The sequence below is a fragment of the Pinus tabuliformis genome, chromosome Q (genome assembly GCF_031772625.1).
Source record: "Pinus tabuliformis cultivar Carrire ecotype Pingquan chromosome Q, CPIR1, whole genome shotgun sequence".
Taxonomy (NCBI): Eukaryota; Viridiplantae; Streptophyta; class Pinopsida; order Pinales; family Pinaceae; genus Pinus; species Pinus tabuliformis.
Window position 1 is genome coordinate 1,247,644,709 of NC_142296.1, and position 144,179 is coordinate 1,247,788,887.

A 144,179-nucleotide genomic window follows, 5' to 3' on the forward strand; every position below is an offset into this window, starting at 1 on the left:
ATACTCAAGGGAGCACAACAACAATGCTATATAAGCAAAAATGATGAGCACTGGAAATGGCACAGAAGATTGGGGAATCTAAGCTTCCCTAAGATAAGTAAAGCATGCAAATTCCAGGTTGTTCATGATCTTCTTGACATCATAATTCTAGAAAATACAATATGCAAATCATGTCAATTTGGTAAGCAAACCAGAACAGATTTCCCTGATAAGGAAGGATCAGCTAGTAAGCCACTTGAACTTGTCCATACTGATTTATGTGGTCCATCAAGGATAAAGTCACCTCGTGGAGAAGAATACTTTATATTGTTCATTGACGACTTTTCTAGAATGCGTTGGATAGGACTTCTAAAGCACAAAGACGAAGCATTCGAAAAGTTCAAAGCATTCAAGGCTTTGGCTGAAAGCGAATTGGATCGCAAAATCAAATGCCTCAAGTCTGATCGAGGAGGGGAATTTACCTCGGATGAATTCTTCGACTTCTGTGAAGAACATGGAATAAGAAGGGAATTCTCTACCGCAAGGACTCCTCAGCAAAATGGAGTGGTAGAAAGAATGAATAGAACTGTTCAACAAATGGTTTGTGCTATGCTAGATGAGTCTGGAACTCCTGCAACCTTCTGGGGTGAAGCTGCATTTGCCACTGTTACTATTCTCAACAAAACAAATGTTTGGGTAAACAACACTCAAACTCCTCATGAACTTCAGTATGGTAAGACTCCTACTGTAAAATACTTTCAAAGTCTTTGGAAGTAAATGTTACATCAAAAGGACTGATGAAAAACTTGGCAAGTTTGGACCAAGAGAAGATGAAGGCATTCTCCTTGGTTACTCTTCCCAAAGTAAAGGATACAAGTGTTATAATAAAAGACTAGGGAAAATTGTTGATAGTATTAATGTTGTGGTTGATGAAGCAGGCGGAAATTCAAAGCAGGTAAAAACTGAAGAGTGGGAAGACGATGAGGATTATCCTTCCACATCAAATCAAACTAATGCTAAAGAAGAAGAAACCAATGAAGCACCAGAAGAGCAGATAACGGTAGAAGAGAAGACTCCATCCAGATATGTTTAGAAAAATCATCCAAAGACTCAAATTTTGGGATAGAAAGAAGCAGGTGTATAGACAAGACGAACTATTACAGAAGCTTCAAGCTATCTAGCATTGCTTTCCTCCATCGAACCGCAAAATGTACATGAAGCATGCAAAGATGAATACTAGGTCAAGGCCATGAATGAAGAGTTTGAGCAAATTGAAAAGAATAGTACTTGGGAATTAGTTCCTAGACCTCATGATAAGAATATCATTGGAACCAAATGGATATTGAAAAAAAAGTTTAATGAAAATGGGGAAGTTGTTAGAAACAAGGCTAGACTTGTTTGTAAAGGATATGATCAACAAGAAGGTATAGACTTTGAAGAAACTTTTGCACCTGTTGCTAGACTTCAAGCCATAAGAATGTTCCTTGCTCTTTTTAGCTTTCAGAAGTTCAAAGTATATCAAATGGATGTGAAATCTACCTTTCTTAATGGGGATCTAGAAGAGGAGGTATATATTGAGCAACCAGACGGATTCATCCTTGGAAATGATCCAAAACTTGTATGCAAACTCAGAAAGGCGCTCTATGGTCTAAAAAAAGCTCCAAGGGCCTGGTGTTATCGTCTTGACAAATACCTTCATCAACAAGGTTTTTCAAAAGGATCAGCTGATAGCAATCTATATATAAAAATTGACAATGATAAATTTCTAATACTTGTTGTGTATGTTGATGATATCATTTTTGGGAGTAATGAAGAAGCCATGAGTCAAAACTTTGCTTTGAGAATTCAAAAAGAATTTGAAATGTCCCATTCTAGGTGAGCACACATATTTTCTTCATTTACAAGTTCAACAAAATAAAGATGGTATTTTTCTATCACAAACCAAGTACCTCAAGCAGATCTTGAAGAAATATGGAATGGAAGATTCTAAACTAGTATGTACTCCTATGGTAACAGGATGCAACCTCAACGCAAATGATGAATAAGCAACAGTAAATCAACCAACCTGCAGATCCATGATTGGTAGTCTTCTCTATCTAATAGGTACCTGACCAGACATCATGCATGTAGTGCGAATAGTTGGAATATTCAAAGCAAATCCAAAGGAAGCACACCTTCAAGCAGTCAAAAGGATTTTTAAATATCTTCAAGGGACACAAAACTTTGGTTTATGGTATCCCAGAGATACAAATCTTACACTTCATGCATATACAGATGTAGATTGGGCAGGAAGCATGGATGATAGAAAAAGCACTAGTGGTGGTGTATTCTTCATGGGTTCCAGATTAGTGTCTTGGTTTAGCAAGAAACAAAGTTCAATTGCATTATCTACAGCTGAAGCAGAATATGTGGCTGCTACTTCTTGTTGCACACAACTTCTTTGGATGATGTAAATATTGTAAGACATTCAAATCACATGTACTCCACCCATCTCCATTTTATGTGATAATACAAGTGCAATTAGTATTTCAAAGAATCTTATCATGCACTCCAAGACGAAGCACATACCTATCAAATATCATTTTCTCCAGAACAAGTGCTTGAACAAAAGGTCAAATTGGAGTATGTTCCCTCCAAAGAATAGGTTGCTGATATATTCACCAAACCACTACCTAGAGAGACATTTGAATACCTCAGACAGAAGCTGGGAGTAGTTGATGCATCTTCTTGCAATTGATTCTTATCTGTTTCAGAGAAATGTGGGTGTACGTGGGTTTCATGAAGTGTATATGCGTACATACACTTGTTTCAATGGATAAAGTCGCGTATATCTTGATTTGAAGAATAGTAGTAGGACAGACACGGGATAAAAAGAGTCTGATATGGGTTTGACAGTGATCACCTGGCACAGGTTCAGGGGGAGCATATACTTCTAAGAATACATTGTTGGCATTATCTTAGAAGATGTTGGTACAATTTCACAACTGTTTTTTGGTTCAGGTGGAACAAGTGCAGAGGGAGATCATGGTTGCTAATGGTGATTGACAGATGCTGCTGATGATAATTGTTGATAACTATCTCATTTTAGATATTTTGTCTCTATGTCATGTATATCTTTTATTATCAAGGTCATGTAACGACCTATTTTGTTTCCCCACTATGCCTGGGATGGATGATGCAATGTTCTTATCTTGTATAACCTTTCGATGTATCCTCACTTAGTTGGGTGGATGAATCAATCTTGGTATGTCCCCACTTGGTTGGGAGATGGATGTATGTTGGTGGTAGGAAAGGTCATTTATGATGTATAGAGTCTTGTTCTTTTTGTAGAACATCTTGTTGCAAACCTTGCTTACAATAAGGGGGAGCATGAACATTGCACTTCAGCATATCAGAGATTTCAGCATGTACTAAAGGGGAGCATAACCCTTGGCCCTTAATGACAAAGGGGGAGAGTGACTTGGGGTTGCCTTCCAGTAAAAAGGGGGAGATTGTTGGCATTATGACATAGGTTTGGCACTATGACACAGGTGTTTTCCATGATGGAAACTCACTCAGATGAAAGATCACAGTTCAAGCTCTTAGAATGAAGGAAAAAGAGATATACGCAGGTTCCCCTTGATCAATCCGCGTATACACGTGGGTTTGCATACCAGAAGGCGCATATGCGTATACACGCACTTTCACGTAAGGAAAAGCGCATACATGTTGGAAAACTTGGTTTTGATCTGTGGTATTTGGTCCCTGGTATTTTAACCCATGGTATTGATCCAATGTATCTTGACCGAAGTATATACCCCAGCTATTTGGTCCAAGGTTTTGCTTCTAAGTGGTTTTGGACCATGGTATTGAGTAAGGCCTAAGACTATAAAAGGAGGAGGATATCATTAGGCAAATGCACTCAAGCATTGAATATCTAATGAAGAGTAAAATCTAGAATACTGGTGACTAGGTTATGGTGCATAGCTAGATCTAAAATAAGGAGGAACCTGAGTGCTAGAAGCTGGATAAGTTCTATTGATGGGTCAAGATCTTAAGGCTTGAAGAGAAATATCTTTATGTGATTTTGATCTTTTATATTTGGTGCATGTTTTGATCTGTAAATATGATGATCTGGGTATACCTAATGTCTGAATAGTTGAAAAGGGTAAATCATCTTTTACAGATCTGTACGCAGGTTCAGTATAGAAAAGGTGCATATACACGCTGGTTCGGCAATTCAAAACATCCTATATGCAGGTTTGCCTTCATATAACAGCGTATGCATGTAGGTTCTTCATATTAAAGTAGTGTACGTCTCATAAAATATGTTTTAGCTACTTCTGTTTACTGTTGCAGTATTCTGGGTTCTGGTACTATTACTATATTCTGGTTATAGCATTCAGAGAAGAGATTGTTTGATTCGGTTTTGATTAGTGCAAGGGAGATTGATTGATGCAGATATATTTTGATGTTTGATTGATGCTATAGATGGATCCAGTTTTAAAATTTATGAAACATGGTCCTTGGAAGAAAAGAGAAGGTTTTATCCTTCTGTAGGTCAGCACCTACGTACTAGTACATCAGCTAATACAAGAGATAAGGGGGTTGTAGCTCCCTTCTAGGAGAAGTTGGAGAATGAGAGAAGGTTGTAGCCTTCTGTAGGTAAAATCCTGTGTACTGGTATAAGACTGCACCAATATAGAAATATTGTAAAAAGAAGATTCTTATTAAAAGAAGATAGAGACAAATTGCAGCAGCTGGTTTTCACCCACATTGGGTTTCCACCTTATATCTTGTGTTCTTGTGTGTGATTGTCTACTCTATTTTTACTATACCTATTACTGCTTATATGGTTCTGATACACAGATTAAAGATCAACTGACTAAATAATAAGTTTACAAGGTGTACGCTGGTTGCTCTAATCACAGTTGCGTACATACACAAGTTGCATTAACTGAAGTAGCGTATATAAATCTATTTATGAAAATGAAATATTGTTAAGTTGCTAATACTGATTCACCCCCCCATCTCAATATTATTTCCGACATTAATTTTATGAGAAATTTTAACATAAATAAGAGACTGAACAACAACATATAAATGTACAAAACATCACCAAAAAAACATCACAATAGGAACATGATGAAGGAGTTCACCCCTCTTGGACTATGTCTCCATGGTCCAGCTTCCAATGGGTTAGGCCTCTCTACTATGCTCAAATGTATAAAAAGACGTGTTTACAATGCTCAAATTCTTCTGAAACCTACTCCAATGAGTCTATAATGTCCAAAAATGGCTACCTAGCCTCTTTTTGCACCCAATTAGGTCAAAAATTGGATAAGTTATGACGTCTCCTTGTTTCTCCGATATTCACTCTACAATTTTCCCAAAATTTGTCACCGAACCCCCATTTTTGCCCCATTTTCTACTAATGAGCCATCAAATCTACCAGAACCTATGCAGATTTGTCAGATAGTTAATTTGGCTGCCAGGCCTAAAAATCGAAAAGTAGGGTCATATGGGGGCCAGGCGCCCAGGGGCTAGCCCCCGACGCTGGCCCCTTTTCCTCTGGTGGTCGTATAAAATGCTAGTTGCTTAGAGTGATGTTCACATGGGATACCCTGGTGGTTTTCCCTGACGGTCAAGCTCTGACAATGACATAACTGCTAGTTGCTTGCACATAAGGTGTCGCATGGGGCGGTTAAGTCTGCCCAACCCCCAAAACTATGTGGCATTAATATTTAAATGTTCAATGCGAATTATATGGTTAAGACCCACATGTATAGTGCCATGGTGAATAGTTGCGTTATGTGTTGGGAGGTCGTGGGTTCGACCCTAGCTGCCTCCGCTAGGACTATAGAAACATTTTGGTGGCCTCCCAGGCTGCCAAATGGCAGCCTCCAGCTGGGCCACGTGTCAGCCGGTGGTTGGCCATCATTCAAACGAATGAAAACTAATTCACCAAAAAATTCTTTGACGAAGTCAATGTCCACCTCACATTCCTAGTCAGTGCCACGTTAGTAGTACGGATTGTTGACTAGGTACTCCTTTTTTTTGTTCGAAAATTTGTTTGTTTGAGAAAGTGGACATAACTCGTTTCTGGAGTCATACAGAGTTTGTTTCATGTGGAAAGAGTTGCACCAGATTGAGGAATATAAGCACTACGCGGTCATCTAGGTTGCACACCAATCCAACAACTTTGAAATTAGAGCTATTTTTTTAGAACCTGATCACTTCTATCTAATGCTCTTTTCCTGGATTATTCATATACCTACTTGCAAATCCCACTGCATGTGCAATATCAGGCATTGTGCACACGATTTCATACCTTAATCTTCCAACTACTAATGAATTTGGAACTTTAAACATATAATGCATATCTTCCTAGGTCTTGGGACAAGCCTCCTTACTTACTTTGAAATGGCTAGCCAAAGGTGTATTAATACGTTTTGCATTTTTCATAGTAAATCTTTCCTCAATATTTTCTATGTACTCACTCTAAGACAATGCTAATTTGTGATTTTTCCTATATCTAGTGATTCTCATACCAAGGATTTGATTTGTAGCAACCAAATCCTTCATTGAAAACAAGTTAGACAATTATCCCTTGAGCACATTTATTTCCTACATGTTAGATCCCACAACAAGCATGCCATCTACATAAAAAAGAAATATAATATGGCTACAATAATTATGTTTCTTAAGATAAAAATAATGGTCAAAGTGACATCTAGTATAACCTTATTCAGATATAAACCTATCAAATTTTAGATACCACTCTCTTGGAGCCCATTTTAAGGCATACAAGCTCTTCTTCAACGTGCACACTAATTTCTCCTTCCCTTTGACCTCATACTATTGTGGCTACTACAAATAGATCTCTTCCTCCAAATCCCCATGGAGAAATGTTGTCATTACATCTAAGTATTCAAGATGCAGATCTTCTGTTGCCACTAGACTTAAAATAGATTTGATTGAATTCACTTTAACAACGAGAGAAAATAATTCATCTAAGTCTATATCTTTCTTTTTTGAAAACCCCTTCACCTCAAGTATATTCTTATACCTCTATTTTCTTCCATCTTCTTCCTTTAGGTTGTAAACCCATTTATTCTGCAATGTCGTTTTACCTGTAGGCAATCTAAATATGTCCAAATTCTATTTATGTACCAAGGAGCCCATGCCTTATTTCATGGCTTGCTCCCACTTCTTCCTAGTTTCTACTTGCATTACTTCTTCATATCCTTCTAGTTCACTAGAATCAGTCAAAAATACAAAATATAATGGAGAATATCATTTACGAGGTCTACTTAACCTGGTAGATATTCTAATAGCACCAATAATAGTTTGAGGTCCTTGCTTATGTTGTTAATCATTATGATTTACTAGCACCTTTGGATTTACACTTTCTATGATCTCATCAAGCACTATGTATTTTTTGTTTTTTTTTTCATGTTTCTTTCCCTACAACTGGTCTTTGTACAATACCCTTTCATTGAATACCACATATACACTCCTGATGATTTTATGGTTTTCATAATCATATAACTGATAACCAAAATCATTAACATTACATCTAATGAAGGTACACTTCTTTGATTTCCCCTCAAGTTGTGTTCTATTTTATTTAGTAATGTAGACAAATGCTTCACAACAGAAAGTCCTTAGAAATGAGTAGTTTAATTTTTAACCTATCTAAGCCTCATCTGGAATACAACCATCCAAGGAACTTATAGTCCCTCTATTTATTAGATAAATAGTAGTGTTGTAGTGGCTGCAACACCCTCCAAAATTTTGCCTTGCATCCAAATTTTAGAGCCTTCCTTGTTTTTTCCTTTGGTGGTTGCAAACACTCAAGCTCACCCCATGAGCTATTGTGAAGTTTTTTTCACCTTTTTCTTGTTTGACCAACGGTCATCTTTCGGCATGTTGATTTCTTTGTCATGCTTGTGATATTATTCTAGTGAGTTTGAGGTCTGTATTTGTCTGTTTGGGTTGTTTTCGCTATCTAAACATCTGTCACTCTGACGCAGGAGCATGGAACTTGGAGGGAAAAAATCTTCAAACTTATTCCAAAAATAAAAAAAAAAATCTACAGGCAAAGTAGTGGGGTCCTTTAGCCATCAATTTCCATGCTTTGCTAGTTTAGGATAAGGATAGAATTTAAGAATAAGATCATGTTGTAATAATCACTTTATGGATAAGTTGTAATAAGCTTATGGATAATTCCTTTAATCGCTTTATGTAATTGGCATGATTTTGTAAAGCGATAAGGATCGAGTGGGTTTTGTCTATGATTTTGAAAAGGAAATAATGGGACTTTTCTGAGTTAGTCGATCCCAGAGACATTGTCATCTTCAAAACTCTCTTTGTGCATCTGAATTTATGGTTCTCTATCAACTGAAATTTGGATATATATTTGGTTGTAGTTCTCTGCTTCTGAACCTTGTTAATGGTGATTTTGCTCAGTTCTTCCTATTAATATTTTCTTTAATCTTGTTAACGTGTTTTTCCCTTATATTGGCACGACTTGTTTCCATTATAAGCATTGTTGAGGTTCCAAGCGGAAAATCTATTTGACACAGGAAAAATGTGAAATTACTTAGCTGAACGAAGTTCTGGACCTGGTATTTTATTAAATCTGGCTAATACCCGTATCGGTCCGAACCATTATCGTATTGCAGAACCACAGTAGTGTGGGAAGGGCCTTTGGAACCACTGAAGTCCGAAACTTCGACGACTCGAACCAGAATACTATAGAGAAGGGTGGAAAGGTTGTTGGTTCCGTGAGGCTTATTACATCGCAAGCCCAGAGCGGGAGGTACCTAGCATTGGTGTATTGAAATCGCCGATAGCGAAACACGAGAGCTCACATGTTATTGCATTGGGGGAAAGGCTATCAGAAGGCCAATACTTAAAGCATCAATAGTGTTAATGCGTATAGTGCATTTCTTTGAAAGTTAGGCTGATAGTGTATGTGTGGGTGTTAATATTTCCCTTTGTAAATCCGTCGATAGTGTAATTCTTGGGAATTAGCACTACGACCATTTATAACTGCTGATTGTGTATTTTGTAATTCCTAAGGGATTACGGTTCCGATAGTGGAAAAGAAGATTTGTTGTGAAATTTGTTCCTGCTAACAAGGGTCGGGGTGATTTGGAAGGAAAACGTGATGATTTTTAGAAAATGGGGAAACTTATGAAGGAGTTAGTCTATCAATAGATGAATGGTACACCAATTGAAGAAGAAGGAGAAATTCAATCAGTGTTAGAAGAAATTATATCAGGTTTCGGCCGTTTGTCCATATTGCCTGCACCTAGGCCACCATTAGTGGTATCAGAGGAACCTGTTGACACTGAATTGAATCTTAGAAGCAGGAGAAGGAAAGTTAATATGGATTTCAGAGTTGGAAGAGGATGAGGAAGTGTTGGAAGAGGATGGCCTATTGCAAATTCTGAAGTGATGGAAGGTGTGCAACAGATGCAAGCTAGATTGGATGCATTAACAACAGGAAGAAATATAGATGAGGGAGATGTTAGTGAGCCTCAGGTTGAAGCTGTAGAGGAGGAAGCTGTAGCAGTTACTCCTGAGATGAGATTCTTCTAGTCAGTGTTGAGATCCATAGCTAGGCCAAAGACCGAGGTTTCAATATATGAAGGAAGACTAAATACATAAGAATTGATAGACTAGATTAATGGCATGGGGAAATTCTTCGACTATGAACAAACAAAAGATGAGAAGAAAGTAAATTTTGTTGTCACCAAGCTAAAAGGCCATGCAACACTTTGGTAGGATGGAGTGCAGGTAGAAAGAAAGAGACTTGGCAAGCAACCTATCAAGAATTGGAGCAGGATGATAGAAAAGCTAAGGGGAAAGTTTCTACCAAGTAATTATCAACAAACCTTGTTCATACAGATGCAAAATCTTAGACAGAGATCTATGACAATGAAAGAATACATAGAGGAATTCTATAAGGTAAGCATAAGAGCTGTAGAAACTCAAGATACAGATGAGAAGGTGGATAGATATGTGAATGGTCTTAGTATGGACATTCAAGATGAGATAAGTATATTATCTCCTAAAACAGTAGAAGAAACTTATCAGATGGCACTGAGAGCTGAATAAAAACTCATGAGGAAGCAGTCTACAAGAGGGAGAGGTACTTTCCGAGGAAAGGGAAGTCAAGGTGGTAGAGGAAGATCTACAACACCTAAATATGGAGCTAGTAGCAGCTCAACCTAGCATGCACCCATAGTAGGTGATGCAAGAGGCAGAGGGAGTTTTTCTAGAGGAAGAGGAGGAAAAAGAAGAGGAAGAGAAATAAGATGTTACATATGTAACAAACCGGGAGAAAGAGCTTTTGAGTGCCTAGAGAAAGCAGAAAAAAATAGAGGAATGCCATTCTTGCTCAACCTGAGGGAGAAGCAACAACAAAAATAGTGGCAGAAGAAGAAAATATACCAGAGAGAGGAGAATTTTTGGTAGTTAATAAAGTTTTGCTCAAGCTAGCAAATGAGATAGCTGAACCATCACAAAGAAAAACTTTATTCAGAACAGTGTGTAAGGTTCAAGGGAAATGCTGTCAGATGATCATTGATAGTGGCAACACTGATAATTTTGTCTCTACAGAAGTGGTGGAGAAATTGAAGCTGAAGACAATGAAACATCCAACACCTTACAAGGTGTCATGGTTACAAACGGGACATCAACTGTGAGTGAAAGAATAGTGTGAAGTGGAGTTTCAATTGGGTAAGTATAAAGATAAAATTGTATATGATGTGATGCCAATGGATGTGTGTCACATATTGCTTGGAAGACCTTGGAAATATGATAAAGGATCTATGCATGGTGGGAAACTAAACACCTACAAGTTTAGAAAGGATTGTCTCAATCATACGTTGCTACCTCTGTAAGAAGAAGAAGCATCAGGAAAGAAGACTGATCCAAAAACTCTCTTACTAGGAGGAGAGGAATACTTGAAACAGATTGAAGAGAATGAGGTAAATTTTGCTATAATTTGTAAGCCCTCCGTTAATAATGACTTCTACTAAAATTTCTGATTTACCCATTGAAATTCAAGAAATGTTGGAGAACTATTGTGATATTATTATTGATGACTTGCCCAATGAGTTACCACCCATTAGAAGAATTATCCATCATATAGATTTGATTCCTGGAGCAAGTCTACTTAATAAAGTAGCTTACAGAATGACTCCTACAGAAAATGGAGAGGTTAGGAAGTAGGTGCAAAAATTTATTGACAAAGGGTTGATCAAAGAAAGCTTGAGTCCTTGTCCAGTACCAACAGTATTGAGTCCAAAGAAAGATGGAGGCTGGAGAATATGTACAAATTCAAGAGCCATCAATAAAATCACAATGAGGTACAGATTTCCTTTACCTAGAATTGAAGATTTAATGGATTTCTTGAGTGGAGCAAAGTATTTTTCAAAACTAGACCTTAAAAGTGGATATCATCAGATAAGGATAAGAGAAGGGGATGAGTGGAAAACTGCCTTTAAGACAAATGAGGGATTGTATGAATGGGGAGTAATGCCTTTTGCATTGTCAAATGCACCAAGTACGATTATGAGACTCATGAATGAAGTTTTTAAAGATTTTATTAGTAAATTTGTAATAGTATATCTGGACGATATATTATTTTATGGCATGTCTAAGGAGGAGCACATAAGACATCTGAATTATATCTTACAAAGGCTACAACAGGAAAAATTATTGCTGAATTTGAAGAAGTGTTCATTCATGAAGAAGAGCTAGTGTACATAGGTTTTGTTATTTCTGCTGAAGGGCTGAAGATGGATCCAGAGAAGATCAAGGCAATGATGGAGTGGCCTTCACCTAAAAGTGTCTTTGAGGTAAGAAGCTTTCATGGTCTTTCTAGTTTTTATAGAAAATTCATCAAGAATTTTAGTAAGATTAATGCTCCTATTGTTGACACCATAAAGAAAAATAAACAACCATTTAGATGGACTGCTGAAGCAGAAATGAATTTCCAACTATTAAAGAAAAAGATCACTGAAAAGCCTATTTTAGTTCTACCTGATTTTAGTAAACCTTTCCAAGTGAAGTGTGATGCTAGCGGAGAAGCTATTATAGGTGTATTAAGTCAGGAAGACAGACTTATAGCTTATTTTAGTGAAAAGTTGAATGATTCAAAGAATAAGTATTCTTCTTATGATAAGGAGTTCTATGCAGTTGTACAATCATTGAAGAAATGGAGGCATTATCTAATGTCAAAGGAGTTCATACTTTATTCAGATAACCATGCACTACAGTATATTATGTAGTAGCCAAAGCTTAGCCAAAAACATGCTAAATGGGTAGAATATCTTCAGGGTTTCCATTTTTTCTTGAAGCATATAAATGGCCAATCAAATAATGTTGAAAATGCCTTAACTAGGAGAAGTGTATTATTTCAAGAGAGCCAAATCCAAGTGTTGGGTTTTGATTTTTTTAAAGAATTGTATGAAACAGATCTAGATTTTAAAGAGGCATTTGAAGCTTGTAAAAATCTTGTTTTGGTGGATAGGAGTAAATGGTTGCATTACTTCTTAAAAGATGGACTGTTATTTAAGAAAAATCAGTTGTGCATACCAAACTATTCTATGAGGGAGAACTTAATCAAGGAGAAACATAGTGGAGGAATTGTAAGACATTTTGGTGTAGAGAAGATTTATGAGCAGTTAAACAGATTTTATTTCTGGCCGAAAATGAATTCTGAAGTGGAGAAGTATGTGAAAACTTGCAAATTCAGTCAATATGCAAAGGGAAGGAGCGAAAACATAGGTTTGTATGTTCCATTACCAATTACAAATAGGCCTTGGGATATGGTAAGTATGGATTTTGTTTTGGGCTTACTAAAGACTCAAAGAGGTAATGATTCAATTTTTGTTGTAGTGGACAGATTTTCAAAAATGACACACTTTATTCCATGTTATAAAACTAGTGATGCTTCTGACATTGCTAATTTTTTTTTTAATGAGGTTATAAGATTTCATGGATTGCCTAAGAGTATTGTCTCAGATAGGGATTCCAAAGTTGTTGGACATTTTGGAGGAAATTATGGAAGAAGTTGGGAACTAAACTAAGTTTTAGCTCTGCCTATCATCCACAAACTGATGGACAGACTAAAGTTGGGAACAATAGTTTGGGCAATCTTCTAAGGAGTCTTACTGTAGAACATCCAAAGCAATGGGATCAAGTGTTGGCACAAGCTGAATATGCATATAATGACTCACGTAACAGGGGTATAGGGCAAAGTCCATTCCATATTTTTTATGGAATGCATCCAAGAGGAGTAACTGAGTTAAGAAACTTGGCAAAAGAAGAGATGAGAAGTACAGAGGGAGAAGATTTTGCTTCAGAAATGCAAGCAATACATGAACAAGTGAAACAACAATTATAGGATAGCAAGATTAAGTACAAAACCAGAGCAGACATGAGAAGAAGAGAGGTGAACTTTGATGTTGGAGATCTGGTTTTAGTACACCTTAGAAAGGAAAGGTTTCCAAAGAGGGATTATAACAAATTGAAGTCCAAGAAAATTGTAGAGTATTGAGGAAATTTTCTACAAATGCCTATGAGATTGAATTACCCCCTGATGTTGGAATATCACCAATTTTCAATGTTTCTAACCTATACAAGTATGAAGGTGAAGTTGAAAATCATACATAAAAGGATCAAGAGACCCAAGAGATTGATTGGGTAAAACAATTACTCGCAGCAAAGAAATTGCAGCCAGAAAGAATTCTGGACATGAAGGTGTTTAAGAAAACAAGGGGATGGGAGTACTTCCAGTATTTAGTAAAATGGAAGGATCAGCCAATCGCTGAAGCTACTTGGGTTACAGAAAAAATACTACAGAAACTGGAAATTTCTATAAATGAGCTCACGGACAGGAGCCCATGAAGAATTTTGTCCTCAGGAGTCTGATGCAGGAGCATGCGACTTAGAGGGAAAAAATCTTCAAAATTATTTCAAAAAAAAAAAATTCTACAGGCAAATGAGTGGGGTCCTTTAGCCATCAATTTCCATGCTTTTCTAGTTTAGGATAAGGATAGAATTTAAGAATAAGATCATGTTGTAATAATGGCTTTATGGATAAACTGTAATAAACTTATGGATAATTGCTTTAATCACTTTATGTAATTGGCATGCTTTTGTAAAGGGATAAGGATTGAGTGGGCTTTATCTATGATTTTAAAAAGGAAATAATGGGACTTCTCTGAGTTAGCTGATCCCGGAGACATTGTCATCTTCAAAACTCTCTATGTATCTAAATTTATGGTTCTCTGTCAACTGGAATTTGTATATATATTTGGTTGTGGTTCTTTACTTCTGAACCTTGTTAATGGTGATTCAGCTTAGTTCTTCCTATTAATATTTTCTTTAAGCTTGCTGGCGTGTTTTTCCCTTATATTGGCATGCCTTGTTTCCATTATAAGCATTGTTGAGCTTCCAAGAAGAACTCTGTTTTACACAAGAAAACCATGAAATTACTTAGCTGAACGAAGTTCTAGACCTGGTATTTTAATAAATCTGGGTCATACCTATATCAGTCCGAACCATTATCACATCACAGAACCACAGTAGATTGGGAAGGACCTTTGGAACCACCAAAGTCTGAAACTCCAACAGCTCGATTCCGAAATACTATAGAGAAGGGTGGAAAGGTTGTTGGGGCCATGAGGCTTATCGCATCGCAAGCCCAGAGTGGGAGGTACCTAGAATTCGTGTATCGAAATCACTGATAGCGAAACACGAGAGCTCACATGTTATTGCATCGGGGGAAAGGATATCAGAAGGCCGATAGTTAAAGCACCGATAGTGTTAATGCATATAGTGCATTTCTTTGAAAGTCAGGCCGATAGTGTATGTTTGGGTGTTAATATTTCGCTTTGTAAATCTGCCTATAACGCAATTCTTGAAAATTAGCACTACGACCATTTATAACTGCAGATTGTGTATTTTTTAATTCCTAAGGGATTATGCTTTCGATAGTGGAAAAGAAGATTTCTTGTGAAATTTGTTCGCGCTAACAAGGGTCGGGGTGATTTGGAAGGAAAACGTGATGATTTTAGGAAAAAGGGGAAACTTATGAAGCAATAAGTCTATCAATAGACGAATGATACACCAATTGAAGAAGAAGGAGATATTCAGTCAATGTTAGAAGAAATTATATCAGGTTTCAGCCATTTATCCATATTGCATGCACCTAGGCTACCACATACTCACACATTAAGTTGTAAGCATTGTCATGCAAGTGTAGTCACAGTCATCCAAAGGTATATCAGAAGTGTCACGCTTGTTTCTCTCAACTCCAAGACAGTCTCATTGAGGGCATGCTTTGTATTATTGTCATGGTGGTCTATATTGTCTCATTGTCGAGTATGTTAATTGTGTGTTCACAATGTCAGTATACACAATTTTTCTTGCTTTTGACACATAGCCATTTTCCTGAAAATCTACACGACTGTGCAACCCTCTTCCACCAGACCCCGACTGGGCTGCACTGCTTAGTCTCAACCCTCAGTGACCGTACTATGTTTCCCAGAATTGTGCAGTGCTTGAGGATGTCTTTAGGTCAGATGCACTGCATAATCTTGGAGGTGAGTAGCCTGTTTGACTTCCATAATTATGCAGAATCTGCCTCCGTGTCCAACTAAATTATGAATTTCTCAAGCACAGTCATCAACTCTCCTCCTTGCCTACTGGAAACCTACACTTCTCTGAAACCTAGGTCTGCGCTGTTCTCCAAATTTGTGCATACATGCCCAGCTGGTCACCTACTTCCTTGCTCTGCACTGATCCCAAATATTGTGCATTGCTTCCCAGATGACCCTTGCTACCTTAATTTGCCTTGCCACCAAAAATTACTGAGACATGTCTGACAGTTCCCCTGCTGGCTATCCTGCACTTTCCCAAAAAATGCGCAGTCATGTTAAAAAGGTCCCTATGTAGCCTTGCTTTGTCTTCCCTTTGAAAATTGCATAGTCATGACTAGTAGTCCTACTGCAGCCCTACTCTGTCCTCCCTCTGGAAACTGTGCAGAACTATCTTGCAGTCCCTCTACAACCCGCTCTAACTTCCCTATGAAAACTGCACATAAGCGGTCTCCCTCAGGGTCCCACCTTACAACTAACACTGGGGACTCTCACTCCGCAATCCTGCCTCCCAGTGATCATTGTGTAGTTTTTACCCGACAGTGTATGTTTTCCTCCTGGAATTCCTCATTCTATCTTGAGTTGTGCTCTGCACTATATCAATGAGTTGTCCTCCCTCCCTATCACTCAGAACATGAGAACAATGCATCATGCTAGACTAGGAGGTTTTGGATTTGATGTCATCTTCTCATGAGTGAATTTCCAGAACAAGTACGCTGGTAGACCATGGCGAGACGACAAACAGGATGAAGAAGGAGCATACATGCTAGAAGACTTTCTTACAACTAGACAAACGTACGAAGCATATCAAGCAAAAATCAGGAGGAACACATGCATTGAACCATCAAGAAAGATGAAGACCATTGAAGACCCCACAATAATATGCCATGTAGGGGAGAAGACAAAGCACACCAAGAGTATATCCATCACTTAGCAACACAACAACTTGAAATGGACACCACAGTCAGCTAGTACAAGTCAGCAGTGTCATGAGGTGTCTTGGCCACATCACCATTATGGGCCATATCCATTGTAACTTAATGTAATGTAAATTGAATTCCAATGGACATACACAAAAGTTGAAGAGTCATGTTAGTTGAAAAGCCATGGGAAGTTGAACAGTCATGAGGGCAGTCCAAGAGTCATAGGGTCAAGCATCACCCTTGGATATATATACGCCTCCCATTGTATGAACAAGGACTTTTTAGCTTGGCTCCTCCCACATAGCCTTGAGAGTCTGTAGTTTATTCTTTGAGGAGTGAGGAGTGGATCCAATGTCCCACTATTGGGATTAGTGATGTATGGTGTACAAACATGTCTTGGGACTTTTTCTTAATTCAGAAGCCTATTTCAGGTCATCACGTTTTCACGCATCTTTTGTGGATGATCGTAAGACTACTCTTTAAACATTTTTAATGCATGTTTTATTAACCTATACTGATATAGTTGAACTACTTTGGTTATTTTAGTACTTACATTGTTGAAGATGTGTTGTATTTTTTATCGTTGTTGTCTCGTCCATGTGGACTACTCCGTAGGACATTAGACAAACCATTCTTGTTTTCTTGGCTATAACGATCGTCACCTCACGTGTGGACTACTCTGCTGGATGTTGTATGTGTTTTCCCTTGCACTTTGGTTTTAATGACTATTGCATCCATTGTGGACTACTCAGCTGGATATTACACAAACCCTTGTTTTTTTCGCGTGTGTCTCTCCCTGGGTGGAGAGGCTTACTTTTACCCTCCCCCTTACAGCAAGAGAACCTGGACACAAAGTTATATTACACACTCATGAGGCATACTTACCTCACTTTTGAAGATACAATCATAACACTCTCATGTGTTGAACAACAAAAGCTAAGGAAATTCTCTAAGATAATGGAAATTGGGCCATCATAGTAGATGGGACACCTACACCAAATGGTTTGAGATCTATTTGGGGCTTTAGTGGAGCAAAGTATTTTTCAAAACTAGATCTTAAAAGTGGATATCATCAGATAAGGATAAGAGAAGGGGATGAGTGGAAAACTGCCTTTAAGGCAAATGAGGGATTGTATGAGTGGAGAGTAATGCCTTTTGGGTTGTCAAATGCACCAAGTACGATTATGAGACTCATGGATGAAGTTTTTAAATATTTTATTAGTAAATTTGTAATAATATATCTAGACGATATATTAGTTTAGAGCAGTGGGTCCAACATCGTCAACAAGTAGTATCTACAGCATTTGTGCAAAATTGTGAGGGTAATCCTGCATCAAATATCATACACCTTGCACACTCCATGATTGTCATGTTCATCCTTTTTGATGCACCATTTTCTTGTGGTGTTCATGGAACAATATTCTCTTGCAAAATTCCATGATCTAAACAGTAATTATAAAACTCATTGTTTCATTCTTCACCTTCATTATCTGATCTGAAACACTTTAACTTCTTTCCCATCTCATTCTCAACCAAATCTTCCCATTTCTTAAGAGTATCAAATACATTATATTTATTTTGAATACAATAAACCGAAGTTTCCCTAGTTGTATCATCAATAAAAATAACATAATAGTGATAGCCATTGAGAGATGATATCTGAGAAGGTCCCCATACATTTGTATGCACAAGATCTAGTTTTTCACTCTTCTTTTCTTTCCCAACTTTGAGAAATATGAATCTCTTATGTTTTTCATAAACACAATTCTCACTGAGATATGAATCAACATGCTTCAAATCTGACAACAAATCTATTGAGTGAAGAATTTGCATCCCCTTCTCATTCATGTTTCCAAGCCTATGATGCCAAAATGTTATATCTTCTTCTACAGAAGTTAAAGAATTAACAAAATTAGGAATACCATTGCATAAATATAATGTACCAACCTTTTCTCCTTTTTCTATTACTAGGGCTCCTTTAGTGACCTTCCGGGTTTTTTCTGTAAATGTAGTTACATAAACTTCACTTCCAAACTGGGTTGTTGAAATCATTTTTTTCTTTAGATATGGAAAATTTCTTACCTCCTCTAATAGCCATTGGTTTCCATTATGTTCCTTTATAAAAAAACTTAACTATTCCCATTATTCTACTGGGTTTATCATCACCCAGATGAGCCTGTCCAAAATATCCTTAAACATACTCATGAAAATGTTTCTTATCATGCATGTCATGGAATGAACCCCCTAAATACACCACCCAGTAATCAATAATATTTTCTAATGAAATAATCAAAGCATCTTGAAACACATTACCTATTACATTTGCTTCTTTATTTTTCTCTTGTTGTCCATATCCTTCTTTTCCCATCTATGATTTACATTATTTCTTTAGGTGTCCTTTATTCCTACATTTTCGACACATTATCCCCACTTTATATTTGGATATGCCATTCATTGACTTACTATGATGTCGAGGGCTCCTCCCTCTCTCTACTTTTCTTCCCCCAGCCTTTGCAATCAAAGCATTACTTGACGTCGAGGGAAAATTTTAACAATGGAAATTTATCTTAAATATTAGAAACTTTGGCGAGTATTACTAATGCATAATATGAAAATTATAAAATGCATGGTGATATTTTAGTGAAAATATTCAAACTTCTAATGATTTTATACAGTCTCTATAAAATTTTGGCAATATTTAACGTGATTTTTTTTTCTTTTAAAATTTGGGCGAATCATTTTTAGGAAAAAATGGGAATTGGCCAATCTATTTTTTGGGAAAGTATGGAAAATTATCCCATATGAGAATATTAGCCCCTAAAACTTTCCCTGTTGACGTCTCACTTGCACTTTTCCATCACATTTCCTCACTAAGGATAGCACCAACAACATCAATAAACCTTAAAGTACTAGATCAAGAGACAAAATTACTGATAGTTATGACTAAGCCATTCCAAATTTCTAGAAATGAACATAGAAACAATAGAGCCCTAATATCATCATCAAAAATTACCCTTACAGAACTTAACTAACTAGTAACGATGTTAAATTCATTTAAATCATCATCAACATATCCAACATCTGACAGTTTCATATCAAACAAGTCGTTCATAATAAATACCTTGTTTCAGGCTGAGGGTTTGTCATATAGGTTGATAAATGCCTTCATCATATCTCTAGTTGTCATTTCCTTTGAAATGTTGAAGGCCATTGACATAATGAGGCACAACCACATTGTTCCCAGTGCTTTTCTATTGAGAATCTCCCATTCTTCATTCGTCATACTTGTCGAATTCTTTGTTTCTTTTCTCAATGGTAGGTAAATATTTTTCTCATACAAATAATTCTCCATTTTCATTTTCTATAGTTAGTAGTTTTGACAATTGAATTTCCCAACCCTAAACATACCATATTTTTTGATTCCTCCCACTAGAACTAGGAACCCTTTTTTCCTACGCGTTTGTGAGCCAAATAGAACTTCAACTCTGATACTAGTTGTTAGAAATTAAATAATAGAGCAATGGAACACATAAAATATTGTGGAAACACAAATACAAAAACATAGAATAAGAGAGATGTAGATATATGTGGTTCATCCAATTTAGGCTACTTCCACAGAGAAACAACCAATCCTTCCTTTATATTATCCAAAAAATTAAATGGATACAACCCACAACAAACTTGTTGTAACATCCTCTTCACTCACACACAATCTCCTCTCTTCTTCTCACTTATAATGATCCACAATCATAATACATTTCTTTTATATAAACTGAGGGTTTCCTTCTAGGGAAAAAAATCCATAAATTAACATAACTTCTATCGTCATATCTTCCTCCTAATGAATGACTGAAATTGGCTACGAAATTACAATATTTTTCAAGACAATTTTTCTCTATTTTTTCACCTTTTCGGGGGGGTAGGCTTCCCCACACTCGTGCCCACACCTCGCCATCAAGGACTAGGATCCAACCATGATTAAAATAAAAACCTCTAAACAATTGGGAAGATAATTAGGTTCCACCCTCAACAAAATTAACCTTCCAATTTAATCTCATTTCCCTTTGCTTAAACTTTTGTAATAAAACATTTGACTTTTTTGTGAAGAAATTTGAAAATTCTGTGATTTTGAGTTGTACATAACTTGTGATTTTTTTCCTACTTTTTATTGGGAAGTATACTTTTATATGTGGTATTTTTGGGACATTCTTGATTTGATGCTTAGATTTAACCTATTTCTATCATATAGGTGGATACAGACTCCCAAATGTATCAAAAAATAAAAATAGAAGCTATGATTCGAGAAATGTATCGTTGGACAAAAATAGAAACTTTCAAGTCTGAAAATGATCTAAAAATAGGCGTAGAAACCAAAATACTCATTTGGAAGAACAAAAACTAAAATACTCATTTGGAAGAACAATTGCATGAAAATGTTTGAAGTTTTTCTCATGATTATCTAGATGAAGAAAAAATTTAAGTTGAAAAATAAGCTAACAATAAAAAAGATAACTTGAAGTGAAAAAAAAAGAATTTGTATGGAATGGTTAGATAAGTTTGATTGGTTGAACCATGAGATGCATGATGATACAACAACTATGAAATGTAGCTATTCTGAAAATTATAAGATAAATGGACCATGAAAAGTATAGATTAATGCTCTTGTTACTCATGAAAAATAATTTGTACATAAATATGCTAAGGGAAGATGGATTAATGCATTAGATAGAAAAATGCAACCAATTCCAAATCATATTAGGCAGATGGAAGATGAAAATAAGGAAAGAGTTGTCACTACAATGAAAATATCATATTTTATTTTCAAGAATATTATCTTTATCAATGTATACAAATCTTTGAAAATTCCTTATGGAAGCAAAAACACCATAAATTCTAAAGCCTCAAGACTACTCTCCATACACAAACTATAAGTATGCGAATAATCTTATATATTGTATATCAAGATCTACTGAGAAAATTCGGATAAAAAATATATTAGGAAGTCCTTTTTTTTATTAATGGTTGATGAAAGCATTGATCAAAGCTTTGAACAACACCATGTTTTGTACACGACCTATTTAGACTCAAAGAGCGTTGGGCCACATATCTCACAATTTATGAAGCTTTAAGAATCTTATGGATGGAAAAGAAAAAATAATATATGATTGTGTTATGGAATTAATAAATGTTAGAGGCTTTTATGACAAAAAATTGAAGTTGTTTCCACAAATGTAGCTTCAACAATAAGTGGACATGATAATGACTATACCATTTTGAAAAAATATATTCCAAACATTATAATAGTGCATTGTGTTTCTCATCATGATTCTTTAGCAGCAATAGACGCTTCTACGAAAATACCTAAGTTGTTATATGCTCAAAAATTTGTAAACAAAGTGTATTCATGGGTTCAAAACTCACCAAAGTGAATAATAAACATAATAATCTACTTAAAATTATGAAAAATGATGTTCTTGATGTTTTACATACATACTCAATGAGATGGTTATCTAGGGAGAAGTTATTATCAGGTTTGCCAATCTTATGCCAACAATTTTAACTATGTGGAAAAATGAAAAGAAAAATTCATGGTAGGATAAGACACATATTTTCTCCATTCGGTTTTATTATCATATGTTGGTTAATGTGTTTGGTGGATTGAAAAATATGAAAAAAACTTTTCAAAAATAAAATGCATACATTACAACTATTGGGTGGGATCTTGAAGTAATTATAAGTACATTGTGTAGATGGTTTCCAATAAAATAAACATTTGCAGAAGGTACAACTTATATTTCAAATATTCTAGGTGATTCTCGATATGGTTATATTAAATTAAAGATGAAGAGATAGTTATAGATAGACATGAATGAAAATACATATCTACCCCAACCGTGGAGACTGAATATAAGGATACAAACTATGAAACATTGAATTGAAGGAACAAAAGAGAGTTGCCAACAACTGACATAAAGTTATATGAAGTCTCTCACAAACACTTTGAATGAAATATTCCCATATCTTCATCTTTTTAAGGGAACAATTTTTTTCAATCCTTGTTATTGTCCATAGGAGCGTCATAGTCATGAGGAAAATTTAAAGTGTTGTATTTTGAAGCTTTTTCAACATTTGCAACACACCATATCGGAGGATCTTGAATTTGTTCCTTTATTTGGTGCTACAACTTCTAAAATAGAGTTCCACCCTTTTGTTAATCCATTAAATTTGGCTTGTGAGGGTTTCACAATGAAAGAAGCATGGAAGTATTTTGCAAAACAAAACAATGGCACAAGACTAGGATTGGATACACTAGATGGATTAATGAGAATATCATTAAATGGGCCTGAATTATCTAATGTGGACCCGAGTGTAGTATATGGGGTATGGAGAGATACAATGTCAATAGGAGCCCTTGGGCTTTGAGGGTTAGGATGTTAGTCTTCTTTATCTTTTGCAACAATTTTTTTGTCTCACAATCTTATTTAATGTGTATGGAATCTTGTGTGTTTTGTTGAGTGGATGATTCAAGACAATAATATTTTTAGTATGTTGATTTTTTGTAGAGGTTTTTATAAATATTTAATGCACTTGAGAGGATTTGACTTCGAATGAAGTATAATTACAATATGAAATTGAATAATCTTACTTATGAAGAGAGTGAACAAAAAGAGGTAACAATGATAATTGAATCTTTTGTCATCTTTTTCAACTATGATATTTTCTATTGGAGTGTATAAATATATGTATTTACTATTGATGTCAAGTTAGATGCTAAAAATTGTAAATACTTTCCAATAACTTTTTTCTAATCTAAAATATCTTCTCTTTTTTAGTAGAATTCAATGTTATGAAAATTTTGATTTTCTCATGCAATCCTTCGTTATTGGTCATGGAAGTTGCATTAGTGGTGACCAGTTCATTGGAAAATCAATGGGTTATTTTTTTAGATTTTATTTTTATATATACATAATATGCATTTTGAATTTTTCAATATGAAAATAAAAAGAAATTTTCGCTAATGAAACTGAAAATGTTTATTTATTTTATTGTTTAAGGGTTTATGTTATAATATTTTAAAGAAATAATCTAGCCATTATTCATTATTGTTGTTACGGATTTTAATTTCACTATTTTACAGGAAGTGTTAAACACTTTTTATTGTTGTTTATTGGACGTTATAGTTATTTTTTTTGCAAAAATCAAAGTTCTAAAAATTTTGAGTTTCTTGTGCAATCCTTTGCTATGGATCATGGAAGTTACAATAGTGGTTACCAATTCCATGGAAAATTAATGGGTGAGCTTTTTATTCTTTAAATAATAAGCATTTTGATTTTTTGAATATGAAAATACAAAGAAAATTTCTCAAATAAAATTGAGTTTTTTTCTTTTATGGTTCAAGGGTTTATCTTTCAAATTTGTAAAAGAAAGAATCTAACAATTTGTTGTAACGGCTACAACCACCCTCCAAAATTTTGCCTTAGCTTCGTTTTAGAGTCTCCCTTCCAACTTTTTGTAGCACTTTGTCTTGCTTCATCAAGTTCACAAGCTTCAGTGTCTTGCTTGCACATAGGCAGCTTGTTAATCACAACTTGATGAATTCCCCTCACAGGCTGCTCACCCAGACTCGGTCAAGTTGCAGGCTAAGCAGCTTCCCCAAGAAAATTGCGCATTTTTGGAGGGAAACTAGCCTTCCCTCCATAAATTGTGCAATCATGTCTAGAAGCCTGCTGGGATCCAAGATTATGCAATCCTTCCACTCGACACTCCCAGTAGGAATTGCGCAATTTTCCCCAAAAGGGCTGCTCAACCCAGAATTTGTGCAAATCTGGGCAGCAGTCAGCTGCTCTACCCAAAAATTATGAAATCTCCTGGGTAGTCAGCCTAACTCCCAGCCAGAAAGTGCAATTCCTTCAAGCAGTTGAACACCTTTTGCATGTGTAGTTGAGTTGATCGGCTCCATCCAATGCCGAGCAAAACTGACTTGCAAGCATGGGCTGCTTCTCCCAAGGCAGCATGCAAAGGAATCCCTTGTTTCAGGGATCTATGTTTAGCAGTTGGAGGTTACATGCAAGGATCATTTCAAAAACCTCCCACCAAGTGTCACTTTCCCTAGATTTGTGGCATGCACGTCGCAATCTCGATGTTATCAAAACTCATCAACTGGATGCTGCAGAGCTCATTCGTCACACCAATCTTACAGCTCTGACATTCCACATCACATCTAGGAGAATTTGGCACATTCATCTCAGTTGCTTTGGGGTAAGCTCGTTTCCCATGCCTTATGTTGCATTACTATTGATGTTTGTGTTTTCTCTTGTATGAGTATTGTTTGCTTGATTTCTTTGAATGCTTGCTATCTTTTACATGTATACTAGTTTTTCCTATCTCTGTTTTAATTTTTTTTGATATCTCATTGCTGTCGCATGCATGAAACTGTTTTGCACGGACGTTCGCCCAATCGACAAAATGCCTCACTCACATGCATGTTGATCTATTTTCAGAAGATTTCATTCATGTTCTGCATGAACTATCAATCACTCCTATTATCATTTAGTGTCGCCATGCATTTACTGTCTTATTTGCTTTGAGTTTCCCGTCGGTGAGTCAGGCCAACCTTGGCCAAGGCTTTGCCCTCACCAAGGTTGCATTGCACAATATGGGAAAGGAAGGCTCACCTTCCTCTCTAGATTTGCGCACTCGAGCCTAACACTGGCCTCTAGGACTGTTTTGCACATTTATGGAGGATAATGGAGGCTTGGCCCATAGATTGTGCAAATTTGTCCTTGGGCCATTAGTCATTCCCAGCTGGAATTGCGCATTGCATAATCCCAGCCTCCAGCACCTAGGCTTGATTGTGCATTGCACAACTCGAGCAGCCAGTCAGCGTCATGATAGCCCAGACTATGCCTTGCGCAGTCTTGGCAGTTAGTCTCCCGACCTCCAAACCAAAATTGTGCAACCTTCATGATCAGTCACACAGGTATGTTGCAAGTCAATGCTCAAATTCATTTCAGCTTTAGACTGACAGGTTGCTCGCCATGAGTGTTGCCATGTCTTCAGGCATCACAGGTTTTCATCTACCTCTCAACAACACAGGTACAATGGTTCCACGAGAGCAGAGTCAAAGACACAATTCAAAGCACACTTGGGGAAGTAGTCGATCAAGTGTCTATGATCTTGCCCACTCATGAAATCATCAATCTATTCGTAGACAAGGGAATCAAGATATGACAATAGCAGCATCATAGTGAGCAACATCATGAACAACAGCTGAAGGCAGCATACCGGATGCAACAAATGCAAGAGTAGGGTTGTTGATAACACGAAGGTGGAACACAGTTGCAAGCTCAAGTAGATCCATTGATCATGAAAGCAGCTTTGGAGACTCATGCTATGAGGTGACGATGTGGCATGAAGATCGCATGGAGACAGAGAATGGAACAAAGAAGGAGTTGCATGTGCTGAAGCAACAACTTAAGGAAGAACATGAAGCTGCACAGACGGACGAATGAGTTGCAGTAGGAACAGGAACAATAGTGGGCGCAACATGCACTCACAGATGAAACTACACCTATACAAGTTAAAGATCCATCTCAACAGTTGGCACAGAGAAGACATGGTGATCAGTGTTGTTGATCGCATGCAAGGAATTCAACATCATGCATTTCATTGTACGCACGTGTGCAACCCAACCAATTCAATAGACTCACCAAGGCGAAGAAAAGAAGCAAGTCCAACTGGAGTTGAACATGCACTTTGGCAAGTTGATGCACATGACCACCAGCACACACTTGAAGATCAGCACGACCACTGTGCATCAGTGTGTTTTCAGTTCAGCCGTACCCAAGAATACCATGCACATGTTATCATATCAGTTGGATGAAGGAGCCAAACCAATTCACCAGTTGCAACGGAGGCAAGAGTTCGCTTCAGCAAGATGTCACCATGAGGTGCATGCACACCATCACGAATGACCAAGCTTGGCATCAACTCACCACCTTCAACATCACAAGCATGTTAAAGAGTTGGTCTCATCACAGCATATCAAGTGTCAACAATGTCTTGCAAGGCTTGCTCAAGCCACATTGTACATGTGCATTGTAATGTTGACTCATGTCAAGTGTATGTCAAGTCTCAATAGTGGATGTAACACTCATAAAGTAGGTGAAGAGTCACGAGGGTAGTAGAATGGTCACAAAGGGGAATGTCAAGGGTCACCCCACCCTTTGATATAAATATTCCCATCATAATTCATTGCATAGGCTTTTTTTCAACCAAGCTTCTGTTAAGACAATCTTGAAGAAAGCTTGGACAGTATTGTAACACACCTTGGCTTCTCCACTGCACAGAGCTGGTACATCTCTTTGGAGGGGCAGGCGGATGTGGATGTAATGTTTCACTAATGGGGCTAGCAGGTTTACATGAATGTATTGTATGATTGGAACTTACAGTTTAACATAATAAGAGTGAGCACATTTTCATGCATATGTTGTTATTTTAGTTGGATTGCTCCAGTTGCCTTAACGATATATGTTGTTTAACTTACGTATTTGTGTATGAACGGATTCACATGCAATTATATGAATCTTGCCGCAAATGCGTTGCATATGCTATTAATGTTGTCACCATTCGTGTCGACTACTCTTCCAGACACCAATCAAACCTTTTCACATGAACCTTGTTATAACAACCATTGCACTCATTCAGACTGATCGTGAGTGCTGTACGTGTTATCTTACCTTGTATATTGTGACTACCGTATCTGAGTGGACTGCTCCACCGAAAGATGTGTACATCCTTTGGTGTTGTGTGTTCCTAGCCGAGTTGGGACTAATCCCTTTCAACCTGGAACTCACTTTCACCATTATCTCTCCTCTTATGTGTTAGAACCTCTCATACATCTTCCTTGACTCACTGCAATAGTCACACCCTTGCTACTGATAGAGTTATCTTACTTGCCTCTGTGCAACATCGCAGTCAAGGCATTACCTTACGACCCACCGCTGGGACTCCTACACCAAATGGTCTAAGGTCTAATTTGGACTTCTTACTGAAGAGATCCCCTTGACATGTTGGCAGGTCCAACACTATCAACACAATTCTTCATTATTGTTGTTACATTTTTTCATTTCCCTCCTCTACAAGAAGGGTTGTTGGCTATTTCATGTTGTTCATTGGATGTTATAGTAACGAGCAATGTTTTCAATTTTGAATTCACCCTAGGTATGAAATGGTTTCATTTAATATGTTTCTCCAATTGTAAAATCTTGGTGGAGTGATAACATTTTAAAATCAGATTTTGGAAAATGTTCAATTCAACATGTAGTATGTAATATTCAATGATGCATTATTTTGATACTAAAAATTATAAGGGATGTTGGTAAATTATTAATTTTTATCTTGAATATATTTTGGATTCTCTTTATGTTATAAAAAATGTATATTGAAAATATCATGAAAATGAAATTTATAACAGTAAAATTTGTATATGATGCAGGAGAATTGAGACCACCAAGCTCCATTTCCTATTGTTTATATTTTTTCTATTTCTTTTTATAAATTTGTAGAGGAATTTATGTTGTTAAGGTTGTTATGTTGAGATGTACTCATGGGATTTATGCACATATTTCTATTTTATGAGGTGGAATGTAGTCTTCTAGAATAGGGACGCAAGTTCGAATCTATAAGAGCTTTTTGGTTACAACTCCATTTTGTACTTGGATATATTTCATAAGGACGAGTCCTATATATATAATAGAGCCCGAGATTAAAAAATATCTTTCTCAGGCCACAAATAGTGCTCAATGCATGCAATCATTGGCAATATGAACTTCAATGATGATATATGTTAATTACATTCTCAATTACTTGTGTTCCTTTTTTTCATGCCTAAAATAGAATGAATGGTTGAATTCCGTGTTTCATACTCAGTGTATTATCATCCTATTTGCATGCCTATGTGCTACAATACCACATATGAATTTGACTACTCTAGGCTCCAATAACCAATGTTTAATGTCATTTACATTTTCGAAGGTAGGTGTTTGCTTAAACCTCTAGTATTTCACAAATAGAAATCAAATCCCCTCATAATTCAAAACTACGTCGAAATTTCAATAGGGGCGAGGACTATGAGGGATTGTGAGAGTGGAGGGACAGAAATTATTTGGGAGGAGATTCGTAAATCCCTAAGCTAGAAACTTGAGGGAGGAATCATTAGTGTGGACCTCCCCCCCATTTCCAACTCATGTCAGTGGTACCCCTTCGCACTTGACAATAGTTTTAGATATTGACAATAAAATATGTGCCATAAAAATTTTTGAGTGGACCCTCATGAGGGAACAACCAGTGCCCCTGAAATTCCTTGTGATACGACCTAGATTTTGATTTCAACATAGAATATTGGTTGTCATAATTAGCTTGCAAAATAATAGGCCTTTTCGCCAAGTTGAAATAGAAGTTTACTTGGTCCAGAAACATAGTGTCTTTTGGCACAACATAGGACGATTTGCGAATTTGATAATATTGTGAACCTAAGCCTGGATCATGTCGGAAAATATTTAAGGTTGAGAGTTCTCCTATAGGAATCAAGCTCCATCAAAATAGTCACGATAAGAAAAACCCACAAATCTTAACGTTCCATCAGTATATAAGGACATAAAATAATTTGGCAGACATAAATATGTATAAAATTTGAAATAATAGGAATGAAAAACATATAATGTCATCAATCTTTTGCTTGGTAACCAAAATAAATTTGAAATTCAAAGTCTGGTCATAAATGCCTCTCACTTCACTTTTAGCAAGGGACATGATTTTTTCGAACTATTTTGAAAAGATTTCAGTTTTAAACTTGAAAATGCTCAAATAAGAGTTCAACAAAACATATTTGATATGCAATGGGTTACGATCAGAAACAAATTGCACATATCCTCACAACTACAGGTATAAAAATTCCACATTAACACCTAAAATCATTTTTGTAGCACGTCTTTGATACACAATTTTTTCTTTTCTTTTCTTTTTGTTACTATAAATACCCATTAACATTTCCCATTCAATTATTGTACAAATTAGTTTCCATTCTCTAGTGAATTGTAAATGTAGTCTTTACCACTTTTTCTTTATGCAATATTTTGCCTTAGAATTCCCTATACATCACTTTCATATCTTCTTTCTAGAATAGCATTTGTTTGTCTTTCAAACTCACAACCATATACTATCATAATTATTTCGTTCAAAGCATTTTAAACTTTATCCATATACTATCATAATTATTTCGTTCAAAGCATTTTAAACTTTATCCATTTAGTAACATATTATTCTATCTATCCAAGAGTGACATACATACACTCCATATGTATTGATCTATACCCAACTAATAGGATCAGGCGTATGTAGGAAATCATAGGGCTTCATTTATGTATGTACTAGTTTACATATACAAATAATGACTATATTCATGAGTCAAGATTTATGGTCTAAGATATCAATTCTGTTTTGCAACCTTGATTAATATATATCATAAGTTACTCTTTATAATGCTTGGGTAGCCTGTGGTTCCTCCAACACACATGGTGTGCATAATGTCTACAAATAAACCACGTAATAATAACCGACATGCTCATCACAAGTTTCTAGTTTTGTTTAATAGCTGTATCTCTAGATCAACGATGATGTTTTTATCCTATAGAACCAACGATAAGGATCAAAAGGGATTAATAAATCGTGATAAGAAACCCTAACTGTTGTTCATTTGGTCATTTCATTGTATTCTGTACAGCCAAGTGTTGCTTTGACTTACTACTTTTATAGAATCTTTCATTGCCACTTAATCCTATTTTCTCCCTCCATAATTGTCAATACTTTCTAGATGCTGATATACTTATTCAGAAAATGCGTATTGATTCGTGGACTCATGAACCCAAAAGGTAATTATTTTAAACTTGCATTTTTGCTTAATGTTTTTCAAGGTAACTCATTAAGCTTTGATTTACTTCACTATTTTTTTCATAGATCTCTGATGTGCAAAGAAGATATTAGGGTTTTATTTCCTAAATGGAGTCGAGACCTACGACCAACACCATTCCTTCAGTAACCCTCATCCTGATTTTTATTTCAGTAAGTAATTCCTAGTTTAACAATTTAGCCACTTCTTAAGTTTCTTGTACGAAGATTTCAAGGATTCCCTAACCTGCGTTTCCTCTCATCCAAAGGTGTTATGGGTGCTACCATAGTCTTCATGCAACTTATCTTTGGTTACGACTTTTGTCGAACTTTAGTAAGTTTCCTCATTTTTCCTTTCTCATTAATAATTGGGGCTGTATTTTATTCCATTTCAGGGTTTATTCTGAAACACCTAAATTTTGGATATTTGGATTTTATAGTGTTTCCAGTCATGGTTGTACTATGTTTTAAGTTTGCAAACCTGTCATAACTATTTTAATTATGCCCATCTCAGCAAATGTTCGATTCAAGGTATTTTACTCTTCAAGGTATTTTATCTTCATTTTATATTTCACTATTTTCTCTAACATATATATTACCCTCATATTGATCCTCTGCTAAACTTTACAGGTAATCACAAAGAATAATATCATTTCTATAGGTATATATTGTAGTTTTCCATTTCTACTCAATAAATTCATATATTTTATTTTCTCTCGATACTCTTCTTACTCATGGTTTAATTCCAGTTTTTCCCTTGCCACAAGTACGGATTCTGATGATATGCGTTAGCATTAAAACTCTCATCCCTTGCGGTTTTCACTCGAAACCAAACATAATTTGGATTTTCCCTCTTCCGTTCAGGTTTTCCTTGTCGCTTACCCAATTTCTTTTATGTGGTATGCATTCGAAGTATTTCTCTAGGGTTTTCTTGTTGGAAAGGCATCTCGATCATGTAATTTTGGTTTATTTTGTATGAACAAAATTCAGATTATTTCCCTCAAGGGTTTTTAGAATTTAATTTCCCTGCAATGTATAATTTATGTTTAACATATATCCAACTGAGGGGCTCTTTATCATTTAAGTTTGAATTGGTCAAACCCTTAAACACCTAAAAAAAAGCTACACATTTTTCTTTTTACTTGTCAAATCTATATATAAAATCAATATGTTTGTTGGCCCAATTGAGCTATGTTAGTTTTGTTAACTCTGCGATTGGTGGATATACTTTCATCCATTAATATCCTATTTTTATGGCTCGCTTTCCATTTAATTTTGTTACTATTTATATTAATCTTTCACTATTCCTCTATTTGTATTTTTTTTAATTATATGGCTTGATAGACATAGTAATGGTGTTAACCAATCCTTGAAATCGTTAAGACTATATGTGAAAACTCCACCCAACCTGGGTCTTATGGATTTTTTTTTTATACATATATATATCGCTCATTCAAATTTATTTTTAAAAAGTATATAAATAGTCTCGTCTTCCATTTGCGTTGACGCATTCTTACATTCCAAGTAGTATTTTCCAGATCCTAAGTGAAAATTACACAATTTTACTTATGTTACTTTTAATTTGAGTAAATACATTTACCATGAGCATATCATCCACAATTTAATGTATTTTAGGAAGATTTTCCTTCTAAAATTATACTCTAATATTTAAATACTCCCTTGTACACTATTTTTAACTGTAAGATTTCAGACTTAATGAAGGTGATTTACATTCTAATTACAGGTTAGGATATTTAATCTATTATAATTATTGTGAGGATAATTATACGACTATTTTTTTGGATAAGTGTAAAGATAGTTGTTAGTAATAATTTCCAATTTGATCCCCGGATGCGGGTGGTGGGACGGAAGAGATGGGCACGCCACATGCCACGCATGGGCTGCCCCGTGTAAACAATACGGCCACCAGGGGAAGGCCGTCAACCTTAACATGAACCCCCCAGCTGCGTTAATGCAGTTAATGGCAAGGGTGGTAGGTTTATGGATCTGCAGAGAGCACTTAATGCGCGCCTGGTTCGAGGGCATAAGGCAGAGTTTATCAGGCGCGATGGAGTGCGCAAGGAATTATTGTCTGAAGAATTTTGGAAGAGGGGAAATTACAGAAAGCCGAGGCGGTGGCAGCTTCGTTCACCTCGACGCCTGGTTTCTCGTGGTCACTGTCACTGCCATTGCCACTCTGGTTGCTGGTCATGTAGACGGCGGCAATTGGCTCAATTGCAGGGTAAGAACTGGAATTGGTCCACCTTGCTACCAAGGGACGGGTCTCAGAAAGGAAATTGGGCACCAGAGAGAGATCTGGGAAACAATTGGCTCTGTCTTCGACTCCAAGCTCACCTGCAAACACACAAGAAAAGATTCAGAATCACCATGGTTAAACTCCGACAACGACAGCCATGTAGGAGAGGTCCAGCAAGAGGTTCCTCCTCGCGAGCCCCAGCAGTGGATGAGCATCACCACTGCTGCTGCTGCTATTGCCATAGGAGAGCCAGAGCTACCCCACTCCCCATCAGTCAGTTCTTGGAGGTTGGGAGCGCTAATGAAGAAAAATCCGAGCTTCCCTCCTTTGGCTCAGTGGTTTTCACATTGCAAAGTTCTGAGAGCAACCCAGGGCTCAATGCCCACATCTCAGTCATGTTCACAAAACTTCGGGAAGGAAATGGGGAGAACACCCCTCAGAACTTGCAGGAGAAGCAAGCGGAAGGCAAAGGCAAAGAAATTGACAAAGGAGAACATGAAGCAGGGAAACAGAGCTCAGCTATGGAGCCACCAGCGTCTGAGGCTGGACCGCACGATACCTCTCCTCCGGTGGGGCCAGCTCCTTCAGATATTGATGAAGAGACATGGAGAAAGATGTGGGAGGGACGACCAGAGGGGGATGGCTGGGCGTATGTTGTGGAGGACAAAAGCCTCGCTGAAGAAGCTGATGCCTATTTCGCGACCCTTCCTTCATCTTCAACTCATCACAAGGATTAACGCAGACGCAGACGCGGGTACTTCTCTCTTGCATTTTCGTTTTGCTTGCTGGCAGCTGATGCTTGCATCGTCGCCATATGTAATTAAGCCTTGTCTCTGGTCTGATCTTAATTTCAATTGGTCCACGTCGAGCGCTTCTGTCTTGCTCACTTCTATCTGGTTGTTGAGTCAGTCCCTTTTGGCAGTTAGCCCCTGCATGGGCAGTAATGTGTTGGGTCCTCTTTCTGTGGCTCCACTGGGAGTCCGTTGATTTCTAGAACTGTTTTTGCAAATTTGATCCGGTGCTGCCCCTGCGTGGGAGCTTTTAGTGTCGAGCATGGTCTGAATGGTTTTGATAAGGCTTTCCCTGCGTGGGAGCCTTCAGAATTTTGGTCAAGGTTTCCAGGGTGCTACCAGAGGCCCTGGAAAACTCGTCTTACAGTCTGTAATTCTTACTTGTACAGTTAATATATGACTTAGCTAGTTTTTACGGAGAAAAAAAAAATAATTTCCAATTTGATTATATAATTACTCTGTTTTGTGCTACATGAACTCTCAACACTATCCACGTTTATTCTATTCAAATTTCTTAAGGTTTTACTTGTTTTAGTTCAATGTAATTTGCACTACTAAAGTAAAGTAAGCATGCATTAAACTTATTAAAACAGTATCCACGTTTATTCTATTCAAATTTCTTAGGAAAAAGGTTTTACTTATTTTAGTTCAATCTAATTTGCACTACTGAAGTAAGCATGCATTAAACTTATTCCTTTTCAATATATAAATTCGGAAATCCAACTATTTAGATCCTTCCCCAATTTATATTGAGATAATCTTAATATATGACTTTTGTATGTACACATATATCGTTTGTACATTTATGGTGGTTAAATACATGGCTCACATTATATATTTAGTTTCAGACTCTGTACAATTCATATTTGTAGAATTATCCTTTATCACTTTAAGTTAAGACCCAAAATTTAACTCTTTAAATTATAACATACAATTCCAAACATAAAATTCCACACGTAAATAACCACAACACAATAATTAACCAGTTTTATTCATCTTGACTCTTCTTGTATGTCACATGCATAATTCTTATTGATAAGCACTTTAGTTTTTTTTTTCATAATAAACTTCATAAGAATTCAATAAATCAATCAAAATTACTACTAATAATTAATTAATAAATATATAGTTTAGTATGTAAATGATAAAATCATAATAATCTACTTGTAATCAACTGCTTGGGAAATACTTAGGAAATGAGTATGTTCCACCCAACCATGAACTGTCTCAAACATTTCCCCCATCTAAGACATTACCTTCCAATATTAACCCCCTTTTGATTATTAGGTGGTTTCTTTTATGCATTTCTTCCCTTTAACAACATTCTTCTTTAAGGTTTGTTAGCCTCTTGTGTAGGCTTTTTTGTTTTAGATTTTTCAAAAAAGATTCTTTTATTTTTCTTTATAGCTAGTCTTTTTCTCCCGCAATGCTTTATTCCACCCCACTTAGTATTTCTCTACAACTAAGTGATTAACATAATCTTCACTCCCATTATGCTAATTTAATTTCTTTTTATTATTTTTTCCTAGGATTATTAGGAGATCTTTAGGGAAGGTCGATCATGTGGAATTAACCACCAATAACATTTTCTAAGATATCAAGAAGTCTTCTAAATTCTAGTTCTCTTTAAATATTTCCAAACTATTTATTTATTAACTCAAATAATAATAAAATAATTACTTTATCACATAGGTCCCATCATGGCTTCCATAGCCATATAATCCATTCATAGTTCAATTTCTAAAATTAGTAAATGTTTAAAAAGAAGAGGCGTAAGGGTGCTACATCTTTCCCCCTTGAAGTAAACACCATCCTTAGTGTTTCTTTAATTCTATCTTTTCTAAAGATGAAGAGGAAATTCATACTACATTTCTCTTTCTTTCTTTCTTCCCTTTTTTTTCATACTAGTTTCCTTAACGCTAATGTGATTTCTATTGCAGAGTGTTTTGAGCAATGACTCAATTCCAGAGTAACTCTACCACTTTATTCAATTCATGCTCACTTCTTATCATCTTCCACACATGTTGAATACATGCTTTACATTTTTATTTATGCATCCCACAAAATATTTTTAACCTCAACCAACAAAATTATGTACATGCAATCAACAAGGTTAGGAACATTAGTATAGCATCACATAATACAATAGGTAATTTGGTACATTTATTCATGGCTACGCCAACAACATGGACACAGTTTAATGTGAAATTCAGAATATTGAATTTCCAGCTTCCTTTCATACCACATACATAGAGGAAATAAAAATCAAAGGACTACTTGTAACATTCACTTTATGTTGTTAGTTTGACACCATCATATCAAATATGCATTTTTCATGCATAATTAAGTGTAGGACGACCTACTATATTTTTTGCAGATATATATTTTTCTTTCTCTTTCCATTTTCATGGTTGTTATACTATCTTCTCTTCCCCCAAATGGATTTAAGCATGTCCATCTTAGTTTTGTTGTCACTCGTTTCTATTACCTTATTTGTTCTCACAAGCATCAAATGCCAACCCACAAAAATAAGAGGAACACATAAGGAACTCACATTACCAACATAGGCAGTTAAAGGGTCGCTTGACATACTCAAGTTTCATGCTCAAAACAAGAAATAATATGTAGCTTTGTAGATATGCAACATTCCCTCAAAACTTCATCCACTAGTTTTCTTTAACACACTTCTTTGAGTTTTTGTTTTGTTTATCTTGCATTGTAGGTTGTTGATGAAACTCATGTGCATCTAGCTCCCGTATATAACCCTGGAGTCTCTTTCCTTTTTATTTCTATGTGCATTGACTATCTTAACATGCATTATGCTGATATAATTGTTTTCATCAACTCATGAAATATTCACACACATTGAAATAATTATATTAAAACAACACCTCAACTCACAAAAGTTAACTTTAGAGATTTTCCCTTCATAGTTATGGGTGCACTATTCAGCCATAAAAAATTCTTTCTACTCTTTTATTCTTAATCTTTTTTTCCACTATATTAGACTACTATCATAAATTCAATCAACATTTCCAATTTATCTGGTTACATGATTCCATTTACCGTTTAATTAAATGCCATTAAACCATCCACTTTTATGGTCATTTGTGTTCCATTCAAATCTAATTACCGAAGTTTCTAATGAAACAAAAATATTGATCTCTAATCCCATACAAATATGAGACCATTTCATCCTTAATATTTATCCAAAATCAATGATTTATTTCCCCTTCTTAGGGTCTATTTCCATTTCGCTGGAGAGATTACATGTATTCATTCTTGATTTTAGCCTTAATCACTTATACTCTTATCCATTGCTAATGGTCTTTTGCATCTCTTTTTCACTATTTATGAGTACCTTCATGTGTTTCTGGTTTCTTGGGCAATTAAAATGTCATTTTTATTATTATTTTCTACTTGATAGTCTCTAATTGTTCTACATACTTTGTTATATTTCTCATTTATTTTTCCTTTATCCACCATTTACGGTTATATTCTATCCCATCTTGCATATATATCACATAATTAGCAGGTCCTTCACATATGTGACCGTCTATGTATTCCTACAATATCCTTTTGTAAACCAATTATCATAGTTACAATATTTTACCTTATATACATTTACAAGGATGCTAACAATAGTCCTTTATCAAGCACGTTTGTGTTGGAAATAATACTGAGGGGGGGGGGGGGGGGGTGAATTAGTATTATCAGATCAATAATTTTATTTCCCAACAGATTTATATACGCTACTTCAACGAAGTGAACTAGTGTGTGCATGCGACTTTGCTTAAAGAAACCATCATATATGCAGAGAACTTGTGATTTAGACAGTTTATCATATGTTGAGCTTAAACCAGTATATCTGAGATTTATTAGACAGTGAATTAAAAGCATAATAAAGCATCACACATAAGCAACACACATGAACACCAAGATTTAAAGTGGAAAGCCAATGTGGGTAAAAACAACCTGTTCTTGTCGTCTCTGTCTTCTTTTAATAATAAGAAAATATGTTTACAATCTTATACTGATGCGGACTCAAACCAGTACGCAGGCTTCTACCTCCAGAAGATTACAACCTTCTCACATTTTCTAGCTTCTACTGGAAGGGAGCTACAATCCCCTAGCTCTTATACTAGCCAATGTTTACTAGTACGTAGGTGTCAGCCTACAGAAAAAATTCACTCTTCCACCAGGGACCTCGTTTCATAAATTTTCAGACTGGATGCTCCTAGTAGACAACAATACACATGAAGGACTCGTTTCATCCAATTTTCATACTGGACCCATCAAAACTTTTAAACTTAAACTACATCAACCAATATTCAGTTAATTTGAACAATAAGATTACTGACACCAAAACATTGTGCTAAACCCAAAACCCTGCATCATCATCCAAAACCAGCTGTAACCTCAAAAATCATGCATTAGAGTGTATACACTACTTCGTTGAAAACAACCTGTGTGTATACGCTACTTTATTTAACCAAACCTGCGTATATCTCTAAAGATACTGAATCATAAATTTCTGAACCACAGATTGTACTAATTAGTGACATTCCAAAGATCTACTGTCATATTACAGAGTTCAAAATAGATAGCAACAAGGATCACCCTTCCTTCTTAATCAATCAATCAATCAATCAGACTCAATTTCCTTATACAACAGTTCTACATTCAGATCTAAGAGGGCTTCATTAACAGACAGTAATAAAAAATAGAATTTAATCAGATATATCAGTCAAATCTGAACATAAGCTTTTATTTTTGTATATGCTACTTGAAGGAGTCGAACCTGTGTGTACACGTGCTTTGGCCGAGACGAACTTGCGTATAGATCTACAAATTTTGGCTCAAAATTTTGCTACAATTTCGGACTTCAGACAAACCCAGATCATGATAGATAACAAGTAGAACTGGTGCAAAACATCAGATCTGGTCTCAACTAATATCAGATCATTCAAGAATAATTCATTTCACATCTCATGATTCCTGATCTAATGTTGAACTCAAGGTGCACAAGAAAATTTCAGATTCAGTCCCAAACAAAACCCTGCAACATAATATATACTTCAGATAGAAATATTCCTTAGAATCTCATTGCTTGCACACCATGGCCTAATGATCTTCTCCTCCTTATATACTCTTAGGCATTTCTCAATACCTTGGACCAAATTCCTCGGACTAATTATCTTGGACCAGAATACCTTGGATCAAATACCTTGGACCAAAAACTTGGTTTTCCAACATGTAAGCGTTTTTCCTCCTGTGAAAGTGCGTTTATACATTATACGTTACTTTTGTTCTGTTAATCCAAGTGTATATGCGCCTTGGACAAAGTGAACCAGCATATACCTCTCTTTCGTCATTCTTTGGAGTTTGATTTGTAATCCTTTTATGTTGACCTACTGCAGTGTGAACTTTTATCTGAGTGAGTTGCCATCAAGGACAACACATGTATCATAATGCCAACAATCTCCCCCTTTGAACTTGATGGGAACAACAACACCAAGACATAACAGCAAGATGCTCTTCCCATTTGACATCAAGGGCAAAGTGCATACCAAGATAGTATCTCCCCTATGTTGTTCATGGTCCCCCTGAGTACATGCTGACTTTTCTAATTGAGCTCCCCTTTGTGCATGCTAAGATGCACTAAAACCATCCATGATCCCCTTGAGCATAAGCAGAGTCTGCAAAAATATTCTCCAAAATAACCAACATGACTGTATAACTCAACTATGTGAGAATGACCTTCCTATCACCAATGCCTCATACATACATCCATCTCCCAACCAAGTGGGGATATACAAAATGTTTATACATGATAGAAATATAATTACATCATCCATCCCATGAAAGGTGGGGATACAAATTACATCATTTCTCGAATAGGACCCATTCAAATGCATGAGAAGACATATCACACCCTAGACTTAACAAAATGGTATAAATATCTCAAGTCATAGCTGGACTCAGTAACCATAATGCCAACAATGCTGAATGTACGTGAAGGCTAATGCTCCCCCTGAACTTGTGCTACCTATGCATTGTTAACAAGTCAATGATCAAGGCATCTTTGTCAGTCAGATAAAAATTAATGAACAAAGCATATCGATAGAAAATAATCATCAATATTTGATAGAGCATCCATATCCAAGCCTACACCATTGTTTTCCTATCTCACAAACATATACGCTCCTTGACCCTCAAAAACACACGTGTGTATGTGACTATACTTCATGAAACACACGTATAATAACCTTTCTCTGAAAAATTTGGTTTTAACAGCAGGATGATGTAGCAACTACTCCTAGCTTTTGTCTGAGACATTCAAATTTCTCTCTGGGTAGTGGTTTAGTGAATGTATCAACAACCTGTTCTTTGGAGGGAACATACTCCAATTTGACCTTTTGTTCAAGAACTTGTTCACGTAGAAAATGGTACTTGATGGGTATGTGCTTAATCTTGGAGTGTATGACTAGATTCCTTGAAATACTAATGGCACTTGTACTATCACATAGAATGGAGATAGGTAGAGTACATGTGATTTGAGTGTCTTGCAAAGTTTGCATCATCCAAAGTAGTTGCGTTCATCAATATGCATTAGCCACATATTCTGCTTCGGCTGTAGATAAAGCAATTGAACTTTGTTTCTTGTTGAACCATGACACTAACCTGGAACCCATATAGAATGCACCACCACTAGTGATTTTTCTATCATCAACACTTCTTGCCCAATCTGCATTTGTATATGCATGAAGAGTAAGATCTACTTCTCTAGGATACCATAAACCAAAGTCCTGAGTTCCTTGAAGATACTTGAAAATTCTTTTGACTTCCTGAAGGTGTGATTCCTTTGGATTTACTTGGAATCTTCCAACCATTCCCACTGCATGCATGATGTTAGGTCGGGTACCTGTTAGATAAAGCAGACTGCTAATCATGGATCTGTAGGTAGGTTGATGTACTAATGCTGATTCATCATTTGAGCTGAGACTGCATCCTGTTACCATTGGTGTACATACAGGTTTAGAATCTTCCATTCCATACCTTTTCAAGAGCTATTTGAGATATTTGGTTTGTGAGAGAGAAATACCATCTTTGTTTTGTTGAACTTGTAGACCAAGAAAATAGGTAAGTTCACCAAGCAAGGACATTTCAAATTCTTGCTGGATTACTGAAGCAAAAATTCTGACTCATGGATTATTCATTGCTACCAAAAATGATATCATCAGCATAAACAATAATAATTAGCAATTTATTAGTTTCAATCTTTGTATATAGATTTCTATCTACTGAACCTTTTGTAAAACCTTGTTGATGTAAATATTTGTCAAGGCGGTAATACCAGGCCCTTGGAGACTGTTTTAGACCATAGAGGGCCTTTCTGAGTCTGCATACAAGTTTTTCATCATTTCCAAGAATGAATCCTTTTGGTTGTTCAATATAAACTTCTTCTTCTAAATCTCCATTCAGGAAGGCTGATTTTTCTGAACATACCTAGACGAAGTCTTTTCTTCTACCATTATCTCTTCTTCTGGTGCTTCATTGGTTTCTTCTTCAATATGATTTGATTTAATGTAGGAAAATAATCCCCATCTTATTCATTGTCATAATCTTCTATTGATTTTATCTATTTTGGGATTTTGCATGCTTCATCAACTACAACATCAATGCTTTCAACAATTTTTCCAAATCTTTTATTATAAAATTAATATACTTTACTTCTGGAAGAGTAACCAAGAAGAATACCTTCATCACCTATGGGTTCAAACTTACCAAGTTTTCCATCAGTCCTTTTGATATAACATTTGCTTCCAAAAACTTTAAAGTATTTTATAGTAGGAGTCTTACCATGCCAAAGTTCATGCAGAGTTTGAGTGTTGTTTACCTGAACGTTTGCTTGGTTGAGAATAGTTATGGTAGCGAATGCAGCTTCACCCTAGAAGGTTGCAGGAGTTCCAGATTCAACTAGCATAGCTCGAGCCATTTGCTGAACTGTTTTGTTCATTCTTTCAACCACATGATTATGTTGAGGATTCCTTGCAGTGGAGAATTACCTTTTTATTCCATGTTGTTCACGAAAGTCAAAGAATTCATTCGAGGTAAATTCCCCTCCTCGATCAGATCTGAGGCATCTGATTTTTCAATTTGATTCATTTTCAACCAAAGCTTTGAAGGCTTGGAAATTTTGAAAAGCTTCATCTTTATGCTTTAGAAGACCTGTCCAACATATTCTGGAAAAATCATCAATGAACAGAATAAAGTATTCTTCTCCACGAGGTGACTTTTTCCTTGATGGTCCACATAAATCAGTATGGACAAATTCAAGAGGCTTACAAGTTGACCCTTCCTTTTCCATGAAGTAAACTCTGGTTTGCTTGCCGATTTGACATGATTTGCATATTGTATTTAATGGGATGTTGATATCTGGAAGGTCACGAATAGCCTTGAATCTGCATGCTTTTCTTATTTGAGAAAATCTTAGATGTCCCAATCTTCTATGCCACAACCAGTTTTCATCATTTTTTCTTAGATAGCACTGTTGTTGTCCTCCCTTGAGTATCTATAAGTTGTTTGGAGTTCTTGTACCTTTGATCGCAGTCTCTCCTATATTAAGCTCATGAACAACACATCTATTTGACTAAAACACCGCTTCATTTCGTTGACCACATATTTGACTAACATTCAACAGGTTATGCTTTATCTAGATACATAACATTTCTAGCTTTAACCTTTTATTTCAAGAAAATAGATCCTTTGCCTTTTATGATAGCAGGAGATTAATTTCCAAATGAGACATTCTTTTCCTTTTCTAGGGCATTATATAAGTGAAGTTTTTCTTTGTCACCTGTCATGTGTTTTGAGCATCCACTGTCAATGTACCACTGATTTTCTTGTCCTCCTACATACAAGGCTATACCACATCTTTTTGTTTGAGATTCTTTCCTTCCCCATATTTTGGGATTTAAAGGATTTTGCTCATTTTGAGATGTTTGCCGAAATTTTCTCCTGCATTCAGATTCTTCATGACTAAAGTTGTTACAGATTGAGCATTCTATTTCATTTTCAAGAAGAGAAAAGTTATTATAGGAACTTTTCTTGATCCCTGTTACATTCCTTTGATTTCGTGCTTCTCTAGTCATGACGGTTTTGTAAGAAACACATTGAGCAGCTTTGTGTCCAAAATTATGACATGAAAAACATTGTCCATTAAAGAAGTTCATGTAAGTATCGAATCTATTGACCTGGGGATTGTAGTTTCTATTGATATTCATCTTTGGAGAAAATTGAGTATGATTTACCTGAGGTTGGTTGTGGCTTCTGTTCATCCTTAGAGTAAATTGAGTTTGATTTACCTGATGGTTTGCTTTATGCCTTTGCTGACAATTGTCATACTGTTCACTGGTCTTTGCTGCATTAAGATAAATTTTGGTGGAGGCTGACAAATTCTATGATTGAGATGTTTCTTCAGTATATCCAAGACCTGTCTTTATCAGAGGAGAATGCTGAACTTTGATAATTTCATTTAAGGTTTCTGATCCTTTAGGAAATCTAAGATTGAGAGATTTCATTTTCTCAAGATCCTTTCTTAGACCCACAATTTCACATTCTAGTTTTTCATTGTGTTTTTCCTTTTCAGCAAGTTGCTACATCAAGGTATCTATAATCATACTCTTTTCTTCTAAACAAATTTTGAGTTTAGAAATTTCTTCATGAAGGTCTTCCTCTTCTAAAGCATCCCAAAAATTATCATCGTCATAAGCCATGAGAAATCTGTAATCTTGTCCAGTTTCATCTTCATCACTATTAGATAAACCATCATTATCTTCATGAGTATAGTAGCTCCTTTTATTCACAACTTGTTTTCTATTCCCTTTTGCATATTCCTTTCCTTTTTCAAATTTATCTTTATGAGGACATCTGGCAGCATAATTACCGACTTTGCCAGAAGAAAAAAATTTGAAGGGTAACTTAACTCTAAATCTACCAGAACCATGTTGAAGCTTTTTGACAATGTTTATCTTATCTTCTTCTTCTAAAATATGTCTTGATTCATTGTGTTATTCCTTCCCTTTTGCTAAAGCTTTGAATGCGGCTTCTCTCTTATCTGATGGTCCTCCTTTTCTCATCTCAAAGGTTGTTAAGGTTCTGTGAAGCTACGTCATAGTGATACTCTGCAAATCTTGCTTTTCTTCTATGGTAGACACTTTGGATTCAAATTTAGCAGACAAGGATCTCAAAACTTTCTCAACTAAGGTAACTTCCTTAATTTCTTCACCCATATTCTTCATACAATTGACAACTTCATCTATACATAGGAAGTAACTAGCTATACTTTCATCACTATGCATCTTAAGAGTTTCATACTGAATTTTGAGAGTTTGAAGCTTAGCGCGTTTTACCGGAGAGTCTCCTTCGTAGCTGAGAATGATTTTGTCCCACATTTCTTTGGCTGATTTGAGCTGCATGAATTTGACAAACTATGATTGTGACAAACTTCCCAATAAAGTATTGACAGCTTTGGCATTGGTTTCATATTGCTTTTTACCTGCCGTATCTGTAGGAATTGGTGTTGGAAATGTATATCTTCCTTCCACAATTTCCCAGACCTCTGTTCCAAGCAATTGTAGATAGGCTATGGTTCTTATTTTCGAATAAACAAAGTTTCTCCCATCAAATATTGAATGGATCCCATGCTTTCTTGGTTATTCATGATGATGGATCTCCCTTCAAGTGATCAAGCTTCTTCTGAAGGACCTGCTCTGATACCAATTGTTGGAAATAATACTGAGAGGGGGGGTCAACCAGTATTACCAGATCAATAATTTTATTTCCCAAATAGATTTATATATGCTACTTCAGTGAAGTGAACTAGTGTGTACACATGACTATGCTTAAAGAAACCAACGTATATGCAAAGAACTTGTGATTTAGATAGTTTATCATGTGTTGAGCTTAAACTAGTATATCACGGATTTATTAGACAATGCAGTAAAATAATAATAAAGCATCACACATAAGAAACACACATGAACACCAAGATTTAAGCTGGAAACCCAATGTGGGTAAAAACCACATGCTGATGTTGTCTCTGTCTTCTTTTAATAATAAGAAAATCTATTTATAATCTTGTACTGGTGCAGACTCATACTAGTATGCATCTTCTATCTGCAGAAGATTACAACCTTCCCTTTTTTTCTAGCTTCTACTAGAAGGGAGCTGCAACCCCCTAGCTCTTGTACTAGCCAATATGTTTACTAGTATGTAGGTGCCAGCCTACAGAAAAACTTCACTCTTCCACCAGGGACCACGTTTCATAAATTTTTAGACTAGATGGTCTTGGTACACAACAATACACGTGAAGACCTTGTTTCATGCAATTTTCATACTGGACCCATCAAAGCTTTTAAACTTAAACTACATCAACCAATATTCAGTTAATCTAAACAATTAGATTAGTGACACCAGAACATTGTGCTGAACCCAAAACCCTAAATAATCATCCAGAACCAGTTGTAACCTCAAAAATCATGCATTAGAGTGTACACACTAATTGGTTTAACCCAACCTGCGTGTATATGATACTTCCTTTAACCCAACCTACATATATCTCTAAAGATACTGAATCATAAACTTCTGAACCACACAGTATACCAATCAGTGACATTCTAAAGATCTACTTTCATATTACCGAGTTCAAAACGGATAGCAGCAAAGATCACGCTTCCTTCTTGATCAATCAATCAATCAGAATCAATTTCATTATAGAACAGTTCTACATTCATATCTAAGAGGACTTCATTAAGAGACATTAGTAAAACAACAAAATTTAATTAGATAAATTAGTCAGATATGAAAATAAGCTTTTCTTTTTGTATACACTACTTGAAGGAGTTGAACCTGCATGTACATGCACTTTGGCTAGGACGAACTTGCATAGAGGTATGCAATTTTTGACTCGGAACTTTGTTGCGATTTCAAACTTTAGACAAACCGAGATTATGATAGATAACAAGTAGAACTGGAACAAAAAATTAGATCTGGTCTCAACCAATATCAGATCATTCAAGAATAAGTCATTTCAAGTCTCATGATTCTTGATCCAATGTTGAACTCAAGGTGAACATGAAAATTTTAGATCCAATCCCTATCATAACCCTGCAACATAATATATACTTCAGATAGAAGCATTCCTTCGAATCTCATTGCTTGCACACCATGGCCTAATGATCTTCTCCTCCTTATATATTCTTAGGCATTTCTCAATACCTTGGACCAAAAGCACGTAGGACCAATACCTTGGGTCAATACCTTGGACCAAATGCGTCGGACTAATTACCTTGGACCAGAATAGCTTGGACCAAAAACTTGGTTTTCCAACATGTACGCACTTTTCCTCCTATGAAAGTGTGTGTATACATTATACGCTACTTTTCTTCTGTTAAACCGCGTGTATACACACCTTGGACAAAGTGAACCAGTGTATACCTCTCTTTCTTCATTCTTTCGAGTCTGATTTGTAATCCTTTACTATTGACCCACTACACTGCGAACTTTTATCTGAGTGATTTGCGATCAAGGACAACACCTGTATCATAATGCCAACAGTTTGAATCTTAGAATTCCGTTTTAGGTTTTCATGATATGATAATGAACTATTTAGTTAGGTAATGCTTTATTCTTTTACATGTAGGGATAGGATAGTCATGGTCATGATTACCTCATTTGACTATTAAAGTTTTAATCTTCTATATGATCGACCCATATCATGCTACTAGTTCTAGAGTTCCAAATCAATTTTTAACTAGTTGCATGAACTTCTAGAATGTCCAATGAATCTCTAAAATATGTGTGTGCACTCAAATTGGAGGTGATATGTACATAATGATACTTTGTCTCCTTCTTTTTCATTTTATCCCTTAATACATATGTATTTTGAGTACACTCCTAAATATATTTTTTTTGCATAGTATCTCAATTGACGTTAGCATCTTCACAACCTTTTTCTTTGAACAATATCTTGTATGGATGAAGCTACTCATACTGCTAATTTTCTCAATGATCCATCTTTGAACTGGCTTACCATGCCCATAAGACTTACCTCAACCTTTTCCTATTTTTACATTTTAGTTGTATGCTTATGGGTTCTCAACCCACGTTACTTTGTACTTATATATAATAAGAATTGGAACTGTTTTCACAATATTTTAAACTACCTATTCAAGGCAACCTTTTAGGATTACATCCCCTCATAAAGAAACGTCAATAGAATAACTCTAGTTTACCCTAATATAAGTCTCTAACAATGAATTTCAAGAGTACGATTGTTGTGACAAGGTTTTCATATCTGCCTCATTAAATAATGAAAATGACTCTCTTATGATTTTGTAGCAGTCTAATAAAATCAACTACTAAATTGACACTTCCCAGTTTTAGACTTTGTGAAATCTTTGTTTAAATATTCTTTTTAGAAGGTTGCTAAATATATCGTAGTATACTTGTTCCATCCATTGGTTCTAATAAAACAAAAAGGTGCATAACTCTTTTTTCGAAATGTGATAAAGTCAATAACATTTTTGGCATTTCCTCAAAATAAGGACTTATTCATATGTTTAATTTCCTCAACAAAAAAACCCAACAAAACCTCCCCGATTTTAAATAATACCTAACTCTCAAAACATTCTCGTTATTCCATGGAATGTCTTTCCTCGATGAATATAGTGAAGATAACTATGTGAATCCCACATGGAACCTTATCCAATCCACACTCTATCCTAGATATAGTAACGAATTTCAAAGGTGTAATATCCCTTGGCGTAAGCTACCATAAAAACTCTCATAAAATGTGAGTCTTGTTGAATAATTAAATATTATTAATTTGCAAATAAATTGTATTTTCTAAGTTGGTATATTTTATGTGTTTTAGAATTAATAAGTTATGGTTTTAGAAAAGCTATGGATAGGTGATATTTTGTCCATAAGGAAAAAGCTAGTGTACCTTAAAAAGCATGAGAGATTCTAGGGATGATTTATTGAGTGATTTTAGAATTTAGAAAAATATGATTAATGGATGATTTATTAAGTGATTTTAGAATTTAGAAAAATAAGATTTATTGATGATTTATTTAGTGATTTTAGAATTTAGAAAAATATGATTTATGGAGTGATTTATTGGTGCCTTATGGAGTGATTTTAAGATTTAGAAAATATATTGCATTTTCTTCATTCTACTTATCGTAAGCCTATGGGAAATGAGAAAAAATGGCCAAATGCTAGTAGAATCAAGCCAAGAGAGAAGAATGAGTGTTTTTGAATAATTATATATACAAAATTTGTTGAATGAAAGGGGAACTCATCATAGGACTGCTTCATTTATTACCTAGCTACTATTGCCTATAATAGTAAGGCATATTATTGATTCAACATAGAATATTGTGTTAGAAGTCTCATTGGGTTGAGAGATTCCAAGAATTAAAAGATAAATTATCTATTCATAAATTTCTTAAAAGAATCTACATATGAGTGAGATCAATATCTACTATATTAGATTTATCTTAGAAAATAAATTACATAGGCATGAGATTAATATATATTATGCTAGATTTATTTTATAAAAGAAGTAAATGTTTGCACATAGAGAAATAGCTACCATGCATAGAAGTATATGTTTGCATGCAAAAAAGAATAGATGCCACGTATTTATAAGTTTGATTTCTTGAAAATATTCCATGAATTATTGAAAAGCGAAGGTAATTTAATGAGGTTAATCTTGTAAAATATTTACATGAGTTATTAGAAAATGAAGAATGAAGATAAAATAACGAGGCAATTCTTGAGTGGATTGCATTGGTTCTTGAAATTATTTTTGTGAGTTGTCAACAAAGAAAAGTTAACTAGAGTAATTTATTGAAAATAACCCATGAATCCGTGTGACCCCATGTTGAGTAATTTATTGAAAATAACTCATGAATCCGTGTGACCCATGTTGTTGTCCTAAAAACACTGTAAGAAAATTGTATTTATGCATGGATATAACAACTATTTGGGGTAGATTTCTTGAGAAAGAAATATGTGTTCTTGCATGCATGGAAAGAAAAAATATTATGATTTCTTTTAGAAAAGAATAATTATAGAGGTGAAGAAAACAATAGCCACGATGTTAGTTCTCTTGAAAATAATAGTTATTTCTTCACATATAGATATAGCTAATGTGTTAGTGTTTTTGGAAAAGAATGTGTTTTTTTGTACTGAGTTGTTTATATTGATCTTACATGAAAAGAAGAAGTCATTATCATAGATTTCTTGGAAAGAAAGACATATATATTTGCATGCAGAGGAGAATATAATTATTCTGTTAAACTTCTTGAAAATAAATATGTAAATGCATTCAATAAATATGTTAGCTTTCCTTTGGATAAGTAAATGTATTTGCACACAAAAAATAATAATTATCCTGTTACCTTTACTTGGAATAGAGCTTGTATTTTCAGTTAGAATAGATATTATGAATAACTCTTTTTTGGAAAAGATGTTGTTGGAAAGAACATGCACTTGCATACATAGGAACATTATCCATTGCGTTATCTTCCTTTTACGTATTAGCATGCATCAAAATTAATAGTTGAGCGGGCTACTTTCTATTCATAAAGTTTATGTAATTGCATGCATAAATATCATAACTATTGAGCTAGAAAAATATATATTTGCATGCACAATAACAATATATGCGTGCAAATTTTATGTATTCACATGAAAAATGATATCTAATGTGCTAGTTTCCTTTTAAGGAATATGGATAGTTGTAGTGCTTTGGAAAATAATGTGGACTTATGGGTGAGGGGAGAAACAATTTGATGTAGGGGAATCTGAACACCTTAGTGAAAAAAAATAGAGAAAGAAGACTGAATGTATGTATAACAAGAACTTAATGATTCATTAATGAATCAAGAAAGGGAGGAGAAAACCCTGTGCGTGTGAGAGAGGGAAAAATGTAGTTGCTGGAGAATTCTTGATTAAGGCTGAGATGCCTTAAATTGTAATCTGAGTTTGTAAATAACAAAAAATGCATTTTTGTGAATTTATGTTTGTGTATCTTTTGTTTGAATTTTTTTCCAGCGTTTTGTTTTATTTTCTGGAGCCATGGGTTTGTGCCATTGCTGATGTTGAGCCTAGGAGGATGGGAGTGCGTGATAGTCGATTTGGGGTTTATGAAGGAAGGCACTTTCCAGATGAAAGACGTCAACATTTTTGAAGGTCATATGATAGGAGATCATCTGGTTCTTCTTATGTACGATGCGATTCTAGGAGGAATTATAGAGAAGATCATGCTTATTTTGATAGACGAGCTCGACCTTTAGATAGATCTGTTGGAACTGTTACTAGATGATCCTCATACCGGGATGATTATGCATATCAAGGGGTTGGATATGCTGAGAGCATTCCTCCACACAGGCCTCCATACCTTGAGGATAGCTACAGTCATCACATGAATGGAATGTCAACCTATAGTGATGGACATATTTGTGATTATGTAGGAGTATCTGGGCCTAAGCATCCATACTAAGAGGTGGATGATGATATTTTCTGGGTCTGCAGGAGCACGGCAATTGTGGCCAAGAAAGTAGCCAGCGGTTTTCTAAGAAGAAGGTAAAAGCGAAGTCAATGAACAAATGATTAAGGTGTACTAGCCCTTGGATAAATAACGGTACTCTGTGAAGGTAAGGTCATTTGATGCATAAACAAATCAGCGCCTCGTTGTCCATGATGATTGCCAACAGCAGCGGCTTGATCTTAAGGAGGAGAGGATTAAGATTCCGGATGAAGCCGACAACGTGTCTTGGGAAAGTTCAGAGGTTAGAGCTACCCTGCCTGAAAGAGATAAAAATATCGACATGAAGGAAAGAAAGAATCTGGGGAAGCAACAATAGTAAAGAACCTTGAAAAGAAAGTTCGTGTGTGGATGAAGAATGATGATAAGTTTCTGATAGGCTTCGTGGGCCCATAACCCACAGGCCTCAAGAGCAGTTTTATTGGGGAATTGGGATTTTGGTTCACCCCAAAATCTCATCCCCATCAAGTGTTATGAGAGCGAGAAAACGTTTCCTGTGGAAAGGAGTTTTTTCATGCGAAGAAACAAGAGGTACAGTTTTGCTGAAGATTTGTAAGCTTGTAGTTTTTTAATTTATTTTGTGAAGGTGAGAAGATTGCAGCAAACTTGGAGCAAGAGTGCTCAATTGGTTTGAGAGGAGAGAACCAAAGAGATGCCAAAAGACTAGTCTTAGGAGAGAAGCTTGGTAAGCTATCTGGTTGTAGGGAGGGCTTGCTATTGTAGAGGTTTGGTTGCAGCTCACAGAAGACTGTGAAGGCAGTTCCACTGAAGAAGTGAAATAGTGGGTAGAATTGCTAAGGACAAGGAAACACATATTACCAGGAGGTCATAATTTTGTACCTCAGGAGTCCAATGCAGGGGCATCCGAACACCTTAGTGAAAAAAATTAGAGAAGGAAGACACGTGGACAACCATACCAACCTTGAATAGAATTCAGTTAATGAAAAAATTTTAGTTAAAAAAATAAGTTAAAACTGAATGTATGTATAACAAGAACTTAAGGATTCATTAGTGAATGAAGAAAGGGAGGAGAAAACCCTGTGCCTGTGAGAGAGGGAAAAATGCAGTTGCTGGAGAATTATTGATTAAGGCTAAGATGCCTTAAATTGTAATCTGAGTTTGTAAGTAATGAAAAATATGTTTTTGTGAATTTATGTTTGTGTATCTTTTATTTGAATTGTTTGCTAGCATTTTGTTTTATTTTCTAGAGCCATGGGTTCGTGGCATTGCTGATGTTGAGCCTAGGAGGATGGGAGTGTGTGACATTCGATTTGGGGTTTATGAAGGAAGGAACTTTCTAGACGAAAGACGTCAACCTTTTTGAAGGTCATATGATAGGAGAGCATCTAGTTCTGCTTATGTACGAAGCGATTCTAGGAGGAATTATAAAGAAGATGATGCTTATTTTGATAGACAAGCTTGACCTTCAGGCATATCTGTTGGAACTGTTACTAGACGATCCTCATACCGGGATGATTATGCATATCAAGGAGCTGCATATGCTGAGAGCATGCCTCCACACAGGCCTCCATACCCTGAGGATAGCTACAGTCATCGCATGAATGGAATGTCAACCTATAGTGATGGACATATTCGTGATTATGCAGGAGTATCTGGGCCAAGCATCCATAGTCAGATGTGGATGATGATCTTTTCTGTGTCTCCAGGAACACAGCAATTGCAGCTAAGAAAGAAGCCGACGGTTTTCCAAGAAGAAGGTAAAGGCGAAGTCAATCAAAAGAAGATTCAGGTGTAATGGCCCCTGGATAAAGAATGGTACTCTGGGAAGGTAAGGTTGTTTTATGTGTGAACAAATCGTCACCTCGTTGTCTATGATGATTTCTAGCAACAACGTTTTGATCTTAAGGAGGAGAGAATTAAGATTCTGGAAGAATCTGGCAACGTGTCTCGGGAAAATTCAGAGGTTAGAGCTGCCATGCCTAAAAGAGATAAAGATATCGACATGAAGGAAAGCAATAATCTGGGGAAGCAATAGTAGCAAAGAACCTTGAAAATAAAGTTCATGCGTGGATGAAGAATGATGAAAAGTTTCTGATAGGATTCGTGGGCCCATAACCCACAGGCCTCAAGAGCAATTTTATTGGGGAATTTGGATTTTGGTTCACCCCAAAATCTCGTCCCCATCACAAGTAATGTGGTGTCAATAGTTATATGTTTTTTATTAGTGTGTGTGCAATGATGTTGAAGAAGGGATGACATGATATTGTTTTTATGTTTTATGTATGCACAAGAATAGATGTTGAAGTATCATTGATAAAAAAACTAAAATTATTAGCTTGATTATTAGTTTATCTAATCATGATTTCAAAGTTCGCAGACAGTAGTAGTTGCAGAAAATACTGTGACATATGTGAAATATGGATTGTACTTAACATTGTGGCAAATAATAAACTAGTGGTCTCTGTAGATTGAAGGAATGTCAACTACGGGATAATTTTCTGATGGGAAGAACCAGGTTGCAAAGTCCTGATGTTCAAGGATTTATGCGTAAATGATATCACGATGATTGTAATATTTATATCTAGTTATGTTACTTTTAAGACGATAATTATTTGTAAGATTTTATGACAATGGTTAAGGGATGGACTCCATTACAAGACATTGAGTGGCGAGTGAACACCCTCACAAACATTTAATAACAAAATTAAGCATTTGTTGGTATTCAACCTACGAGGTTTCTACAGTATATATATGTCTAATGATGTGATTTCTTGTTGTTCCATGATTATGATGTTGATTCCATGCATGATTTGATATTTATGCTATTAAGAATGTGATTAAATAGCTAAGTTAAAATAGTCACAGAATTGATGCAAGGTTACAGCAGGAAGTTTAAGGTAATATGCTACAAAGATGAAAATTAATGGTTGTGTATATCATTATTTTCTTACTAAAGATTACTCTATGTAGTGATGATGGTTTATCTAATAGTCATAAAATGAATATGGAAAGTAATTTAGAAAGTTACATATTGATAAATTCTGTAAAAAATTCCTAACTCCATGCATTTTCCCATGAGGTTACTAGGGGATGTTACAAAAATCTCCCTATGTTGACAAAATCAAGCCCAAAATATCATATGAAGTGAGTGAAATCGGAAACCCAATATAGGATTGAAATCACACATTGTATGCATGTTGTTAAATATCCACAAAAGCCCCTCATTTGTAATTATAATTAAACTTTAAGCATAATCATAGATGTACCTTGATTATTTGGATAAATTATTTTTTCTACACTAGCATTATATAGTCTCCAGTCCACCTACAAGCATAGGTTATGAATTTGCTATGATGGTTCAATAGAATAATCATGTGACCTTAGGATTTGGACTCCCTGAATTAACTTAACACTGATCTCGAGAATACATATAAAAATGAACTTGTCCATATGGATTTTTCCCTTCAACATTTGGTGATGAATCACTATGATTGCTCAAGCATCTATGTTTTAGAAATAACACTTAATAATTATTAAAACACCTCTAATTGAGAAAAAATTTCCAACACATGGAATTCATTATCCACCATATCACATTTGACCTACATGTTTGCAAGCTCTTCCTTAATTGTATCATCCTACTCTAATCCTATTATAATCGTATGAGGATGGAATTTCTTACCTCCTCTTTCTACCGAAATAACTTACACTTTCAATGCATTGGTACTGGAATACCATCATTATAACCATCGTGAGAGGATCCATTGTGAATTCAATTTTTATTTTTATTTTTCATCATAGTGGAATGATGAAGTTTTTGCTTTTTTAAGCTTCAAGTAAGTAATTGGGTGTTGGAAAGTGGTTTTGAACTACATTACCGATAAGTAACAAAAACTTGAACATTTTACACCTTAATCCAATTAAGAATAATATGTCCATTATTTCCGATATAGTAGTCCTTTATGAAATACATCAGTTTAAATACAACATAATTCAATATTTTGTTGTAGTTGTGGTGGATCCATAGGTCTCAATATTAAACCTACAACTCTAATACTACTTGTAACATTTCTTTAATACACATTTTTTTTTACCTTTTATTTCTATAACTACCCATTAACTTATTCCTTTAAACTATTAGACAAATGAGTTTCCATCCTCTAGTAAATTGTAAAGGTGTTATTTACCTCTCTTTCTTTTATGCGAGATTTTTACTTAAATTTATTTATACATCACTTTCAGATCTTCTTTCGAACATAGCATTTGTTTTTATACATCACTTTCATATCTTCTTTCGAACATAGCATTTGTTTTTCTTTTAGACTCATAACTATATATTATCGTAATTATTTCTAGTTCAAAAGCCTTTTATCCTTTATCCATTTTCTAACATCTTATTCTGTGCATTCAAGAGTGACTTACATACTCCATATGTATTGAGATATACCTAACTAATAGGATTGGGCTTATGTAGGAAATTATAGGGTTTCATTTATGTATGTATTGGTTTACATGTACAAACAAATTCATGAGTTAAGCTTCCTGGTCTAAGGTCTCAATTTTACTCTGCAACCTTGCTTAATATACATCATAATGTACTCCTTATAATGCATCGAGTTTATAGCATTTTCTGTCATGGTCGTAATTTGTTTTAAGTTTGCAAACATATCATAACTATTTTAATTATGCTCATCTCAACAAATGTTAGATTCAAGGTATTTTATCTTCATTTTATATTGGATTTCTTTCTATAATATATATATTATCCTCATATCAAACGTTTGCTTAACTTTACACGTAATCATGTTGAATGGTATCACTTATAGAGGTATATATTGGAGTTTTCCATTTCTACCAAATAAATTCATATATTTTACTTTCTCTCCATACCATTTTTAGTCATGGTTTAATTCCAATTTTTCCCATGCTACAGGTATGGATTATGATGATATGTGTTAGCATCAAACCTCTTATCCTTGGTGATTTTCACTCGCAATGAAACATAATTTGGTTTTTTCCTCTTCCGTACAGGTTCACTGTGTCATTTACACAATTTCTTCTTAGTGGTATGCCTTCAAAGTATTTCTCTAGGGTATGCATCCTTGTCATGTAATTTTGGTTTATTTTATATGAACAAAATTAAATTCGTCTATTTTACTTTCTCTCCATACCATTTTTAGTCATAATTTAATTCCAATTTTTCCCATGCTACGGGTATGGATTATGATGATATGTGTTAGCATGAAACCTCTTATCCTTGGTGATTTTCACTGGCAATCGAACATAATTTGGTTTTTTCCTCTTCCGTACAGGTTCACTGTGTCATTTACACAATTTCTTCTTAGTGGTATGCCTTCAAAGTATTTCTCTAGGGTATGCATTCTGGTCATGTAATTTTGGTTTATTTTATACGAACAAAAGTAAGATTATTTTCCTCAAGGGTCTTTAGAATTTAATTGCCTTGCAATATATAATTTAATTTTAAAGTATATCTGGGCTAGGGCTTCTTTATCATTTAATTTTGAATTGGTCAAACCCTTACACACCTAAAAACGTTACACATTTTTCTCTTTTACTTGTCGGATATATATATATATATATATATCTATATGTTTGTTGACCCAATTCAGATATGTTAATTTTGTTAACTTTGTGATTGGTGGATATACTTTCATAAATTAATATCCTATTTTTATGGATCTTTTTCCATTGAATTCTATTACTATTCATATTAATTTTCCACTATGCCTCTATTCGTAGTTTTTTTTTATTATATAGCTTGAAAGACATCGTAATGGTGTTAACCAATCCTTGAAATCATTAAGACTATATGTGGACAACCCCACCCAACATCGGTCCCCTCTCTCTTTTCTTATTCTTTTATATATATATATATCCCTCGTTCAAATTTCTTTTCAGAAAGTATAGGAATAGTCTTGTCTTCCATTTGTGTTGATGCATTCTTACTTTCCAAATAGTATTTTCGAGATCCCATACGAAAATTACACAATTTTACTTTTTGTTACTTTTCCTCTCAGTAAATACATATACCATAAACATAACATCCATAATTCAAATGTATTTTAGGAATATTTTCCCTCTAAAATTATACTTTGATATTTATATATTTGCTTGTTACATTATTTTTAACTGCAAGGTTTCAGACTTAATGAAATACTCAATGAAAGTGATTTACATTTGTACATGGACGTTATTTCGGGTGGTTGGGATGGTTCATTAATGACCTCCCTATTCCGGTTCGAATCATGATATACACTATATTGACATCTGTTGAAACAACAATGATGTAATGATATTTTTATGATGATATAATATATATTCGTTTCTTCCCAAGGGGTTGCAATTTTTTTGAAAGTTATTTACATTCACCTAATTTGTTTACACGTGACGATATTTAATCTATTATAATTATTGTGAGCATAATTAAACTTTTTTTAATGTGTAAATATAATTGCTATAACAACTTCCAATTTGAGTATGTAATTACTCTGGATATTCCCTTTTTTACTATTTCTAGCGACAGGAGCTTCATCACTATCGATATTAAACATGCATTAAACTTATTCTTTTTCATTATATATATTCAGAAATCTAACTATTCATATCCTTCCCCAATTTAAATTGAGATAATCTTAATATATGACTCTTATCTGTACACATATACCTTTTGTACATTTAACATTTAATATGGTTAAATACATGAGTCAGATTATATATTTAATTTGAAACTCTATACAATACTGATGGTTAGAATTCTCCTTTCTCTTTAAGTTAAGACCTAAAATTTAACTCTTTAAATTATAACATACAGTTTCAAACACGATATTCCACATGTAAATAAACATGGCATGATAATTAACCAATTCTATTCATCTGTAATATTATTGTATGCCGCATGCATAATTCTTACTCCTAACAACTTACTCTAGTTTTTTTATAATAAACTTTAGACTACTTCAATAAATCAGTAAAACTTTTTACTGGGAATTAATATTAATGAATATATATAGTTTAGTATGTAAATCATAACATTATAATAATCTACCCTTAATCGACAGCTTGGGAAATGCTCAGGAATTGAACATGTTTCGCCCAACTATGAAGTGTCTCTAGAAGTCCCCCCGAACTAAGGCTTTCTTTCCTTCAAGAATCAACCCTCTTTTAATTCCTATGTGATTTTTTTTTAGATTTCTTCTAAATAGATTTTAGCAGTGTGTTGCAAGGTCTGCTATCCTATCACCTAAGACTTTTTGTTTTAGATTTTTTGAAAAAAGTTTATTTTCTTTTTCTTTAAACCACTCGTTTCTCTCCACTTTATTCCACCTCTTAGTATTTATCTCTAACTAAGTGATTAACATAATATTTCTCTCCCATTATGTTAATTTAATTTCTTTTAATTATTTTCTCTTAGGGATTTTTTGGAGACTTTTGTGGAAGGTCCATCATGTGGTGTTCACCACCAACAACTATTTCTAAGCTATCCAGAAATCTTCTAAACCATAATTATCATTCATAAACTACTTCCAAACAATTTATTTATTAATTCAAGTAATAATAAACTAATTACATCATCACATAGGTTCCATCATGGCTTCCATTGCCATTAAATCCAATAATAGTTCAATGTCTAAAATAAGTAAAGGTTTCCCGGATGCGGGTGCTGACACGCTCAAGGACGGTGAGCCATATGCCACGCATGTGCCACCCCAGGTGAACAACACGGCCTCTTGAAGAAACGCCGACTTAGATATCTGGTTCAATCTTTGAGTCTGAAGCATTCAATACAGAGCGATCGGGGTAGTAGTATGCAGTTAATGCACACAGGCTACAAGGGAATTGAGTCCGTTAAGGTGCCGAGGATGCGATGCAGATACAGAGGAATGTTGGATTTAGGGAAGAGAAGGCTCAGAACGCTGCGCGGAGAGTGGAGGTCTGGCCATCCTGGAACGCGGTTGGGAGCTCTAGCTGTGGGCAATGTTGTGGAAGGGATAAGCAATTCGGAAGCAATCCAGAACAATTGGCTATACGAGCCAGCTTACTCGCAAAAGAATTCATCTCGGTGGTGGTTGCGCTCAGTAATCGAGCCCAAGGCACTTCTCAGGCATTCAAGGAAGGCTGCAAGGTATACATGGCGAAATTGCGGGAGCGACAACCCTGTAGGAGAGGGCCATTGCGTGGGTCTTCGTCCCGACAACCTGCAGCAAACGAGCATCACCATTGTTGCTGTTGCTACTGTCATCGAAGAGCTAGAGCAATTCCGCTTCCAGCTGAGCAATTCTTGGAGGTTGGCGGTGCCAGAGAGGGAGAGCCTATGCTGCCCGCGTTTGGCTCGGTCATTTTCACTTTGGGTGGCTCAGCAGATAATGCTGGGCTCAATGCCCACGTCTGAGTCCTGTTCACCAAATTACCTGAAGGAACGGAAGCTGGGAATCAGCGGGACACGTTGGAAATGCCTCAGGGAGATTTTGGAGGGGAAACTTCAGCGGCGCCACCACCAATGCCACTGGGAGGTTCTGGAGAGGTTGTTATAGCTGTGCAACCATCGATGGAAGCAAGCAGCAGGGGGAAGGAACCTATGCAGGCCCCCTCACTTACATTGGGGCCGGCACCTTCGGGCATTGACGAGGAAAAATGGAGGGCGATGTGGGAAGGCGTCGAAGAGGGACATGGATGGGCGTACATCAAGGAAGATAAAAGCCTCTGTGAAGACGCTGAGGCACATCTCGCAGCTATCCGTCCACCCTCAGCCCGATTCCAGGATTGAAGCAACAGCGGGTAATTTGGTTTTGCAATTCGGTTATGTTTATTGGCAACAGACACCTCTGTCTCTGTCTTGTTCATGTTTGTATGGTCTCTGGTCAATTCTCTACACTGTTCAGTTTATGTTGGTTCAGTTTTGGCTGTCTGATAGCCATAGCGCTCAGTCAATATCAGTAGCAAGCCCCTGCGTGGGCAGTCCTGTGTCTATTTAGTGTAAAGTTGCACCTTAGTGCATTAGTTTTCATGTCTGTTGGGCCTCTCTGGAGGAATTTTGTTAATTTTGGCAACGATTATGGGAAGTCTAGTCGGTGCTGCCCATGCGTGGGAGCTCTCTGCGCTCAAGCCAAGAAATCTAGGGTGCATTTGCTGGCCCTGGCAGGCATGTCTCACTGTTTGTAAAAGTTTTCATGTACATATAATACAATAGTTTAGATAGTCTTTTACCGAGAAAAAAAAAAAATAAGTAAAGGTTTAAAAAGAAAGTATTACAGTTTTCTACATCTTAAAAAAAGTCAATATATTTTAATTAATTTAATTATTACATCTCTAAACCCCTTTTTTGAATTTATTATTTTTTAAAATATACATTTAAAAATGATTCTTTTTGAAAATTAAATATTTTAAACTTAAAATTTAACCATACACATTTTATACTCGTATTAATGTGAATTATAAAAAAATTATAAACTAAATTAAGCATTTAATTATGTTTAATTTAAAAAATAAATATATTATTGAGATGAGAGGCGCTTTTCTAGCTAATGACGATAGCATCCACCGTTTCTGGTAGATGTCCCTAGCATCCTCTTGACAAGTAAAAAGATGTTCTGTACATATTTCAACGCACCATTTCTGGGTTTCCAGCATTTTTTTTTTCCATCCCTCGATCCCTAAGATGGTTTGGTGTCTGTTATAAACGTTCATGGACTGACAATTCTCCATCCAAAGAATAAGTGGCATGTTTTCTTGATTCTCTTCAAGCATGTCAAAGGCCTTCTTCCATTTAACCTAATTAATTGTGTAGGAGGTAAAGGATCTCAATTGAATGTCTCCCACATATGGAATTGGGTTAAATGATTGATCATTTCCCAAAAAGTAATCATGCATATAGAGTTCTCCCATCAATCATTGATCTAGAATATTGTGGCTTCTCAAGATGTGCAGAAGCTACATTGAGTCTTCTTTCTCATGGCTGAGTTCCTGGCGGATTCTTTCTAAAAAAAGAATAGATATTGTTCATGGAGGAATAGGGCATAGCTATGGGCAGGGGATCATCAAGCCATTACCTGTTGTGCCAAAGAAAACATTTCTTCCTTTTCAGCCTTCAGCAGCTGCACCTGCCCTTCCATTCCTTGATTTTCTTCTGTTGCTTCTCCTGTTTCTATTTCTCTTTCTCCAATTTCTCCATGTATTCGGGAACTAGTTCCTTAGCTTGCTCACGAACTCCCTTCACTCCTTCCCGGTGGGCTTCTAAAGGGATGGTCACCCATTGAAGGCGAGCTACTACAGCTTCTCACTTTTGAATTTTTGCAGTCATGAAAAACTCTCGGGCCTCGATCTCATGCAAAAACGGCTCAATTTGTGTAGCTACGAAGGTTGTGGGCCTATCCTTGTTATGCACTGCTACTGAGATGGTTTCAACCCTAGGTTTCGTAACATTCTTCTTATGCATCCTTAGCTTCCTTCGTAAGCGTCGTACCTGCTTCCTTAACTTGATAATTTCCTTTTTTAGCTACATGTTTTCCCTGAACTGCAACTGGTACCTCTCCTTAAGAGTAGGCCTTCTTTTCACACATTTCTCAATGAATTCTTGTTTGACAGCAACCTCCTCAACTAGTCTCACAGCTGGTGTGGGGTTTGGTGGATTGGCATTGACAAGTTCGTTAACTTGCTCTTGCTTTACCTTGACCCCATCTGTCTATTCCTCAACTCGGGGAATAGTCTCAACATCCCCCGCTTTGGGTCTTAGAATCTCCATCTCTTCCCTTGGTGGTTCTAGAGTCACTGCAAGCTCCTGCGGCGTAGTGTCTTTGACACCCTTTTCTTGCTACTGCTTCGCTTCTTGACCATTTTCTCCTTCAGGCCTTGTATCTTCCACACCTTCCTTTGGTGGCTTTGTAGCCATTGCAGTTCCTCGTGGCGTAGCATCAACAACAACATCCTCCTCTAATGGCCCTTTGGGGACAGTGTCGGCCATATTTTCTTTAGTTTTTTCTTTGATCAACAATGGTTCTTGTGTGACAGTGTCAATCACCAATCCCTCAATTTGTGTAATTTCTTCATGATTCGACACTGGTTCTTATGTGACAGTGTCAAAAATGGTGCCTTTAACCACCTTGAAAAATTTTTAAACCATGGGAGAGGCTTCTTCCTTCATGAGGTGCCTAGGGGAACGAAACTTCCTTGCCCCTCTTGGTAAGGATGCAAGAAGCATAGACTGGAATATTATTTCTTTAGTGTCCATTCTCTAAGTGCCTGATGCCTTCGGTCCTCCACCACTTTTTCTCACTGGCTGGTTTGTGCCCCTTTTTTCTTTTTCTGCCTGTGCTTCTTCTAGTTTGTCCTCCTACTTGATACTCGACACTGGTTCTTGTGGAGCAGTGTCAAATGTGGCCCCTACCTCTTTCAAGGTTTCCAAAATCACTTGAGCAGGTGATGTTGGTCCTTGTGTATCAGCACCACTTGCAGCCTCATCAAAAAGTTCCTCGATTTCTTGAATGGGTGATGTTGGTTCTTGTGTGTCAGCACCACCTGCAACTTCATCCAAGGGTGGAGATTCTCTCCTCAAAGTGGCAATCACTGCTAGTTCCTATAGAACAACATTGACTGCAATTTCTTCTATCTCCATTCCTTCTGCTCCCATTGGGCCGACACGCGACGCTGGTTCTTGTGGAGCAGTTTTAGTTGTGGTTTCTTCTGTGTCCATTGCTTCCACTCTCGTTGAGCCAATAGGTGATGCTGGTTCTTGTGGAGGAGCGTCAGCTATGGCCTCTCGTGTTTCCTTATTTCTACTCTTGTTTAGACAACCAACGATGCTATTTATTGTGGAGCAACATCGTTTGCGGCTTCTTCTTCTTCTTCCATCAATTCTTCCTCATCCTCCATTGTAGGAATCATAGCCGCAAGTTCTTCCTCTACTAGCTCAGTGAGTTGTGGCCAAGCCATAGAAATTCGGGACAGAGCATGCACCACTAATAGAATGACCAACCCATGATCTGTAAGGACCACTAATGCTTGTTGAGACCCATGAGTAGACTGCGCCATTAGCTGAAGTTTGTTCCATAGAAAATATGGCATGTCTAGAGAATGAATCTATGCATTCTAAAATTGAAGGCATGCAAGAAGCTTAAAATGATACTTAAACAAATTAGAAAATCGACCTTCTGAATTAATGTACCTCATGAAAAAATATGCAATCTCGGCCCATGGGTGCGATAAAGACTTTCGATCGTACCACCTACCCTTATGGACTGCTATTTCCCTAGCTCATAAGAACAATTCTGGGAACTCTAAAAAAGGATATTTCCTTGAAAACCATTTCTTCCCTCCTTTTGGAAATCCACTGACAGTCGAAATTACTTCCTCTGTGGCAGTAATATCCAATCCATGCACTCTGGAATGATTTCCATCCAAATTCAACGCGAGTTAGACTGTTATGGCTTCGTCAAATCCCTGCAGCCTCTCAAAATATACATGCTATCCTGCATCTAAAAAGAATTTCCATTGTAGAACACGGCCTTGATCATACTTCCTCGAAATCTGCAAGAATAATCGAATTATGAAGCCACTTAGGAAAAAATCCCCTTTTACTATGCTTCATTGGTTAATGATTCATAATGACATGACAAGAGGTATAGCTGTGAGGTTTAGAATGTAAATTGACCAATAATGGTGTTATATGGATAGAGGAAATAAGGTAAAAAGGTGGGTAAAGGCATGCAAATTCAATCACCAACATCTCCCCCCAACTAGTATTTCTAAATGTCCTCATGCAGCCCATCGCCTACGCATATTGGGGTTGGAGTTGCGATGATAAACATGAAGATGTGTGAGATCATATTTTGCATCCATTTCTGTACCTGAAGGCTTGTATCCATCTGTCTGGATGACTTCCTTCCACCAATCCTTGCCTACCTCATAGGCTGGAGTATATTGATTGGCTGGCTTCATTAATTCCCTGCAGCCTCTCAAAATACACATGCCATCCTGCATCTAAAGAGCCTGCCATTATATAACCACGGTCTTGATCATACTTCCTCCAAATCAGCAAGAATAATCAAATTAGCAAGCCACTTAGGCAATAATCCCCTATGACTATGCTTCATTTGTTAATGATTCATAATGACATGACAAGAGGTATACCTGTGCGGTTTAGAATGTAAACTAACCAACAATGGTGTAAAATGGATACATGAAACAAGTTAACAAGGTGGGTAAAAGCATGCAAATTCAGCCACCAACATCTCCCCCCAACTAGTCTTTCTACATGTCCTAATGCAGCCTACCGCTTGCACAGATCAAGGTTGGAGATCGATGATCAGCATGAAACTATGCGAGATCATATTTTGCATCTGTTTCTACCCCCGGAGGCTTGTATCCATTTCCCTGGATGACTTCCTTCCACCAATCCTCGCCTACCTCATAAGCTTGCATATACTGATCCGATGGCAGCCAGATAATGGGGGATCAAAACCTCAAACCCATCCATCATACCCCATGAAGTTGCATGCATGCAATATATTGAGGTACCATGTTTAAATCCCGACCAAAATTGGGGGCCCCAAAAGGTTCTCGTATCCTAACGGCTGATGATGATATCATCCACCATTTCTAACAAACTTCCCTGGCATCCTCTTGACAAGTAAAAATTTGTTTCATACATATTTCAATGCACCGTTTCTGGGTTTCCATCATCTCTTCTTTCCATCCCTCGATCCCTAATATGGTTTGGCGTCTGTTATAAACATTCACAAACTGACAATTCTTCACCCAAAGAACAAGTGGCATGTTTTCTTGATTCTCTTCAAGGATGTTGAAGGCCTTCTTCATTTTAACCTAATTAAGCGTGTAGGAGATAAAGGTTCTCAATTGAGTGTATCCCATGTATGGCACTAGATTAATTGATTGATCATTGCCAAAAAAGTAATCATGCATATAGAGTTCACACATCAAACGTTGATCCAGAAAATCGTGGCTTCTCAAGATGCGCAAAAACTACATTGAGTCTTCTATCTCATGGATGAGTTCCTGGAGGATACTTTCTAAACAAAATAATAGATATTGTTCACAGAGGAACAAAGCATAACTGTCGATAGGGGGTCGTCAAGCCATTACCTGTTGTTCCAAAGCAAACATTTCTTCCTTATCAACCTTTAATAGTTGCACCTGCCCTTCCAGTTCCTTGATTTTCTTTTGTTGTTTCTCTTATTTCTGTTTCTCTTTCTCCACTTGGTCCATGTAATCGGGAACTATTTTCTTGGCTTTCTCACAAACTCCCTTCACTCCTTCCCATTGGACTTCTAAATGGTCCCCCGTTGAAGGCGGGATACAATAGCTTGTCACTTCTGAATTTTTGCGGTCATGAAAAACTCTCGTGCCTTGATCACATGCAAAAATGATTCATTCTATGTAGCCGTGGATTTTGTGGGCCTATCCTTGGTATGCACTATTGCTGAGATGGTTTCAACCGTAATTTTTGCAGTTCTTCTTATGCATCCTCACTTTCCTTCGTAAGCGTCGTACCTGCTTCCTTTACTTGACAATTTCCATTATTATTTGCATATTTTTCCCTGAAATGCGACTGGTATCTCTCCTTAAGAGGAGGCCTTTTTTTTCACATTGCTCAATTAATTCTTATTTTACAACAACCTCCTCGACCAGTCTAGCAGCTGGCGTGGGTTTTGGTGGATTGGCATTGACAAATTCGTTAACCAGATCCTTCTTTACCCTGACCCCCTCTGTTTTTTTCTCAACTTAGGGAGTAGTCCCAAAATCTCCCCCTTCAGGTCTCGAGATCTCCATATCATCCCTTGGTGGTTCTAGAGTCACTGCAGGCTTCTCCAACGTAGTGTCTTTGACAGCGTTTTCTTGCGACTGCTACGCTTCCCAACCATTTTCTACCTCGGGCCTCATATCCTCCATACCTTCCTTTGGTGGCTCTGTAGCCACTACAGGTCCCTGTGGTGTAGCGTCAACAAAAACATCCTCCTCTAATGGCCCTGTGGTGATAGTGTCGGCCATAGTATCTTCAGTTTGTTCTTTGGTTAGTACTGGTTCTTGTGTGACAGTGTCGATCACCAATCCATCAATTTGTAAAATTTGTTCACCAGTCAACACTGGTTCTTCTATAACATTGTTAACAATGGTTCCTTTAACTACCCTGACAAATTTTAAGATCAGGGGAGAGGCTTATTCGTTCATGTGGTGTCTAGCGGAACGAAACTTCTTTTCCCCTCTTGGTAAGGATGCAAGAAGGGGAGAATGAAAAATTCTTTCTTTAGTGTCCATTCTCTCAATGCCTGATGCCTCTGGTCCTCCTTCCCTTATGCTCACTGGCTGGTCGATGGCCCCTTTTTCTTTTTCTAACTATGGTTCTTTTAGTTTTTCCTCTTGCTCAACATTCGACATTGGTTCTTGTCAAGCAGTGTTGATTGTGGCCCCTGCTTCTTTCAAGGGTTCCACGCTTGAGCAAGTGATGCTAGTACTTGTGTAACAGCACCACTTGTAGCCTCGTCCAAAGGTTTCTCGATTTCTTGGACATATGATGCCGGTTCTTGTGTGTGAGCACCACCTGCAATTTCATCCAAGGGTACCGATTCTCTCCTCAAAGTGGCAGTCGCCGCTGGTTCTTATAGAGAAACTTTGATTTCATTTTATTCTATCTATATTCCTTTTGCTCCTGTTTGGCTAGCATGCGATGCTAGTTCTTGTGGAGAAGCATCAGTTGTGGCTTCTTTTGTGTCCATTACTTCCACTCCCATTGAGCCAATAGGTGACGTTGGATCTTATGGAGTAGCGCCAGCTATGACCTCTCTTGTTTCCTTTGTTTCTACTCACATTGAGCCAACTGGTGATGTTTGTTCTTGTGGAGTAGCATCTTTTGCGACTTCTTCTTCTTCTTCCATCAATTCTTCCTCATCCTCCCTTGTAGGCATCATAGCCAGAAGTTCTTCCTCTACTAGCTCAGTGAATTGTGGCCAAGTCGCAGAAGTTCGGGACAAAGCATGCACCACTAAGAGTCTGAGCAATGTATGATTTGTAAGCGCCGCTAATGCTTGTTGAGACTGACTAGTAGATTGTGCCATTAGCTGAAGATTGTTCCATAGAAACTATAGCATGTTTAGAGAATGAATTTGTGCATGCCGAAACTGAAGGCATGCAAGAAGCTTAAAATGATACTTAAAAAAAGTAGCAAACCGACCTTCACAAGTAATGTACGTCATGACAAAATATGAAATCTCAGCCCATGGGTGCATCAAAGACTTGTGATCATACAACACTTCTTGAACACTTAGTCGGAATCGCGATGGAGTAACAACAACATATTACTTATATGAAATCGTGACGTAGTAACAACACTGGAGGAGTAACAGCATAGGAGAAGTAACAACACCGAAGTACTTAGATGAAATCGCCATCGCCATGGAGTAACAACGTTGGACGAGTAACAACACCAAAGGAGTAACAACACTAGTGAAGTACTTAGACAAAATTACCACGATCAGAGTAACAACACAAGAGGGGTAACAACACCAGTGAAGTACTTAGACAAAATCACCGTGATCAGAGCAACAAAACCAGAGGAGTAACATTGCAAGTGAAGTACTTAGGAAAAATCACCACGATCAGAGTAACAACATTGGATGAGTAACAACACTAGTGAGATACCTACAGGAAAAAGAATTATAGAGTAGTAACAAAATTATATATATATATATATATATATATATATATATATATATATATATATATATATATATATATATATATATATAGATATATATTATTGCTTTTTTTTATCAGAAGTGCAGAGGAAGAGTTCTCTGCACTAATAATTTCAAAAAAAGAATTATCAGAGAAATATTTGATAAAGGAGTCTATAGAAACTAGACGGTGGTATAGTCTGATGTGATTTCATTTTACAAGAAAACTAGTATGTTCCTCATCAATTGTTATAAGTCTAATAGTCTCGTTATCAAACACCCTGTCAACTTCATATGGTCCCATCCATCTGGAACAAATTTTCCCTTTAAAATATTTGAGCCGAGAGTCATAGAGAAATGCCCAATCTCCCCTTTGAAACACTTTTTTCTTGATAAATATGTCATGCCATTTAGTTCATTGCTACTAAGTTGCAACAATATTCTAAATAGCTACCAAATGAATTTCATCCAACTCATTTAATTGTTCCAGTTGGTGTTTTGGGCTTCCGAAAGATTTAAACCTACTTCAAGGGCTGACTTGAGCATGTTAAGTTCAAATTCCATGAGAAACAAAGGGGATTTCCCATAGCCAAGATCATGTGGTGAAAATCCTATCGTGTTTTTTCATGTTCTTCTATATGCCCACAGTGCCTCAGGAAGTTTTTCAACCCAATTTCGGCGATGGTTTGTAGCAGTCTTTGCAAGAATAGTTCCAATACCTTGTTTGTGCTCTCGACTTCGCCATTCACCTGAGGGTGATATGGAGACATTACCCTATGCTTGAGCCCATATTTATTCATAAGTCTTGCTGTCATATGTGATGTAAATTGCACCCCTCCATATGAAACTCTCTCTCTAGGAACTCCATACCAAGCAAACATTTCTTCAAATAAAATGTTTGAGACAACCTGTTTTGTTTCTTTCACAACAGTCTTGGCCTCTACCCACTTTGTGACATAGTCTGTGCAAACCAGAATGTGAACCTTCTGATGTCAAGGCCGCTTGAATGGCCCAACGAAATCAATAGCCCATTTTTCGAAGGGCTCAAGAACTAGTTGAGGCTGTAGCGGCATCTCATATGCCTGACTAGTCTGATCCATGTGTTGGAAACTATCGCGCCCTCGAACATATTTCCTTTCATCATCAAAAATAGAGGGCCAATAGTACCCCATTTGCAAAACCTTATGATATGTCTTCTTATCTGCAAAATGTCCCCCGCAAGGGCCATCATGAGGAACTTTCAGGGCACCATAGATGTCTTCCTCACTTATGCAGCGTCATATTTGTTGGTGGAGTCCTGTGTAAAAGAGATATCGTTCTATCCATGAATATCATGAACTATGATGGATAATCCTTCTATGCTCTCTATAAGGTAAGTGTTGAGGCACTTTTCCTGTAGCAAGATAGTTAGCAATATTTGCATACCATGGAGTGTGAGTAGAAATTACAAAAATATGTTCATATGGAAAACTATCCTCTACATGGGTACCTTCATCACTAGTATCCATTCTAGACAGTAAATTTGCAACCACATTATCCTTCCCTGTCTTGTCTATAATGGTAATATTAAATTCTTTAATTAACAACAACCATCTTGTAATACAACTAGGCGTTATTGGTTTATTCATTAGGTACCTGATAGTTGTATGATCAGTGTGCACAAAAGTAGGATCCCATGTAATATAACGTTGAAACTTATTAATAGCATAAATAACAACCAAGAACTCTTTTTCAGTTACCATATAATTCAGTTCAACGAGAGTTACGTTCTTGCTGAAATAATATATCGCATACGGTTTCCTATCCTCTTGTTTCCCCGGGACCACCCCTACTGTTGTTTGAGAAGCATTTATAGATATGTGAAATGTGATCTTCTAGTCAGGGCCTTGTAATATCGGAGCTTTAAAAACTAGTTCTCTGATTTCTTTAAAGGCTGCTTCACATTAATATGTCCACACAAACTCTGCATCTTTAGGTAAGAATTGAAAACGTGGGAATGTTGTCTTAGAAAAATTATCTATAAACTACATGTAATAGCCAACATAATCAATAAAGCTACGTACCTATGTCAGTGTCTTAGTTGTATGAAAATTAAATGTCACTTCTACCTTAGCAGGATCAAACAGGATTCATGTAGCCTAAAGCAGGTGTCCCAACACTATTCCTTCCTCCATCATCATATCACATTTTACTGTAGTAAGAGAAACATGTGACTATATACATATTTTAAGTACTTTCTCTAATGTATCTAGGCCTTCTTCAAAAGAATCCCCATATGGGGTGAAGTGATCCATGTAAATTTCAACACTATCATTGATTAGATTAGAACAAATTCCTACTATTTCCCTTTGAAAGGTAGCGGGTGCATTACAAAGACCAAATGGGAGGACTTAAGGTCCCCCAAGGACATGTGAAGGTGGTTTTATATTGATCCTTGGGAGCCATTTGTATCTGGTTGTATTTGCTAAATCCATCTAGAAAGGAGAAAAACTTCTTTCCAACTAATGTATCAAGGACCTAGTCAATAAAGGGTAGGGTAAAATGATCTTTTAAAGTTGCTTTATTTAATTATCAATAATCCACACAAATCTGCCACTTTCCATTCTTCTTAGGAACAATGATCAGTGGGGAACCCATTGAATTTTCGATATTGAATAAATGAAACCCACATCTAATAGCTTATGTAATTCATCCTTGAAAATATTTTTTAAGGGAGGGTTCATTCTTCTCTCTGGTTGTTTAACAGGTTGTCGTTCTTCTTTAATGTATATGTGATGAGTGCATAAATCAACATGGATTCCTTTCATATCTATATACTCCCAAGTAAAGGCTCCTTTATGTTCCTAAAGGACCTTCAGTAACTGTTTAGTTTTGGAGGGAGAAAGGCCAGGATTAATATTCAATGTTTTCCTTGGTTCAATTTCTACAGAAATGTTGTCATGGGATACAATTACAGGAATATTTCCAATTTTTGTTTCTAGTTCCATATTTTCCTAAACATTGCAACTCATCATAGATTCAAATATCTAGCGGATTGGGTCAGAAACGGAGTTGGGACTGCTGAGAAAGGTGTTAATGGCATCATCGTCTATTTCATCATTGAAACAAAGAGCCTTATTGATGGTAAGGATCGATCTAATTCATTCATTATCGGATCTAGGCTCTTTCATAGGTAGAGATTTTTGCATCAAGGTAAATCATGATTTATCTGACGAACTTGGTTCAACAGGGGAGTAAAGGATAATATTCTTTGTAACCTCCCCATTGGATATTACCATATTTCCAAACTGAAACCTAATGTAAGCATCTGTGGTGGCAAGCCAAGGTCTCCCTAAAATCAAAGGGTGTCCACCGACTAGGGATTGAGTATGTAAAACCAAAATATCGACAGGGTATTGCCATAGGAATACTGAAATGGCTATATCTTTCGTCTTCCCTACCAATCTTATAGTAGATCAATCTGTCAATTCTAGGATGGTGGGAGTTGGTTTAAGGTTCCGCAGACCCAAGGTAATCATAGTTTTAAAGGTTATAACATTAACTTTTCCCCCAAATCTATCAGTACATTTGGGATATAAACCCCATTAATCCGTATCGTCAGAATCTGGTTCCTTGGATCTCCGTATTTAACAGGTATAGGCTTCCCCAACATTATGTCTGATAATTTTCCCATAACATGAATAGTGAATGGATCCTTTGGTTTTCTGTCAGGTTTCTTAGAGCAATATATTTAATTGTTTGCATAAATCAATACATCCTTCATAGCTTGAAGTAATGGGTTTTTGATAAATAAATTCTGCAAGTCTGCTAAAAGGCCAAATTCAGGATGAGGACTTGGTTTGTTCAATGATAATCTCTCAAGATAAGGTGGACAAGTCTAGCATCCTCTAGTAATAATCATTTGTGAAGGGGTTTGTTGTTTCATAGGAATTTGTATTGAATCATCCACAGTTGTTCTAGTGGAATCTCTAGGTTTTGTTCTGAGACTTCATCATCAGTATGTTCAAAAACTATTGGTGAAGTCTGAGTATTCACCACTCGATCAAACCGAAGAATCAATTCATTACATTCCGTGGTTGCAATACTATATGTAGGGAGGTTGAGTGTCTCAACCTACTGATCCCCACGATTTTTTGGATTTGGATTGGATTGAACAGATAGCTGCGGATGAAGAGGAGGATTATTAGTGGACGCATTAGAAGGTAGTTGTAGCTCTTGTTCTGGCATAGTTTGGGAGAATTGTCCTGAAGGAGAAGGAGAACGTCCATGCCAATTCTGGGACCATGAAGGGTTTAGACTAGATTGAGGGTAGCATGGTTGCCAGGGCATTGGATATTGATAATATTGTGGCCATGAAGGTGAAAAAGGTATGGATTAAGGCCCAAAATTCAGATTATCAAAATACTTAGAAGGGTCTTGAGGAATACCTTAATTCATGTTATGTGGTTGTGGTTTCCATGGTTTCTTTGATCCCATAAAATGCAGTTGATCCATTTCTTCATTTGTTCCTTGAAAGATTGCCTTCAGCCTAGTAAGGGATGGACAGGTTCTAGTGAAATGACTCACTTCACATATCATACAAGTCTCGATGGAATTCAATGGGCATTCCTTCAGTGGATGCTTCTTCCTTTATTGAGGACAAAATGTGGACATAGCCTTCTCTGCTTCTATCTTCTTATCTTTTTCATGTTACACTTTGAATCATGATGATACCATGCTCAGGATATCAATTCTCAAATTATCCAGCATTTTCCTGATATTTTCTTGTGTAAATCCACCGCTGGATGCCTTGAGAGTTGGGATCCCTTTCTTATGTCTCACAGCCCCTTGTGAACACTTACTGCATAATTCGCAGATAGAATCAAATCGCTCCTCTGTTATATCGCCTTTCCCTACCGCATTCAATAGTTCCAAATATTCCTCCCTCAGTGCCCAGAGAAAGATTATTTTCAAAATATTCTTATCCATATCACGATGGCCTGATCTCTATAAACTATATTGAAAGTGTTCCACAAAGTCCTCCATGTTCTAACCCTCTTTCTACATAGTCTTAAATATTTCTTCCTTCACATCTCGAGATTGCAGTAGTCTTGATATTTCTTGAGGAAAATTGTCTTCATATCATCCCATGTAGCAATAAATTCCCCCCAAACCAATAAACCATCTCAAAGTTGTGCCCTTCAAAGTAGCGGGGAATATCTTCAATTTCTATGCATAACAAATATAATCAAACCCCCGAAAAACAAAGTCAAATTAAAAAAATGAATTTTTCCAGATCCTCAAAAGAAAGACCATGGAAATTAGGTAATGTTTTCAAAGGAATAGGCTTCATAGGAGCATCACTTGTGATATCTCCAATTGGGAATTCGATTGAAGAGGTTGAAGGAGCCATGAATATTTGCTAATACCCACATGGAATCTCAACATGTTATGGCTCTGGTTGTTCTATAATAGGTGGTTTAGATTATTTAACGTTGCTCCCTTGATCAAATGGTGCAGATAATTTTCTCAGATCTTCTTCCTCTGAACTTACAATATGTAGTTCCTCAGATCCTCTACTTGCTATTTCTTCTTCCCTGAATTGCACTTCTGTTATTGGGGGAGGTTTTGGTTGTGAAATTGATTACCCTCCAGATCTTGTATGAGATCTCACCCTAACAGTAGATCGTGATGATGCTCCTGACTCAGCTCATGAAATGATCTCTTGGATGTAGGTATTTCTTCCTAGATCTCTCCCTCTTCTTTTCGGGGGTCTTTCTCTACCCCTTTTATTTGTATCTCTGTTCATACAATTAGCAAATAAAATGGAAACATTCAAACAAATTGAAAGCTCAGGACTTGGAGCAGTGTATGAAATTTCGTCCCCAGAACAAGAGAGTGGCCGCTAAAAAGAAAGAAAAGAAAGAGAATAAATCAATCACAAAATTAAGCTTAGGACCTAAAAGAAGGTGACATAAGAACTTCCCTTCCCAGGATGAGAGAGTGGTTCCTATGAAAAAGAAAACAAGACAATCAAAATAACAAAAACGATCTAATGTTGAGGACCTGGAGGAGGGTGAAAAGTTCCCTCTTCGAGAAAAGACATCAGTCCTATGATCAATAATGGTCATAATTTCATGCCCTTAATAGACTCCCCGACAATGATGCCAAAATGTTTGTGTTCATATATGAATTATAGAATTCACCCAATTCCACATTAATTGTCAACTCAGGGCTCTACAACTATTTCAAGGCTATCATGCAAAGTATATGCAAGCCACAGTTTCCCTACCTAGTACTGAACATTAACCTATAATCTTAACAATGTGTAACAACAAGTGATAACTGTAACAACAAATAAGAGTAAAAATAGTGATGACCATAAAAGCAACAAAAGTAACAACAAATGAGACTCACAACAACACACAGATAATCATTCACAATGATAAATAAATTAATTGAAATAAACCTATGCACATAACTATCCAACAACACTTAATTAGGAGAGTGGGACCAACTCCCAGATCAAGGTTGTGGTGAGATCAAGAAGTCACGAAATGCTCAAAAGATCAAGATTTCATTAATCGAAAGGATAATGCATGTATGTTGTTACAGAATAAAATTTTAATGTAATTCCTTGCGATCTTAACTGTCGATTTTCACATCCTCGTAACTCTCCTTATACAATTTGTTAACACTAACAACTCCTAGAATTACGGTAGTTGTCTTCCTACAATTACATAGTGGTTTCTAAATCAAAACAGAATATAAAGATAACAGTACGTTGATTAAAAGATTGATCCACCATTGTAGTTAATTTCTTAAGATAGCGTTACCAGCTGGAAGGTCACGATTGTAGAACCACAGTCTTAATCATACTTCCTCAAAATATGTAAGAATAATCAAATTATCAAGCCACTTAGGCAGAAATCCCCTATGACTATGCTTCATTGATTGATGATTCATAACGGCATGACAAGAGTTATACTTGTGTGGTTTAGAATGTAAATTGACCAACAATGATGTAAATGGATACAGGAAACAAGGTAAAAAGGTGGGTAAAAACATGAAATTCAGCCACCAACGGGTAGTGTGGAAAATATTTTGAAAATTAGAACGAATGCACGTAAGAGATGGGAAATCCAGGAGAAAGTGTTTTTCATCTTCAAGCCTCTTAGTATTGCAAAGGTGACAAACTCTTGACCAACGCCCAGTTTCACTTTGAAGCTCGTGCGAATTAGTTATTATCTTAACAATATTCATTTTCTTTTTAACATTGGTCAAGACAGAAAGATAATTCTAGTTGTTGAAATTAGGATTCATCACAGCCTTATAATATCTTTGCTTCGTTTTTCCCTAAAACATAATCTCCACATAATTAAAAAAATAATAAAAATAATAAATCACTTTAATTGAATTTAATATATTATTATATTGTAATTTTATTTTTTTAATAAAATTATAAAGATAATCTTATTCAAGAAAAATCATAATATGCATATCACAATAAAATAAATTTAAATAATAAAAATTTATATTTGTACACATAATATTTCAAAACATATAATTAATAAACATATAAATAATTAATAAAGGTATAATGAAAAATAAAAATGTTTTTAAAAATACAAACATGATATATATTCACTTAATCATATAAATTACAATAATGATTGATTTTGGTAATCGCCATCTTTCATAACTTCTTATTTAAATTTAATTAATAAGCATATATAATTTGAATATTTACAACTTTATTATATATATATATATATATATATATATATATATATATATATATATATATATATATATATAGATATCACATTAAAAAGAAATTAAAAAATGCCAAAGAAAAATGCCCCACATATATAATATCCGCATAATTAGAAAACATAAAAAAAATAATAAATCACTTTAATTGAATTTAATATATTATTATATTGTAATTTTATTTTTTTAATAAAATTATAAAGATAATCTTATTCAAGAAAATCATAATATGCATGTCACAATAAAATAAATTTAAATAATAATAATCTATATTTGTACACATAATACTTCAAAACATATAATTAATAAACATATAAATAATTAATAAAGACATAATGAAAAATAAAAATGTTTTTAAATATATAAACATGATATACATTCACTTAATCATATAAATTAAAATAATGATTGATTTTGGTAATCACTATCTTTCATAACTTCTTATTTAAATTTAATTAATAAGCATATATAATTTCAATATTTACAACTTTTTACTTTTATATATATATATATATATATATATCACATTAAAAATAAAAATTAAAAACTGCCAAAGAAAAATGCCCCACATATATACATATATATATATATATTATAATAAAATATAAAATAAAAGTATTTATATATATAGATGTAAAATTTATATAAATATAAATAATATTATTAAGGATTAGCATAGATTTATTTGTAGTTATGAATTTACCGAATTTCAAAGTTTTTTAGATGCAAAGTTTTTTTCAATTTTAAAACTCAAAAAGTGATTTACATATTAAGAAATTTGATTTCTTTTAGTGCTTTGTAGATCTAACAATAAATCTATGTTAATTAGTAATAAAAAAATATATTATTTCCAAAAACATTTTTTATAATATAATACAAATGATCTGTTTCCCATAAATTAAGGGAGAATAAAGAAACATTATTAATAAAAAAAACTCAACCCTTATTAACATTAATTAAAATAATTTTATATTAACTTTTCATTTGTGCAGATAGCTCTCCCCTTTCTGACGAAAATTTGTTGATGAAGGATTTAAGTATATGAGATTCCCACTCCAACAAGATGCTTATGGTTTTTATCATTGCATCTGGCTGCATAAGAAAACCGTTGTAGGTATTTCTTTATTGTAGACCATGTGGATATTTAGAGGATGGAGAATTGTCCTTTTCAAATTTATTTTGGAACGTCTCCCTCTTTATTGAAGATCCATTGCGAAGGTGCCAAAAGGTATCTCGACAAAGAGTAGGGAAAAGTGTTTCCAATTCTTGTGGGTAATAAATAAATGGGATCCCAGTGATAAATGGTCAATGCTGAGCTCATCTAAATAGGTTGGGAGGCTATGGAATTAAAAAACTACATATTCTCAATTAAGTGCTACCAAGGAAAATCCTTTGGAGTCTTACAGATTATAAGTGTCTTTCGAGAGTGGTGAATTCTAAAAAGTTGGGCACTCGTTCCATGTAGGATCAACTTATACTCGCCAAGAAATCTTCCTAGACAACTCAATCTTATGGAAATATTTAGTGGAATATTTTCCCTTAGAAAATGGAATGTGTGGACGATCATGAATGGTAAGAAGGTAAGGATAGGAGAGGATGTATGGCCCGCATATTTTCAACTTTTTGAATATCTTGTATTATATATATATATATATATATATATATTTTCGGGTGCCATGGAATGCATATTTTCAACTTTTTGAATATTTTGTATTATATTTATTTTTTATTTTTTTTGGAGGCCATAAAAGAGGATGATGAAAGGCTTGGTAGATAAGGATTGGAATTGAGAATCAGTTGGGTGTGGATGGAGGGACCATTGAGTAGTAGCACAATTTTTTGGGTAATCGATGTTTTAACCAAAAATTAGTCGAAGAGAATGAAAATTATGTTCTTTGGTCTAATAATTCCCTAGTGAGTAATTTAATGGTGAAGCATAATATAAAGCAAATGTGGAGGATAAATTCAATAGTACTATGACACAGTGGTAGGATCATGTATCAAAGTTGCATGGTCCTTCAAAAGCATAAATTGTCATGTGGTTTGTTCTTAGAAACAAGTTGTTAACCTAGGATGATGAGATTAGTAGAGGGTGGAATTGTCCTAGTTAATGTTTGTTATGTAAAGAAGAGGTGGAATTGATATATCACGCATTCATTTCCTACTCTTTTACATCTTAGATTTGGAGCCTTATCACCAAAAAGTTTAATATGAAGGTGTTCTAAATTAAGAAGAGTTTAAAACAATGCATTAAGGACTAATTGATGGAGATGTAGTGGTTATATGTTCTTCGCTTCCATGTCATTTTGTTTGCATTATTTAGTGTCCTCATAACCTTAGTTTTTTCCAAGACAAACAAGTTCCAATGGAAGTGGTTTCTAGATTGATTGAAAAAATCTAACAGGAATATAAATGTGCCCCTCAATATAAAAAACAATCAATTCCTATAATATTATATCTAGATTTTGATATCCCATCCGCTTTTTCCTCCAAACATCCTCCCAAGAGAAAGATTAGCTTCATCCTATATGTGAATTCAAACTAGTTATTTCACATTCAACATGCTTAGGAGCCCTGCATCCATACTAAATTTAATTTTCTTACAATATATTTGTTACTCTATCTTACAAAATCTCATGGAGTGAATCATTCTCAAATGATGGGGGATTGTCGAGAAGTAATCTATTTGGTGAAAAGGAATCTAAAGTGGATATTGTTATTGTTATCCTCCAATCCTTGCCCTTCGAACATCATAGCTACCTATAAAATCTCAAATGGTGATATTTTATTCTTTTTTTTTCAATTAAATCAAATTGCTAATCAACTATATAAGGAAGCATTGGAGTGTTGTGTTGTGATGGCTCTTTTGATCAAACGGGATTCATGTAGCCTAAAGCAGGTGTCCCAACACTATTCCTTCCTCCATCATCATATCACATTTTACTGTAGTAAGAGAAACATGTGTCTATATACATATTTTAAGTACTTTCTCTAATGTATCTAGGCCTTCTTCAAAAGAACCCCCATATGGGGTGAAGTGATCCATGTAAATTTCAACACTATCATTGATTAGATTAGAACAAATTCCTACTATTTCCCTTTGAAAGGTAGTGGGTGCATTACAGAGACCAAATGGGAGGACTTAGTAGGAAAAGGTCCCCCAAGGACATGTGAAGGTGGTTTTATATTGATCCTTGGAAGCTATTTGTATCTGGTTGTATTTGCTAAATCCATCTAGAAAGGAGAAAAACATCTTTCCAACTAATGTATCAAGGACCTAGTCAATAAAGGGTACGGTAAAATGATCTTTTAAAGTTGCTTTATTTAATTATCAATAATCCACACAAATCTGCCACTTTCCATTCTTCTTAGGAACAATGATCAATGGGTAACCCATTGAATTTTCGATATTGAATAAATGAAACCCACATCTAATAGCTTCTGTAATTCATCCTTGAAAATGTTTTTTAAGGGAGGGTTCATTCTTCTCTCTGGTTGTTTAACAGGTTGACGTTCTTCTTTAATGTATATGTGATGAGTGCATAAATCAACATGGATTCCTTTCATATCTATATACTCCCAAGAAAAGGCTCCTTTATGTTCCTAAAGGACCTCCAGTAACTGTTTAGTTTTGGAGGGAGAAAGGCCAGGATTAATATTCAATGTTTTCCTTGGTTCAATTTCTACAGAAATGTTGTCATGGGATACAATTACAGGAATATTTCCAATTTTTGTTTCTAGTTCCATATTTCCCTAAACATTGCAACTCATCATAGATTCAAATATCTAGCGGATTGGGTCAGGAACGGAGTTGGGACTGCTGAGAAAGGTGTTAATGGCATCATCCTCTATTTCATCATTGAAACAAAGAGCCTTATTGATGGTAAGGATCGAACTAACTCATTCATTATCAGATCTAGGCTCGTTCATAGGTAGAGATTTTTGCATCAAGGTAAATCATGATTTATCTGACGAACTTGGCTCAATAGGGGAGTAAAGGATAATATTCTTTGTAACCTCCCCATTGGGTATTACCATATTTCCAAACTGAAACCTAATGTAAGCATCTGTGGTGGCAAGCCAAGGTCTCCCTAAAATAAAAGGGTGTCCACCGACTAGGGATTGAGTATGTAAAACCAAAATATCGACAGGGTATTGCCATAGGAATACTGAAATGGCTATATCTTTCGTCTTCCCTACCAATCTTATAGTAGATCAATCTGTCAATTCTAGGATGGTGGGAGTTGGTTTAAGGTTCCGCAGACCCAAGGTAATCATAGTTTTAAAGGTTATAACATTAACTTTTCCCCCAAATCTATCAGTACATTTGGGATATAAACCCCATTAATCCGTATCGTCAGAATCTGGTTCCTTGGATCTCCGTATTTAACAGGTACATGCTTCCCCAACATTATGTCTGATAATTTTCCCATAACATGAGTAGTGAGTGGATCCTTTGGGTTTCTGTCAGGTTTCTTAGAGCAATATTCTTAATTGTCTTGGCATAAATCAATACATCCTTCATAGCTTGAAGTAATGGGTTTTTGATAAATAAATTCTGCAAGTCCGCTAAAAGGCCAAATTTAGGATGAGGACTTGGTTTGTTCAATGATAATCTCTCAAGATAAGGTGGACAAGTCTAGCATCCTCTAGTAATAATCATTTGTGAAGGGGTTTGTTGTTTCATAGGAATTTGTATTGAATCATCCACAGTTGTTCTAGTGGAATCTCTAGGTTCTCGTTCTGAGACTTCATCATCAGTATGTTCAAAAACTATTGGTGAAGTCTGAGTATTCACCACTCGATCAAACCGAAGAATCAATTCATTACATTCCGTGGTTGCAATACTATATGTAGGGAGGTTGAGTGTCTCAACCTACTGATCCCCTCGATTTTTTGGATTTGGATTGGATTGAACAGATAGTTGCGGATGAAGAGGAGGATTATTAGTGGATGCATTAGAAGGTAGTTGTAGTTGTTGTTCTGGCATAGTTTGGGAGAATTGTCCTGAAGGAGAAGGAGAACGTCCATGCCAATTCTGGGACCATGAAGGGTTTAGACTAGATTGAGGGTAGCATGGTTTCCAGGGCATTGGATATTGATAATATTGTGGCCATGAAGGTGAAAAAGGTATGGATTAAGGCCCAAAATTCAGATTATCAAAATACTTAGAAGGGTCTTGAGGCATACCTTAATTCATGTTATGTGGTTGTGGTTTCCATGGTTTCTTTGATCCCATAAAATGCAGTTGATCCATTTCTTCATTTGTTCCTTGAAAGATTGCCTTCGGCCTAGTAAGAGATGGACAGGTTCTAGTGAAATGACTCACTTCACATATCATACAAGTCTCGATGGAATTCAATGGGCATTCCTTCAGTGGATTCTTCTTCCTTTATTGAGGACAAAAAGTGGACATAGCCTTCTCTACTTCTATCTTCTTATCTTTTTCATGTTACACTTTGAATCGTGATGATAACGTGCTCAGGATATCAATTCTCAAATTATCCAGCATTTTCCTAATATTTTCTTGTGTAAATCCACCGCTGGATTCCTTGAGAGTTGGGATCCCTTTCTTATGTCTCACAACCCCTTGTGAACACTTACTGCATAATTCGCAGATAGAATCAAATCGCTCCTCTGTTATATCGCCTTTCCCTACCGCATTCAATAGTTCCAAATATTCCTCCCTTAGTGCCCAGAGAAAGACTATTTTCAAAATATTCTTATCCATATCACGATGGCCTGATCTCTATAAACTATATTGAAAGTGTTCCACAAATTCCTCCATGTTCTAACCCTCTTTCTACACAATCTTAAATATTTCTTCCTTCACATCTCGAGATTGCAGTAGTCTTGATATTTCTTGAGGAAAATTGTCTTCATATCATCCCATGTAGCAATAAATTCCCCCCCAAACTGATAAACCATCTCAAAGTTGTGCCCTTCAAAGTAGCGGGGAATATCTTCAATTTCTATGCATAACAAATATAATCAAACCCCCAAAAAACAAAGTCAAATTAAAAAAATGAATGTTTCCGGATCCTCAAAAGAAAGACCATGGAAATTAGGTAATGTTTTCAAAGGAATAGGCTTCATAGGAGCATCACTTGTGATATCTCGAATTGGGAATTCGATTGAAGAGGTTGAAGGAGCCATGAATATTTGCTAATACCCACATGGAATCTCAACATGTTATGGCTCTGGTTGTTCTATAATAGGTGGTTTAGATTATTTAACGTTGCTCCCTTGATCAAATGGTGTAGATAATTTTCTCAGATCTTCTTCCTTTGAACTTACAATATGTAGTTCCTCAGATCCTCTACTTGCTATTTCTTCTTCCCTGAATTTCACTTCTGTTATTGGGGGAGGTTTTGGTTGTGAAATTGATTACCCTCCAGATCTTGTATGAGATCTCACCCTAACAGTAGATCGTGATGATGCTCCTGACTCAGCTCATGAAATGATCTCTTGGATGTAGGTATTTCTTCCTAGATCTCTCCCTCTTCTTTTCGGGGGTCTTTCTCTACCCCTTTTATTTGTATCTTTGTTCATACAATCAGCAAATAAAATGGAAACATTCAAACAAATCGAAAGCTCAGGACTTGGAGCAGTGTATGAAATTTCGTCCCCAGAACAAGAGAGTGGCCCCTAAAAAGAAAGAAAAGAAAGAGAATAAATCAATCACAAAATTAAGCTTAGGACCTAAAAGAAGGTGACATAAGAACTTCCCTTCCCAGGATGAGAGAGTGGTTCCTATGAAAAAGAAAACAAGACAATCAAAATAACAAAAACGATCTAATGTTGACGACCTGGAGGAGGGTGAAAAGTTCCCTCTCTGAGACAAGACATCAGTCCTATGATCAATAATGGTCATAATTTCATGCCCTTAATAGCTTCCCCGACAATGACGCCAAAATGTTGGTGTTCATATATGAATTATAGAATTCACCCAATTCCACATTAATTGTCAACTCAGGGCTCTACAACTATTTCAAGGCTATCATGCAAAGTATATGCAAGCCACATTTTCCCTACCCAGTACTGAACATTAACCTATAATCTTAACAACGTGTAACAACAAGTGATAACTGTAACAAAAAATAAGAGTAAAAATAGTGATGACCATAAAAGCAACAAAAGTAACAACAAATGAGACTCACAACAACACACAGATAATCATTCACAATGATAAATAAATTAATTGAAATAAACCTATGCACATAACTATCCAACAACACTTAATTAGGAGAGTGGGACCAACTCCCAGATCAAGGTTGTGGTGAGATCAAGAAGTCACGAAATGCTCAAAAGATCAAGATTTCATTAATCGAAAGGATAATACATGTATGTTGTTACAGAATAAAATTTTAATGTAATTCCTTGCGATCTTAACTGTCGATTTTCACATCCTCGTAACTCTCCTTATACAATTTGTTAACACTAACAACTCCTAGAATTATGGTAGTTGTCTTCCTACAATTACATAGTGGTATCTAAATCAAAACAGAATATAAAGATAACAGTGCGTTGATTAAAAGATTGATCCACCGTTGTAGTTAATGTCTTAAGATAGCGTTACCAGCTAGAAGGTCACGATTGTAGAACCACAATCGTAATCATACTTCCTCAAAATATGTAAGAATAATCAAATTATCAAGCCACTTAGGCAGCAATCCCCTATGACTATGCTTCATTGATTGATGATTCATAACGACATGACAAGAGTTATACTTGTGTGGTTTAGAATGTGAATTGACCAACAATGATGTAAATGGATATAGGAAACAAGGTAAAAAGGTGGGTAAAAACATGAAATTCAGCCACCAACGGGTAGTGTGGAAAATATTTTGAAAATTAGAATGAATGCACGTAAGAGATGGGAAATCCAGGAGAAAGTGTTTTTCATCTTCAAGCCTCTTAGTATTGCAAAGGTGACAAACTCTTGACCAATGCCCAGTTTCACTTTGAAGCTCGTGCGAATTAGTTATTATCTTGACAATATTCATTTTCTTTTTAACATTGGTCAAGACAGAAAGATAATTCTAGTTGTTGAAATTAGGATTCATCACAGCCTTATAATATCTTTGCTTCGTTTTTCCCTAAAACATAATCTCCACATAATTAAAAATAATAATAAAAATAATAAATCACTTTAATTGAGTTTAATATATTATTATATTGTAATTTTATTTTTTTAATAAAATTATAAAGATAATCTTATTCAAGAAAAATCATAATATGCATATCACAATAAAATAAATTTAAATAATAAAAATTTATATTTGTACACATAATATTTCAAAACATATAATTAATAAACATATAAATAATTAATAAAGGTATAATGAAAAATAAAAATGTTTTTAAAAATACAAACATGATATATATTCACTTAATCATATAAATTACAATAATGATTGATTTTGGTAATCACCATCTTTCATAACTTCTTATTTAAATTTAATTAATAAGCATATATAATTTGAATATTTACAACTTTATTTTATATATATATATATATATATATATATATATATATATATATATATATATATATCACATTAAAAAGAAATTAAAAAATGCCAAAGAAAAATGCCCCACATATATAATATCCACATAATTACAAAACATAAAAAAAATAATAAATCACTTTAATTGAATTTAATATATTATTATATTGTAATTTTATTTTTTTAATCAAATTATAAAGGTAATCTTATTCAAGAAAAATCATAATATGCATGTCACAATAAAATAAATTTAAATAATAATAATTTATATTTGTACACATAATACTTCAAAACATATAATTAATAAACATATAAATAATTAATAAAGACATAATGAAAAATAAAAATGTTTTTAAATATACAAACATGATATACATTCACTTAATCATATAAATTAAAATAATGATTGATTTTGGTAATCACTATCTTTCATAACTTCTTATTTAAATTTAATTAATAAGCATATATAATTTCAATATTTACAACTTTTTACTTTATATATATATATATATATATATATATATATAATAAAAATTAAAAACTGCCAAAGAAAAATGCCCCACATATATATATATATAAATATTTTAATAAAATATAAAATAAAAGTATTTATATATATAGATGTAAAATTTATATAAATATAAATAATATTATTAAGGATTAGCATAGATTTATTTGTAGTTATGAATTTACCGAATTTCAAAGTTTTTTAGATGCAAAGTTTTTTTCAATTTTAAAACTCAAAATGAGATTTGCATATTAAGAAATTTGATTTTTTTTAGTGCTTTGTAGATCTAACAATAAATCTATGTTAATTAGTAATAAAAAAATATATTATTTCCAAAAACATTTTTTATAATATAATATAAATGATCTGTTTCCCATAAATTAAGGGAGAATAAAGAAACATTATTAATAAAAAAAACTCAACCCTTATTAACATTAATTAAAATAATTTTATATTAACTTTTCATTTGTGCAGATAGCTCTCCCCTTTCCGACGAAAATTTGTTGATGAAGGATTTAAGTATATGAGATTCCCACTCCAACAAGATGCTTATGGTTTTTATCATTGCATCTGGCTGCATAAGAAAACCGTTGTATGTATTTCTTTATTGTAGACCATGTGGATATTTAGAGGATGGAGAATTGTCCTTTTCAAATTTATTTTGGAACGTCTCCCTCTTTATTGAAGATCCATTTTGAAGGTGCGAAAAGGTATCTCGACAAAGAGTAGGGAAAAGTGTTTCCAATTCTTGTGGGTAATAAATAAATGGGATCCCAGTGATAAACGGTCAATGCTGAGCTCATCTAAATAGGTTGGGAGGCTATGGAATTAAAAAACAACATATTCTAAATTAAGTGCTACCAAGGAAAATCCTTTGGAGTCTTACACACTATAAGTGTCTTTCGAGAGTGGTGAATTCTAAAAAGTTGGGCACTTGTTCTATGTAGGATCAACTTATACTCGCCAAGAAATCTTCCTAGACAACTCAATCTTATGGAAATATTTAGTGGAATATTTTCCCTTAGAAAATGGAATGTGTGGACGATCATGAATGGTAAGAAGGTAAGGATAGGAGAGGATGTATGGGCTGCATATTTTCAACTTTTTGAATATCTTGTATTATATATATATTTATTTATTTTTGGGTGCCATGGAATGCATATTTTCAACTTTTTGAATATTTTGTATTATATTTATTTTTTATTTTTTTTGGATGCCATAAAAGAGGATGATGAAAGGCTTGGTAGATAAGGATTGGAATTGAGAATCAGTTGGGTGTGGATGGAGGGACTATTGAGTAGTAGCACAATTTTTTGGGTAATCGATGTTTTAACCAAAAATTAGTCGAAGAGAATGAAAATTATGTTCTTTGGTCTAATAATTCCCTAGTGAGTAATTTAATGGTGAAGCATAATATAAAGCAAATGTGGAGGATAAATTCAATAGTACTATGACACAGTGGTAGGATCATGTATCAAAGTTGCATGGTCCTTCAAAAGCATAAATTGTCATGTGGTTTGTTCTTAGAAACAAGTTGTTAACCTAGGATGATGGGATTAGTAGAGGGTGGAATTGTCCTAGTTAATGTTTGTTATGTAAAGAAGAGGTCGAATTGATATATCACACATTCATTTCCTACTCTTTTACATCTTAGATTTGGAGCCTTATCACCAAAAAGTTTAATATTAAGGTGTTCTAAATTAAGAAGAGTTTGGAACAATGCATTAAAGACTAATTGATGGAGATGTAGTGGTTATATGTTCTTCGCTTCCATGTCATTTTGTTTGCATTATTTAGTGTCCTCATAACCTTAGTTTTTTCCAAGACAAACAAGTTCCAATGGAAGTGGTTTCTAGTTTGATTGAAAAAATCTAACAGGAATATAAATGTGCCCCTCAATATAAAAAACAATCAATTCCTATAATATTATATCTAGATTTTGATATCCCATCCGCTTTTTCCTCCAAACATCCTCCCAAGAGAAAGATTAGCTTCATCCTATATGTGAATTCAAACTAGTTATTTCACATTCAACATGCTTAGGAGCCCTGCATCCATACTAAATTTAATTTTCTTACAATATATTTGTTACTCTATCTTACAAAATCTCATGGAGTGAATCATTCTCAAATGATGGGTGATTGTCGAGAAGTAATCTATTTGGTGAAAAGGAATCTAAAGTGGATATTGTTATTGTTATCCTCCAATCCTTGCCCTTCGAACATCATAGATACGTATAAAATCTCAAATGGTGATCTTTTATTCTTTTTTTTTCTTTCAATTAAATCAAATTGCTAATCAACTATATAAGGAAGCATTGGAGTGTTGTGTTGTGATGGCTCTTTTGTTGCTTATGAATTCCTTGCGAAATAGAAAGCATGGAATTTGTTTTATCCTTTTTGTTGACATGTGGAGTTCTTAGTGATTGATTATTATCACTATCGATGATTACTTTGCTGAAAGTTAAATTAAATATGGAAATATGTTTTTGAGTGGTCCCTTGCGAGTTGTACAAAGTATTGTCTCTATAATTCATGTTATTATATTGTAAGGATATTATGATATTGTATGGATCCACGTTGGATGATTGTATCACGTGTTGGGTTTTGTCTTTTGTGCACAAGTTGTAATATAGTCCATTTTAGTGTTTACATTCTTATCATAGATTACAAAGTTTATATTCTCATCGTGGAATATAGAGATTTTTTTCCCTGGGAAAAAATACATATATTTATTAAAAGTTAAACAACATTTTTTTGGTATAAGTGTTTTCTACATTTTGATATAGGGAGATGTGTCATTATTAAAAATTTTAACATAGAATTATATACATACATATAACATATTTGAAAGTAAACAATATTTTATTTCAGCGAAGAACACTTCCCTTTACAAGAGATAATTGCTTTCTAATTTTTTTTTTTCCACTGGAAAAATCATTATATATTCATTAATAAGCAGTTTTTTACAAAATATCATCAATTGCTGTTTGCTGCATTACCACGCAGGGTATGCTATCAGTTCACTGTATTAAGCTGTTCATCCTAACAAAAACCAAAATAACAGTAAAAAATTAAAATGTTCCAGCAAGCCTACTCTTTCCTTCCCTTCTTCTTCTCCACCCGGCGCCAACCTCCTGAGTCAACTGTGGGTGTAGTTGTGGCTAGCTGGTTTTCCATGGAGATCAATTGTTGTTCTTTGTCTGATTCTGAGCCCTCTGAGCTATGGGTTCTCTTTATGCCACTTACTTCCATTTGCAGCTCATGATGTAGATCTGTAATGATCAGCCCCGTATGAGTAAAATGGTTTTTTGCTTCCTGTGTTTGTTTATGTCCCATTTGAGGTTCTGGTTCCATATGATTCTCTAGTGGGTCCTCCTTGATGTCCTCTTCTTCCAACGGCACTGTATGTTGCCAGCCTTTGGGCTTTTTTTGTTGCTTCTTGGTTTTTCTTGGATCCTTTCGAGCTGTTGGACAATCATTTTGAAGATGCCCTGTCTGCAAACAGTTCCTGCATCGGAATGCTGTGTTTTCGTAGTCGAGCTGTTGTATCCATTGGGTGTTGTTGAAGTTTAGCGTGATGTGGTCAGGTAGTCCTTGACTCAAGTCCACTTCTACGCATATTCTGGCGAAAGTAAAGATACCCCTGATTGCTCTGTCTTCATCCACTTTTAGGAATTTCCCTAGAGAATTCCCAATGGCGGTTAGCACTTTATGATGCCAGAAATGCAGTGGGAACCCATGTAGCCTCACCCATACAGGCATGGTTGAGATTGTCATTGTAGTTGCATCAAATCCGGAGAACCAGGGGGTTGTGAAGAGGCCAGCACTGCCCCAAAACCAAGGTCCTTGTTTAATAATTCTGTCTCTTTCCTGTTCTGTATCAAATTTAACAATGAAAAACCCTTTAGGGCAGAGGTAAATTTCGCAGTTTGTTGTCCATGTTGTGTAGATCCATTGATGCAGGGCATCTGATTTTGGCCAGAAGCCATTGAATCTACATATGACTGCAGTATTTGATAAATCTGTGTGTAGGTCATTTACCTCTGGTATAGCTACCTGTAGAGTAGGTGATTCTGGCTTTTGTTCGACGATGTAGGGTCCTGGAAGTTCTGTTGTTTGTGCTGCTTTGTTTCCTGTTTTTTCTTCCTTTCCTTTTACTGCATCCCGAAAAGAGCTTGTATTTTTGGAGCTGGTTCCAGAGCTTCCTCCCCGCAATCTGAGGGTTAGATTAATGGTTGAGTCATTTGCTATGTCATAATACTGCAGGGTTTTGTTGTCTTGTAGATTGAATCCACAATAGATGAGGTTTTGTATTTGTTCTGGGATTCCATGGCGGCCCTGTATTTCCTTTTTTAGTTCCTGAATGCTTGATTCCTTTCTGAATCGCATGCAGTAGTGTTTGCCTTCAAGCATTTTAATGAAGATCTGAATCTGTTCTGTGCCTGTGTGGGTTAGATCAGTGCTGTGGAGCCTTTGTTGAGCCCGATCTGTACCCATGCGCTATGGATCTCTCCTGTGGTAACCTGTCATGACAGATCCAGCATTATTGTTGTTCATGGGGGCACCCCAGTTCTGGTTTCCCTTGCTCTGTTTGGCTCTTGCACACACGGCCAACTCCAACCGTTCTGCTTTGCCCTTGCCCATGTGTTCTGGATCTGGTGATTTTCTATTTTGCTTCTGCCTGTATCTGGTCGAAACTGTTAGATCCGCTCCTGTTCTAACATGTTCGACCCCATCTGAAATGTCGTTTGCCAGATCAGGGTTTTTGTTGGGCCTGTCTCTTGTTTGCAGTTCGGATTCTACAAGCCCTTTATTAGAACAATGCTTTGCGATAGTAATAGCCCTGATCTGTGCTGGCGGATTTAGAGGAACCTCGAAATACCAAGAAACCAGGTCCATATACCCCTTCCATACCTTGTCTTCATCCCTGCTATTTGAGATCGATCCTATCGTAGCAGAACTGGGCCACGGCATACCAAGATTGGGTCTGTTAGGAGTCTTATGCTTTGGTTTTTGATAATCGTAGGCGGATCTGCCAATCTTGAAGAGATCGCTAGCAGAAGAGAGCGGATCAAGATAGATCTGCTTCTAGAGGGATGGGAAACACTCCAGGTTCTGTTTCCTGTGTTTCGGGTCATGAGAGTCCGTGCCATCGACAGATCCGGGCCTCTGCCTGCGGGAGACATCGTTAGCTTCAGCATTCGGTCTTCTGGCCGATCCACAGCATATCAATTTTTTAGGGCCTGTGGCTGCACAGAACAGACCTTCACTGTTCCCATGTACCTTGGATCATTTTCAGGGCCTGCGTCTAGTTTGGGTGCCGATGCGACTGCATAGCGTTCCCTGCGCGAAAAAACCCCAACCATCGCCATCGCAGAGCTCTCTATCAATTCCCAAGATAATGTATCTTCAACTTACCTTGCTTTCTAAATTATAGCTTGAAGGTTGTCGAAAATGAAATATTCTAAACCCTACAAAATGAGGCTGTATCAAAACTATAATGAGATATAAACGCTACAAAATGATGTTGTATCAAAACTATAATGAGATATAAATAGAATTGAAAGTATAAATTTATTATTCCATGGAAAATTACCTTTTACAACCCAATACAAGGAAGAGGTGAGTAGTTTAGTTCTTAACATTGTGTTGACAAATACATTTAAAAACAATTATTAATAGCGTAATAATTTCAGTGTCAAACATAAATAAAATATTTCTGCATCTACCATAAGTAAAATATTTTAATATCAACTTTAAAATATATAAGGAAATTGAAAGTGAAAATTCCTTATGGTTAGATCATATTAACAATGTGTTAAGGCTCAATTGATCAGTGCTAATTTGGTTAGTACTGGGGCGTTTGTTGTGTTGGATAAATTTAAGAAAAAACATTATAAATCCATTATTAATTTGATTTCCCTCTCACTGGGCTCTTCTAGAATGGAATAAGAACTAAGAAATCAGCCAAGTACTACAGCCCAAATGAATGTTGAAAGATGTGCTACAACCTTTTGGGTGAACAATCCTCCCTCAATTTCTAGAGAAATATAGCAAGATAAACAAGTAGCTCAAGTGGAAATATTATTCATGCCCAATGCCAAAGTAGAAGACTATGTGGGTAATTAGTAATTATATATTTGATATAAGGAATACCCACACTAGAAAAGATAGATATTATTAGAAAAAAAACTTTTATTTGGTGTAATGACTAGATCAACAAGAAATAGTATTGAGCATTGATGAAGTGCATCTCTAGCTAAATAAGTTGAACTCCAAATTATCTTTGATCGAAAACAAGCTTGTTGATTTGGAGTTGAACAAGTTTTAAGAGAATAAGCTAAATTTCCTTCCAGTTGAAGGTTTAGATGAAACACTATTTTTTACATTTGTTAGGGCCATCATAGGGCATCTGAAAATAGTTATAGGACTAAATTTCATAGTTCATCTTTAAACATTATCAAACTATTAATATTTTACTATTGTATTACTAAATTTGGATTGGTATTATGGACTAAAGCCACTTATTTGTGCTACTAGTCTAGTTTTCGCAATGATAGACTAGTAGGTACAGGTTGATAATAATGCATTTTTGTTTAAATGAAATATAAATCTTATATATATATATATATATATATATATATATATATATATATATATATATATATATATATATATATATATATATATATATATATATATATATATATATCAATTTATTTTTAAAATATACACACGGGTATGGAAAAAAGGAGTTTGTTTATCTATATAAGATATATAAAAATATGTTTTTATGGAAATTTAAAAATATATAAATTTTAGGTTTACATTTTTTAACACGAATTCATCTTAATCCGAGATTTATATTGAGGGATCAAATATTGGATTAATGTTAATCTTAATAGTCTTGATACCTCTTGAAGCATGATAGATTTGGACTTGAGATAAATATACACTAATTCTTTCTCTTTATTTTCTACCCACACACACCATCTTCTAACTTTGTGTTGAGAACAAAAGGAATTACACATATCCCTCATGCTCAGTAGCATGCCATTGAAATTTTTTATCCAAGGTCCATTTTAATTTCTGATGTATCATGTACCTAGAGGAATGAAATCCCTATAGATGTAAAATATTTACTCGAGGATTTTTTAGTAAAAAAACAATTTCATAGGAAGGGACTTGATCCTTCTTCGTGCATAATAGATATGAAAAACCCTGAAGAAAGGGTTTCACATCAAGAGTCTTGATTCCTCTTTGAAAAATGATAGATCACAAATTCTTATGATGGATCTAGACCGGTTATATATATATATATATATATATATATATATATATATATATATATATATAGAAACAACACACATAAATCTTTACTATAAAAGACCCTAAGTAGGGAAAAACTAGCCAAATAATATATCTATGATCTTATGTATGTATTAAAATTAGCCAACCTGATAAACACCTTGTCCTCGACCAAGAAACCTTGAGCTTTCTCAAATTTGGCACATTACAATAAACAATAACAAATATTTTTAAAGGATCTACAACATGAAATATCATAGGCCACCAATACTAGCCACTCAAAACCATCCATCTTTCACTAATTCAAGTTTACCTAATGATCCTCCCTTTAAAATTAACTAGGTAGATTCATTAGATCCAATCTAGGAAAGCTACATGCTCTCCCCCTTATCACCTTGGTCTACATCTATACTTTACTAGTAAGGGTGCACATGCCTAACTAAATCTTACAATTGTATGAATATGTTCATTGATCTCGATTGAAACAATTTTTTTTGTCGTTGTCTTGACATTTATGCTACCATTCTTCTTCTTCTTCTGTATAAAAAGTTCTCTCCTCCTCATAAATGGCTATTGTAGTTGCATCAATATTAACATCAGACATATGGATCCATTAAGAACCATCGATATTAACACCAATGTTATGTTATGTCTGGTGAGTTTAAAAGATATAAGGATGAAGACTCTATACAACATGACATTTGTAGCTCCTTCATATAAATGTTCGGTGGTTATGCAACATCACACAATATCCGCATGATTTCTGCAACAATTTCTTGAAGGCAAGCAATTCCCCGCATCATGACTTTGTTGGAATATCCTCTCATTCCACATAGAAAATTCATTATTTTGATGGAAAAACATGCTCACACATAAAAAAAAATGCTAATGTACTGTCCCCGTGTTCTTGGGCCCTTTGCTGAAGTAGTCAAGCTCAATCTAGCTTTGAAACCAAATTAAAAATTCATAAGCACACTCTTCTAGAAATAAAATATGATACATATAAATACATGAATGTTGTAATATTCCCTTTCTTGATCTGGTCAAAATGGACAGAATCTATCCATGGTATTTATCGTGGTATTTTCCCATGGTATCATCCCATGGTATTTGCCTTCAGTTTTTGAGGGAAAATAATAAAATATGATCTTTAGAGAGTCCATCAAGCCTATAAAACGGGATAGAAGCTAAGGATTTGATTCATTTGAGTTTATTTATCTTGTTGTGTTTTTTCTTGAGAAATTTGCATGGCCAGTTCTAGTTTGATCCCAGGGATGAAAACCCAGTGGGCGTTATTTTGTCTCGTGGATCCATCCAGGGTCCATGATTGTGCTTAATTGCATTTGTCTTCCCATTTTGATAAGTAGTCGTGCATGCCATTGTACGGGATTGAAATTTATTTTATGGGCATGTACCTTTCCTTTCGTTATTAATATAAATAAAGGTTGCATTTTCAAATCTTGTTGTGTTCCATATTTTGATTGCAGTTATTTTTAACTAGAACACCTAGATGTGCCAAATTGGTTGATTATTGCATTGTTCAGAATATTACAGTGGTATCAAGGTTGTGCATCCTGCCACCCTCAGGGTTATATGAAGGAAATTTCAGTGGGATTTATTATTACCCTAGCCTGCATTTCCATCTTTGGTGGTATTTAATACTATCCTAGTTGGTCTCCCATTTTCTATTTTCCGCAACCAGTTGGCGAACCATATCTATATCTGTAAAAGGTTTTTTGTTCTTTATATATATATATATATTATTGGGTTTTCCACGTCAATCACTTTCTAGATCAAGAGCAATGATTTCAAATTTATTGCAGGGACGAGTTGATTGCCTTGGTTCGTGGAGGCTATCACATCAGATTACGTTGAAGGGCCATGAGGCCATACTATTTTATGGATAAAAACAGTTCTAATGTTTCTTTTGTGATTTGATCAAGAGCTCAAGAAAGCTTTCCATCTTATGATTTTAGGTTGATTGGAAAAAAATATATCTTTTACAACATCATAAGGAGAGGTAGCGAGTTGAGAAGTTGACCAATCAATTTGACTACATCTAGTTGTTGTTGAGGCCAACAGATCAGATCTGAGCTAAGACCATAGCCCTCCATGCACCAAAGGTCCTCATATTCACACAGAGAGCCATGGGTTTTCGGGCAGAGTGGTCGAGTGGGACATTCAAGTCAACGTTGCGATTTCCATCTACTAGGTCAGGCCGCCAGGAGTCATGGATTGTGAAAAGAGTCATGGTCCTTGCAAGAACTATAGTCATGGCTTTAGGGAATCAAGGTACAACCAGGAGGAGCTTCAAGATCGTACAACATTCCGACACTGAGACATAACCAAGCCAACCCTTCCAAACACGCATTGAAACAACTACAGAGATCAAAACTGTGTGGGAACACTCTAATTATTCTTATTGCAATAGTGTGGGGATGATTCATAGTGCGTTGTTCCAAACCAAAGCCAAGGATCGTCCCAATAAATCACAACAAATGGGAAGATGTCAAATAAAGCCACTACGATTAGGAGCTTCATTCAAATTTCTTTTGGATGCAAGGGCTTGTCGAAGCTCTCAATGCACACAGTCATGGTAGATTATGTAAAGCGCAAATGTATTAAGTCTTATGAATTGGCATGGTTGGTTGTAATAATCAAATAATGTGGTTGAGCCTTTTTTCCTTTAATTATTGTATGGTGTAACATATGGGTTGCATGAAAGGAGTTTGTTTTATATGGAAAGAGTGTATTAAATGGTTCCTTTGAAATTAAGTGAATTAAGTGGAGTGCTAGTTGAAAATAAAATAAAGTGTTCAAAGATAGTGGTCATATTTTGTCTTGGGTATTTTATGGTGGTATGGAGGCTAAAAATTCATCATTTTATTAGTATAGATTGATTTCTGAGGAAGATATTATGACCCAAGTTTTCAATTGATCTGCTCCTATTATATTTGAGTGGTATCACCACATAGGTGATCTAGATCAAGGTTATTATTGCAGGAGAACACTTTATTATTATTTATACAAGGGTTTACTATCTCTGCTCAAAGGATGTAAATCATCTTTATTGAAGAAACCAAGGAGAGAGAGAAGAATAAGCATTTAAATCCATTGATGCCAAGCCATAATGTCATCACTTTGATTTTGCAAATTCCTGAAGAATCAACATAGTAGTATAGCCACCAGTCCTCTAAGTTGTAATACTTTGGTGGATAAAAAATGGAAACAATGTGTAGATTAGAAGAAAGTGCATAATAACAGGCGTTTCTCTCAAAAGGTCCATGCTATCCTTCAATAGTCAAATGCTATCCAAAAGGAATATGTTAGAAGCAAGTATCTCTTTGCACTTGGATTCGAGTTTTGGTGTATAAAGTTAGGAGATGCCCTTCTTAAATTGGAGGAATTCGGCACATGTCTATCTAAGGTGGGGCAACCAGAATGGAAGAAACTTATTTGGGCTCTCAAGCCATCCATTCTTGCATTGATACAACCCAAAATTTGGGAATATCCTTGTGAAGAGGTCAGGCTCATAGTTGCTTCTTGTCTTAGCATGATTATATCTCTAACATAACCACTACTGCCCTACAACAATGATCTCATGAGATATATATTGGGACTGATATTAGAATCCCCCCGCAGGAATTGAATACCATCATGCTTCCCACCTTTCAGAAGCGGTGAAAAATTTTAAAACTCATGGTAGAATTCAACTTTGGCACATTCATGCTGAATCTGGAATGTGATGAGTTGATATTTTAGTTGCTCCAAATCTTTTATACCAATATTACATCATCTCATTCAGACCATGTCAAAACAAGCATGCAAAGATTGTGTCTCTATTCTTAGAAGGAAATGCTGACACCTACAAGATACTAAGATCCAAATTATTGACCATTTGGAGGAAGGAACCATAGGGATCACCAGTTTCCTATGATCTAGTCAAGAATTCCATCAGGCAAAACATAAAATTTCTCAGAAGGGCATTGACTACGAAGGAGTTGAGAAGGATTGATGGAGGAAGCAAGAAAAATATCTCCAACAAGAATGAACTAAGGAGGAGAGGATTATGCTTTATTTGCAAGGGACCTTGGGCCCTTAACCATTCATGTCTAGGTGATAAGGAGGAAACAAGGTCAAATCATGGGGATTCATCCACCGTTGGGTTCATCGGTTTTCATACAAAAACCTATGACGAATCCAAGAAATCAAGTATAGATGGTGAACAACAACAACATGTTTTTCAGAGAAACTTGTAGTACAAGCCGATGTTAATCAATCAATGTGACAAAGTACGTGGATAAATGGAGGTAATTCCTCCCGGTCATGTGGTATTTGAGTCTATAGATATCTAGGAGAACATCCATAAAGAGTATGTGAAATCAGGTGCAGGTAACAATCCACCAGGGCATCCATGTGTGATAACCAGAGAGAGTGGAAAACTTATCTCCACATGTGGATAAGTCTAGGAAGAAGACATTCAAGGAGAATCAAATGAGGAGCGAGAATTAATAATTTGACAAGATGAGCATGATCGTGCGGGGAAACATGGAAAATATAGTATGTAGGATGAGCCATTTTTGGAGGGTCAGTCAAAGGTTCAAGTTGAAGCTATGGTCATGGGGCATCTGGTGCAGACAGATACCGAGACATTCAATAGGGAACTAGAATTTCCAATAGAGGACTTTCGAGAAAGGATCATGCATTTCAAGACAGAGCTTATGATGTTGAAGCAGAGAGTCTGGATAGTCCGAGACAGTGTCTTACAGAAGAATAGAAACATTGAGGAGCTCATAGGGGTATGTCCTAAATCAATGACCAAGTTGTTGAATGTTGAGGAATGACTCAAGTCCTCACAAGGCAGCAAGAGGAGTAGATTTGGGAGTTCCAGAGTAGCCCTCTACAGGAGTACATAGATGAGGCTTGCAACACTACCAACCCACCTTTATACACTCAGAAGAGTAGTGTATATTTCTCCAAATGATCATGTTGCATCACCAAATGGAGAAGCATGAGTTGAGCATCGAGAAACATCAACATAGTAAATTTGCAGGTATTCATCCTTCCCAAGGCATGGATTAGAGAGAAATTATGAGTCGGTACTCTATTGATGGGTTGATTCTTAGGAGGATACTCATAGCCAAGGGCATATTGTAACTTGAGCCCTTTGGCACGAACAACAATGGAGGGCATAGATGGTACCATAACCCATAGGTCCCAAGACTTATGTGGCACCAAGATCCAGGATAATCCATTGGGGCTAGGATTGGACAAAGGATTGTTTGGGATCTAGATGAATCTATTGATGGAAGGATTGGTCTAAGGATCATTTGGGATATAGATATCGAAGGGTCCATTCAAGATCATGTAGCATGGAGGAATGGAATAACACATCGGGTTGTATGGGATCTTGGTATCAATGCTTCTGTTTTGGATAAAATTGAATTTCTTGAGGACAAGCAATCTTTGGGCAAGAGGATTTGTAATATTCCCTTTCTTGATCTGGTCAAAATGGATAATCTATCCATGGTATTTACTGTGGTATTTTCCCATGGTATCAACCCATGGTATTTTCATTTAGCTTTCAAGGGAAAATAATAAAATATGATCTTTAGAGAGTCCATCAAACCTATAAAAGGAGATAGAATCTAAGAATTTAATTCATTCGATTTTATTTATCTTGTTGCATTTTCTTAAGAACTTCGCATGGCCATCACCAGTTTGATCCCAGGGATGAAAATCTCATGGGTGTTATTTTGTTTGGTGGATCCATCCAGGGTCCACAATTGTGCTTGATTGTGTTTGTCTTCTCATTTTGATAAGTAGTCGTGCATGCCATTGCAGGAGCTTGAAATTTATTGTATGGGCATGTACCTTTCCTTCAGTTATTAATATAAATAAAGGTTGCATTTTCATATTTCATTGTGTTCAATATTTTTATTGCAATAATTTTTAACTAGAACACCTAGATGTGCTATATTGGTTGATTATTTCATTGTTCAGGATATTACAGATGTGTCAATATAGAGGAACTACCTTGACTACATAAGTAACTAATTGAGAAAATATCTCAACCACACACCAATCTAAGAAACTAATTACCTGAAAACTAGCTCTTACACCAACTAAATGTAACCAACTCTTAAATAATAAGAACATATTCCTTAAAAAATATATCATACTTAATAAAAATATGATTTATATACTCTAACAAAAATATACCATATTCAAAATGATTCTACCCAACAAAATAAATTAATAAATTAAATTGTTCAAAGTTTTCATGAAGAAAAATCTAACATTTTAAACTCTCGTGCAAGATTTAATCATAGTATATGGTTTTATAGCTCCATGGGTAGTTAAGAAAATATGGCACTTTGATAAGTTTCTGATGCTCTTGACCCTGAGTCAAATATTATACTCAATCATACATATTATATAAGGGTACTAATTACGTGGGCATCAAATTAATTAATTATCACACATATTATATAACGGTACTAGTTATGAGAGCATCATATGAATTTATTATTATATATATATATAGTTCCATCGAGTTGCATCAATACCCAGTGCTTAATCAAAGGCAACTTTTAATGTATGAACAAAAGTAATATTAATTTAAGGATAACTTTCACTTTTGTATGGGAACTACATAAATCATATGCACTAATGGTTGATGGAAATAATACTTTGGGGGGGGGGGGGTGAATCAGTATTATCAGATCAATAATTTAATTTCCCAAATAGATTTGTATATGCTACTTTAGCTACGTGAATCAACATGTATACGCGATTGTACTTAAAGTGCAACTAGCGTATATGCAGAGAACTTTTGATTTACCGAATTATCATGCATTGAACTTTAACCAACAAATCAGAGATTTATTAGACAATGCAATAAAGGAAGAAAAAATCATCACACATGAACACCAATATACAAGGTGGAAACCCAATGTGGGTGAAAACCACCTGCTGCTGTCGTCTCTGTCTTCTTTTGATAATAAGAAAATTTGTTTACAATTTTGCACTGGTGCAGAATTATACCAGTACGCAGGCTTCTACCTACAGAAGGTTACAATCTTCTCTCTTTCTCCAGCTTCTACTGGAAGGGAGCTACAACCCCGTAACTTTTCTACTAGCCGATATGTTTACTAGTATGTAGGCTGCGACCTACAGAAGGCTACGACCTTCTTTCTTCCTCCATGGATCACATTTCATAAATTTTTAGACTAGATCCATCAACAACATTATAGTTGCAATTCAATTATCAAATACATCTACATCAACCAATAACTGAAACTGAAACATCACTTTCTGAATCACCCATAACTGAATCAGTCAATCACTTGGACAGTCAATCTGATCAATCAGAATACTATCACCAGAATACAGTCACCAGAACCCATACCAGAACCTAGAATTCTGCAACAGCAAACAAAAACAACTAAAACATACTTTATGAGGTATACACTACTTCCATTTGTCGAACCTGCGTGTATACGCACTTTTATCAAATCCAACCAATGTACGCATATGCAAATATTAATTCATAATTCTGCACCTATTCCAGGCTTAAGTTATACCTAGATCATAATATTTACAGAACAACACATGCGTCAGTATTCAGATCTAGACTATACATGATCAAACCACATAATGATAATTCATTTCAAGCCTTAAGATCTTGATCCATCATTAGATGTTATCCTTGACTAACTGGTGAGGCTCATCATTGGTTTAGATCAAGCACAATACTATAATCCAATAACCTGCATACTAGATCTCACACTTCATCAGATATTTGATACTTGCACGCCTTGGCCTATTGGTCTTCTCCTACTTATATAGTTTTAGGCCTTTCTCGATACCATGGACCAAAACCACTTAGGACCAATACCATGGATCAAAATACCACGGACCAAATACCTTGGACCGAAACCTTATTTTTACAAGATATACGTGATTTTCCCTCTGTGGAAGTGTGTGTATATGTATACGCTACTTGTGCTCAGTGAACTTGGGTGTATACGCACCTCAGTCAATGTGAACCTGCGTATACCTCTCTTTCTTCATCCTTTGTAGTCTGATATGTAATTCTTTGTTGTTAACCTGTTGTACTGTGATCTTTCATCTGAGTGAGTTGCCATCAAGTGCATCAAGGGTAAAGGGTCATGCTCCCCCTGAGTACATGTTGAATTCTATGATATGATGAAATGTACTGATTGAGCTCGCATGATTGAGTCCATGCTGCCTCTAAGCAATAACAAAGTCTGCAAGAAGATTTTCTAAAAGAATAACATGACTCTATAAATAGACTATGTGAGGAAGACCTTCCTATCACCAATGACTCCTACATCCATCTCCCAACCAAGTGGGGATATACCAAATTTGATTCATCCACCCAACCAAGTGGGGATATATACACATTGTTTATACATGACAAAAACATGAAATATTACATCATCCATCCCATGCATAGTGGGGTTACAAATTAGGTCCTTTCATGACCTTTACATTAAATGATATACATGAAATTTATAATAAGGATAACTAATCTAAACAAGACCATGATAGTCATCAACAAATATCATACACCATATATGATCTGCACCATAAGCAATATCAAGATCAACAGCCTGTATATTTCCATCATCAAAAGAGTCACCTGAATCAAAATAATTATGTGGATCTGTACCAAGATCTTCTTAGATAATGCCAACAATGCATTATTAGAAGCATATGCTCCCCCTGAACCTGTGCCATATGTTCATTATTAGATCTGATTATTGCATATATCAGTAAGAAATATCAAGGCATCATCATCAATCAGATATACATCAAGTTATCAATAACTTTATGAGCACCAACATATTTCCACATGTTATCAGCAGATTGTAACCATCATCAAATAGAGCAGATAATTGAATGAACCATATCAGACCCTTGTTCCTGAGTCCGGCCCACTGCTTTTCCTCAAACCAACATATACGCAATTGTGCCCACAGAAACCCATGTATGTATACGACTACACTTCATGAAACTCGCGTTTAACAACCTTTTTCTGAAAAATAGGATTTAATAGCAGGTTGATGCAACAACTACTCCCAACTTTTGTCTGAGATATTCAAATGTCTCTCTAGGTAGTGGTTTAGTGAATATATTGGCAACCTGTTCTTTGGAGGGAACATACTCCAATTTGACCTTTTTTTCAAGCACTTGTTCATGTAGAAAATGATATTTGATGGGTATGTGCTTGGTCTTGGTATGCATGACTGGATTATTTGAAATACTGATGACACTTGTATTATCACATAGAATGGAGATGGGTGGAGTACATGTAATTTGAATGTCTTGCAAGGTTTGCATCATCCAAAGTGGTTGTGTGCAGCAAGATGCATCAGCCACATATTCTATGTCAGCTTTAGATAATGCAATTGAACTTTGATTCTTGCTTAACCAAGACACTAACATGGAACCCATATAGAATGCACCGCCACTAGTGATTTTTCTATCATCAACACTTGCTGCCCAATCTGCATCTGTATATGCATGAAGAGTAAGATTTGTATCTCTAGGATACCATAAACCAAAGTTCTATGTTCCTTGAAGATATTTGAAATTCCTTTGGATTGCCTGAAGGTGTGATTCCTTTGGATTTGCTTGGAATCTTCCCACTATTCCTACTACATGCATGATGTGAGGTTGGGTACCTATTAGATAAAGAAGACTGCTAATCATGAATCTGTAAGTTGGTTGACGTACTGTTGTTGATTCATCATTTGCGTTGAGACTGCATCCTATTACCATTGGGGTAAATACTGTTTTAGAATCTTCTATGCCATGATTTTTCAAGATCTGTTTGAGATATTTGGTTTCTGAAAGAAAAATACCATCTTTATTTTATTGAATTTGTAGACCAAGAAAATAGGTAAGCTCACCAAGCTAGGACATATCAAATTCTTGTTGCATTACTAAAGAAAAAGTCTAACTCGTGGATTCTTCATTGCTACCAAAAATGATATCATCAACATAAACAACAATTATTAGCAATTTATTAGTGTCAATCTTTGTATATAGATTGCTATCTGCTGACCCCTTGGAAAAACCATGTTGGTGGAGATATTTGTCAAGTCGGTAATACCAGACCCTTGGACCCTATTTTAGACCATAAAGAGCCTTTCTAAGTTTGCATACAAGTTTTGAATCATTTCCAAGAATGAATCCTTCTGGTTGTTCAATATATACTTCTTCTTCTAAGTCTCCATTAAGGAAGGCAGATTTTACATCCATTTGGTATACTTTGAATTTCTAAAGACTAGAAAGAGCAAGAAACATCCTTATGGGTTCAGGTCTAGCAACAAGTGCAAAAGTTTCTTGAAAATCTATACCTTCTTGTTCAGCATATCCTTTACAATCAAGTCTGGCCTTGTTTCTATTAACTTCTCAATTTTCATTCAGCTTGTTTTTGAATATCCATTTAGTTCCTATCATATTCTTATCATGAGGTCTAGGAACTAATTCCCAAGTATTATTCTTTTCAATTTGCTCAAGTTCTTCATTGATGGCCTTGACCCAACCTTCATCTTTGCATGCTTCATTTACATTTTGAGGTTCGGTGGAGGATAGTAATGCTAGATAGCTTGAGGTTTCTGTAATAGTTCTTCTTGTTTGTACAACTGCCTCATTTTCCCCTAAAATTTGAGTTTCTAGATGATTTTTCTGAACATACCTAGACAGAATCTTTTATTCTACCGTTATTTCTTCTTCTGGTGCTTCATTGTTTTCTTCTTGAGAATCATTGTGATTTGATGTGGGAAAATAATCCCCATCTTCTTCATTGTCATAATCTTCGGTTTTTATCTGTTTATAATTTTTGCATGCTTCATCAACTACAACATCAATACTTTCAACACTTTTCTTAGGTCTTTTATTATAATATTTATATCCTTTACTTCAGGAAGAGTAACCAAGAAGAATACCTAAGAAGAACACCTTCATCTACTCTGGGCTCAAACTTACCAAGTTTTTCTTCAGTCCTTTTGATATAGCATTTGCTTCCAAAAAATTTAAAGTATTTTACTGTAGGAGTCTTACCATACAAAAGTTCATGTGGATTTTCAGTGTTGTTTACCCGAACATTTGCTTGGTTGAGAATAGTTACAGCGGCGAATGCAGCTTCACCCCAGAAGGTTGCAGGAGTTCCAGATTCATCTAGCATAGCTCATGACATTTTTTGAACAATTCTGTTCATTCTTTCTACCACTCCATTTTGTTGAGGAGTCTTTAAGGTGGATAAGTACCTTTTTATTCCGTGTTGTTCACAAAAGTCAAAGAATTCATCTGAGGTAAATTCCCCTCATCAATCAAATCTGAGGCATTTGATTTTGCAATCTGATTCATTTTCAACCAAAGCTTTGAAGGCTTTGAACTTTTCAAATGCTTCATCTTTATGCTTTAGAAGACCTATCCAACACATTCTGGAAAAATCATCGTCGAACAAAATAAAGTATTCTTCTCCGCGAGGTGACTTTTTCCTTGATGGTCCACATAAATTAGTATGAACAAGTTCAAGAGGCTTACTAGCTGACCCTTCTTTTTCAATGAAGTGAGATCTGGTTTGCTTACCAAATTGACATGGTTTGCATATTGTATTTTCAGGAATGTTGATATCTGGAAGATCACGAACAACCTGGAATCTGCATGCTTTTCTTATTTGAGAAAAGCTTAGATGTCCCAATCTTCTGTGCCATAGCTAGTTTTCATCATTTTTTCTTAGATAGCATTGTTGTTGTCCTCCCATGAGTATGTATAAGTTCTTTGGAGTTCTTGTACCTTTGATCATGGTTTCTCTTGTATCAAGCTCATGACCAACACATCCATTTGATCAAAGCACCACTTCATTTCCCTGATCACACATTTGATTGACACTCAACAGGTTATGCTTTAGACCATCTGCATACATAACATTCCCAAATTTAACCTTTTCTTTCAAGAAAACAGAGCCTTTACCTTTAATGACAGTAGGAGTGTCATTTCCAAATGAGACATTCTTTTCCTTTTCTAAGGCACTATATGAGTGAAGTTTTTCTTTGTCACCTGTCATGTGTTTTGAGCATCCACTGTCGATGTACCACTGATTTCCTTATCCTTCTGCATACAAAGCTATACCACATCTTTCTGTTTGAGGTTATTTCCTTCTCCATATTATTGGATTTAATGGAGTTTGCTCCTTTTGAGATATTTGCTGAAATTTATTCCTGCATTTAGATTCTTCATGGCCAAAGTTATTACAGATTGAGCATTCTATTTCATTTTCAAGAAGAGAAAAGTTATTATAGGAAATTTTCTTGATCCCTGTCACATTCCTTCCATTTCGTGCTTCTCTAGTCATGATGGTTTTGTAAGAAACACATTGAGCAGCTTTGTGTCCAAAATTATGACATGAGAAACATTGACCATTAAATAAGTTCCTGTAATTATCGAATCTATTGACCTGGTGATTGTAGTTTCTATTGATATTCATCTTTGAAGCAAATTGAGTATGATTTACCTGAGGTTGGTTGTGGCTTCTGTTCATCCTTGAAGCAAATTGAGCATGATTTACCTGGTGATCTGCGTTATGCCTTTTCTAATGATTGTCACACTATTCACTATTCTTTGTTGCATTAAGATAGCTTTTAGTGGAGGTTGACAGCTTTTGTGATTGAGATGCTTCTTCAATACATCCAAGACCTGTCTTTATCAGAGGAGAATGCTGCACTTTGATCATTTCATTTAAGGTTTCTAATCCTTTAGAAAATCTAATATTGAGAGATTTTCTTTTCTCAAGATCCTTTCTTAGACCCACAATTTCACACTCTAGCTTTTCATTGTGTTTTTCTCTTTCAGCAAGTTGGTATGTCAAGGTATCTATAATCATATTCTTTTATTCTAAAAAACATTTGAGTTTAGAGATTTTTTCATGAAGGTCATTTTCTTCTAAAGCATCGCAAAAATTATCATCATCATAAGCCATTAGAAGTCTATAGTCATTACTATTTTCATCTTCATCACTATTTGATAAACCATCACTATCTTCATGAGTATAGTAACTCTTTTTACTTACATTTTGTTTTCTATTCCATTTTGAAAATTCCTTCCCTTTATCATATTTATCTTTATGAGGACATTTGGCAGCATAATGACCAACTCTACCACAGGTAAAACATTTGAAAGGTAGTTTACCTCTAAATATTTCGGAACCCCATTGAAGCTTCTTGATGAAGTTTACTTCATCTTTTTCTTCTAAAATATGCCCTGATTCATTGAGTTCTTCCTTTCCTTTTGCTGAAGCTTTAAATGTGGCTTATCTCATATCTAATGCGCCTCCTTTTCTCATCTAAAAGGTAGTTAAGATTTCGTGAAGTCGTGTCATAGTGATAGTCTATAGATCCTGCTTTTCTTCTATGGCAGATACTTTTGATTCAAATTTCGCAGACAAGGATCTTAAAACTTTCTCAACTAAGGTAACTTCCTTTATCTCTTCTCCCAAATTATTCATACAATTAACAACCTCATTTATACGTAAGAAGTAACTAGCTATACTTTCATCATTGTGCATCTTGAGAGTTTCATATTGAATTATGAGAGTTTGCAGTTTAGCACGTTTTACCTGAGAGTCACCTTTGTAGCTTAGAACGATTTTGTCCCATATTTCTTTGGCTGATTTGAGCTACATAACTTTGACAAACTCTGATTGCGATAGACTTCCGAATAATGTATTGACAACCTTGGAATTGGTTTCATATTGCTTTTTACCTAACATGTCTGTAGGAATTGTTGAGGGAAATGTATATCTTCATTCCACGATTTCCCAGACATCTATTCCAAGTGATTGTAGATAGGTTTTGGTTCTTATCTTCCAATAAACAAAGTTGCTCCCATCAAATATTGGCAGTTTGATGGATCCCATGCTTTTCTGATTACTCATGATGATGGATCTCCCTTCAAGCAATCAAGCTTCTTCTGAAGGACCTGCTTTAATACCAATTGTTGGAAATAATACTGAGAGGGGGGGTGAATCAGTATTATCAAATCAATAATTTAATTTCCCAAACAAATTTGTATATGGTACATCAGCTAAGTGAACTAGCGTGTATATGCGACTGTACTTAAAGCAACCAACATATATGGAGAGAACTTTTGATTTACCCAATTATCATGCATTGAAATTTAACCAACAAATCAGAGATTTATTAGACAGTGTAGTAAATGTAGAAAAAAGCATCACACATAAGCAACACACATGAACACTAAGATATAAGGTGGAAACCCAATGTGGGTGAAAACGACCTGCTACTGTCATCTTTTTCTTCTTTTAATAATAAGAAAATTTGTTTAAAAATATGTACTGGTGCACACTTATACCAGTATGCAGGCTTCTACCTGCAGAAGGTTACAACATTCTCTTGTTCTCCAGTTTCTATTGGAAGGGAGCTACAACCAACTACCTTTTGTACTAGCCAATATGTTTACTAGTACGTAAGCTGTGACCTACAGAAGGCTAAGACCTTCTTCCTTCCTCCATGGACCACGTTTCATAAATTTTCAGACTGGATCCATCAACAACATTATAACTGAAATTCAATCATCAAATACATCTGCATCAACCAATCACTAAAACTCAAAAATCACTTTCTGAATCACCCATAATTGAACCAATCAATCACTTTGATAGTGAATCTAATCAGTCAGAATACTATCACTAGAATACAGTCACCAAAACCCATACCAGAACCCAGAATTCTACAAGAGAAAATAGAAACAACTGAAACATACTTTATGAGGTATACGCTACTTCCATGTGTCGGACCTGCATGTATATGCGCTTTTATCAAAGCCAACCAGTGTACACATCTGCAAATATTAATTCATAATTCTGCAGCTATTCCAGACTTAAGTTATACCGAGATCATAATATTTATAGAACAACACATGCGTTAGTATTCGGATCTAGACTATACATGATCAAACCACATAATGATAATTCATTTCAAGACCTAAGATCCTGATCCATCATTAGATGTTATCCTTCACTAACGACTGAGGTTCATCCTTGTTTCCGATCAAGCACAATACCATAAGCCAATAGCCTGCATACGAGACCTCACACTTCATTAGATATTCGATACTTGCACGCCTTGGCCTAATGACCTTCTCCTCCTTATATAGTTTTAGGCCTTTCTCAATACCATGGACCAAAACCACTTAGTACCAATACTAGGACCAAAACCACATAGTACCAATACCATGGATCAAAATACCATGGACCAAATACCTTGGACCAAAAACTTAGTTTTCCAAGATATACGAGCTTTTCCTTTTGTGAAAGTGTGTGTGTATGTATACGCTACTTGTGTTCAGTGAACCTGAGTGTGTAAGCACCTTGGTCAAGGTGAACCTGCATATACCTCTCTTTCTTCATTCTTTGTAGTCTGATCTGTAATTCTTTGTTGTTAACTTGTTGTACTGTGATCTTTCATCCGAGTGATTTGCCATCAAGGACAACACCTATATCATAATGCCAACAATGGTAAAGAAAATCATTTTCAAATGGTTAAATTAGTACAATAAAATTATTAAATGTTATTGATTGTATAACCAAACTAATAAATGTTATTGATCTATGTAGTTAGGTGTAATTTTCACATATCATATAAATATAAAATCAACCTAATTAAAATAATAGCTAATTCATATCACATGAATTTAAAATCAACCTAATTAGTAATTGAAAATAAAAAAACACATATAAAGTATGGTAGCCATAAATTGTTGGCATTATGATACTAGTCTTGTCCTTGATGGGAACTCCCTCACAATTTAGTTGAGATTTCATAAAGGGAAACTCACATTGTAACAGGTCAATTCAAAGGTAACAGGGGTGATGGTACAGAAGATTAGGAAGTTGGAACAAAGGACTATACATCAAAATCAAGAAGTTGATGAAAAAGGATGTTTTAAGTTAGTATAAGTTGTATACACAGGTTCACCTTGTCCAAGCAATGTATACAAGCAAGCTCACAGAACTAAAGGAGTGTATACATATGCATGCACTTTCACAGAAGGAAAAGTGCGTATGGGATGGAAAATTAATGTTAAAAGAATACCAAGTGTCAATACCATGGTATCAGCCCACAATATTGAGGGGAGTAATGGATATTTGATCTCGTCCAAGAATACCACAGGTTCTAAGTGTTGTTTTGGTTCGAGGTATTGAGAAAGGCTAAAACTTTAGAAGGAGGAGAAGATCAAAGGGCTAGGTGTGCAAGTGAAAAGGGTTTTTCATGAATACTTCTATTTGAAGTATATCTTATGGTGTAAGGGCTATGGTTATGATATGATATCAAATATATTGTGCACTTTTTGATACAATGTTGGATCAAGATCATGAGACCTGAAATGACTTATCTTTGTATGATCTGATAATGGATGGGCTAGATCTAAATGCTAACACATGTTTTATTATGTAAATGTTATGATCTATGTATGACTGAAGTATGGAGTAGTTGTGAAGTTTTATTTTAGTATTTGTAGATATATACACTGGTTCGCCTTGGTGAAGATGTGTATACACGCTTTTCCAGCACTACCATGTAGCGTATGCAAAATAAAAGCCTGTTGCAGTAATGACTGATCTATCTGATCGATGTTGCTGCTTTACTGTTGTCTGTTAATGATGCCTTCTTAGATTTGAAAGTAGAACCGAATGCATAAGGCGATTGAGTCTGATTGATTGCTGGATTAAGTGAGAAGGGTGATCTTTACTGCTGTCTATTTAGATCTCTATAATTCAACAATAGATATTCAGAATGTTATTGGTTGGTATAGTTTCGATTCAGTGTTTTTTATGATTCAATAATTTTGGAGATATACACAGGTTTGGTTAAAGGAAGTAGCATATATATGCAAGTTGGCTTCACTGAAGTAGCGTATACATTTTAAGATGTGATTTTTGAGGTTGCAGTTGGTTCTCAAAGATGATGCAGGGTTTTGGATTCAGTACAGTGTTCTAGTGACAGTGATCTGACTATTCATGTTGACTAATTGTTGGTTGATGCAGTTATTATTGAGTTTGAGCTTCAATGTTATTGATGGGTTCAGTGTGAAAATTTTATGAAACGTGGCCTTCATATTGTGTTGTTCTATACCAGAAGTATCTAGTTTGAAAATTTATGAAACGTGGTCCCTGGAGGAAGAGAGAAGGTTGTAGCCTTCCGCAGGTGGGTCCCCTGTGTACTGGTATGAGTCTGCACTAATAAAAGAATGTAAAAAAATTTTGTTTATATTAAAAGAATATAGAGCCGACAACAGCAGGAGGTTTTTCTCCCACATTGGGTTTCCACCTTAAATATTGGTGTTCATGTGTGTTGCTTATGTGTTATGGTTTATTCTGTTATTACTGCACATAGTTACTATTTTAATAAAGTACTGATGCACTGATTAAAGATCAACACATGATGAATTAACTGAATACACATAGGTTTCCTTAATAACAGTTGTGTGCACATGCGATTTCACCTCACTGAAGTAGCATATATAAATCTAATTACGAAATGAAATTTTATTCAATTGTAAATATTGTTTTACCCTCCCTCTCAATATTATTCCCAATTATTGGTATTAGTGGAGGTCCTTCAGAAGAAGCTTGATCGCTTGAAGGGATATCTCTCAAGATGAACAATCACGAAGGCATGGGATCTATCAGACCACCAATCTTCAATGAAAACAAATTAGTATATTGGAAGATAAGAACCTCAACCTACCTTCTGTTGCTTAGAGCTGATGTTTAGATAATTGTGGAAGGAGGATACCAATTTCCAACACCAATACCCACAGATAGAGCAGGAAAGAAGTATTAAGCTCCAAACTCTCAAAATTCAGTATGAAACTCTCAAGATGCATAGTGATGAAAGTATTGCTAGTTAATTTTTACGAGTAGATGAGATTGTAAATTGTATGAAGAATTTGGATGATGAAATAAAGGGGGCTACTTTAGTAGAGAAAATTTTGAGATCTTTGTCTTCTAAATTTGAGTCAAAAGTATCCGCCATAGGAGAAAATAAGGATCATCAATCGATTATTGTTTTTAAACTTCATGGAATTTTAACTTCATTTGAAATGAGGAAAGGGGGTCCATCAGATATGAGAGAAGCTCTTTGAGAGCTTCTTCAAAGGGAAACGAAAGGAAGATCTCAAGGAATCAGGATATATTTAAGAAGAAGATGATGTAAACTTTGTAAAGAAGCTTCAATGGGGTCCTGAAAGATTCAGAGTTAAGATTTCATTCAAATCTTTTTCTTGTGGTAGATTTGGCCATTATGCTACTAAATGTCCTCATAAAGATAATCATGAAAAGGGAAAGGAGTCTAAAAAAGGTAATAGAAAACAATTTGTTAATAGAAGAAGTTATTATACTCATGAGGATAGTGATGGCTTCTCTAATAGTGATGAAGATGATTTTGAACAAGATTTTAAACTACTCATGGCTTATGATGATGATGATCTTATGGATGCATTATAAGAGGAATATTTTCTTGAAGAAATCTCTCAACTTAAAATCTGCTTGGAAGAAAATAATATGGTCATAAACACTTTGACACATCAACTTGCTGAAAGAGAAAAGAACAATGAAAAATTAGAATGTGAAGTAGTGGGTCTAAGAAAAGAACTTGAGAAGAAAAAATCTCTTAATATTAGATTTGCTAAAGGATCAGAAATTTTAGATGAAATCATCAAGGTTCAGCGTTCTCCTTTTATAAAAACTGGTTTCGGATATACTGGAGAAACATCCCAATCAGAAAAGCCTTCACCCATCACCAGAAGCTATCCTGATGCAACAAAGACTAGTGAACAGTATGTCAATTCTCAATAAAAGCCTAAAATTACTCCTCAGTTAAATCATGCTCATTTTACTCCAAGGATGAACATCAATAGAAGCACCAACCAAAAGGTGAACAATACCAAAATAATTTATGATCACAAAACTTCTTTAATGGACAACGTTATTCATTCCATAACTTTTGTCATATGCTTGCTTAATGTGTTGCTTACAAAACTATCATGACTAAATAAGCACAATAACAAAGGAGCATGATAGGAATTAAGAAAAGTTCTTATAATAACCATTCTCCTATTGAAGATGAAATTGAATGTTAATTTGAAATAACTTTGGTCATGAAAAATCTAAATGCAGGAGAAAATTTCGGCCAAAAATTCAGAAGGAGCAAACATCACCAAATTCCAAGGTATGAAAAAGAAGGTATTTCAGTTAGAAAGATGTGGCATAGTTCTGTTTGCAGAAGGACAAGAAAATTAGTGGTACAATAATAGCGGATGATATAAACACATGACAGGTGATAAATTATAAACTCCTTTCATATAATGCTTTAGAAAAGGAAAATAATGTCTCTTTTGAAAATGACACATCAACTATCATTAAGGGTAAATTTTCTGTTTGTTTGAAAGAAAAGGTTAATGTTGGAAATGTTATGTATCTCAATGGTTTAAAGAATAACTTGGTGAGTATCATTCAAATGTGTGATCAAGGAAGTGAAGTTGTGTTTCGATCAAATGGATGTGTGGTTCGAGAACTTGATACATGAAAGACCATAATGAAATGTACAAGAACTCCAACCAATCTATATATACTAAAAGGAGGTAAAAAACAATGGTTTTAAGAAAAACAGAAGAGAAATGGTTACGACACAGAATATTGGGGCATTTAAGATTTTCTCAAATAAGAAAAGCATGCAAGCCCAAGGCGGTTCGTGATCTTCCAGATATCGGCATCCCAGAAAATACCATCTACAAACCATGTCAAGTCGGTAACCAGACTAGAGTTAATTTCAATGAAAAAGAAGGATCAACAAGTAAGCCTATTGAACTCATTCATACTGATTTGTGTGGGCCAACAAGGAAAAAATCACCTCGGGGAGAAGAATACTTCATTTTATTCATTGATGATTTTTCTAGAATTTGCTCGATTGGTATACTAAAGCATAAAGATGAAGCATTTTAAAAGTTTAAAGCATTAAAAGATTTAGTTGAAAATGAATCAGATCTAAAAATCAAACGTCTCAGACCTGATTGGGGAGGAGAATTCATATCAGATGAATTTTTTTATTTTTGTGAACAACATGGAATAAAAAAATAGTTCTTTGTTGCCATAACTCCTCAACAAAATGGATTGGTGGAAAGAATGAATAGAACAGTTCAACAAATTGCTTGATCTATGCTTGACTAATCTCAAACTCCTACCACCTTCTCGTGTGAAGCTGCACATATTGCAGTATATATTCTCAACAAAGCTCATGTTCATATAAATAGTGATCAAACTCCATATGAAATTTGGTATTGTAAGCCTCCTATTGTAAAACACTTAAGAATTTTTGGAAGAAAATGTTACATTAAAAACACTGATCAAAAACTTGATAAGTTTGAACCCAGTGCAGACGAAGGAATACTTCTTGGTTATTCATCTAGAAGTAAAGGATAAAAATGTTATAATAAAAGACTTCTAAAAAGTATTGAATTCATTGATGTTGTAATCGATGAAGCATGCAAAAATCTAGAACAAGTGAAATCTACAAAGAAAGATGACAATCAGGGAGAAGATGAATGCTTTCCCGTATCAAATCAAAATGATATAGGGGAAAAAACCAATGAAGCATCAGAAGAAGATAGAACTGACAGGGAAAAGGATCCATACAAGTATGTTCAAAAGAATCATCGAGAATACCAAATTCTAGGAGAGAAAGAGTGTGGAGTACATGCAAAAAGAACTCTTGTAGGAGCTTCTTGTTATCTAGCATTACTATCCTCCATAGAGCCACAAAATGTTAATGAAGCTAGAAAAGATGAATGTTGGGTTAAGGCCATGGATGAAGAACTTGACCGATATGAAAATAATGATACTTGGGAATTAGTTCATATACCTCATGATAAAAATGTTATAAGAACAAAATGGATATTCAAGAATAAGTTGAATGAAAATGGAGAGGTTATTAGAAACAAAGCAAGACTTGTGTGTAAAGGGTATGCTCAACAAAAAGGTATAGAATTTGAAGAAACTTTTTCACCTGTTTCTAGAATTGAAGCCATAAGAATGTTTCTTGCTCTTTCAAGTTTTAGAAAATTCAAAGCGTATCAGATGGATGTAAAATTTGCATTTCTTAATGGAGATGTAGAAGAAATTTTTTATATTGAACAACCAGAAGGATTTGTTCTAGGAAATGATGCAAAGGTTCTATGCAAGCGAAAAAAGTCTCTATATGGACTGAAACAAGCTCCAAAGGCTTGGTATTATCGTCTTGACAAATATCTACAACAACAAGGTTTCACAAAAGGATCTGCAAACAACAACTTATACACAAAGATTGAGAATGATAAACTGATAACTATTGTTGTTTATGTTGATGATATCATCTTTGGTAGCAATGAAGAATCTATGAGTCAAAACTTTGAATCTGTTATGTAGCAAGAATTTGAAATGTCCTTACTTGGTGAACTAACTTGTTTTCTTGATCTACAAGTACAACAAACAAAAGATGGCATTTTTCTTTCACAAACTAAATATCTCAAGCTGATTCTGAAGAAGTATGGAATGGAAGATTCTAAACCAGTATATACTCCAAAGGTAATAGGATGTAGTCTCAGTTATAACGATGAATCACCTACAGTGAATCAACCAACATATAGATCTATGATTGGAAGTCTGCTTTATCTAACAAGGACTAGACCAGATATCATGCATGCAGTAGTAATTGTTGGAAGGTTTCAAGAAAATCCAAAGGAATCACATCTTCAGGCTGTAAAACTAATATTCAAATATCTCCAAGGAACTCAGGGCTTTGGGCTATGGTATCCTAAAGATACAGATTTCACCCTTCATGCGTATACATATATGGATTGGGCACGAAATGTTGAAGATCAAAAAAGCACTAGTGGAGGTGCATTCTATATGGGATCATGTTTAGTGTTTTGTTTCAGCAAGAAACAAAGTTCGATTTCCTTATCTACAGATGAAGCATAATATGTGGTTGTTGCATCTTGTTGTACACAACTACTTTGGATGATGCAAACATTGCAAGACATTCAAATCACATGTTCTCCACCCATATCCATTCTATGTGATAATACAAGTGCCATTAGTATTTTGAAAAATCCTATCATGCACTTCAAGTGTTGGAAATAATACTGAGAGGGGGGGTGAATCAGTATTATCAGATCAATAACTTAATTTTCCAAACAGATTTGTATACGCTACTTCAGCTAAGTGAATTAGTGTGTATACATGACTGTACTTAAGGCAACCAATGTATATGCAGAGAACTTTTGATTTACCCAATTTATCATGCATTTAACTTTAACCAGTATATCAGAGATTTATTAGACAGTGCAGTAAAAGTAGAATAAAGAATCACATATAAACAACACACATGAACACCAGGATATAAGGTGGAAATCCAATGTGGGTGAAAACCACCTATTGTTGTCGTCTCTGTCTTATTTTAATAATAAGAAAATTTGTTTACAATTTTATACTGGTGCAGACCTATACCCGTATGCAGGCTTCTACTTGTAGAAGGTTACAACCTTCTCTCATTCTCCAAATTCTCCTAGAAGGTAGCTACAACCCCCTAACTCTTGTACTAGCCTATATGTTTACTAGTACATAGGTTGCGATGTACAGAAGGCTGTGACCTTCTTTCTTCCTTCAGGGACCATGTTTCATAAATTTTCAAATGGATCCATCATAACTATAATTCAATAATCAAATACATCTACATCAACCAATCACTTTCTGAGCCAACCACAACCGAATCAATCAATCACTTTGACAACCCATCAATTTGATCATTCAGAATACTGTCACTAGAATATAGTAACCAGAACCCAAACTAGAACCCAAAATTATGCAACAGCAAACAGAAACATCTAAAACATATTTTATAAGGTATACACTACTTCCATATTTCGAACCTGCATGTATACACGCTTTTCTCAAAGCCAACCAGCGTATACATCTGCAAATATTAATTCATAATTCTGTAGCTATTCCAGACTTTAGTTATACCCAGATCATAATATTTATAGAACAACACATGCATCAATATACAGATCTAGAATAAACATGATCAAACCATATGAATACAATTCATTTCAAGCCTTAAGATCTCGATCCATCATTAGATATTATCCTCCATCAACTACTAAGGTTCATCCCCGGTTCAGATGAAGCACAACACCATAAGCTTATAACCTGCATACTAGATCTCACACTTCATCAGATATTTAATATTTTCACACATTGGCCTAATGATATTCTCCTCCTTTTATAGTCTTAGGCCTTTCTCAATACCATGGATCAAAACCACTTAGGACCAATACCTTGGACGAAATACCTAGGGTCAATACCTCGAACCAGATACCTTGGACCAATACCATGGACCAAATACTTCGGACCAAAAACTTAGTTTTCTAAGTTATACACACCTTTCCTTCTATGAAAGTGCGTGTGTATGTATACACTACTTGTAGTTAGTGAACATGCATGTATATGCAACTTGGTCAAGGTGAACCTGTGTATACCTCTCTTTCTTCATTCTGTGTAGACTGATCTGTAATTCTTTGTTGTTAACCTGTTGTACTATGATCTTTCATCTGAGTGAGTTGCCATCAAGGACAATACCTGTATCATAATGCGAACACCAAGGAGAAGAACATACCCATTAAGTACCATTTTCTACGAGAAAAAGTGCTTGAACAAAAGGTTAAATTGGAGTATGTTCCCTCCAAAGAACAGGTTGCTGATATATGTACCAAACTGCTTCCCAGATAAACATTTGAATATCTCAAACAAAATCTGGGAGTAGTTTCTACATCATCATCTGTTAAATCCAGTTTTCGGAGGAAGGATTCCTATACGTGGTTTTAATGAAGAAGAGTCACGTATATACCTGAGTTTCTATGGCTATAGGAGCGTATATGTTTTTATGATAGAAAAATTGTGGGTTGGATTCAAAATTAGTTTTTGACATGGATGTTCAATCTAATATTGTTGGTTATAGTCTAGTGATATGCTTTGTTCATTTTTGTTTATTTGACTGATGAAGATGACTTGATGAATGATTTTTTCACAATGCATAGGTAGCATGGGCTCAGGGGGGGAATTAGCCTTTAAAAACATTATGCATTGTTGGCATCAGGGTTGCTGAATTCAACTATGGTTTCATATATTCACATCATTTGTTTTAAAGGTCATGAATAGGCATATGATGTAATAATATGTCTCTTTCTGTCATAGTCTATTAATGAGTCCTTTTGGACATATGATGTAATTTGTACCCACACTATGCATGGAAAATATGATGTAATAATTACAATTTTTCCGTCATGTATGAACATCTGGTATATCCCCACTTAGTTGGGTGATTGATGTATGTATGAGTCATTGGTGATAGGAAGGTCATACTCACATAGATGAGTTATAGAGCCATGTTATTCTTTTGAAAAATCTCTCTGCAGACCTTACATGTACTCAGGGGGAGCATGGATATCATAGTGTATCTCAAAGGGGGAGAATATCTTGGTCCGCCCTTTGCCCTTGATGTCAAATAGGGAGAGTATCTTGGTGTTGTTTGATATATCTAATAGGTTCTATAGCTTGACGTAATAAACACAATTATGGTTGCCATCAAGTCCAAAGGGGGAGATTGTTGGCATTATGATACAGCTGTTGTCCTTGATGGCAACTCACTCACAAGTTAGTTCAGATTTGATAAAGGGAAACTCACATTATAACAAGTCAATTCAGAGGTAACAGGGTAATGATACAAAAGATCAGGAAGTTGGAACAAAGGACTATAGACTAGAATCAAGAAGTTGAAGAAAAAGGATGTTTTAACTCAGTTTAAGCTATATATGTAGGTTCAACTTGTCCAAATAGTGTATACAAGCGGGTTCACAGAACAAAAACAGCATATACTTATGCACGCACTTTCACAGAAGGAAAAGCATGTATGGGATGGAAAATTAAGGTTAAAATAATACCAAGGGTCAATACCATGGCATTAGCCCACAATATTGAACGGAGTAACAGATATTTGATCCTGTCCAAGAATACCATAGCTTCTAAGTGTTGTTTTTGTCCAAGGTATTGAGAAAGGCTAAAGCTATATAAGGAGCAGAAGATGAAAGGGCTAGGTTTGTAAGTGAAATGGATTTTTCATGAATACTTTATCTGAAGTATACCTTATGTTGTAAGGGCTATGGTTATGATATGATCTGAAATATCTTGTGCACCTTTTGATACATTGTTGGATCAGGATCATGAGACTTGAAATGACTTATCTTTGTATGATCTGATAATGGATGGGCTAGATCTAAATGCTAACACATGTTTTATTCTTTAAATGTTATAATTTGGTTATGGCTGAAGTCTGGAATATATGTGAAGTTTTAAGTTAGTATTTGCAGATCTATATGCTAGTTCGCCTTGGTGAAGGCACGTATACACGGTTGTTTGGCACTACCAAGTAGCGTATGCAAAAGAAAAGCCTATTTTTCAGAAATGACTGATCTATCTGATCAGTGTTATTGTTTTTCTGTTATCTGTCAATGATGTCTTCTTAGATTTGAAAGTAGAATTTAATGCCTAAGGAGACTATGTCCGATTGATTGATCGATTAAGTGAGAAGGGTGATCTTTGTTGTTGTTTGTTTAGATCTCTGTAATTTGACAATAGATATTCAAAATGTTACTAGTTGGTACAGTTTTGATTCAGAGTTTTTTATGATTTAGTAATTTTGGAGGTATACGTAGGTTTTGTTAAAGGAAGTATTGTATACATGCGGGTTTTCTTGACTGAAGTATTGTGTACCTTCTGAAATATGATTTTTTAGGTTGCAGTTTGTTCTGGATGATGTTGCAGGTTTATGGGTTCAACACCTTATTCTCGTGACAATGATCTGACTATTCAGATTGGCTAATTGTTGGTTGATGTAGTTATTATTGATTTGGAGCTTCAATGTTACTATTGGGTCTAGTGTGAAAATTTGATGAAATGTGGCCTTCATATTGTTTTTTTTGTACCAGGAGTATCTAGTCTGAAAATTTATGAAACGTGGTTGTTGGAGGAAGAGAGAAGGTTCTAGCCTTCTATAGGTCGATGCCTACGTAGTGGTAAACATATCGGCTAGTACAAGAGCTAGGGGGTTGTAGCTCCCATCCAGTAGAAGCTAGAGAATGAGAGAAGGTTGTAGCCTTCTCCAGGTGGGTGCCTGCACACTGGTATGAGTCTTCACCAGTACAATACTGTAAGCAGATTTTCTTTATATTAAAATAAGATAGAGATGACAGTAACAGGTGGTTTTTCTCCCGAATTGGGTTTCCACCTTAAATCTTGGTGTTCGTGTGTTTTTCTTATATGTGACGGTTTATCCTGTTATCACTGCACATAGTTACTATTTTAATAAAGTACTGATGCACTGATCAAATATCAACACATAATGAATTAACTGAATATACGTTGATTGACTTAATAACAGATGCATGCACCTGCGAGTTCACCTCAATGAAGTAGCATATATAAATATGATTATGAAATGAAAAGTTATTGCATTTTTAATACTAATTCATCCCCCCTCTTAGTATTATTCCTAGCAATATCTTTATAATTTTTAATTAGATAAAGTGCTCCAATACTACAAAAGAAAGATTGAAAAAAACAATTTTTTATGTCATAAAAAGTGATGAATCTCAAATGAAACTTTATATTTCCGTTTTATGCTACATTAAAATATAAGTAAAAGATATTTTGTTTGCCTCAATATATATATATATATATATATATCGAATGTTGTAAAGTAAAATGTTTTCCCAAAACTTAGATTAAAATATCTTGATCTGCCAAAATGTACTTTTAGAAATTATATTAGAGACATTGTTTCATAAACAAAAACCATTGTCATTGTGTCAGCAAATTACATATAAATTATAGTCTCTCATATATACTATTTGGTGGAAGGGTATAAGAGGCATTGAATTGAATGTGTATGCCACCCTAAAAACAGAGTTTTAACAAGTAGAATTATATATAGGTATCTGATCACAATTCATGAGAGAAGGTCACCAGACCGAAATCCAAAGCGGAATCGAAAACACTATTCTAAAATATGTATTCACATATTTAAAGACTCTTTTTATATTTAGCTCACTCCATCTCTTCATGCATTTACCACATTGATAGACAGTTCTTCTAATACACTTTGATGATTAAGCCAAACGATCATGGGATCAAATGCTTCCATGACCATCCAACATAAATCATAAATTCAATTAATATTTCTTATAAATTTTAAAATAAAATATATTACATTAAATATAGAAATTATACTCTTGGTTGAATTGCTGAAATATAACAACCAAATGTAATTATGGGTAAAATTTGTTAATTACTGTCAGTTAGTTTTCTATAACGGGATTTATAACAAGAAGGAGTTATGTAATGGAGGAAAAACCCATATTAATTTGGATGATCCGAGAGGCTTGTTAGATGGAGATTCATTCTTGATTAATAGAAGTTTCCAATCCCTTGCACCATGGATGTTTCCTTCACACAATGATAAGGTTTTACCACGTAAAATCATTTGTGTTCTTGTATTGTATTCATTTCAGTTTACGATTAAGTTATTTTTCTTTTGTGTATTATTATTTTGTGTGTGTATGCAAAAGACTCTAAAAAGTGATATCAAAGCTAGTGTAGTCGAGATTATGTTGAGAAAGCCACCATAGGAAGAAAAAAAACATTCCCCAATCGAGTGATAAGAGTCGGACCCAACAGTCATTTGAAGGACACAACAATGATTTGAACAAAGCTGTTGACACAGCAATCATTTGAACAAAATCCACCATTACGTTTTTACTCACATGGAGAGTGAGGAAGAGGGATGTCATTGTTGAGGAAGAAGGATCTCGCCAGAGATGTAGCCACCCTGCTCACATTTAAGCCATCATTTTCAGTCACGCATGGAGTGAGGAAGAGGGTTTCCATTATTGAGGAAGAGGGCTACCACAAGAGAAAGAGCCACTGTCGTTGTTTTTGTTGAGGAAGAAGGTTTCCACCAGAGATGAAGTCATCGTGCTCGCATTTGAGCCGCTGATTATAAAACACAAATATTTTCACCGGTTGAAGAGACATCTGCATACAGAGCACTAAAGAAATCAGTCAGTGCCAAAGACAAAACAGTTTTGAGTTCTCTAAAGCAAAGAGTATTTTTTTGTTGCTTTTTATAAAACCACCAATTTGTTTAATAAATTTGTCAATGCTAGAGACACAACCATTTTTTTTTAAGTCTGTGCGCCCAAGTCTGTTGGAGGAACAACCTGTTGTCTGAGGGTTTGCTGAAAACAACACTGTTGTTCATATAGACCGGGTAATTTTCTAATTTTGATAGCAGAAAGAACAAAAAATAATATTTTTTGTTGGATGCATATATTTTTTTCTAGTAGGGTTTCTTCAGTTGAAAAAAAAAAGATATTTTTTAAGGATCAGTGAAACTGAAATTGGAATAGGGTTTTTTGTGAAAATTGTGGAAATTGTTTGGGCAATTTCAGAAATGTTTTTTAAAGAATTGAATCAAGAAGGAGGAACGAAGTGAAAACTAAATTGGAATAAGGTTTTTTGTTTAGTATTTCTCTGAAATTAAAAAAAGGGGAAACCCAAGAAACTAGAAATATGAAAACCCTAGCTGGAAGAAGGGAAATCAAAATAATTTTTTTTTAAGAAACACTAGTTGAAACATGGAAACCCTAGGAGGAAGGATTTGTAGGAAATAAATTGCTAAAATGAAGAATGTAGAATTCGAGGTGGAGAAATTCAATGGCAAGAACAACTTTTCTCTATGGAATCTAAAAGTTAGGGATTTTCTTGTGTAACAAGGGTTGCACAAAGCATTAGAAGGGCTGAAGAAGAAACCTGTAAGGATGAAAAAATTGGACTGCAAGGACTTGGATGCTCGAGCTCTCATTACCATCAAGTTATGCCAAGTAGGTGAAGTTCTCTTCAATATAGTTGAAGAATGTTTAATAGTAGGTTTGTGGGGAAAACTGGAAACATTATATATGACCAAATCGTTAACCAACATAATTTATCTAAGAAGACAATTGTATAGCCTTCGAATGAAGGAGGGTACAAAAATTGTAGAACATCTAAATGCTTTTAATACACTTATTTGCAAATTGTCAGATATGGAAGTTAAATTTTAGGAAGAAGACAAAGCTATCAACTTGTTGTGTTCCCTTCCCGAGTCATGGGACCACTTTGTTACCTCTATTGGTTTGAGCACAACTGAGTCCTTGTAATTTGATTCATTTGTGGGAGCTCTGTTAGCTAATGTCATGCCCCTGCACTGGCGGTACTCTTCCAACCACATTATCGGAGGTGCGGCACCACCGACCACATTCTTTTTAACAACACTTGTGATCATGGACTACGCCTACTTTCTATACTTAGTTTATTTTTCAATTTTCCTAAGTATAATTTCATGAACACAACAACAACATTCTTACATCATTCATCATTATTATATTTTACACATATATGCACAGCGGATAATAAATCAGGAGGGGAAACTCCCTGAAATATGATTCTACCTGATAATATCAATACTTCATAATATTTAGTTTTATAGTCTTTGCAGGAAACCCCAAGTTTCATTGGTACAATATCTGCCAAATTGTGCAAGTTGGCCTGCACTGCTCGCACCACCCAAACCACCGTTCGGAGTGCCAAAGGATACTTCCAACCATCGTACCTCGTTCACCGTTGCACTGTTCAACACGTCGGTCACCCTCTGCTCATTCAATCGAACACCCTTAACTCGTTCAGGTGAACGCCCTCGCACGCCTTTGCCTATTCAGTTGTTCAGCCTCGCACCCTCACATGTCCTCGATCGTTCACTCGTTCGGCCTCGCACCCTTGCATGCCCTCACTCGTTTGCTCGTTCAGCTTGACGCCCTCACACACCCTCTCCCGTTCACTCTTTCGGCTCGGTGCCCTCGCATGCCCTCACCCGAACGCCTTCGAATGACTTTTCCCGAACCTTGTCGAACGACTTCACCCGAACGTTCACTAATTTGGCCCGGTGCCCTCGCCAAAACGCCTTCGAATGACTTTTCCCGAACCTCGTCAAACGACTTTACCCGAACGTTCACTCATTCAGCCCGATGCCCTCGCCCGAACGCCTTCGCACAACCTCACCCGGTCATTAAGACAAATGCGCTCAGACGCCCTCACTTGGTCATTTGGCTCGATGCCCTTGCACGGTCATTCGACCCGATGCCTTTTCATGGTCTCTCGGCCCGATGCCCTCGTATGCCTTCACACAACCTGTGGCTCTGTTTTCTGCGTTAGCCTCAGCTAAGTGTTTCGGCCCAAGAGTCTGCCTACACATTGCCTCATTCCAATCTTCTCTAAGTTAGCCCACCCTCTAGCTCACATGAACACTTGGAAACTTCCTTTGAATCATTTTTGCCACCATTCCAATGCTTTACTTATATGGAGGTTGGTCCATCATTTAGGGCATCGAATCACCAAGTCAACCCACTGTTTCATCCAACTCGCCCCATCTTCAAGTTGGCCCATGATGTGGGCGCCCATGTGCGGGATCGCCCCACATATAAACTTTCCACTGCCCCACATATGAATTTTCACAAGATGAACTTCGTCCCCCAAACCATATCATCATCACATGAGTCTCTTCCACCATGGCTCCCCCACTAAAGGTTCCACCAATGTCTGCAAACTACATGATCCTGGTCCAACCTGAACAATTTCAAGTTCATCCTCTATTGTATTGGCAAACTGATTTTGCACTTCCCTGCATATGGTCCTTCTACCGAAAGCTCAAATGTAACTCGAGTATATGTAGTACTTACTTCATCATGAGGCTCCTCCATGACGATCGTTCAGCTCGATGCCCTTGCACACCATCGCACGACTTGTGGCTCCATTTTTTGCATTTGCCTCAACTCAGTGTTTCACCCAGGAGTCCGCCTACACCTTGCCTAATTTCAGTCTTCCCCAAGTTAGCTCGCCCTCCAACTCACATGAACACTTGGAAACTTCCTTTGATTCATTTTTTCCACCATTCCAATGCTTTAGTTATATAGTAGTTGGTCCATCATTTGGGGCGTTGACTCACCAAGCCGACCCACCGTTTTTTCCAACTCACTCCAACTTTGTGTCGGCCCATGGTGTGGGTGCCCATGTGTAGGACTGCCGCACATATTAACTTTCCACCGCCCAACACTTATTCATTTTCACAATATGACTTTGTGTTGCACGTTTCCTTCATTCATTCAACCTGTCACACCATTCACACGCGCCCTCAACTCATCGTTCAATCGCCCAGCTCGTCGCTCGCCCATCATGTGCTTGTGCCAACTCCCATTGACCCGTTAGTTAAACATGCCCGCCTAGCACACCCTACTCATGGGCTTGACAACTGAAGAATTAAGGAAGAATTCCAATGTTGAAACCTTTGCATCAGAAGCCATGGTAGCTAGAGGATGGTCAAAAGAAAGAGGGGATAAAACAAGGGGCTCTTTTAGGTCTAAATCAAAGGGTAAAAAGTGTAAGGCCAAATGCTGGTACTACAACAAAATGGGACACCTCAAGAAAGACTATTGCAAATGAAAGGAGTTTGCAAACCCAAAGAAGGAAGCAAATCAAGTTGATTTAGGTATGATTGATGAAATTTTATATGTTGATGAATTAAGTATGGTAGATGAAACTTTAGCTGTATGTAATGTCTCTTAGAATTTTGAAAATTGGTTGTTAACCTCTGGTGTTTCTCATCACATGAGTCTGCACAGAAGTTGGTTTACTTCATATGAAGTTGTAAATGGTAGTTTTGTGTTTATGGGTAATAATATATCCTGTCAGATTGTTGGGATGGAAAATATCAGGATTAAAATGTATTATAACATAGTTAGAACATTAAATAATGTTAGACATGTACCTGAATTGAAGAAAACTTTGATTTCTTTGGGAGTGTTGGACTTGGATGGTTACAAGTTTACAAGTCAGAATGGAGTGTTGAAAGTCTCAAAAGGAGCCCTAGTTATTATGAAGGCAGAAAAGGTCAAAAATATTTACACACTCAAAGGAAATACTCAGGTCAGTGAGGCAACAATTGTGTCACAGAAAGAAGGAGGTACTTGCCTATGGCATCAATGATTAGGTCACATGAGCGAGAAAGTTCCTCAAGTAGTGATGAACCGAAAATTACTTCCTGATTTGAAATCCTTGAAGTTGGATTTTTGTAAACATTGTGTGTATGGAAAACAATGTAAACAGAGGTTTAAACACTCTGGTCATAATAGTAAATAAATTTTGGACTATATTCATTATGATCTATGGGGACCATCTCCTATTGTATTGTATGGAGGTGCTTTATATTTCTTAACATTTATTGATGATTTCTCCTGGAAATTTTGGGTCTTTGTGTTAAAAATAAAGCTAATGTATTTAATATTTTTAAACAGTTTAAAGTAATAGTGGAAAAGAAAACAGGCAAATCAATTAAATCTTTGAGAATTGACAATGGTGGTGAATTTACTTCTCTATAATTTGAATAATACTGTAAGGATGAAGGAATTGTTAGACATAAAATTGATGTTTATACTCCTCAACGAAATTGTGTTGTTGAACGTATGAATCATACTCTTATGGAAAGATCTAGAAGCGTGATCAACAATTCTAACCTGCAAAATGATTTATAGATAGAAGCAATATCTACTACTTGTTATTTAGTTTATAGATCACCTTCAGTTGCAATTAATTGTACAATTCCTGAAGAAGTTTGGTCGAGTTAGTCTTGTGATTATGCACATTTAAGGATTTTTGGTTGTGATGCCTATGCTATTATTCCTAAAAATCAACGTTCAAAATTAGATCCAAAATCAAAATGTTATGTCTTTGTTGGGTATGACTATACGGTGATAATATATAGGTTGTGGGATCCCACTTCACAGAAGATAGTCATTAGTAGAGATGTAACATTTGATGAATCTTCTCTTTTAAAATCAAACGTTGAAAAAATTGAACAAGAATAGGTATCGCCAAATCAACAAATTCAGTTAGGGGCTAGACCTTTTTTAGAAAGTCAAAATAAAGGAGAGACTTCTAAATGAAAAGGTGAAAAAGATGCAAAGGAAATTGTTGAAGTTTCAGAACGAGATTAGCAACCATTCACTCTAAGAATATCTACAAGGGAACAAAAAACACCTAAAAGGTATGAAGATTCGTCTTCATCTTTTGCATTGATTACTGAAGATGTGGAACCTTCTTGTTATCAGGAGGCAATGGATGATGTGGATAGCAAAAAATGAAAAAAGTCTATGGACAAAGAAATGGATATCATAGCCAATAACAATACCTGGGATCTCGTAGAACTTCCTGAAGGGAGAAGTGTTGTTGAATGAAAATGGGTCTTCAATTTGAAATGAAAAGTTGATGGATGTATCAAAAGGTATAAGGTGAGGATGGTAGCAAAAGGGTATCCTCAGGTTGAAGGTATTGAATTTCATGAGATTTTTTCACCAGTCATGAAACTTGTTTCTATTCATATTGTGTTGGCACTAATCCATTACTCAACTTTGATTTAGAACAGTTAGATGTTAAAACAACTTTTCTACATGGTGATTCGGATGAAGATATATATATATATATGGAACAACCAGAAGACTTTTTACACACTCACAGTAGAAGATTAGTTTGCAAGCTCAAGAAATCATTGTATGTCTTGAGGAATTCTCCCAGGCAATGGTACAAGAAGTTTGACTCCTTCATTGTAAGCCAAAAAATTATTAGAAGTGAGTATGATCATTGTGTGTACTTCAAGAGTTTTAGTGTCATATTCATTATCTTGGTTTTGTATGTTGACGATATGCTTATTGCAAGGAAAAAAATGGAAGAGATCAAGAGGTTAAAGGCTCATCTCTCTAGGACATTTGAAATGAAGGATCTTGGAGCAGAAAAACATATCTTGGGCATGGAGATACATAGAGATAGGAAAAATGGAAAGATTTAGTTATCACAGCAGAAGAATGTTGAAAGAGTACAAGAAAAGTTTGGTATGAATAGTTTGAAACATGTTAATGTTCCATTAGCTTCCCATTTTAAAATTTCTTTGGTTTTGAGTCCTATATCTGATGAATAAAATAAATATATGTCTCGTATACCATATGAAAGTGTTTTAGGAAAATTAATGTATTCGATGGTATCTAAAATACTTGGCATTTCACATGCAGTTGGAGTTGTCAGTAGGGTAATGGAAAATCCAGGTGAAGAAAATTAGCGAGAAGTGAAATTGGTGCTTCGGTATTTAAGAGGCACAAGTGAACATTGCATCATCTTTAATAGTATTGAAGGATCAGTCTAAGGATATCAGGATTTTGAATATGGATGTGATTTAGAAAAAAATAGGTCTACTACAGGTTATGTCCTTACTCTTGCAGGTGGAGCAATTAGCTGCATGTCAAAGCTTCAAGAAACAATTGCTTTTTCGACTACCAAAGCATAATATATAGCTTCTTCAGGTTCCAATATTGAAGCAATCTCGTTAAAGGTTCTACTTTGTTGATCTAAACATGATTTCAGGTTGTCATTTATGTCAATCCAAGCAGCACCAGGGGCTACCTGATCTTGCAGAGGAATTTTGAATTGAAAACTTACACTATTTTGAGTCAAGGATATTCTAGATGGATTCTACTCGTCGAGATGTTTCCATTGATATATGGCACACCAAGTAATTCTTCACGATTTGAGAGATATTCATGTTTGAAGTTAGTAACCCTAGTTAGTGGGCTAAAACCCTATGGGGTTGTGGCATGACACTCATAATTGGTTTGGTCATTGAATAATCAATCATTAATAATTGTTTAAGCTCCTATAATCCCTCCAACATTCTCTATAGAAACCCCTCTAAACTCTATAAAAAGAAATCTCATATATCCTCCAAAAGTAGCGATCGTGGCATTTTCGATATAACTTCATTTTTGCAAAGTCTTAGATTTTGAAATGAAAACCCATTTGATTCACAAATGTGATGAACGTCGTTACCAAATTTCATATCTAGGTTCTCTATATTTTCAGAGATATGATCTATGTAAATTAGGGCTTTTGCAGGCTGCGGAATTTCATCCCAAAGAAGTGACCTTGGGAAAATTGTCATAAATCTCTCTCTGAGAAGAAGATTGGAATTCTGTAAAATGTGGAAGATAGTGAATGGACTGTAGTTTCCTGTATATCAATATCAAAGCCAAAGGAGGAAACGGTGACAGGTGACATGTCATACAAGTTCGCTCTACCGAACTAGTCCATAATTAGGTCATTGTGAGATATTGGGCATAACTTTCCCTTGAAGAATCCAAATCGAGTTAGACCTATGGCATTGGAAATTGGACTTAAAGTGCTACTACAGAACTGAACATGACATATTGGGGATTTGAAATCACGAAGATACATCACATTAAATATCGTGCTCCTAGAAGGCAAGAAAAACAAGATCAAGTGTTCTCAAGGGGTGCAAAGGACCAAACTTTCTAGGGTAGCAAAGAGCAAGGTGTGGCAAAATGATTCAATAGAGGTAAGCTACAGGTAGGTGTATTTCTGTATGCATGTTCATCTCTTAATCTCATTAGGTTCTTTGTATTCTAATTTGTTGTTTTTATTTAGTACTGACATATGATCTGTAGGATGAGGTAAGTTTTGCTATTATCATGTCATGAGTATTTCCTTGAAGACTTTGTGTAGGTATTATATATTCATCAAGAGAATAATAAATGCATAATCTACTGTTCTGAAGAGTGAGAAAGGGTAGCATGACAAAATCAGCAATCAAGGTGCAGAACAACATCAAGAAATTCACCACATGAAGTCTTCAAGTGGGAAGCACTACGTACAATCATTGTAAAAGTATCATTGTACAGAGTCATTGTAAAATCATCATTGTAAAAGTATCATTGTACAGAGTCATTGTAAAATCATCATTGTAAAAGTTTTACCAGTGTATATCTACCAAGAGTTGAAGAAGCAGTGTCGAGAGGTCTAGGATCATCATTAGGTGGTTGTGTCATAGTTGGGGTTATGGTCTAGTGTGTCTTCTTCTTCTACATCATTCTATATCATTGTAAAGTGGACCATTTTCCCTGGTACGGGAGTCCATTCTTCTTTTATTCTTCTATAGGGTGGAAGGGTGGTGCTAGGCTGGTGCATGAAGTCACCAATAGGTTCAAGCTAGTGAAAAATTCAAGGTGGTAGGGTGGTGCTAGGGTGAGTTGTAGCTCAGTGGTTGTTGGGGCATCCATTCAGTTGACTACTGAAGAATCTTGGGTGTTGGAGTGCCCATCAAATGGGAGCTAGATAAGAATGCTTTTCTAGAATTCTAGGAAGTTGTTTCTTTCATTTTAGTTGGGGTTGAAGATTAAAGAATTTATTAGAAAAGTGTTTGGTGGTTTTTGACCCAGAGGGGGTTTTCCACCTAAAATATTTGCGCCTCCTGGGTTCTTTTATTTACTGTTATTACTGCATAAACATTAATAACAATTGAAGATTAACTAATGCTCTGAAAATATTTAAAAGTGATAATTGCTAAGGAATACTGATTCACCCCCCCTCTCATTATTTTCTAACAATTGGTATCAGAGTTTGGTTCCTTCGGTAACAGCTTAATCGATGGAAGTTAGTTTTCAGAGCATAGAGATGGGAAAGTCAAAGAAGTGGGTTACAAGGATTTCAAAGGAAGGTACAAGTACAACAAAATCTCAAGAAAGTGAGTATTGTGTACCAACTCCTGATTTTGATGCAGATAATTATTGGATATGGGAATCCAAGATGGAAGTATCTTTGCAGGCACATGGATTATGGGAATCAATAGTTTCTGGAGACACACCTACCAACGAAGCTAAAAGGTACAATTCAAAGGCCATGAATGTAATTTTGAATGTTTTTCCAAATTATGTGAAAACAAAAGTTGGTCAATGTTCAGTAGCTAAAGCTCTTTGGGAAAAGCTTCATAATCTCTATTCAACAAAGAAATCAGGTGAAGATGTTATTGAAAATTTGGATCCTTTTGAGTATGATGAAGAAGGGTTGACCATAGAAGAATTTTCTAAGGAGGAAATCAAGCTTATAAAAGAGCTCAAGGCTGAGAAGATCCATTCCAATACTGTTGAAGAACAAGTCTAAGGTCTCAAAATTGAAGTTCAAGAACACAAATGTATTGAAGAGTCACTTCAAAAGAAGTTGGAAGAAATCAATAATACAACAACACAAGACCTCAAGGGAGAAGTCCAACAGAAGCAACAAGAACTTGACACAGCATTTACAAAGATTACCAGGATCACACAAGAGATGCAGGAAGCAGAAACTGAAAGGAAGGAATCTAATCAAAGGTAGGTATCCGCTGTTGACCAAAAGCAAAAGGAATTAGAAACAAATTCAATAGAAATAAGCAGGCTTAGGATTGAAAATGAGAAACAGAAGGAATAGATACAAGTTCTCAATAGAGAAGTAAAGAAGACCACTCTTCTCAAGCTACAGGTTGAGGAGGTAGAAAGAAGAAGGAAGATCTTGCAAAGATGGTTTCAAGAAGATCTTGCTCAAAATTAAGAAGAACTTGATGCAACTCATGATGAGATCAACAAACTCAAGGGATCGCAAAAAGAATACTTATAACATAAGATAGATGAAGAAGAAAAAATGAAGGAAATTAAATATGGTAAAGCTTGAGTTAATTGAAGGTACAAGCTCCATAGCTTCACAGGATGATTCTAAGAAGGAATTTGATAAAAGTGAAAAGGCAAAGAAGAATGTTGTAACTCCAAAAAACAAGACCAAAGTAATCAAGAACAAAGTACCACAAGAAACTACAACATTTCCCCGAAAGAAGAATGAAAAATCTTCCAGGTATGTTCGTTTATTTAATGGTTAATACTTTTTATGTGCTAACTATGGACATCTGGCTAGGGATTGTGAAGTTTTTGATAGGTACAATCATTAACTGTAAAACCCTAGAGGCAAGTTTGCAGGATCACGAGGCAGGTTCCACAATGATTTTTTCAGAAGATAATATGTGCTAGAAGGGCCAAATATTGAATGTTTCAAATGCCATAACTATGGCCATAGCCATCATGGTTGCAGATATCATATGGAATTGCCTATGGACAACATTGAATGCTTCAAGTGTCATAACTATGGGCACATGGATTGAGATTGCAGGAATAAGAAGGTCTAGAAAGGGAAACATGTATAGGAAGACAAAGCAGATAACAAGGTTTCAGCAGTTATGATTTCATGATTTGTAAAAGCAAAAGGTCATGAGGAATTATCAGTTGCTTCAGATAATGACGCAAGTCAAGATGGCCCGTTAGGTGACTCACTATTTTGAATAATTTGTCTTGTTGACTCCTTAATGTTTGTACAAGAGGAGTCTATGTAGCAATATATGGCACAAGTATACGATTAACAAGAAGGTAGTTTAAAGAAGACGGTAGTTTCATTAAAGGTTCAGGGGGATCAAAACAGTTGAAGGATTATATGTTACTAGGAACAAGACAAGATTAGTTTGCAAAGGATATGCACAAGTGGAAGGAATTGATTTAGACGAAACATTTTCACCAGTTTCCAGAATGGAAGGCATCCAGATGTTTCTCGCCTATGCATGTTCAAGAAAAATAAAAGTCTACCAAATGGATGTTAAGTCAACATTTTTGAATGGATAATTATAAGAATAAGTTTACATCGAACAACCTAAAGGTTTTCTACTATCAGAAAAAGAGTATTATGTTTGCAGGTTAAAGAAGGCTCTATATGGTCTTACTTAAGCTCCTAGAGCATGGTATGCTCGTCTTGACAAATATCTACATAAACAAGGGTTCAATAAAGGTATTGTTGATAGAAATATTTACGTACAAATAGATAAAGATAATTTAACAATCGTTGAGGTATATGTGGATGATATAATATTTGGTAGAAATGATGATCGACTAAGTAAGAACTTTGCTACAAAGATGCAAAGTGAGTTTGAGATGTCTTTACTTGGTGAGTTGACATACTTTTTAGGGCTTCAAATACCTCAGCAAGAGAAAGGAGTATTTATATGTCGTGCCAAGTACATCAAGGAAATTCTCAAGAAATTCAAAATGGAAGATTGCAAACCCGTCCTTACTCCTTGGTAATAGGTTGCAAATTGAGCATAGACGACGCGTCTATGGATGTGGATCAGAGGTTGTACAGATCTATTATTGGTAGTCTTCTATATGTAACAGCCTCCCAGCCAGATGTTATGCAAGCAGTTGGAAAAGTAGCAAGATTCCAAGTAGCACCAAAAGAATCACATATTATTGCTGTCAAAAGAATTATTCAATATCTAAAGGGAAAAACAGAATATGGCTTGTGGTATCCCAAGGGAAACAATCTCATTATTCAAGCCTTTATAAATGCAGATTGGGCAGGAAGCGTTGATGATCGTAAGAGTACTAGTGTAGAAACATTCTATCTAGGTGGTTGTCTCGTATCATGGTTGATCAAAAAGAAAACGTCAATCTCATTATCCACAATAGAAGTAGAATATATCATGGTAGCAACTTGTTGTAATCAAGTTCTCTAGATGAAGAAAACTTTTCAAGATCTTCAGTTCAAGTTTGATGAGCCTATTCCCATATTTTGCGATAACACCAACGCCATTAGTATCTCCAAGAATCCTATGATGCATTCCAAGATGAAGCACATTCCAATTAAATATCATTTCGTTAGAGAGCAGGTCGTCGAAAACAATATCAAGCTTGAATATGTTTGTATAAAAGAAAAAATCGATGATATCTTGACAAAACCATTACCTCATGAAGCATTTGGATATCTTCTCTAGAAGCTTGGGATTCTCCCAATTTCTCATTAGATTTTCCTTATTTAGAAAATAAATGAGGAGTGGAAGTATGTACAGGTCCGGAGGATGGTTGTGCATTAGGGGGAGTTACCCTTTGCCATTGATGTCAAAGGGGGAGAGAATGCAGTAGGAAGAGGTGCCCTAATCGTAGTGGGAGTACTTGTGTTGCGATCAATGCTAAAGGGGGAGATTGTTGATCTAAAGATTATCTAAGGTTGTCATTGATGTCAACCCAAGCAGCACCAGAGGCTACCCTGATCTTGCAAGGGAATTTTGACTTGACAGCTTACTCTATTTTGAGTCAAGGATCTTCTATATGGATTCTACTCGTCGATATGTTTCCGTTGATATATGGCACGCCAAGTAATTCTTAACGGTTTGAGAGATATTTATGTTTGACGTTAGTAACCCCAGTTAGTGGGCTAAAACCCTATGGGGTTGGGGCATGTCACTCATAATTAGTTTTTTTCATTGAATAGTCAATAATTAATGATTTTTTAAGCTCCTAAAATCCTTCCAACATTCTTTATAGAAGCCCCTCTCAACTCTATAAAAAGAAATCTCATATATCCTCCAAAATTAGTGATCATGGAATTTTCGCTATAACTTCATTTCTGTGAAGTCTTAGATTTAGGAATTAAAACCCATTTGATTTGAAATTTGGATGAACATCATGACCCTTTTAGATCTTGGTTCTCTATATTTTTGGAGATATGATCTGTGAAAGTTAGTGTTTTTGCAAGCTCCCAAATTTCAACCCAAAGAAGTGACCTTGGTAAAATTGTCGTAACTCTCTCTCTGAGAAGAGGATTGGGATTCTGTAAACAGTGTTGGATAGTGCGCGGGCTATAGTATTTTGTGTATCAATTTCAGAGCTGAAGGAGGAAGCACGGACACACAACATGTTGTACAAGTTCGCTATACTGAAATAGTCCATAATTAGGCCATTGTCAGAGATTGGGCATAACGTTGCCTTGAAGAATCAAAATTGGGTCAAACCTATTGCATTGGAAAGAAGACTGAGAGGGCTACTATAGAACTTAATATCACATATTGGGGATTTTAAATCACAGAGATACATCAGATTAAATATTGTGCTCCTAGAAGGAATGAAAAACTACATAAAGTGTTGTCAAGGGGTGTAAAGGACCAGACTGTCTACGGAAGCAAAGAGAAAGGTGTAGCAAAATGATGCAACAAGGTAAGCTACAGGTTATTATATTCTATATATGTATGATCATATCTTAATTTCATTAGGTTCTTTGTATTCTAATTTGTTTTTTTTGCTTAACACTCACATATGCTCTGCAGTATGAGGTAAGTTTTGCTATTATCATGTCATGGGTATTTCCTTGAAGGCTTTTTGTAGGTGTTACATATTAATCAAGAGAAGACTCAATGCATAATCTAATGTTCTTAAGAGTGACAAAGGGTAGCATGACAAGAGCAGCAATCAAGGTGCAGAACAACAGCAAGAAGTTCACGACATGAAGTCTTCAAGTGGGAAGCACTGCATACAATCATTGTAGAAGTATCATTGTACAGAGTCATCGTAAACGCATCCTTGTAAAATTTGTACAAGTGTCTATCTACCAATAGTTGAAGAGGTAGTGTCGGGAGGTCTAGGATCATCATTAGGTGTTTGTGTCATAGTTGCGGTTATGGTCTAGTGTGTCTTATTCTTCTACATCATTCTATATCATTGTAAAGTGGACCATTTTCCCTAGTACAGGAGTCCATTCTTCTTTTATTCTTCTATAGGGTGGTAGGGTGGTGCTAGGTTGGTGCATGAAGTCACCAACAGGTTCAAGCCTGTGAAAACTTGAGGGTGGTAGGGTGAGTTGTATCTCAATGGGTGTTGGGGCATCCGTTCAGTTGACTACTGAAGAATCTCGGGCATTGGAGCATCCATCTAGTGGGAGCTAGAGAAGAATACTTTTCTAGAATTATAGGAAGTTGTTGCTTTCATTTCAGTTGGGGCTAAAGATTATAGAATTTATTCAAAAATTGTTTGCTGGTTTTTGACCTGGAGGGGGTTTTCCACCTAAACTCTTTGTGCCTCCTTGGTTATTTTATTTACTGTCATTATTGCATAAATGTTAATAATAATTGAATATTAACTAATGCTCTAAAAATATTTAAAACTGCTAATTTCTAAGGAATACTGATTCAGCCCCCCCAAGTATTTTCCAACATACCTGATGAGATTGGAAGGACGCGAGAAAAATTGAATGTATTCTGTGACAAGGAAAGTGTTATTCATTTGGATACAAATCGATCTTATCAAAACAAGACCAAGAACATTGATGTAAGGTATCAGTTTCTTAGACATGTGATCAATTGCAGAAAATTAGCTCTCAAGAAGGTCCACACACAAGAGAATTGTGCAGACATATTCACGAATCCAGTTACAATAGAGAAGCTGCGATGGTGTTTGATTTTCTCTTGGCTTGTAGAAAAGATGATGAATGGGCATGGACAAGGGATTTGGGCAATTGTTGTCAAGGTGGAGTTTGTTGAAATATGACAACAAAATGTAATTATGGGTAAAATTTGTTAATTACTGTCAGTTAGTTTTGATAATGGGATTCATAGCAAGAAGGAGTTATGTAAGATGGCGATTCATTCTTGATTAATATAAGTTTCCAATCTCTTGCCTCGTGGATGTTTCCTTGACACATTGTCATGGTTTTACCACGTAAAATCATTTGTGTTCTCATTTTGTATTCATTTCAGTTTCCAATTCAGTTATTTTTCTTTTGTGTATTATTTATTCTCTCTGTCTATGCCTAAGACTCCAACATGAACCATCCCCTCAAATTATAAATGGTATCTATGGCTATGGTTATTCATATAATAAAGCTTTAATAGGTATAATAATCTACAAGTACCTACACATATTGATGAGAGTAGATTTCCCGAGCAAAAGCCAAAATGGAACCCAAAGCCAAAACAATTCTAGTTTCAAAGATATATTTAATTAGGTTTGGTGAAACCTTAACTATACAAAATTAAGGAAATCACCACTTCGATTAAACAATTTGGAGAGCTTGAGAACATCTGATCACTATAATGGTTTTTTAGCAACCATTCCACGACACTACTGAATCCTCCTATTTGATTGTACTAGTTTCTTCATTTCCAATGCATCATGACCACCAATTTGATCATGTTTAAATGAATGACAAATTGAATGTCAATAAATATGGTTACATGAAATCTTTTGAAGGAGCATTAATACATATTGAAAGTAAATATCTTGACACCACTAATCAATACAACAATCTCTGGGTTTAGTCTTCATAGGGTTAAGTCACATTTTTGTTAAATGAAATTCTTTTATAAAAGTTATTTTAAAGAGTAGATAAGGGTATGATATTCTACTATTGATTGAGTTGAGAGGCTTATTCTACAGCCCAATATGAAGGGATGTGTAAGTCTGCTCGTAACTCTTTAAAATAAAAATTAAAATTAAAAATTACGTTCTAAATAGAAAAATAATGTCCACTATAATAAAAAAAATGAATACAACTGAAAAAAATGTGTAAGATGTTTAAATATTATACTTTTCAAAAATATTTGAGATTTAAATAAACTATTTGGAGATCTATCTTAAGTAATTTATGTTAATGTCAACTTCATATATACCTATGTATAGAAAAAAATTGTTAAAATAAAACATTTTAATGTTTTATATAAAAAAATATTCAATGTGGTTATCAATAAAATATTTTAATATGAATTAATATTGACCATTATACCTAAAAATATATTAATAATAAAAAACCATTTTAATTTGCATGATAAAATGTCTCCATGTACATGTTATGTAAAATATTCAAATGCCAATTACATATATATTATATATCATTTAAAAAAAATTATGTATGTATCATGAAAAAATTAAGATTTTATGGTTAGAAAGTTTATTGGGTCTTATATATATACTCTATTTAGCATTCAAAAATACAATTTAAAGAATGGAAAATAACACATTGTATTGCACTCTAAAAATGTTTGCACATGAAGAAATTTTATCTCCCCCGTGCTTAAGATAAATCTATATTGATTGTAAATTCAATTATTATTATTTCTTGCATTAGATTCATAGTGATTCCTACTGCAATGTTTTGTTGTATGGAATGAGCCAAGACTCGATATGATTGTGCTAGTTCATGGTTATTCTTATTACAATGTTTTCTCTACTTGAACACATGAAGACTCAATGTGCCTAGGCTCGTTCGTGGTGAGAGGAAGGGAGAACATTGAGGATTGTGCAAAACATTGAGGATGTAAATGCACAAGCCAAAAACATAATAAATAATCATGTAATGAAAAATATCATGAATCATATTTTATAAGTTTTGTCTTTAAAGAGTGGAAATTTGTAAAGTCAAGAGGAGCTGAAATTTGAAACTGAAAATATATTGGAAAATTCTTAATTTCAACCTTTAGATCATGTATAAGATGAAGAATATTCTTAAATTATAAAATCTATGCTATTCATCATTTTTATATGTTAAAGAATTGAAATTCCTCAAATTTAATTCCAGGCTTATCAATATAATTAGTCTTTTTAATTATGATTTCACCAGAGGGTTTACCTAGGATATATACCAGATGAAACTATAACTACTATAACTGTACTCTCGAAAATACGATCTTTCGTGGGCATATGTTTAATTGAGTCATATTTAATGTTGAAATGATGAAAAGGTAAAATCAGATTAAATAATCTTACATAAAAGACCTTTAATATATTAAAGATACTTGCCTTTGAAAATTTTCTTGAGTAATTATATTAATATATAGTAAATTATTTCATTTAGCTACATCTTATTATATTTTAAATAAAATTGTATTAATTAATCTTATTATATTTTAAATAAAATTTTACTAATCAATTTATTAATTCATAATGTATATATTTATAAGATGGGAAACCATGGATTTATTAACACATAAAATTGTTGAGAGCTCTATATTAACAAATAATGTTATAAATATAAGTACAATGAAATTTTCTTAAGATAGGAGAACTATCTTGTACACATAATCATTTAATTGAGAAAATATCTCAACCACACAACAATATAGGAAGCTAACTAGTTGGAGAGAATCTCTCAAACTAACTAGGTCTAAATAATCACCTAACTCATAAGAATAGACTCTCTACATAGAGAATTATCTCTACCTAATAATGAATAATAATCCTAAAAATTAAATATATGATCACACCAATAATATTAGTAGAAGTTATCTACTCCAACACTCCCTCTCAATGACTACGTGTATTAATCCTGATCAACAAATACTATCTGTGGTCCTACTTGGTATTTATAATAACTTTCAAATATATTAACATCCATATAAAGAAACAACCATCCACCAGAATACATGGGTATTCAACTGCTACAATCATCGGTCTATTAGGATGTCCCTTCATGTATATGGTTCATTCAACCATTGTATCTTCATACATGTGTCTATTCCTATACCTATTCCTTTAACTCCCCATTTATCACCATCATCATCATCCTCGATTTTCTCATTTCACTTGTAACCACACTTTGGGTTTTCTCAGCTTACCCTCAACAATTCTCACAATACTTCTTATTTAGGGAAAAAAACTCTATAGGAATCACTGTCCACTTCTCTTTGGGTTTTTCTATCTTACCTCATCCATTTTTGTGACATTCCTACATCATAATTCCAAAAACTCTACATTTATCCCTATCCACTTCCCTCTCGTAAGTGGTTTCTAGCTTACCACAAACTTAAATTACAAAATGGTTTTTACATTCGCAAAAACATTGTAGGGGCATACATAATCATTTGACTCAGGTATATACAATTACAAACTCCATTCATGGAGATACTAGGTACTTCATCAACTGAAACATAACTCTATAGACTTTCTTACAAAAACATGTGTGACATATTATAGTATGATCATGATTTTTTTTTTATTTAATACAATTTTACCTATATTTGTCCACCATTTAATCTACGTTGCTACTCCATCCATTATCATTTTCTTCCATAGCACCTCCAAAAGCATTGTCTTTTCTACAGTTGTTTGTTTCACTTGGGATTTCTTCCCAATGGTCATTCTTCTTCTCCCTCTTGTACTTGCATACAATTGATTATTAATGTCCATATAAAAATTAATACATCTATGAAGGTAAATGGGTATCATCTAGTGTACTCACTAGTTCTATTGGAGTTATTTTCACATACATGGTCCATCAATCATGTTGAACTCTATTTGACTTGGTCCCTGATATTTTTAGATAACTCCATCTGATATTTCCCCTCTCAGTCGAAGACTAACTTCTACGATTACACATCAAGCTTAGATACAAGTACACTTGCCACCCTCGTACCTACCCAGTGGCTAATTCGACATCTTAACATCACATCCTTTCTGTACATAAGAGGGACACATAGTACATGATCACACACTAATATATATATATATATATAGGCCTAACTCATAGGGGTTTATAAAATACCTGGGGAAACTACTTTCCTGTGACTATATTTTCTTGGACCAAAATTTTTTCGGTGTCAAGGAAAACCATTCATGCACCTATTACACCATATAATTTCAATTAAGGTACACCAAAAATTGCAACTAATTTATAAAAACACAATGTTTAATCACTATTATTTTGAAGAAAGTATATTCCCAAATATATAAGCTCAAATACATCTCATCACCATGCATCACTTTTCCTTTCTGTGGATTTCCATATTCTTTGCTTTCCATCCTCATCATATCTTCATAATATCTTGTAGTCAATAATTTTTACAAATAAAACTTGTCTACTACACACACTAAAACTCATGAAAATAGTTGGCCAAATAAAATGTCACTCTAATAACAACCTTGACTTTTAATCTATTTCAACAACATAGCATTTCAATTTTACTCTTCCAAGTTGTTTGGAATTCACTTTGACATGAGATTATTGATTTATATTAAAACATTGACATTCACTTTCATGCATCAACTTTGATTTAATAAGAGGATCTACATTCAATTTTAGACTACATCACACTTTATATGACTATTGTAGATATACTTAATTAATTAATTATAGAATAATACAATCATCTTTCTAATAAACCATATATCAACTAATCAAATCCAAACTTGTTGCAACATACATCTTGTTGAGATTGAAAACAAGTTTAGGTCACAAAGTCCATCGGCCCTGTGGCAGTAGGCGCATCAACACCAGATCACCATGCAGATGGATAAAAAAAAATGCATTCCAAAACATTTTAGGGTTGGTTTCCTTTTCCATTATTCTTCAATATAAAAATGAATTCCTTGGAATATCACAATAATAAGAATACATAGCCATTATCATGAGCCATTTCTTCTAGCATCTCAATACATAGCCATTATCATGAGCCATATATTCTAGCATCAACCATAATAATAATATAATGGCCTAAAAACATGTAGTAATGTTATTTGTTGCATGGAAGTCATAAATATTAGAAATACTGAGAAAGGGGGGCGAGTTAGAATTTCATAAATTTCAATAATTTAAGTATTACAAGCATTAACCAATCAGATAATATGACGAGTACCAAGAAATATATGAATATTTTATTTATATAAAGGAATCTATAACTTATGCTTTATCGACTACAACTAGAAGGGCTACAACCCTAGATTTATTGGTTCCCTCTGGAAGGAGGTGACAACCTCCTGAAAGAAGTTACAACTTCCTTCCCTAGTAACACCCTGCCACTCTATAGAATGGACAGTAACCCAAATCCAACAATATACAATAATTGCTATCTTCTCCTAAACATATTTAACTTCATATTTTCTCCCATGTAAGTCTAACCTTCATTGCAAAAATAATAATTATCTAATAGGCCTCTTAGCAACGCTCCTCAACTAGATGGACAAGTTTCTTCAAGATATACTAGAATACATAACTCATTCATCCTTAGAGAAGACTAAAAATATCTTGCATCAAAATTATTGACTACACGTCCAAATTACCTTACCTTAGAGAGATATGCCATAAGACGGACCTGCAATTTGGCCTTAGAAAGTCTATTGCTTCAAGCACTTAGACTTCCTTAAACCCGAAAAAAAAACTATTGGAAAATACTGAGAGTGGGGGTGAATCAATATTCCTTAGCATTTAACACTTTCAAATCTTTTCAGAGCATTAGTTAATATTCAATTATTATTAATGTTTATGAATTAATAGAAGTAAATAAAAGAACACGGGAGGCACAAAAATTTTAGGTGGAAAACCCCCTCTTGGTCAAAAACCACCAGACGCTTTTCTAGTAATTCTTTAATCTTCAACTCCAATTGAAAAGAAAGCTCCAACTTCCTAGGATCTAGAAAATAATTCATTTCCATCTCCCACTAGATGGACACTCCAATGCCTGAGGTTCTTCAGTAGTCAACTGAATGGATGCCCCAACACCCAATGAGCTACAACTCACCCTAGCACCACCCTACTACCCTCAAGTTTTCACAGGCTTGAACCTGTTGGTGACTTCATGCAGCATCCTAGCACCACCCTACTAGCCTATATAAGAATACAAGAATAATGGACTCTCGTTCCAAGGAAAATGGTCCACTTTACAATTATATAGAATGATGTAGAAGAAGAAGAAACACTAGACCATAACCCCAACTATGACACAACCACCTAATGATGATCCTAGACCTCCCTACACTGCCTTTCAACTCATGGCAGATAGACACTTGTACAACTTTTACAATGATTCTTTCACAATGACTCTTTACAATGATACTTTTACAATGATTGTATGCAGTGCTTCCCACTTGAAGACTTCATATGGTGAACTTCTTGCTATTGTTTTGTACCTTGATTGCTTCTCTTTTCATGCTACCCTTGCTCATTCTTTAGTACATTATATTATGCATTGAGTCTTCTCTTGATGAATATATAATACCTGCAAAAAGTCTTTAAGGAAATACACATGACATGATAATAGAAAAACTCACCTCATTCGACAGAGCATATGTCAATTCTAAATGAAAAAAAAAAAATTAGAATACAAATAACCTAATGCAAATAAGAAATGAACATGAATATATAGAATATACTTACCAGTATCTTACCTTTGTTGCACCTTACTCTTTGCTGCCCTACAAAGTCTGATCCTTTGCATCCCTTGACAACACTTGATCTTGTTTTTCTTTCCCTCTAGGAGCATGATATTTAATCTGGTGTATCTATGCAATTTCAAATCCCCAACATGTATCTTCGGTCTTGTAAACACCATATAATTCTTCTTTCCAATGCCACAGGTTTGACCTGATTTGGACTCTTCAAGGCAAAGTTATGCCCAATCTCTCATAATGGCCTAATTATGGACTAGTTTAGTAAATCAAACTTGTACGATGTGCCACGTGTCACTGTTTCCTCCTTCACCTCTAAAATTTATACACAAAAAACTACAGTCTATGCACTATCCTCCATTTTTTTACATAATTCCAATCCTCTTATTAGAGAGAGAGTTATGATGATTTTCCCAAGGTCACTTCTTTGAGATGAAATTTGGCAACCTGCAAAACCATAACTTCCACAGATCATATCTCCGAAAATGTAGTGAAGAAAGATCTGAAATTTGGTCACAACGTTCATCATGATCGCGAATCAAATGGGTTTTCGTTTTAGAATCTGAAACTTTGTAGAAATGAAGTTATAGCGAAATTCCACGATCATTACATTTGGAGGATATATGAGATTTCTTTTTATAGAGTTGAGAGGGCATTCTATAGAGAATGTTGGAGGGATTTTAGGAGCTTAAAAAATTATTAACTAATCACCATTCAATGACCAAAACCAATTATGAGTTCCATGCCACAACCCCATAGGGTTTTAGCCCACTAACTAGGGTTAGTAACTTCAAACATGAATATCTCTCAAATTGTGAAGAATTACTTGGCATTCCATATCTGACCGGAAACATCTCGATGAGTAGAACCTATCTAGAATATCCTTGACTAAAAATAGAGTAATTTGTCAAGTCAAAATTCCCTTGCAAGATCAAGGTAGCCCCTGGTGTTGCTTGGGTTAGCATCAATGACAACCTCAGATCATCTTTAGATAAAAAAAACATCCTTAGAAGGCCCAAACTTGTGCTCAAGAAAAGGTCTCTTATCTTTTAAATATTGACCTCAGGTAGGGGATTTAGAATAACTTTAGAAGGGAACTGAATTAGATCTTAGGTAAGGCCTCCGAATTTGAATCTTCTACCTATTAAATTTAAGTCAATCTTACCTCAATTCTCCTTAATTATCTTATTTTCAGAACTCCTCCAAGAACTTTAGACCTTACCTCAAAATTAGACTTGTTGCATTGAAATTTCACGAGAAAAATGCTTTAGATATAGGGTAAAACTATAAACAAAGATCAAGTTGAGTTGTCTTATAAGGTCTACTATAGGGAGGAATTAAGAATTAAAAATAGGCCTATATCTTTTTCATTAGTTATTGGATCACCAAATAATGCTCCATGATCATGCTTTAGATCTTTCCCTAAATTGGGATGAAAATAATCCCTAATTGTAGGGTCGTAATAGGTCTTAGGTAGCATGAAAGGTTACAAATAATAAGCCTCAAGAACTGTGAAAATTTATAATTTTGAATGTCTATTATAATTCTATGATTTGCCTTAGAATATGGCCTTCCTAAAATGTGTGAGCTACCTTAGAAACGGATCATAGATAACCTTAGATCTATCTTAAATCAGAGGCTTGTTTTTCCATAGAGGTGCCCTAAAAACTAACTCATAATTCTCCTCAAGAAATCGAAGGAATTAATATCATAAAATATGGTTTAAGCCTTAGGGAGGCCAAATTTTTCCACATAAAATCTTGTTCATAGATATGAATTAATCTTTCCTCAATAGGTTTGAATATGCTTCAAAAAGAGCTTAATTATCCTATAGAAAACAAATACTTGTCTTCTTTAGTTCAGAAAAATTTGTCCCTTTTATCCTTTATCATTTCTCTTCATGTCACCTTCAAGTCCCTTGATTTGATGATACCAAAAGTTGATACTCCTCAATCTCCCATGGCTAGGCTATATATAAAAAATGAAGAGTCCTATGATGGGACTGACTTGATCCTAGATACATCCTAAATTTTAGGTCACCTATATTTCATATGGTTAATTTCAACTTAATTTCTCCTCAACCATGAGGAGTTGGAGGGAAAATAGTTTCTCTTTGGAAAGTTCTTGGGAAGAACTACGAGATGGTGTAATCCATCCTTGTGTTTTGCTCGATCCGTACCACCAAAGTATTTGTTTGCTTATGGGGCCACTTATGAACTTTTGACATCAATGACAATTTTCTTCCAACAATCTTCCCCTTTGTCATTGATATCAACATTAATTATCCATGAATCATCATTCTCCCCTTGTCTCCATGCTTCACTTCCTTTGTCTTCATGCTATGTTTCCTTTTCTCTCCCCCTTTGACATCAATGGAAAAGGGTGACTTATGTATTTGGGGGATCTCTCCCTAAACATATGGCACTCAATAGGAAAAATATGGAGTTACTCAACCTCTTGTTTAGCTTATAAAATTTATCTCTCAATGACACAACTTCTTTTTCAAGCTTCTTACAATCATCTTCTTTCATCTTCATTTGAACCTTCATTACTTCCTCAATTATTTTTGCTTCTTCAAGTTGTACCTTCAACGATTCTTTTTCTTTATTATGCTTTTCAAGTAGGATTTTCAATTCTCTATATTTGTTTCTAAGCCTGACATTTTCCTTTTCATTTTTCTTCTTTTTTTCATGAAGATCTTCATCTTCCTATTTGGTCTCTCAATCTATTTTGAGTCCCCTGAAAATATATTTTCCCATATTTGGTTTTTCTTCATCTGAATCATTGACTTCTTCATCATCATGATAATTATCTTGATTTTCTTAGGTTATGAAGGGAAATTCTCTTACATCCCCTTCTTCTACATCACTTTCTTCTAAAGAACTACTATTTTATTCAGAGTAAATACTTTTCCTATGGGAGATTTTATTTTCCCTAAAAGGACATATGTTAGCATAATGACATATTTGGACACAATCTAAACATTTAAAAGGTAACTTACTTTTTTTTTTCTAGATCCCTTTTTGAGCTTCCTGATGAAATTTGCTTATTTTATATCTATTTCATCACCTTGTGTGTTTTCTAGCTTGATTTCTTTGTTTCTTGTCTTCTTCGTGGCTTTAATGTTTTCTTATCTATTTGACTATTTATCTTTTGTATCTATTCTCATTTCATATGTTGTGATACTGCTATGTAATTCTTCCATTGTCATCTTGGTCAAGTCTTTGGTTTCTTCTATGGCAGATACCTTGGCATCGTATTTCAAGGGAATTGATTTGAAGACCTTTTGTATGGTCAAGGGACATTTAAATTATTCTTTTAATATTCAAAACTTTGTCTACTATGAGTGAATAGGTCACAATATCTTCTTTTTCATCCATTTTTAAGTTTTCAAGCTGAGCTATATATTTTTGAATTTTAACGTGCTTAATGATATCATCACCTTCATACAAACTTTTAAGTTTATCCCAAAATTATTTTTATTTGGCACGGGACATCACCTTGGGCTTAATGGTTCTTGACAATTCACTTATGATGACATGAAGATATTTTGACTTTCCAATGAAAAACTTCTTCTTGTCAAGATTACTTGGAGGATTTTTAGGAACTCTTTAGCCATTTATCATGGACAACCAAATATCCACTCCCATATCCTTCAAGTAGGTTTTCCATGCAACTAGTTGATAGTGGATAATCATTTCCACCAAATATTAGAATTTTCCTTGAAGAGATGCCTTCCATATGATCCATCCTTTTAATGATCTCCCCTCCAATGATTATACTATTAGAGGGTAACCCGCTGTAATATGAATTTTTGGAAATATTGGGAGGGGGGTGAATCAACATTTCAAAATTTCAACCATTCAAATATCACAAGCATTAACCAACCAAATCATATAAAAATTACACAAGAAATATATCAATAATTTATTTATATTACAAGGGAAGATGCAACTTTCGATTCACTAGCTACAACTAGAAAGGTTACAACCCTAGATGTACCACCTCCCATTGGAAGGAGGCCACAACCTCCCAAAGGAATCTACAATTTCCTTCCCTATCACCACCCTAAAACCATATAGAATAAAATATAACGAAAACTTCTAGGGCTCCCATAACAAGGATAA